This window comes from Triturus cristatus, chromosome 4_1 (assembly GCF_964204655.1).
Source record: "Triturus cristatus chromosome 4_1, aTriCri1.1, whole genome shotgun sequence".
NCBI classification, from domain to species: domain Eukaryota; kingdom Metazoa; phylum Chordata; class Amphibia; order Caudata; family Salamandridae; genus Triturus; species Triturus cristatus.
Window position 1 is genome coordinate 487,552,051 of NC_140585.1, and position 144,179 is coordinate 487,696,229.

Consider the following 144,179-nt stretch of genomic DNA (forward strand, 5'->3'; position numbering starts at 1 on the left):
TCAAAGACTAATCTAATTGTTTCTTACCTAAAGAAATGTGTCTATCTAATTTTGCTTCCTGTCTACTCAATTTAGAGGTAGCCCTACACATAGATTGTTCCAATGCATGGAATTGAGCAGGAGAAAGGTGAGCTTCCCTGGACTGCACACATTCTGGACCTTACAGTAGACCATAAAGTCTTTCTGCCATTTTTCTTTCTTATCTCTTATTGTGAATGTGTTTTGAACTTTGTTTTTGCTGCTTTTTTCACTGCTGACCAGTGCTACAGTGCATGTGCTCTGTGAATAAAATGTAACAGCATTTGATTTCTCCATGATTGGAGTATTTGATTTACTGATAGGTCCCTAGTACAGTGCACTACGTGTGCCCAGGCCCTTCATATCAAATGCTTTTAGTGGGCCTGCAGCACAGATTGTGCAACCGACATGAGTAGCCCTTCAAACACATCTCAGGCCTGCCACTGTGGAACCTTTCTGTGCAGTTTTAAACTGTGATCTCGACCTCACAAGTTAGCCTGCTTGTCAAGCCTAAAAACTTCCTTTTTACCACACATAGGTCACCACTTGATTAGTCCCTGGACAGCCCATGGTCAGGCTGCAGTGTACTTAAAAGGTAGGATATGTACACTTCAGTTTTACATGTCCTGGTAGTGAAATACTCTTCAATTCATATTTCAGTGCTGCAAGGGCCTATCTTTCCCTTTGGTTAACATTGGAACTGCCTTGTAACACTTTACAAGTGTAATTTCCAATTGGGAAAATATAGGAAGAGTATGTTTGGTGTCTCGGGTCTCACAATTTACAAGCACATCTTTTGGTGAAGTTGGTTTTTAAATTGCATGTCTGAAAATGCCACTTTTAGCAAGCTTTTTGGGAAAAAAAACAATGACTTACTGGGAAATACATTATTAAACAAAGTGAAGAAGTTTTCTAAAATATGAAGATAAGAAACAGAAAAGATATTTTTAACCAAAACAACTAAAACAACAAGCCAATTAGCGAAAGAATCTTTAACAATTAAATGCATTTATTGCATTATGTACACAGTTAGTTTCACATCAAAGAAAAAGATCTGGTGCTCATGCTATGAATAAGGAAAGAGGTGCAGTGCAGGGTGCTAGACAAAACAAAACCACGTGCATCACTGCTAAAAAGACATATGACTCTGATCTATACAAATTTCCCCTGTCATTAGAGTCTATATAAGTCTGGTGTTGACAGTGTTTCGACCTCTATAACTGTGAGGTCATCATCAGGATGGGAGCAAGAGCATCCGGTATCTGAAAATGGAATGGAAAATTATCTACAGAAGGAATTGTTCACAATGCAAATGGGCTGTATTAAAAGGATAGGTAACCAGTGCTTGCCTGATGATGTGATGAATAAATCAAGTCTGGAGGTACATCAATTATAGGGAACTACATTCAAGGCTGACAAATTGGCCCTAATGAGATAAAAACTAAATTATGAAAGAAGAAAAAGAGAAACTATATGGTGACAACAGCGGAGAATAATCACCTGTGGAAAAACAATAGTATTCACAGTAGTTTCCACCTATTTCCTCACAGAGTGAATTAGGGTAAGTACTGCTTGAATAGCTGATCTGCAGAGTCGGATTGTAGTAACTGCTATCATGGTCCTCAAAGGTGATGATGCACAGGGGAACCCTCTAAAAATGACACTGATTGAAAAGTGGAAGTGATAATAATACGCTCATGAATCATATAGACAACTGAATGGAATTGCATTGAATTTATACTGAAACTTAAAAGTTAAAAAATCAATAATGCCCGATTACAGGAATCCCCTGGGTCAATGAAGAAACCAACAATCAACCAAATGCAGAGGGTTGAGGCTTTAAAGCTCAATGATTCTGGAGTAGCGGGAGGAGAACAAATGGCTCACCTTGGTGTGGGATCCAGTACTTGGACAGCATCGCCGAGATAAGCAAGGGGCCTGGAGCCAGCAAACATCTTGGCATCCACTGGTATGAATATGCCAAGCTTGGATAAGTCACCGCCACTCAGGTGTTTTTTAAAGCCACGGCATGTCTATAAAAGAGATAAACATTTTACTTATCAATAGGCAACCCCAATGATTTTGGGTATGTTCCAGGAGTGCACTCGCCTCAATGTAGGGGGGCGTGGTAAGAATAAATGGAGCTGCAGCAGTGAGACAGAGCTCCCCAGCAATGAACCAGGAGCCGGAGTGAGTCTGGGCAGCCATGGGAGCAGCTGAGGCTGGGTAGGTATAACTTAGGGTGCTTGCACAAGGTTAAGATCACTCTACCAACAAAATACTAGACCTCTGGAGACTGAAGGGTGTCCAGAACATTACAGGCCGAGTGCGTAGTGCTGCGTGATGTATGCAAAGAAACAATGGTTCAGTAACTTAATATCGAGAGACAAAATATCGACTACACAAAATATTGACGCCAAAATATAGAAGGACAGAATATCGACTCCCTATCTACGAACAGGTAAGTACTAAAATATCGATTCCAAAATATAGAATGTTAAAATATAGTTAGCTAAAATATCGAATTTTTTTAATGTATTAAAAATAATATAAAAGTAATTAAATATTAAAAACAATTAAATAAAACATACATAATATAATATAAAAAAGCTTAAAATGTAAACATAATAAAAGTAATGTAAAAAAAGTAGAGATTTTGTTGGATAGTGAGAGCGTACAAATTACTATTCCAGTGAGTGCAACAGTAGGGAAAGCGTTGGATAGCGTAGGGGTAAAAATTACTATTCCCACTCCAGAGAGTGCAACAGTAGGGAAAATGTTGGATAGCGGGAATGGAAAAATTACTATTCCCACTGCAGTGAGTGCAACAGTAGGGAAAGCGTTGGATAGCGTAGGGGTAAAAATTACTATTCCCACTCGAGAGAGTGCAACAGTAGGGAAATAGTTGGATAGCGGGAAGGGAAAAATTACTATTCCCACTCCAGTGACTCCAACAGTAGGGAAAGCATTGGATAGCGTAGGGGTGAAAAATTACTATTCCCACTCCAGAGAGTGCAACAGTACAGAAAGCATTGGATAGCAGGAAGAGAAAAATTACTATTCCCACTCCAATGAGTGCAACTGTAGGGAAAGCGTTGGATAGCGTAGGGTTAAAAATTACTATTCCAACTCCAGTGAGTGCAACAGTAGGGAAAACTTTGGATAGCGTAGGGGTAACAATTACTATTCCCACTCCAAAGAGTGCAACAGTAGGGAAAGCGTTGGATAGCGGGAGGATAAAATTTACTATTCCCACTCCACAGAGTGCAACAGTAGGGAAAGCGTTGGATAGAGGGAATTGAAAAATTACTATTCCCACTCCAGTGAGTGCAACAGTAGGGAAAACGTTGGATAGCGTAGGGGTACAAATTACTATTCCCACTCCAGTAAATGCAACAGTAGGGAAAGCGTTGGATAGCGTAGGGGTACAAATTACTATTCCCATTCCAAAGAGTGTAACAGTAGGGAAAGCGTTGGATAGCAGGAGGGTAAAAATTACTATTCCCACTCCAGTGAGTGCAACAGTAGGGAAAGAGTTGGATAGCGGAGGGTAAAAAATACTATTCCCACTCCTGAGAGTGCAAAAGTAGGGAAAGTAATGATTTAAATTTAAAATAAGATTACATTAATTATCAATACCAATAAAAAGTTAAATAAAAATAATTACCAATTAATAACAATTAATTACCATTGAAAAATATGAATTAGCAATGAATACAAATTATTTACCAATTAAGACAAATTAATTACCAATTAATAATTAATTATCAATTATCAATACACATAAATAAAAAAAGTTAATATTTCCTTTATTACAATTAATTTACTTTCAACCCAATTCCCCTATAAACCCACAACCCACTCCCAATAATAAAAAATACAATTAACATTATCAATTAATCAATTAATAAAAATATTTTTGCAATTAATAAAAATTAATTAGCAATTCATACAAATTATTTACCCATTAATGCAAAGTAATCACCAATTAATAATAATTTATCAATTAATTATCAATACACATAAATAAATAAAAAAACATTTACTTTATTACAATTAAATTACTTCCCACCCAATTCCCCTACAAACCCACAACCCGCTCCTAATAATAAAAAATACAATTAACATAATTATCAATTAATCAATTAATATAAATTAATTACCAATTAATAAAAAATAATTACCAATTAATAATTAATTATCAATCAATTAATTATCAAAACATATAAATATAATTAATATTTAATTAGCCATAAGTAAATTACTTCCCACCCTATTCCCCTATAAACCCACAACCCGCTACGGAATTAAATTACGCAAAAATTAAATTACATAACATTCATTAGTTTAAATAAATTAAACATACATTACAAAAATAATACATAATTTTAACACATATACTACCATACATAACACTAAAAAAAATCGATATTATAGATATCTATATTTTAAAATTCGATATTATGGTAATCTATATTTTAAAATTCGATATTATGGAATTCTATATTTTTTAATTCTATAATATGTAATTCGATATTTCGTACCCCAATTTCGATATTCTGACCTATCTATATTTTGATAATTCGATATTCTGTCCACTCTATATTTTAACTTCGATATTCTGGGCAGTCGATATTTTGGAATCGATATTTAGGGTGTTCACCAGAAACAATAGATGGACGGAATGTTGGACAATGCAAACATTCACTCCCAGTCACAAGGATCTGGGTTAAATCCATCATTCTTTTACTCTCTACAACAACCCAGTTTGGACACAGCCATATGCAAATCAGTCTTGACCCTGTTCCTTGTGGGAACAGTCCAGCCCAAACTGCCAAGCCAGGTCCTCCCTGGACCGGAAACAAGCATCCTGGGAGCGGTTTCAGGGCATCACTCTTCATCAGCCAGGCTAGCTTGAATCCAGTGGTGTAGTGAGCACGGGACCCACGTCCGGGCATACCCTTCCCACCTAGGGCGACATATGCCAAAGAAACAATTGATGGACAGAGTGCTGGACAATGCAAACATTCACCCCAAGTCACAAGGATCTGGGTTAAACCCATGATTCTTTTGCTCACCACACCACCCCAGCTTGGAGCCAGCCATATGCAAATCAATCTTGACCCTGTTCCTTGTGGGAAACGTCCAGCCCGACTGCCAAGCCAGGTCCTCTCTGGACCGGAAACAAGCATCCTGGGACCGGTTTCAGGGCAACACCCTTCATCAGCCAGGCTAGCTTGAATCCAGTGGTGTAGTGAGCACGGGACCCAAGTCTGGGTATACCCTTCCCACTTAGGGCAACATATGCAAACGAAACAATTGATGGACCGAATGCTGGACAATGCAAACATTCACGTTAAACAGCGTTTGGGTAAAATGAAGAAACTAGACAGCTGGAGGCTGAAGCGTGTCCAGCCCATCATGGGCCGAGTGTGTAGTGCAGCATGACATAACCAGCTTGTAGGGAATATGAAAACAGTGAAAAGTAAAGAGACAGAATTTCGACAGAAGAAGGGGTAGGCATGATTGCCACGATTGGATACCAACGGGCAAATTGCATATTCAAAACCATTACAGATAGAACATTATATACAAATAAACCTGAGGGGCAAGAAAGCTCAATCAGTTAAAACAAGTAATTCCCAGAGCTAATGGGGATACTTGGACCAGTGGTAACATAACAAGTTGGATCAATCAGGTTACAGAATGCTGTTCCATTCTTCCTGTACGTTGAGTCCTTTGGATATTGAGTCCTACTTAAATATTAATTTGCATTCAAGTCTGTTTAACATCAGTGGAATGTTTTCCTCTCTTGGTTGGGGACTCACAGCATCAATGATTTACCACATAAAGTCATTTTCAGTGTGGCCACTTCGGAGGAAATGATCAACCAGAGGTGCTATCATTACCTTGCAGCGAATCATACTTTTATGTTGGAAGATCCTAGATACTGCTCTTTGGGTCGTTTGCCCAATGTACACCAGTTTGCAGGTGCAACTAATGCAATAGATGACTTTATTCGTTTTATAGTTCGAGAAAAAAATTCAAATTTTGATGAACATTGTTTTAATTAACTGTGGGCGGAGAACTCCGCTCCGCCCGTGTAGTGTGCGGAGTTTTGCCTACTTCGCGTTACGAGGAGAACGCGTAGGAGGCAAAACTCTGCACACTTCACGGCGAAGCGGAGTTGGTCCGCTGCCCGCCTCCACCCCCCACATTAAAAATGAATTATAACTACAATAAGAAGTAAATACCTCCGAATCAGCCACCAGTGAAGGGCTGTCTATGGTAATTCATAGGGCTCTGGCCCCTACATTTAGTCTATGACCAGTATTGGTGTTCTTAGTGTTAAGGCATCTCTTATGTTCTATCCCTAGGTGCCCCCGTTCCCTCTCACGCCTGTCCTGAGGAAGACCCCATCGTAAGGGATATAAAACCTACAGTGTTATAGGGGTCGAAACGTCGACATTTGTATCATTTGCCAGCTTGATCAACAGTGATTAATCACCGTGATATTGTTCTCAATCATGGTTATTTATCTTTTGGATATCATTTTGAATCTTGTGGCTTAAGATATGAGCCTTGTTTTTCTATGTGACTAACTGTGTGATTTGCACTATATCTTCTCTACTTACCCTGTTATATTCACTCCAATCACAATACCTACCTCATTACCCATTTCTCCTCCTTTCTCCCTCCTAGGGGCACTACCTTTTGTTATTGTTTAACCCCTTTGATGCGAGTGATGGAGCGGTTCCGTCATGCGCATCGGTTGCGCTGTGCGCATGACGGAACCGCTCCGTCCCGGCCCCGCCCGCGCACGGAACCTTCAGCTCGGCGCGGTAATCCGCGACGCGCTGAAGGGGTTAAACAACGTTACACATTTATGTACGTTCAGTGTGATTAAATAACACTGATTACTAAATACACTACGTATTTCCTCTAGTATCTTTTCTTTCTTTCTTTATTGTATTTTGTGTTGTTGATGAATTGTTCATTGGGACCACTTTTGCAAAGTACTGTCCTATACCCAGGTCCCAGTGACGTATTTTGAGTTTAACCTTTTTTGTAACTCCTCTTCCTTGTGGCTAAGGTTGATTGCGCATGCGCACATGCCCGCGCATGCCCATTTCTTGTGAGAAATACGCATGCGCGGGAGCGCGCGCATGTGCAGATCACCCTGAGGCATGAGCAAGAGGTGAACGGCAGCCGGGGAAGCTGTAGTGAAGGTAAGTCTTTTCTATTTACCTCTTATTGTAGTTTTAATTCCTTTTTAACACAGGATGAAGGCGGGTGGCAGAGTGGAGAGGAGTTCCGCGGGGTTTGTCCCCAACTCCATGGACCTCTGCGTAGTGCTGCTCTGCCAGCTCCATCCAGGGTTAGTTTAAAATCAAATATTTTAACATTCATAGATTACAAGCCTGCCAATTGCCACATTTGTAGTGTCCAAGTATTAGTAGGAGACCTAGTAGGCAATGAATACATTGTAAGCCCTGACAAAGGGCTTGATTAAGAGTTTAGCGGTGCAGTGCAGGGTCCGCCCTGCCACTGCACTGCCAAACCCTTGATCAAGCCACCCACCAGATTATGAGTGTTTCTCATGTCTGGAGCCCGTATTTTACATTCACACAGTGATGCCCTGAAAATGGGCACTGCAATGGAAATGCCAAAATCTTTTCCTGCACGATGGGACTGAAAAGTCCATGCCATACAGGAACTGGGGGTGCATGCACACAGGGGGCACATGTTGTGCCCCCCTGCATGCACCCCATGGTGCAAAGGCATACCTTTGTTTCCTCTCTGCCACAGTCTTCATGGAGGAGAAACCACCATGAAACCGTGCCAGTGAGAAAACTTGTAATATGCTTGGGGGGACCATGGTGCTCCTGCTAAGTATATTGCAGCCTCTAGACCGCCACACCACCGCCAGGGAACGGTGGTTCCCTGGCGGCTGCAACGGGGCAATGGTGGTCCAACCACTCTAATTGTAATAGGGCGGTCAGAAGACCACCATCACCGAGTCCCAGTGAGTCAGGCAGCCCGCCAGACTCGTAATTGAGCCCTAAGTGATCTTTCATATTGTGTCCTTTTTTGAAAGTAAAAAGAGGTGTGTTAAGTTCCAAATTGGCTGTATATAAGACATTTCAGTGTTTTTTTATTTTATTAGCTATTGGACAAACAGTGGTAATACATATGATTTTATCAAGTGGGGTTTTGTCTTTTGGTTGTAGAAGTACTTCGCTGTGTGTGTTTACCAGCCTTGTTTGAGCAAATGTTTTATGAGGTTTCTAGGGCACCCTCTTTTTATGAGTTTATTGGAGAGAACCTCCAACTCTTTGAAGAAGTCTTCTTTAAATTTACATTTGTGATGAATGTGCAAGAACTGGTCATCTTCTAATCCCTGTGTGTGAGAACTGAAGTATTGGAGCAAAGTGTTTCTCTCAGTGGGCTTCTGACACAAAGTAGTGTACAGCTTGTTCCCTAGTGTCCTAACTGTCACATCCAGGCAACTGTTTACATGATGCAAGAAATAAAAGTAATTGTTAAAGATGCTCTCACTAATTGGACTGTTGTTTTCCATGCCTTGGTAAAAATATATTTTATGTTTGTTGTATTCATACTTCAGAATACTTTTTCACTTTGTTTAAAAATGTATTTCCCGTTGAAAGGTTCTCTAAAGTAATGGGGTCATCCTTGTCTAAAAATGTACTGTTAGAAAGTTGGTATTTTCTTACTCTAATCATTCTGTGCCTTCTGTCTGTCTGTGGAATACAGGTCTGGGTTGGGTGGCAGCTGGGTTTTGTGCATCTCCTCTAGAAAGTCACACACAAAGGGAGTTGAGGTGTGCCACTCACATCCTGAAGTCCCATCACCAGGCTGATGGGTCTTCCTGAGCTAGAGTGAGAGGGAAAAGCTGACACTTGCATCTGAATAGGGTTGTGCCAGCCCTCACAGAAAGGGTTGCATAGCCCCATGTAGTGAGTTTTGAGCCAGATTAGGAAAGGGCAGGGTATTTCTTTGAAGTCTCCCTACTTCAAAGGCTAAAATGGGAATATGTACTGGACCAAATGCTCAAAACACTTCTGGAACTGATGACATGTAACAGGAAGAAGAGCTGTTGTGCAGCCAGGAGCGACTGACACGTTGCTGCTTGCTTTGCTGTGTTGTCCTGCTGCTTCATGCCTGACAGTAAGAGGACTGGACTTGACACTCTACATCCTGCATGTCTTAAAGGTTCTCCAAGGGCTTGCTGCCCTTGCCTCCTGTTTCTGAAGTCCCAGGGATATCAAAGACTTCACCTGCATCTTGCTGCCAGCATCAGGACTCCTCTGCTATGAGTCCTGCTCTGCCAAGTGGTGACAAATACTTTCCTGGGCCCATGGACGTGAGTGTTTGTTGCTGCAACCAAAAAAGCCAACGCATCAACACTGAATCGTTGATCAGAACTGGTGCATTCTCTGCGATAACGCCCCATCGCCGATGCCTGCACTGAAGCCAGGGATAACGCTTTCCTCCACATCACTGGTGCTACACGAGTCTAGGACACAGCATCTCTGACATCAGCAATGCACCGTTCATGACTCTGATGCATTAGCGCCAATGCCTCGCTTACAGCCCGATGGTTTGACATCGAAGCATCGGCCCAACACACACCACTCTTGACCGACGATGTTGCCTGACTTTGGAAATGATGTATCGCCTTTGACAGCGACTCATCCCCTCCTATGCTGAACACCTTGTCCCTAAGCTTCGACGCATCCTACGATACTTTTAGAGTGTCTCTGTGAATCCTGTATCCGACCCGCCTCTCCATCATAATCAGCCTGAAACTTTAACTTGGCCGCGGTCCGGTGCGACCAGATAGCTGTGATTGACGCTTTTTAACTTTTAGGTCCTAGAAAGCGATTTTTTTTAAATAAACTTTAAAAATTATTATCTCCAGTTCCCAACATTGGATCTTTGCCCTTTTGGTGTCATTTTAAAAATAACAAATATTCTCTATTTGTATAAATTGGTGTTGAACTTTTATTGTGTTGTGTCTTTTACTTTTTACTTTTACTTGTATACTGTTTTGCTGATATTAAATGTTTTACACACCTGTCTCCTAAGTTACGCCTGACTGCTCATCAGCCAAGCTACCAGGGGTTGAGCAGGGATTCATTTATTGAGACTTCACTGAACCTTATTTGTGATTGTGATGTTATTAATAGTTGCAGGTACCTACTTGCACCTACTAACAAACCACCTTCCAACAGGGGAGTGTAATTTAAAGCAGTTATTGCCCACCTTTTAAGAGCAATAAGGCTATTAGGTACCCCATCATATGTGTTAAATTCACCTCACCATGGGGGGAAGAGACAAATTGCTCTTCTTATTTGTCGCAGTAGCAGCTCGCTCTTCCAGCTCTTGCTGCCATTGTGTGCTGGACTCTTGCCTTCGTTGTCAAAAGGTGAAGTGTAAAAACAAATATAGAATTGTAGTAAAAAATAAACAAACATGTATTTTGTGGATTTTTCTAAAGCATTTGGGCTTTTGCCATTTAACAAGGATTGGGAGCAGATGAGAGAGCTGATGTGGCAATAGACAAGAAGAGATATTGAAAGGGAGCCATTAATCTGGGGGTGACATACAGGTGAGGCTGGGGTGCTGTCCAACATTACAAGGCACACCAGAAGATCATTGAGCTGGCAGCCACAGAATGCTCTCTGTGTGGGTATTTAATATTAGCTATGAAGAGCACAGGGAGTAAGCACTGTGATTGGCTGGCCAGTTCCCTATGTTCCTGCCAATAAGCCTTTGTAGCCCACTGATGAAGGCTATAATGAGGCAGATGGTGTTTAATAACTGGAGAAGCCCTAAGCAGAAGAACTTTAATACTATTGAAGAATAAAATATTCTACATTAATGAGGCCTACTATCGAATTCTGTCAAGATAGACTTTACAGCCCAGCCAGACATCATTAAATAAAGAGGTATTACGGTACTATTATTGTTGGTGATTGCTGATGCACGATTGGGTAAAAGGATACACTTTTTACTTTTTTAGTAGAAGGTCCCTTTAAACAGGGAGAAACAGAAAGACAAACATTGGGCAGTTAGGACTAGAACAGAAATTATTGCCACTCTGGCACTGTATTGTCTTCGGTGGAGCATCCAATATTTCAATGTACTACCTATGGGGACGCATTATTGCTAGATATACCTTTTGGATTATTATTATGCTATGAGCTTTTGTGAATAACTTCTTAATCAAATTATCTTCTGACTGCAGCGGCAAGCATTGAAAAACAGGAGTACAGAGTAACAGTTTTGGATGTGAGGTGTCGTATTACATAGTGATAGATAACATGGGCCTTCATTGTCACAGTATGGTCCTTCTCCCACTAGGCCTCCAGGGTCCTTCTCATTTACCCGTGGGAGTCAGAATATAGAGCGGAGGTACACAGTGGGGAATCATGCTCCCCATATCACTCCTCCGTAGAATCTTGCCATTGGCCCCATAGCTTTGTGTGCTTTTGGGTGCACCCCCTCATCTGGGAGATAGCTTCCTCTGACATTCTGCACTATTCCATGTTGAAGCTCCATTCTTGTATAGTCGGGGGTCTTCCCTACCCCAGTAGTGCACAATGCCACTTCACCCAATCACCCAAGCGCCAGGGCAGTATTGCAAAGGACCAATATGCATCTGGCGAGAGTCACTTCCCCCCAGATTCCCAAAGATTCCACCTGGGGTTGAACGTCAGGGTGTCCCACACTAGCTGGGAAGTCGTTTCTTTATACCGAACCAACATCGGTACAATTTTGGGAGGTCCCAGATCATGTGTAGAAGGGTGCCCGGTCAGAAGCAGTCGGAATCAGTTGCTCTCATTGCGTACAGTCTCTTTTGAATGTTATCTTCTTTATGTAAGAGCTTCAGCTGAACCAATCGAAAGCCAGCACAAATTGCTACCCCCTAGGATATTGACATGCGTCTCCCTACTCATCGACCTCCATTCCACCCAGGTCTGGTAGTCGATGCTTATTGCAGAAAGGTTGCCCCCAGTGGGTTGATGCACACTGGGAGGAGTGAGGCACCTGGGAGCTGAGAGAAGAATCCGAACAAGTAAAGATTTCGGCCCCGTAAGCACACCCACTGCAGAGGTTTTGTGTCACATTTCCATATCCCTCCAGCTTGTCCCTCTGTCAGCAACCACTGGCCTTCTTCTGCCTGGCACTGAAAAATGGCCCTTCACTACTATTAATGGCTGTGAGCAAAAAGAGGTGCCTTTGAACCTCACTTGGGGGTTCCTTGGCTTTGCTGCTGGTTCACAGGTCCAAACCAAAGCTGTCTTTAGGGCAAGGCGGATCCTGAATTCGAAGAGGTCCTGTGTGGCCCTGAGTGTTCAATTTCTGCCAATTTGCTTCAGTATAGTATAGACCTGGCTCACTCCCTTTACTGCCAATAACAATCACCCCGAATATAGAAATGTTAACTTGGCTTTGCCAGGGCCTGTGAATCACAATATATCTAATTTTAATGCTGTACACGACATGAATCCTAAACTGGATTCAGTGACACAATATCATGGTAAACAATATGGTTGAAAAAAATATTGCATCAAAAATATTGTTTACCACAATAGCGTGTTCCTATTCTTATAATGGAAAGAACAAAAATATTCCCTGAAAATATTGTAGACAGTAATATCCTCCAGAAACATACAGAAATATAATTTCTCCAATACCTTTATGCGGTTTTAAAGTAATAAAAGTTAAAATGTATAATATATAAAATTAATATAATATCAAATGAATCAATTCCACTTATTATTTAATACTGTATATAAATATATATTTATATGAACACACACATTCATATATGATCACAGTAGTTCTATGTGATTTGCCATACAGATACAGTAGTTAAGAAGGTGCTGTTATATCTAACCTTAATTGACCCGACGTCAGCTTTTGACCTTGTTTCTCGTAAAATCCTACGGCAAGTATTCGAGCAACAAGGAGTCGAGATTCCAATTCTGAGGGCGATAATAGGTGTAACACAGCTAAAGTAAGATATGATACTGCGAGTGAATGCAGTGAAACATTCCCCACTTGAAAAGGTGTAATGCAGAGAAGGAACTAACTATTAATTGCAAGACGACAAAGGTAATATTGAAACTGACAACAAGATTGAACAGAAATCTAGGGCGTATGGGAACCAATTTGAGAATGTTGCGCACTTTGATTATCTGGGAATATGTTTTATGAAGCAGCTCCACTAGGAGGAGCAGGTATCGAAGGCGAGTATACTTTATTGCAACCATCAAGGGCTGTGCTAAAAAAATAAGGGCTTAAGGCATTAGCATTAGCACTATAATCCACATTTATAGACTGAAAGTTGTAGCTGCTGCACTTTATGGGACAGAGTTTTTGGAGTAAGGCAAACTAAGTGCATTATAAGTAGTTGAAAACAACTTTCTAAGAGCTTTGTTCAGGCTTGGGCCTGGCATCCCCTTATTACCACTACTTACTTATATTGGTCAAACTATGCTCACAGACCTGGCTGAAAAAATAACAGTATTGGACTGGATTAAACTAGTTAGGAATTAATGCAAACAACCCCAGACACGTGTTTTGCTATCATAATAGCTCTTTGGGGAGGTTTAGCTTTGTCCAGACATAAGGAAGCACCCAGTATAAATACACGTGTATAAGCATATCCAAACTAAAACACATTAAAAAAAACAGTTCTTGTTCTTGTTGTATATAAAAATTCCGACTCTGCCTTGGCATTCCATATATTACAGCTCTGTGAACTGTTCAGCGGTCTCCAATTTCGACATTCATACAACCTCCTTTGAGCTAGGTCCTGACTGGGTAGTGAGGGAGGCTTGGCTGGCCACCTTTCTATCACAGAGCAGCTACATGGTGCCAGGGTTTGTTGGGAAGACTCAGAACCTCCTCTTGCTGCCAATGGTTCTTGTGACTTTAAGGATGGCAAAAGAAACCCTAAAACACCCTGGGTCGTTTTCGTAATTTCGGTAGACATACATTTTTGATGTAAATATGCCCATTTAAGCCAAGGTGATCATGTATTTTGACTTCTCGGAAGTTCCGTTGTGACCTGCGCTGCACCAACATCATCTGAATATGCACCAGTGAATGCAAGTGACTGTATCATTGATGTGATATCGGATCCAGACTAAATTGGCCCACTAGCACTATAAATTATGCAGATTGTGCAAAACAAATGAGACACCGAGTCGTGTGAGAATCTTCACATCCCATAAAAGCTTGTGCCTGCAAACCTACATTGCATGTTACACTTGAATGTCAAGTCACTGGGCGTTCGTGAAGGACTGCAGTACATGACGATCCCCGCAGTGACTCGAAGACGCCTCACTGAAGCGCCCTATCTTATCTGGCATCTGCTTTGTTTCTTCCTATCTTAGTTTACCAATTTCACATCGCCATGTCTTATCTCTGTGGTGTCGCGGGATTACACAATTAATGCCAATCTTCTTACTTTCATCGACTCTTGGAGAACATCAAAGGCGCGTCTGGCTATAATTAGTACTAGAGATGTCATGCACTTTTTAGAGAACACTCGGAAGAAATGAAGTGAGTCACAAAGTATGGCCACTGACACGCCTGCTTTGCAAACAGAAGCCAGCTGCTAGGTGGGCACCCTATCAGAAGGATGAGTGAGGTGATCGTGCGAGTGAAAGATCAAAAGCTCTGGCTCCACTGAGCACCGGTTCACACAGGATCCCAGCCCGTCACACGTATTGTCAACCAAACGAGGTGTACTGATTAGCTAATCCCATTTACTGTGGCCATCAGATATGCTTTGATCCTTTATCTAAAGATGCAAGCGGCAGTACGCCTTTAGGGCCTGCACATATTGTGACTTTCCCTCATCCAAGAAACGAATTAAAAGGTTCCCTTTCACCCCTGCAGCAGTTCACAAAGTATGTCATTAGATGTAATGCGGGATGATTTATTTTCTAGGGAACCTACACGTTTAGCTGCTTTGCTTAGCTGTGCAGTTGGCAAAGTAGTGCAGATGGAAAAACGAGGTAGTATGCAGATACACTCACTTACAGCAACAATTTGCACAAGTGCAAAATGTTTGCTTTAAAATATATGCGTGGGGGAGTAGAGATTTACAATGTCATATATGTGTAAGTCTAGGCATTGACTTTACAGGCCCATATTTATCAATGCTGCTAACATCAATCAATCAATCAAGGGTTTGTTAAGCGCAACTACTCACCATAAGGGGTCTCAAGGCGCTGAGATGGGGGGGAGCGCGCAGCTCCTGGATGTTCACGGCGATTCGTCAAAGAGCAAGGTCTTGAGCTCCTTCAAGAACTTGAAGTGTGTTGGTGTCTGTTGGAGGTGGAGGGGAGGGTGTTCCATGCCTTGGCCACAAGGTAGGAGAAGAAACGACCTCCTGTTCTGGTCTTCTTGATGCGCGGCACCGTCGCAAGGGAGAGCTGGGCTGAGTGGAGGGATCTGTGGGGCGCGTGGAACAAGAAGCAGTGGTTCATGTAGGCAGGTCCGGTGTTGTGGAGGGCTTTGTGGGTTTGGGTGAGAAGCTTGAAGGCGTTTCTCTTCTCGACGGGGAGTCAGTGTTGGGTGATGTGGCAGTGGCGCAGTAGGTTGAGGACTAATCTGGCAGAGGCATTCTAGGCGTTCTGAAGTTTGCGAGTGAGGTTCTTGTTGACAGTGTGTTGCTTTAGTCCGGTCTGCTGCTGATGAGGGCATGGGTAACAGTTTTGCTGTGTTTGAGGGTAATCCAGTTAAAGGTCTTTCGTAGGAAACAGAGGTTGTGGAAACAGGAAGTGGTGACAGCGTTGATTTGGCGGTCCATTTTGAGTTCGGAGTCCAGGATGATTCCGAGGTTGCGTGCGTGGTCCGTGGAGGAGGGTGGGTTCCCGAGGGCGGGTGGCCGCCAGGTGTCGGGGTGTGGGCCCATGATAAGTACTTCGGTTTTGTCCATGTTTAGTTGTAGGCAGTTGTTCAACATAGATGATGTTGGTTTTGGGAGAACCTGCTAACATCAACATACCCTCAACACCATGTCAAGTTAGCTCATGGATGCCAATTCATAACAGAGCACCAGCTGTTCCTGTGCTCACATCCACCCAGCAGGGTATATTTATTGGTACAACTCCTCAATACATATGTGCCAGCAATATGAAATAAGAAGGGAACTCATTTTCTATGTTCATTGTGGATTTTCTCAGACTAGCAAAGACTTTCTAGAATTTTAACCAGAAAAAGATGGACTGGATTTAGATGGTTCTGGAAATGCTTTGTGCTTGATGATTTAACAAGATTTCAAGGTGCCTACCATCACACTTCCGGCTGATACAGCAAGCCAGCAAGATCCATTAAAGGCAAAGCTGGGAAGACAATTATGTGTAATGAAGGGCAACAACGAAGATGTGTGGAGCACTTTGAAGAACTGCTGAAAAAGCCTGTGCTGAAGTCACCACCAGAGGTACAGCCAGTTGACAGGGACTTGTTAATCAACTGCAGCAAACCAAGCAAGGAAAAGAACATGGCATGCCATCAAACATCTGAAAAATGGGAATGCAGCAGGACCTGACAACATTCCTGGAGAGACACTGAAGGCAGACATTGAAACATCAGTATATATCATCTACCCCATGTTTTGAAGGATCTGGAAGGAGAAAAAGGTGCCATCAGACTAGACAGAGGGTACTCTCATCAAGATCCCCAAGAAAGGTGACCTGAGTAACTGAGTAGCTACAGAGGGAGAACTATTCTATCAAACCCAGGCAAAGTGTTCAACAGAGTCATCCTGAACAGAATGAAGGAACAAGTTAATGCTCAGTTGTAAGACCAGCAGCTGGCTTCTGCAAAGATGGATCCTGCACAGACAAGATTGCAACACTGCGCATCATCATTGAGCCATCAATGAAATAGAAATCAACCCTTATGTCAACTTCATTGACTATGAGAAGGCATTCAACAGTCTGGACAGGGAGACCCTTTGCAAACTCCTTCTCCACGGTGGTGTTCCAGATAAACCTGTAAGAATCCTTTTGAGGGAATTGCCTGCATGATAGTCCATAGAGGACAACCTACAGAAGCCTTCCAATTGAGCACCATAGCCAGGTTGTTTGCTCTTGCCTTTTCTTTTCCTGTTGGCTATAGACTGGACATTAAGACATCCAGAGCAATTAAAAGATATGGGATTAAATGGACACATTGGACGCAGCTGGATAACCTAGACTTTGGAGATGACCTGGCCCTACTCTCCTATAATCCATCACACAAAAACTACTCTCCTATAACCATCTGCAGATGCAATAGAAGATCGACAATGTGGCAGCTGCATCAGCACAACTTAGCTTCATTGTCTGCAGGGGAAAAACCAAGATCGTGAAGGCTAACATGGCCAGCACAACTACAGCCACTCTAGCAGGTGATGCACTGGAAGAGGTTAGGAGCTTCACCTCCCTGGGCAGGGTCATAGACAAGCAGGGTGGCACAGACGCTGATGTAAAGGAGAAAACAGCAGCAATGCAAGGGCTGCCTTCATTCATTCAGCTAAAGAAGATCTGGAGCTCCAAGGACCCTAATGTTGCAAACCAAGATCAGGCTTGTTAACATCAACACCAACATAAAATTGGTCCTGCTACATGGAGCAGAAACTTTGAGGACAACAGTGACCATCACCAACAAAGTCCAGACCTTCATCAACACTTGCTTTATGGAAAATCCTCAAAATCCGCTTTCCATATACCATCAGCAACAGTGACCTATGGCAACCGATTTCCCAACTCCCTGCCCATGAAGAAATTATGAAAAGACACTAGGGCTGGATAGGTCACACCCTCTGCAAGCCCATATCAAACTCCACCGGACAAGCCCTGACCTGGAACCCTCAAGGGAAAAGCAAAGATGAAGGCAAAAAAACACTTGCACTGAGGCCTCAAGGCAGGCTGCAAGCAGATTGGTTACACCTGTAGTCAGATTGGAAGAAAAGCCCAGGACAGAAATGACTGGAGAGTCCTGGTTGATGACCTATACCCCAGGATGGGTAGAATGCATAAGTAAGTAAGTACCTTCATGGCTGGCTTCCCTGCCTATCTGGCTGACAGGCTCACCAACTCAGGTGGCTCAGACCACACCACAGCCAGGACACCTTCATACTAGAGACAAAGAACTAAAACTAGCAAAAAAGCCTCAATCGATGCACCTAGGGTCCGGAACACAATCCCCATGTCCATCAGAACTGCCCTAACCCTGTACCAATTTAGGAAAGAGCTGAAGGGACACCTCTTTAAAGAAGACTCCATTTTGATAAAGTAACAGTCAATTTCAGCTCTTAGAAACAAGCTAGCCATACACTACAATCAAACTGGGCATTTGCCTTGGCCCATGAAGAGTGCCTTGCTGTCTTTTGTTCTTGATATTTACATACCACTTGTATCCATAAATACCTCTGCAATGAACCAGGTATTTTGCGCTAATAACAGCAGTCGGTAATTTTGCAGGATGGAGAAACTCACAACCGCTCTGTTTTTTTCAAGTCCTAAACTGCGAAACTAACAAGATTTTTATTAAAATTCTGGCAACTCTACATATGCATGTACTTGTTCAATGTGTGCATCTGATGCGCAGACAAAAACACTCATATTGCTGCTCGCTCCACAGCTAGGTACAACGACATTCGGTTCGAAGAAGCAAAGGAGTAAAAGGCAAAAAGGGGACAAGAAAATAACTAAATGGATGCTAGAGGAAAAAAAATCGCCAAGTGAACATTTATAGGTCAATATGACATTGAGCACACATGCAAGGACGGGCGGATGACACAGAAATCACAAAACGAAATGAAAGGCCAAGTCCGCTGATTGGCACCACCCCCGTGGTGATGTTTGCGATCAAGTAAATACAGAGATACATGCACCTGCACAAACATGTGTATCAAATATCTGTATAACTTAATCAGACATAGAAAACCCCAAAGACAAAAATATCAACTTTGCACATGCATATTTACTTCCACTTAGAAATAAATTGATACATGCGATTGATAACAAATATAACTAACACGGAATTGCGTTTTTTACAAGAAAGCTAATTTATTTACAAGAAAGCTAATTTATTTACAAGAAAGGTAATTTATTTAATGTAGATAAAGGCACATATCAATAACACGACAACCAAATACAGTGAAGAATAAGGTTATCACTACATCCTTTCCAGGTCGGCACCCACCGCCGTATACATTGTCCATGTAAGCAGAGAATTGTTTTTAACACTACATTGTCCATATTTTTAGGTCTCGCCTGTCCCAGCGCATGCGCTGGTCTGGTGAGTCTTTTTGAGAGGGCTCCAAAAAGTGCTACCAGGCCAGCCTAGTGCTACAGTGCAGGTGCGTGGGCGCGCGCACCGCGATTACTTTCACTTTCGCTTTGATGTTTGTTCGCGATCACTTTCACGGCCGCACGGCCGCTTGTTCTAGTTGCATCCAAGAGAGTGATTTGCTTGTAGTTGCCACGAATATTACTAGAGTTTTTCTGAAGAGGCATCTTGTCCATGACTTTAGAATAGTCTGTCTCGTAGCAATGCGAGAACAGAGGGGTTAGGATTTTGGCTCATAGAACAGGATTCTTTTTCAGTACAGTTACCAGGATTTCATATGGGGCCTTTGCTGCTGAAGATCTTGCTTTATTTATGTAGCAGACGACTTGACAGCAATTTGGAGGAGAGATAATGTTTTGATTGCAAACAACTCAATGGATCAAGATTGACTATGCTAAAACTTGTATAGTTTAGAAAGTCTGCCCAAACCTGTGCAGGAATTATACTAGCTGCGGTTTTAATGTTTGATTCACTGTTTATTACTACAAAGCGCCAGAAATTGTGTTTTTTTTTTCCTTGTGCGGCTCGATGGAGAACATGCCAGTTTCGGTCAAATTGTCTTTGTGCTTCAGAATTTCTATTGTTTTTTTTTTTTAAGGGTCTTTATTTTTTCTATTTCTACAGACTATGATTAAAACTGTTTTCAATGATTGAGTTTGTTTGTAGCTCTGTCCAGCTCATCCTGTACTGGTTTGTTTGCTTGTACATTTCAATTTCGCCTCATCTTTTGTGTTGCAATTTGTATTTATGTAACTAAAAAAAAAACACATGGATAATTACAGGAACCCTGAAATAAATCTGCATTAAATGATGCTACCATTTCATTAAAAGTTTATTACAAGGGTTCCAGTGTAGTCTTGTGCTGTTTAATTTGATATCTATTAGACTAGAACCTATTTTCAAAGGCAAACCAAGAGTAGTTTTGAGAGGTAGTTCAAGTGCGATTCATATCATGGTCACTATATATTGTATTTGTAATCGTTTCATAAACGAGATCATATGACAACTTGTCTGCCATTATATAATACATTATTGAAGCTCTTGCAGGACCTTGTCCTATGGGCTGGTATATCCGAATCTGCTCATTCAATTCATATTATTGTGCTCAGAGATTTCCATTGTCATAGTAAAACTATTCCACGCTTGTAGGCTTTGACATTATTAAAACCTGAGATTCAGGATTATTCCAACCTTCCTTTAGATCGATGTTTATAAAAGCCTATTACAATTTATTTGATACTTTAGCATTAAAATCCCCTACTATAACGGCCCATTATAGATATATAAGAAGCAGTTCTTCGGCAGGCGAGTTTTGGGGTGATGCCTTTATCTGTGCTTAAAAAAATGCTTATTACATGGTACATAGTATTTGGTTGGCTTAAATCATTTAACTGTTAAAGCTACAAACGTTTTTTGTGGTTTCAAATCTGCAAATTGTGCAGCAGATGGTGGATTATGTGGCAAATCTTTAATTATGTAAAAAATGCCGCAGCTGAACAACCACTTGATTCCAGTGACCCTAGCTATAGTTTGTAGTGTCCTTGTACATCATGTTGTCTTTGTCAATTATGTCCAGACGCTGGAATATTTTATTATGACAAATCAGTTACTTTGTATTTTACGTAGGTACAAAATTATTTGCTATGTACACCACTTGTGATTAAAGTGTTATGTTGTGTAGATAAATATCTAATCACTGTTAAATTATTACTTCACAACCGTGTCTCTTAGTTTTGTTGTATTTATCAGCAGATATCAATCGAGGTGAATTTTAACGTCTCCAATGGTGGTTAAACATTTACTTAGGCTGTGATATTCTCTGTTCTGTACACGTTCACATTTTTACGCACTGAATTGGCCTACAGGATTAACTACCGTTGGCAGAATTCACAAACGAAAAAACTAAACGTATAGGCAGACATTTACATCTCCCTGTGAATGCACCTTTACGTTTAATTTTTCCAGCTCCTCTGCAGACATTAAAGATTTCTTAACATTGCGAAGGGGTTACACAACACTTGCACTCCACACCTAGTGAGGTAGGGGGCATCCCAACGGAAAACCAGGTACAAGGAGCTGTTTCCCTGCATGCCAGGAGGCACACCCTAGACTTCCTCCTTCTGCAGCAGATGTACCTCATGAGCATGAAGCATGGCTCATAGGCTATGAGTACACAAGAGTGTGTCCTGCCGGTTTTTCCTGTGCTCTAGAACAGTCACCATATTGCTCCAGAAACTATTTCCCTTACCTCAACAGTTTAATCAGATCCACTAGGCAAATTTGTGAGGGCTGGGGTCTTCTGGAGGCTTGCCCGTTAACTATGATCAATCTGAATATTCTCACAGGATTGCAGAAGAGCTCTTAAAAAGATATCCAACATACTGCCCTACTCTCAGCCAGGTATGGTAATTATCAGTGGCAACTTCACTTCGGTCTTGAACTCCAACCTATATGTACATAGTACAGAAAACACATGTAGAAAGTCCCCTTTGCCTAAATGGGCCATCTCACAAGGCTTAACTGACACATGGTGTAAATGGCACGGGGCATCGCAGCTGTATACATACTATTTTGATACCCATCTTCTCCTGTTGATTATATAGTTGTGTCTCCAATAGATGACACTGTTACAACAGTGCAAATTGTTCAGAGGGGCTCTCGGACCACTCAATAATTTAGATATTACTTAGAAAACAGATTGGGGTGCAGAAGGCAGTGTGGAGACTTGCCACTTGTAAGTCGCAGGATGAACACTTAGCAGGCTTACTCAGGAATGACCTAGCCCAATAATTGGAGTTGAATGCAAGTGCATCTTCTACTCAAATGACCCTGTGGAAAACCTTTAAAACTGTGATTAGGGAGTGGGCCGTGCCCACTGCAAAGGCAGAGAGACGGAAGGATGAACTGAACTGGAAGAGCTAGAAAACCAACAAGCATTGGCATAGCCAATAGGTCTCGCCTTTGGGACCTTATAAGTATTTAGTTATGCAGCACAATATCCTTGGTGCAACAACATCACCTGTTGCATGGCTAAATACTTATAAGGTACCAAAGGCGAGACCTATTGGCTATGCAATGCTTGTTTAATACTACGTTTATATCAACATCAGTTTAAATGCTTTTTTTCGAGGGAATTTCTGACTTTTTTTACTCATACTATTATCTTATGATTCGATGAAACAATAACTTATAAGTAACCATTTGATGATGTATTTCATAAATCTTTGCTGCATCGAAGGCCTCATGGGTTGCCCTGTAGACAAAAGCGCAGTACACAGCCACTGGTGCAGTGGGGGCCCCGGTTGCCTGCAGTGGGCCCTATCTTCCAAAAACACTACTCCGACTGCACACAGCCATTCGCCAAGCCCTAAGCCTAAACTCCTACGTCCCCAATTCTGGTTACCCACTGCCTTCGGTCATGCTCAGCAAGAATTGGGTGCAGGAACTGGACTTTGTTCCATACCTGTCACCCTGCACCCTCTATGCCCATCCTTACTGTACACGACTTTTACCCTTGGCAGAAGGAGTTGGCCGCATGCCAAATGCCCATCCTCCCGTACACCCAACTTTTGCTGTGCTACTCTGCTGACAAATGTATGATCAGCCATTTGTTGCACCCTTTGTGTCACGGAGTCATCTCTGCACACCTTAAGCAATGCACTGGGCACAGGACCGGCAACATCGGGGTCCACCGTGCTCACTGTACATGGTCTTGCCATGTATAGTTTTATTGTGCTTCTTTGCTGTCATACATTTTTGAAGAAATTAAAAAAAAAAACTGAAATTTTAAAAATGCATCTCAACCTCAAATTCATAAATCCACGGAACTCGAATTGAATGTGTGGATTCTGTGATAAGGATATCTGCCCCTGTGCCCTACTCTCCCCACATACTCACTGGGTGTGGGTCCCGTGCTCACTGCGCCACTGGACTCAAGCTATCCTGGCTGATGAGGCGTGTTACCCTGAAATAGGTCCCAGGATGCTTGTTTCTGGTCCAGAGAGGACCTGGCCTGACAGTTGGGGCATGGGGGTCAAAAAAACGGTGGATTTGGCCCAGATCTCTATACTGGGGTGAATGTTTGCCATTGTTCAGCATTCTGTCCATCAATTGTTATCTTTGCAGTATGAACAAACAGCAGCCTAAACTACTTTTTTGATTACGTTATTATATGGACTGCCCACTTTCTGTTTTGTTAGATCTGAGAAGAGTTTATATATCATTGTTACATGTTTGCAGGTAACAGGGAATATCTTTTTGACCTTGTTGGAACTGAATGATTCTGACCAAATAATGTATGTGCTACAAAATGGAAGACGGTTTAAATGCGGTTTTATTGTGTGTATCAAAAGTTAAGACAGGTGTCTCTCCATATCTGATAACAGGACATGCTATAATCATCAGGCCGCCTGCTTCTCGTTCTCCCCATCCCATTTACCGACCATAACTGTGAACCTTAGTGCTTATTTATCCGAGAGCCGTTTGTATCACATTCATAACATTCCTTAAACTGAGGTTTTTCTTAACTTTTTTTATTATAAAAGTTATTAATCTAGTAAAGAAACACATTTTCCATTAAACAACACTTTTCAGGTTTTTAAAAGTTTTTGAAGATATACTTTGGCTGTGGTCAAAGCAAGACCCAGTGTGCCTCGCGTTCAGTGCTTCACAGTGGGGACTGGTAGAAGAGGCGGGCTTTGGCCATGCCTTGTGCCCATACACTGCGTTTACAGGACATTCTGCATATCAATCAGAAAAGGCCCTGCTTCTCATTTAAAATACAGATGTATTTTTAATGCGGTTTTTGAAGGGTATCATCATAATATACAAAAAAGATTAATTACGCATTGTGCATATGAAATAGAGAAGCCACAGCGTACAATATAAGGATCATCACACCGTTATAGTATTGCATAGGGTCTTGGGTGGGTGACAACAGCATTATAATGCTGGTTGGGCCTAAAAAACATGGATATTAAGTCAAGGTTATCCTTTAAATCTCACATTAAGGGGCATATTAACAAGGCGGCGATATGAAATTATCGCCGCTTTTGTGTCCGTTTTCGGGCGAAAAGCGGCGATAATTTCATCGCCTTATTAGCAAAGACACGCTATCGCGTGTCTTGCTGACTTAGCGCCCGTTTGCAGCACGCCTCCGATCGCATCGCTAATGAGATGCAAAGGAGGCATGCCTGACAAGACTCCCTTGTGAAAATATAGCGAAGGCAGCTTCGCGATATTAACAAGGGAGGGTAGCGATTTTTAAAATCGCGTTAAGTATGCCTTAACGCAGGAAATTTGGGGCATATCAACAAGGGCTTTATCTCTGCTTTTTTGGCTTTAAAAACCAAAAAAGCAGAGATAAAACTAGCACCCTATCAACAACAGGGTGCTAACATGCAAATTTGCATGTTAGCACCCTTTTACTCTACGCTTCCCCTTGCGTCTCTAATGAGATGCAAAGGGGGCGTTCCAGAGTAAAATAATAGGAGAAATGTCGCTAAGCGACATTTCTCCTATTATCAAGAATATCGCTAACGCTGTTAGAGACAAAAAAAGCAGCGCTAACCGTGGTTAACGCTGCTTTTTTACGTCTGGTATTTTTCTGACTTGCCATGAAATCCTAAGGAAGGACGATATCATGGCTAAGTTTGTCTGTCCCTATCAACAAGCTAACGTGAGATTATCGCTGGGTTTCCAGCGATAATCTCACGTTAGCCACTTAGCCACTTAGCGTGAGGATTTTTATCACTATTGAGATAAGCGTTGCTAATAGCACGCTATCTCAGCGATAAAAATCAACGCTAGCCGGCGATAATTATCCTAGCGCTAAGTGCGCTTAGCGATAATTATCGCCGGTTGTTGTTGTTGATATGCCCCATAACGTCTGTTAAATTCCTGACTAAGGCATACTTAACATGGGGGGTGGATTTTGTGGCTAAGACCACAGGCATAGGGCATCTAGGATATCGCCGTTTTCCACCATGGAAAACGGCGATATCTCAACTATCGCTGGAATTTTTATCGCCTCGGCGATGCGCTTTGTTAATAACGCGCAAACCGGGCGATAAATTCCAGAGATAGCCGGCGATAAATATGCAAGCGCTAAGCGCGCTTTGCGATATTTATCGCCGGCCCTTGTTAATATACCCCTATAGTTCCTAGCTAATCAAGTGTAAGGACGGGAAACTTTAACAGAGACTATTACAGTTGGGTTCTAGAAGTGGATATTTCTGAGACAGAGTATAGGTGGTGCTGCCTGGGGGAGGGGAGGATTGCGGGGGGAGGTATTACCGATATAATTTTTTTGGGGGGTATAACTGCAATGAGGGGAGACCATTGCACAGGTGTACCAGAGAACCTGCGTACAATGAGTAGTCTCTGCCTGTCGGAGGACGGACATGTCCCCAGTATATATCACCCCACATGATGCTAAGGAGACGGTTCAGCTGCGGCTGCTACCTATATTACAATGTGGTGTTTCGTCATTCTGCGCAAGGATGAGGAAGCCAGGGGCAAGACGTAAGGTGTCGTTCCTGGGGTTGGCACCCAATGTCAACCAAAGCTTATCCCCGTCCTCCGCTATTGTGTATTTCACCCCTCCTCTCCCTTCCCCTGTCCATGAAGTGCCGTTGTTAATACCATATGTTATACAACACCGTACTTTCAGCTTGGGCCAAACGCAGGGTCACCGTGCACGGAGTTTCTACTGAGGGGTCCCTGGCACCTTCCAGCCACTCGTCCCAACCCTTTTGGTCAGAAAAAGGCCCAAATCAGAGATCCGGGTTCTGGGGCCGTCGGAATATCCCCAGTGCGCAAAGTTCCCAAGCAGGTTCGAACTGTACCAAACGCCCAAATAGTGTGGACATGTCTCTAAATTACTTTGTAATAGTTCGAGTCAATTTAAATCTTTGACTCCAGGCCCAGGGTGCCGACACTTCTCGGGAGAAGCAGCCGGACCTCACATATGCTGCTTAGCATGGGGGTGCCCAGATGCAGGGCCGGCTTTAGCACTTGTGGCGCCTGGTGCGAGAGTCATTATTAGCGCCCCCACACTCCATGACCACCTCTTCAGATTCTCTTACTGCCACCGAGCATAAGTGCCCCTCATCTCTCCCCATAAGGTTGGCACCCCTCCCCAGGTCAGCGCCCAGTGCGGCCGCACCAGTCGCACTGCCCTAATGCCGGCCTAAACTTGCGCCTGACCTCTAACGGGCGCCAACACAGGTTTCATTGAACCGAACGTGCACCCGTGCTTCCCTCGCAGGAGGTTTTGAAGGATGTTTTTAGTCCCGATGAATGGAGAAACGATAAGCACAGAAAACGGCTTCCTGTAGTAAATGTCTATTGCATGAATTGAATAGAGCTGGTAAAATACCGCCAGCCACTTGTTTTATTGCTGATGGAAATGCCATCGAATAATTATTACGGAGTCTAATTGGCATTATCCGTATCAGTTCATGCCCTCTGCTTGTTTTAGATAACATTGTTTCATTTCCTGTGACTTTGCTTTATCATGCCAATGCTCGGGAGACACTGTGCATGGCGCAATCAATTAAAAGCTAAAATCTTTTTTGGCAAGGCTTAGTGAAAGCATTTCACTGTGTCGTAAGATTAGATCACTGGCTATGCGCGGGTTCTGATCGTCACGTGTGACTGTTAAGCAGTTTGGTACAAACTGATGTTTTTCTTCGCTGCATAAGTTCATTGGAGACTTAAATTCCGACGTATTAATTCATCTCAGGTAGTTTCACGGATGCACTTTTGGCGCGAGGAGAGAGAGACCTCAGTGATTATATTTGTTCTACCACAGATGCACCAATTTGTCACTACCCAAAAAATGCAAGGGGCTAATTTATAAGCCCCTTGCACGGCGGGTGCGTCACTGTTTGTGACGCTCTGATTGCGCACGAGCCTGCTCCATATTTACTAAGTAGCACTAAGACACTTTTTTTTGGCCTAATGCTGCCTTGTAAATATTGTTCATTTTAACACAGTTTTCTGGGTTAAAGGGGTGTGCAATGGGTGTTGCTGGAGGCGTTCCTAGCAACATCCATGGGGGCTTATTTACAAGCCCCTTGCTCCACTTGTGCGTCACTTTTCCCATGTTAAAAATGACGCAAAAGTGGCGCAAGGGGCTTGTAAATCTGCCCCATGGCTTGTTGTTTTTTGACACTGCCCCAGATGTATGAGAAATAGTAACTTCAAGACAGCGCCAAAAACGTATGCTTCCCCAGGGGAGGCGTAAGGGAGGCGCAATGGGGAGAAATATCTTTATTTCTCCTTTTTTTTCCTTTTTTTTCTGTGTGCTTAGAAAACAGCCTCTTATGATTGTTTTTGTGCAGGAAAGTTTCCCTTCCTGCACAAAAATAATCATCCTCGCAACGCAGGCACCCTTGCACCATGTTGCAAAGGTGCCTGCGTTGGTGCACGGTAGCCCATTGTGCCAGCGCAGGAGAAAAGGACAGGAATGCGCCGTATCAGATAGATACCGCGCATTCCTAACTGTTTCTTTTGCCATAGGGCAGCACAGCAAGAAGGCCTGTGGCACTGCCCTATGGCAAAAACTCATAAACGAGGCCCCACGTTTTTGGTGAGTCACAGAATCTTTGCTCCATTAATGTTGATGAGGCAGGCACCATCCCCAGACCATTGTCTGCTCCCATTGATACCAACATGGTCACATTCATAAAGTCCTTGGTTAAGGACAGCCTACTCTTTGACAATGGACACCATCCAATACCACCCCCTTTGAGGTGTTGGTATCCAATCAATGGTGTTGACCACCATTGTAGGCACAAAGTACAGGCATATAACATTGCGATTTTCAAGTAAGTGCCCCTTTCACATTCTCTCTTTCTTGCAATTTGCAAGGATTCACAATGTGGATACTGTGATTCACAAATCCATTCGTGAAATTTGAAGCCCATGGAGGTTTTTCCATAGCCACAAGGTCAGTCATCAATTCATTTTTAGGTCTCGCCTGACCCAGCGCATGCGCTGGTCTGGCCAGACTTATTGAGAGGGCTCCAAAAAGTGCTACCAGGCCAGGCTAGAGCTACAGTGCATGTGCGCGGGCGCGCGCGCCGCACTTTACCGCGATTACTTTCACTTTCGCGGCCGCACGGCCGCTTTGATGTTTGATCGTGATCACGATCACTTTCACTTTTGCGGCTGCACGTCCGCTTTTCATAGCTAATAGGTCTCGCTTTTGGGACCTTATAAGTATTTAGTTATGCAACTGTTGCATGGCTAAACACTTATAAGGTCCCAAAGGCGAGAACTATTGCCTATGCCAATGCTTGTTTGTATTGTGACCAATCAAACTTAAGTTGCCCATAGCACACAGGTGAGAGGTAGTTTTGTCCTCGATGGCATTTACACAGTAGTAAGTGCTCAATGGCACAGTCTTTAAAAAATTGCATAAAAGATCAAATCCATGTGGCCCAAGACTCTGCTTTGGGAAATTGTCCTCTTCATCCACTTTGCTAGTTGTTCGACCTGGCAGCCTTAGGGTGTTCTTTCCCCAAACATTTTGCCTGCTTTTCAACAATTTTGCTGAATTCTTTTTGTTGGCCTTAGAACTCGGAGCACTTTACCACAGCCAACCAGTGATAAAGTGAATATCATATATGTTTCCCCTAAAACATGGTTTGATTGACTTACGCACAATTGCCATATTTAAGTTATCTGTAAGTCCCTAGTAAAGTGCATTACCTGTGCTCAGGTCCTGTAAATGTAATGCTACTAGTGGGCCTGCAGCACTGATTTTGCATCCACACACATAGCACTTCAAACATGTCTCAGGCCTGCCACTGCAGTGACTGTGTGTGCAGTTTGCACTGCCATGTTGACTTGGCATTTAAAAACACCTTGTCAAGCCTTAAACTCTCCTTTTATTCCATATAAGTCACCCATACGGTAGGCCCTAGGTAGGCCATAGGGCAGGGTGCTGTGTGAGCTATAGGTAGGACATGCATGTTTAAGCTTTGCATGTCCTGGTAGTGAAAAACACCCAAATTTGCTTTTCACTACTGTGAGGCCTACCCCTCTCATAGGTTGACATTAGAAATTCCTTATAACACTTATAATCTGTAATTCCTGATAGAGAAGGAGTTGATCTGTCATGTCTGATATCATTTAAATGGTAATGATAAATCCTCTTTACTGGTGAAGTTGAATTTATCACTACAATTTTAAAAATGTCACTTATAGAAAGATTTCTGCAGACGAAGCATAGGATATTTGGTAATAGTTAAGCTCAATGGCAATATTAATAGGTAAAGGTATGCCGAAGAGAGAGCAAGAACTACATACAACAGGGAAATCAAATACATGTGTTGTTTATGCAAAAAACTTGCAGCTATATCATAAAGTTATTGAAAAAAAGGTGCTCGGGGTCCCAAGTGAGCTTAGAACCTACATATCAAGAGTGACAGTTCTTGAAATACAATAAGGTTTCATTATTTACAAAAAAAAAACCATAAAATGAATATACAATAATTATTAGCAGCCTTCTAACACATTTGTGGGGGCTGAACAGTGGTTAGTTTTGAGTGCGTGTTGACGGGGTTTTGACCCCTCCCCCCTTTTGAAAACGTGTATAGGAATATGTAATAATTTGTTTTCTTTTTGTTTTTACATATACGTTTTTTCCAGTCTGTATCATTTGTAACACTTTTTTTTTGCCCTTATTTAATCCACCTATCACTAATTTTTAACAAACATTCTCATAGAAATAGAAAACATCCTATTCATTTTTCTCAGAAATGCCACCATTTATTTCCTTTTTGTCTTTCATATACACAAAAATTTCACCTTTATTTTATTCCAGTATTAATGATTTTTAACCAATATTCCCATAGAAATAGAAAATATTTTGTCCAACACCCGAATTAGTGAGGCCCTCCTTGCGAGAGCACAGAGCAGAACGATGCACATGAGCTCTCTTGTTACCAGCAATGTCTAGCAACATCGCACTAGATGAGGCCCGGCAGGCGCGGCTCCACTCTATAATTAGTCACAGGAGCTGAGCGATGCATCCTGTCATTTTACAGAAGGAGGCTGACTTCGGCGGTCCTCCTTAGTTGTTTTTCCCTGACATCGATCGAGGAGTGTGGCTGAACACGGCGGCCCACTCCAAATACGAGATGAGTTATTCACCTCTCTCGTTCACCTACCTCAGGTGAATTACCCTGAATTAATCTTTCAGCTCGACAATGCCGTTTTTCAACAGACAGCTCTCTCAAGCATGGTTCTCTTTCAATGATCCCCCTTTTTCTCATTAATAGATACTAATCTACAATACGGATTGTCGTTTTTGTTATAGCCCTCTGACACACGGACGGTTGTATCTACAATACGCCTTAAGGACTGTCAACCCGATTTGCCCTCACAGGGTTGAGTTGTTGATAACTACAGGCTGTGTCATCTGTCCTTAATGCCTATATTACACCTTGTATCTAATTTCCACTGTCTCTTTTTTCTTCTCCTCAATCAGTGCCCGACTGGGAGTCATGTGAGTAATTTCCTCTTTTTCCCATTACTCCCTTCGGAGCCACTTCCTATATGGGTGTGCACATCACCACTCTGATAGTCTATCTTCATTACTTCAGGTAAACCCTTTAGCCACCATACTACCTTAGTTGCAGTTTCTCACTTAAATGGCCAATTAAGTAATTATTATTTTATTTCAGGTGTCCCTCATTCTTAGGTCCCGATGAGACCCCCTACTGAGTGTGTACCAATATTGGAGACAAAAGGATCAAAGATATGCTAAAAATTTTCCAAATGAGATGTCTCTCGGTGGCCCTTTATGGAGCCGGGGTGTGGGGGCATATCAAGGTAGGGAACTTGCAAGTGGAGGAAAATCTCTTTCTTAAAATGCTCCTGTGTTTGCCCAAATCAGCTACTAACGATTTGGCTCACAGAGAGCTAGGTATTTTACATCTCTCCGACCTATTGGCAATGAGGCCTTTAATGTTGTGGCGCTCCGTTTGGTCAAAGGAAGAGACCACTTTAAACAGAGCAATTATTGGAGATTGTCTCTCCACTGATGGCCACCTAAAGATTCCCTGGATTAAATTTGTCCTAAATTGCTATTTAGAGATTTATGGTATTAAACGTAAAGATGATTGTTACGCCCCTTCTAGCCTGCCCAAAGAAGTGATGAAGTCGGTTTTTATGAATTTTAAGTCAGAGAAGCGGGAAAGGATTAGTAATAACTTAAGTACATGTATGTTTTACGGCAGATTCTGTGAAACTGAGGGATTTCAGCCGTATCTAAGCCTAGTCACCCGATCCTCCCACCGGTATGTTATCACCAGATTAAGGTTCGGGATAGTGCACCATTTGGTGGCCTACCCGTGTATCAAAAACACCCGGTTGGCCCATGCCCATGTGACAATGTATCAGTTCAAAGCACCATGCACTTTCTTTTATTGTGCAGTCTATATGGTAACTTTCGTCAAGCCTACCTTAAGCCTATCCTGTTAAAATATGGAGTCAGGAGTGTACAAGATGCTATGAAGTTGCTTTTTAAACCTTATCCTGATGTTTGCTTTTTTACTGCCACCTTCCTCCTACTAGCTATCAAAGCAAGGCCCAGTATGCTTTTTTAACTATTTAAATGTTTTAATCATGTAATCTGTTTTGCAATTTTTCATTATGGTTATGATTAATGTATTCGTTGTGCATTTGTTTTGCTTTTATGGACTTGTGTTTAAGCTCCGAATAAAGCCTTATGAAATGAATGAGTGTGGGGGCAAAATGCCGTCGACACGCACTCAAAATGAACCACTTTTCAGCCCCTACTGATGTGTTAGAAGGCTGCTAATAATTATTGTATGTTCATTTTATGGTCGTTTTTTTGTACACAATGAAACCTTATTGTATTTCACAAACTGTCACTCTTGATGTGTGGGTTCCAAGCTCACTTGGGAGACCGAGCACCTTTTTTTCAATAACTTTATGATATAACCGTAATTTTTTGCATAATCAGCAAATATATTTGATATCCTTGTTGTGTGTAGTTCTTACTCTCTCTTCGACATACCTTTACCCAATAATATTGCCATTGAGCCTAGCTATTACCAAATATCCTATGCATTGTCCATAGGAATCACTGTCCCTTGTTATATAATAGATACCCTGGTTCCTTGTTAGTAGGGTGGCCCTTTTTTCCCTTAACACGACTTATAGAAAGATGGCATTTTTCTGCTATTAGCCCTGTGTGTCTGCAGCCTGTCTCCAATACACATCTGGGATGGGTGACAGCTGGACTTTGTGCATTCACTCTAGACAGTCACACACAAAGGGAGCTAAGATGTGACTGAGTGGCCATCCACATCCTGATGGTCAGCCTGGGAACGATGGGAAGGAGGAGCTGACGCACATCAATGGGCTGTGTCCTGTGCCCACACAAAGGGCTGAATACCCCCTGGCGGGAGTCTGGAGTCAGAGCTGGGATGAGGACCTCTGTGCACTCCCACTTCAAAGGCACAACTGGGAATAAGTACTGGGTCTCTGACCCCATCAAATCAGACACTACTGAAACTGTGAAAAACTCTGCCAGGAGGAAGGACTGCTGTGCTGCTATATGAACTGCCACCCTGCTGGACTGCTGCTCTGGAAGAACTGCTTTCCTGCTGTATTGCCTTGCTGCCTGCTATCCTCTGCCCTGCTGAGGAAGGACGGGGCCCATCTCACTTGAACCCAGAAAGACTTCAAGGTCATGCTGGTTTGCCCCCTGATCTAAGTCTCATGGACATCAAAGACTTCTCATCAACCTGCAAGAGTACCTGGACTTTGCTTGCTGCAAGTATTGCCCGTCCAAGTGGTGCCAATACAGTCTTGGGCCCTTGGAAGTGGGTATAAAGTGCTGAAACTGCTTAAATCCATGCATCAATGATGTTGTGCAGATCGGAATCACTGCTTCTCCCTCGACATTGCCGCATCGCTGATGCGGCACAGACCGCAGACCTTGCATTGCTGACTGCACACCACATCGTCCCCAGTTTCCGATGCATCTCCAAATTTGCACAGCTCGGCACTGACACATAGCCTTCAATTCAGCGGTTCAACACCAGCACATCACCTTCGATCCAGAGTCACTTCTTACATCTCGACTCCATCCACAATGCATCCAAGGTACTTTTAAGCAGGCTAAGGCTAGTCCCTGTATCTGAACCGTGCTCCATTGCGATCAGCCTGATCACTTGGATTTATCCCAGGCTAGCACAACCAGATATCCCCAGTTGGCTTTTTAAGCTGTTAAGCACTGCATTTTCATTTACTCTTCAAAAGTTTATAACTCTGATCATACTTATTGGATTTCTGTTGTTTTGGTCATAACATATAAGCTATTTTTCTAAACTGGTGTGGAGTCCTTTTGTGGTGTTTTCACCATGTTACTGTTTGAAGAGTTGCACAAATACTTCACACATTGCCTCTTAAGTTAAGCCTACCTACTCTGTGCCAAGCTACCAGAGAGTGAGCACAGGTTAATTTATGGTGCGTTGCTGACTTACCCTGGGATTGCGGTTCCTGCTTGGACAGAGTGCATCTGCCAACCAGAAACCGAATTTATAACACATCATTAGTGGTTAATCCGCAGGGAATCAGGAAGAGGACCCACAACCCTTCCTTAGAGGGATATTTACGGTGATTGTATTCTGGTGCCCAGATCTAAAGATGATACAATCTATTTATACAGCATGACAGTTATTGTAGCAGTTCCACAGAGGGCCTCGAAATCTTCTGTACTGTTAACAGTTAGATGAGTTTTCTGGCTCTCTTGCGAACTTCAGCACACTCAGGCAGTCACCCCAGACTCCTGCAATATAGTGGGAAATTAGAAAATTGAAACTAGTAAATTCCAGAAGCTTTGTATGGCACCTACCATAGATCAGGAACATGTTGGCATGCAGAGAAGGACAGTTTATCATTGGGGTCCAAATGTTTTCTCCAAGTCATGTTTCTGTGTTAAAGCAGATCTGGAATTTGTTTGGTGGAAGAAGTTCTATCAATAACTTTGATTCTGCATCGACACACTAAAAGGATTAAGCAGTTTTCCTGTCTAACTGTAAAAAAGTGTACATGAATTGAGGAAGCAAGAGAGGATCAGACAGAACTGAAGAATAAGGATCAGTAAGTATTTGTTTCAGTCACAACAGAAAACTATTCTTCCCCTAGCTTGCAATAAATATAAACAAAGACACACAAACAGGTGCATGTGAGTGTGTACACACCCACCCACACGTCCCCTCTGAATACAAAGAAGGAGACATACAGCAAATAAGATTCTATACAGCCACATTAAAGCAACCTCACCTGTATGGAATACATCAAGGGGATGAACATGTAAAGTTAGGAGTGGCATGTCCTCACACTGAAAACCATAGTTGCTGTCATGTGGGTCAAAACCCAGCCGCGGCCTATGCAGGTAAGAGTGGTGGGGTGGTGGAGTCGGGTGAGGGGGAATTTGACAGAAGAAAAGGGAAAATAAATTATTTATTTAATCTTCCCTTGTCATCGTCCTCTTAATCCCCCCACCTGGCCCCACCACTCTTACCTGCACGGGCCGTGGCTGTCAAAACCACAAGGAACAACTCATAATCTACAATAAACATGGGCAGTATTGCACTCAAATAAAAAACTGTATTTTTGTTGCCTGTTCACTTTTTGGACTCTGCATATTCAAATAAAGCTGAGCTGAGTTAACAATAAAATTCCATCTCATTTTCTGCATTAGTCTTTCCGCTTTTCTGAAAAGCAGCTTATTTGTTAAGAGATAAGTGACCATTAACGCATTCCTTTCATCATCATACCATCGGAAATTTACAACATGAAATTCTGTTTAAATTCGCCTAGGCGCACTCCTTTACACCTAATCCACTGTAGGCTTGAGGTTCTATCAAACAAAGTGAGCCACCAATACAAACATGGACACATGGGGCCTCATTTACAAGAAATGTGGCTGCGCCACGCTGCGGAACTTTCAAAGCACAGGGATGCAACATATTTACAATAATATGTTGCGTTCCTGTGCTCTCCCCTGTGCTGGCGCACAATGGGCTGCTATGCCCCGACGGCTACACCATTGCACCATGAGGCAAGGATTCCTGCGACACAGGGATGATTGTTTATGTGCAGGAAATGGCGTTTTTCAACTTCTGTGTGTGCTCCATTAGCACACATAGAACTTGCAAAACGTATTTTTTTAAATGATTGTTTATGTGCAGTAAGGAACACCTTCCTGTACATAAACAATCATCAGAGGTAATTTCCTCGTTCTATGTGTGCTGCAGAATGCAGAACGCACAGAAAGAGGAAACAAGCATTGGCATAGCCAATAGGTCTCGCTTTTGGGACCTTATAAGTATTTAGTTATGCAGCACAATATCGTTGGTGCAACAACATCAACTGTTGCATGGCTAAACACTTATAAAGTCCCAAAAGCGAGACCTATTGGCTATGCCAATGCTTGTTATGCTTTGTTACTTTATATGCTGAAATCTCTAAATAAAACATTTAAAAGAGTTTCAGGTAAGCTGGGAACAGAGCGAGTTGAGCTCAGGCCGCACACGTCTGTATAACCTGTAGGTCCCTGTTCTAACCTCAGGGGGCCTCACGTCTGCTCCAGATATTGCAGGGGTTTGTCATGTTATAAACCTGCATTCCTGCGCCTCAGAAAGCTAGTGAGATAGCATGGTTTGTTGATGCACCTGCTGCGGAGAGGAGTGTGCAAACAGCAGGTCAAAGGCTCGGACCCCCTTGAGATTGATTTTCAGGTTAATGCACATGCTGCAAGCTATCAGTGTAACCTGTAGGTCGTATCGTTTTATGTAAGTAAAATAGCTAAATTATGGGCCCACTGCAGCTGGTTCTGTTTCTGTTCCCTGCTGTATTAATGAATGAGAGTTCTGCCGGTCACAAGCACCCGCAAGCCCAGACTCTGGTAGAATGAAGCCTGCGAGCACTAATGCAGCACTTACAACCCGTGAACTCATGCAATAACGCATTATTGTACTGTAAGCACCCGCACATTAAGTATATCAATTTGTTAATTTCTTTCAGCGAAAACTGTTTTTAGTCTATATGTCAGTGTTGAACCCCCAATAGAGTAGATAAGGGTGGGTTAATGTGGCAGCTGCATAGATTATGTGGTGCGCTGTCCGTGCCAAGTCTTAACAAGCACAAGCGCGGCAGGTTGCCGGCAGCAGGGGGAGGCATGCGCTCCTCGCGCGGCAGCAGGGGGGAGGAGGGGGGCTGCTCGATTCCCTTGCGAGAGCGATAATTGCTACCATATGGACACGCTCGCTCCCGCAAGGGAATCGCCACACGTGCACGCGTTGCCTTGAAGGCGATGGAATGCGTGCACGTTTTAGCCTGAAAAAGGCACTTGATGGCTACAGGTCTCTTTCCTAAGCAACGCATGCGCGCTGCGTAGGCGAGACCTAAAAAGGAGGAGAAATAAATACATTTCTCCCTGTTGTGCCTCCCTACGTCTCCCCTGGGGAGGCGCAGCATTCAGACGCATTTCCAGGATTACGATGTCTCAGGTTCCATGGGTGTTGCGTGGGAACACCTACAGCAACACCCATGGAACACCCCTTTCATGCAAAGTTCTGCATTTAAAGGGGCCATATTTACAAGGACAGGAAAAGCCACACAGGCTGCCTTTTCCTGTCCTTGTAAATATGGGGCAGCAAAATGTGCCGCCGGTGTGTCACAAAAAGTGACGAACCGACGACGCAAGGGGCTTGTGTAAATAAACCCCATGGAATCTTGGACAATACAAAAAAAAAAATAACTGTTTCAAAAACGAAAGTAGTTACACTGATCCCAAAACTGAAAGAACATATCTCTGTGATTAAGCACCCTCATATCGATATGACTGGTCGTAACATTACTGCCCATCCCACACCTTCCATTTCATACCCCCGGTTTACTTTTGGTCCCTAAATTCAAAATCATGGAAAAGAGTACGTTTTGAAAAACGTAACCTTTTATTGTCAACCCTGACGTTTCCCCAGTCCTAGGAGAAACTCAATACTCTACTTTTCAATTTGCATTTTGTAAACAGAAATAAACATATTTCTCAACATGGCTCGTTGGACCTTATGAGCTATTGCTGTGTTTGCACAACATTTGCAATGCGACCGGACCAAGTCTTTGTGAATGTGCTAGATGCAGTTATTTGGCACAGTACAAAGAGTCTAATTACAAGGATTCACAAAAACCTAGCTTCATCAATATTAAGAGACAAGGGCCAGATTTGCAGAGCATTGTAATGGTCGCAAACACTCTAATTCGCATTTCCAACTGCTAAAATGCTTTTCTTATGCACTAATACCATTTTAGGAGACATACAACTTCTTCTGACTCGTAAAATGGGATTCGAAATAGATAACAATTCAGTATCCTAATTTAGGTATCAAAGACTTCAGACTGAAATCAGGTCACAAAGCATTGATATTTTACTGACACTTGAAAGGAGGTGGTAATGCATTCATAAAAGGGAAGTGGTCCCAAGAATGTGACTGTAAAAAACAGAGTTTCTTGAAAAGTAGGTTTTGGTCCAAAAAGTAAAACATTTTTTTTTAACACAGTCCTGTTTACTTCCAGAAAAACTGGCTGCATTTAATTTTAAAAAGTTCCTTTTATAAAGAGCAATTACAGAGATCATCGTTTGCCAAACCTAGCAAGTTACCATTCTGTAAATTTCTCCCATTGTTGTGAGTCACAATTTACAACCTACCTAATTAATATTGATGAGGTTGAATGCCGACTCAGTGAGAATCAGATTTTCTAAGAACTGAGTACATAGGTCGGTTCTTAAATTTTGTTACTGGTCACATATATTCATACATCTGACCCAAGCTGCCACGGAGGCCACAAGAAAGCCCCCTACTGTTGTGGAGTTTCTGTTTTTTGCCCCAACTTAATTTTTTGAAAACATCCAGGTATTCTAGCTACCGCCTTTTCCCCAGATCACAGTGCTTTCTGAGGATGTCAAACCTTTAATTACCTAGAGTAGTGTGAGATGAAATAGGAGCAAGGGTGTGCTGAGATGAAAACTGGGAAAGGTGGAGGTAAGAGTAGAGTGTTTGAACAACTGGCCTGACAGAGGATGATGCAATATGGGAGATTGATGTCACAGAAGGGAAACAGCCTTTACAATGCGGGCATTACAACATAATGCCTTTACCACACATCCATTACCAAGCAATACCTCTACCAAGCATTGCCTTTATGAAGCAAACCTTTACCATAAATATGCCTTTACAACACATGCCTTAACATCGCAAGGTTAAGTATATGTTAGGCAAGTGTGTGTGTTTTATATATATATATATATATTTAGGGTTTAGGGATGAGGGGTGGGGGTGTTTTTAGGGTTTAGGGGTGTTTATGGGTATGGTATAGTATGGTATGGTATCGTAAAGGCAATTTACCTGGGGGATTCCTGCCAATTAAAAAAATGAATATATATATATACACACACACACATATATATGCATATATATTAGGCCAGGGCTAAATTTCCGTTCCGCTCGCGGAAATTGCGATAATTTGACATTTTGGCGTTCCACGGAGAGCGCGAAAATGTCAAAATTTCCGCATTCCGCAGCTTAGCGATAATTTGTTTCTTGCTCGTGCTGTAAAATAATACATTCTCGCACGCGCGCGATCGCCTTACCTGAATCCCCGCGTTCACCGACAAGTTTTCCCGATCCGGTCGCGTTCTCCACGAGATGTTGGATTGTTGGTAGCCATTTGCGCTGTCTCGCGACAGTTCGCGCCCGCAGTAATGTCATTGGTCGTGCGATCACGTCTTTCTTCTCGCAATCATGCACTGCGAGAAGAGTGAAAACAAGATGGCGAGCCACCGCATGGGTAAGTTGGCGAGCCGCGACCACGCAGAAAATACCGCGAACGGGCGTGAAAAAAACTTCCACATCTTTGCGATATTTCCGCGTGTTTGCGGAGATTTTTAACATTTTCGCGATAATTTGCGAAAGTCACTTTCGTAAATTCCGCCCACCCCTAATATATATACATATACATACACACATATATATAGGGCATATAGGGATTCCACTTACCTTATTTATACTTACCTTGCATCTTAAAGGCATGCATGGTAAAGGCAAATGTATGGTAAAGGCTTGTGTTGTAAAGACAATGCATGGTAATGGATGCATGGCAAAGACGTGTGTTGTAAATGAATGCATTGTTAAACCATACAACCATCAGTTTGAGGTAGGGGGATGGTGGTGGATGCATAGCGGATGATTAGAGAGAGGGCTGATCAAGAGATATCTACACTCAGTTGTCAAAGATAAGGGTGAACACTATGGGAGTGAACTTGAGAGAACTCAAGACAGCTGGACTAACGGTGCATGGAATGGTGGTGATAATGAGAGAGGTGGAGTTGGGAGGCAAAATAGGAAAGATGTAGGTGAATGTGAAACATGGAGAGAGAAAGCTGAGCAAATTAGAGTGATGAGCAAGACCACTGACTCATTGTCAGTGAAATTGCTCTCCCTCCGTCGCGGCTCCACCATTAAGCAAGGCCTTCCCCGAAGCCCCTGCACTCTCGAGTGTCAGTGTTCGAGGCCCTCCTCCACCAGTAGGTTTTTCACGCACTTCATCCCTGGTGGTCCAGCGGACCTCTGTATCATTACTCTCGCTCCACTTTCCTCTCTGTTTTTTCACTCTTTTTTCACCCTCTTTTTAATCTTTCTTTCAGCACTTTTCTGCTTTCTACACTTCTTTGCTTTCTGCTTATCCCACTTTTATTTTCCCTTTTTCCTCCTTATTCCTCCCTCCTGCACGTTTTCACTGCCGCTTGGCCCCTCCCCCCAGCACGACCAGCGCAACCGGCCCAATCCAGCTCCCCTCCCCGCCTCCCAGCTGTCCAGCCCTCCCGACCCCTACTTAATGGTTGCCACGTGCAGTGGGCATGCCGCTGGCACGCCAAAGGCAAGCCTGTCTGCGCCCATCCGCGACCAGCGCCATGAACCCTGAACATCCGCCCCGCCAATGCTACGACCCAGCAGCACTGCACGCACTCAACCCAGGCCACAACAACAACAGCAAGCTAGCATCCCCAGCCGACACCCACGGACCCTTCAGCTGTCCCCACTGCTGGCACACCTGAAGCACCGCCAAGAACACAGATCCAGCACAACCCGCCCACAAGAACACAACCAAACCGAAGATCCTGCAATGCATCCTCCTCAACGTCTGATCCCTCCACAAACACTCCACCGAAATTTGGGACCTCCTGGACAGCCCCACCCCAGACGTAGCGTTCTTCACCGAAACCTAGACCAACACCGCCTCTGGACCGTACATCGCCATACCCATCCCACAAGGATACAAGATCTCCAGGAAGAACTGCCCCACGTGCCCGGGAGGAGGAATCACCATCATCCACAAATCCACCCTCCGCCTGAGCACACTCCCTGACGAGCACACAGATCTGATGGAACACCTTCACTTCAAGATGCTGGCCAGCCCCACTGCCACCCTCCAAGGAACCCTCATCTACTGACACCCTGGACCCCACGGACCCTTCGCCAACTCCATCACGGACATCATCTCCCCGCAGGCCATTGCGTCCACCAACTACACCATGCTGGGAGACCTCAACTTCCTCCTCGACAACCAACTGAACCCCAACACTGCATCCCTCCTGGACAACCTCCACAACATTGGACTTCGCCAGATCATGACCGAGCCCATGCACTCAGCAGGACACACCCTCAACCCCCTCTTCACTACAGGAAACTCTATCACCTTCAGCCACACCACCGAACTCACATGGACTGACCATCGTGGCGTCCACTTCAGCTTCAGAACACCCAACATCCACAGACACAAGCATCTGCTCCCACGAAGAAACTGGACCAAAATCACCGACGACCAGCTCAACTCCTCACTCAACAATTCCACATCAACCATCGCGGAAAACGACGACCCCAACACTGCAGCCGAACCCTGCATAGATGGATCTCAGACACATCATAGCCCCCCTCAAGAAAAACAACAATACCAGTGCCAAGAAATGCAGATGGTTTACCACCGAACTTTGAGAGTCCAGACGCACTTGCCGCCGCCTCGAAAAGGCCTGGAGGAACACCACATCCACAGAAGCCCACAACAACTTCAGAGCTGCCCCCCAACGCCACCACCAACTCATCAGAGAAACAAGGAAAAAAGCAATTGAAGACAGAATCTCCATCCACACGCACAACAGCAAGGAACTCTTCAACATCATCAAGGAGTCCGCCCAACCCACCAGCGAGTCTACTGACATCCCTCCCTCACAAGACCTCTGCAACAAACTCAGTACTTTTCCCACCACAAAATCAAGAGCATCTATGACAACTTCGATAAAGACAACCAAAACACTGAACCCTCACCAACCACCCCCGACACCCGGAAACTAGCGATTGACAACTGGACAACCCTCACCACCGAAGACACACTAAAGACAATGAAGTCAATCCACTCAGGGGCCCCCATGGACCCCTGCCCCCACCACATCTTCAACAGAGCCACCAACACCATCGCACCCATGCCCTGCCACACCATCAACCTCTTCCTGGCGACCGCCTTATTCCCCAATGACTGGAACACGCTGAGGTCAACCCCCTCCTGAAGAAACCCTCGGCGGACCCCACCAACCTCAAAACTACAGACCCATCTCCCTGCTCCTGTTCCCAGCGAAAGTCATCGAGAAAGCCATCAACAGCCAACTCGCCACATTAACCTAAGAGCATTACATCCTCGACTCCTCCCAATCCGGCTTCCGAAAAAACTGCAATACGGAAACCACCCTCCTCACCACAACAGACGACATCCACACCCTACTGGACAAAGGAGAAACAGTAGCCCTCATCCTCCTCGACCTCTCAGCGGCGTTCGACACAGTCTCCCACCGCACCCTAATACGCAGACTCCACGACACTGGAATCCAGGACAAGGCCCTCGACTGGATCCGCTTCTTCCACTCTGGCAGAACGCAGCGGGTCAGACTCCCCCCTTTCCTCTCTGGCCCTACACCTACCACCTACGGAGTCCCCCAGGGCTCCTCCCTCAGCCCGACGCTCATCAACGTCTACATGGCTCCACTCGCCCCCATCATCAGAACCTATGGATTCAACATTGTGTCATACACAGACGACATGCAGTTCCTAGTAGAGGAGGGTTGGAAGGGAGAGCGCGGTGACTCGAGAAGTCCCTAAATGGAAACTATTAATGTTGGTGAGAAAGGGGGTGGACTGGGTAGTCCTTCCTTTCGAAATAAGTGCCCTCACACACCCAGCATGCTGGGTGTCATGCTTCATCATCGGGCATGCTCCTCGTAGGGTTGGCACTGCAATACCCGACGGGCACCCTATGCAGGGGCTCCTTGACGGAGATCTTTTTATTCCTCGCTGTTTGGTGCAGTGGGTGTGAGGGGCCCTGATAGTGTAGGAATGCAAAAAGTGTCACTTAAAACAGGGATGGAAGAGTCAGGGAGATTATACTTTAATAGTCCTGCCTTCCCCCTGGTTAAAAAAGGGGAGTTGGCGACTCACTGCAATAATGCTGCAGGGTGTTGCGCTCAGTCTCATTTGGTCAACATGTTTCTTGCCAGATAAGTCAGGACCATCTAGTGGCAATTCTTCAGGACCTAGAAAGAAGTAAATCTACACTAAAAAAGAATATGTGAAAGGGTCTACTAGCCTAAATGCAAAAAGTGACACCAAGAGGTGAAGTAGTTGCTGGTGCAGCAGCCAATCTGGAAAGAGAAACCAAGAAGTTAAGGGGTACAATATCATTGACAGGCAATTCTGATAACACTTTCCCTTTAAAAACCCTTGTGACAACATCAGATGTGTGCACAACAGCAGTTTCAGACAAGTTGTATAGCAATGTCGCCTATGTCGACCATATTGACCCCGCAATACCCATTAGTACTGTTGAGTAAATGAAGTGTGGGGTCCAGCGGGATCATGATAGTGTTTTAAAAGAAAGTGAGATAATGATGCAGCAGCTCGGTGAGGTAAAAACTCACCAGTAACTAAGTTTCTACTGGCCGATTTGAGGCGCCAGCAGTTTTCTGCGTATTTGCGTGTAAATTCCTTTGGACCTTCCTCGAGTGGGTCTCTCAGGCGCTCCGACGGTCGAGTGCGGTGTGGCTTCCTCCCTTTGTGGCTTGCTGCCCACCTTGCCGGCTAGCAGGCCCTGTTGACTTGCTCCCCGGGGTGGCCGTGAGTTACATCTACCCAGCCGCGGCACTGACTCTGGGCCGCCTCACGTCTGCCTCTCGTTACTTACGGAGGCCGATAACTGTACCACTGGCAATTGCATGCTTTTGCCACATGCTTTCCTTTCAGCCTGACTGATTTTATTATTTTTACCCCTGAACCTTAACGCACGGCTTCTAGGACACCGATACTTTCCATGTCTGTCACCTGCCGCGATCTGATGGGCCAGTTGAAACTTAGTTACTGGTGAGTTGTTTTTACCTCACCGAGCTGCTGCTTCATTATCTCACTTTCTTTTAAAACACTATCATGATCCCGCTGGACCCCACACTTCATTTACTCAACAGTACTAATGGGCATTGCGTGGCCAATATGGTCGACATAGGCGACATTGCTACACAACTTGTATGAAACTGCTGTTGTGCACATATCTGATGTTGTCACAAGGGTTTTTAAAGGGAAAGTGTTATCAGAATTGCTTGTCAATGATATTGTACCGCCTTGACTTCTTGGTTTCTCTTTCCAGATTGGCTGCTGCCCCAGCAGGTACTTCACCTCTTGGTGTCACTTTTTACATTTAGGCTAGTGACCCTTTCACATATTCTTTTTTAGTGTAGAGTTACTTCTTTCTAGGTCCTGAAGAATTGCCACTAGATCGTCCTGACTTATCTGGCAAGAAACATGTTGACCAAACGAGACTGAGCGCAACACCCTGCAGCATTATTGCAGTGAGTCACCAACTCCCCTTTTTTAACCAGGGGGAAGGCAGGACTATTAAAGACCAATCACCCTGACTCTTCCATCCCTGTTTTAACTGACACTTTTGCACTCCTACACTATCAGGGTTCCTCACACCCACTGCACCAAACGGTGAGGAATAAAAAGATCTCCGCCAAAGAGGCCCTGCATTGTGTGCCCATCGGGTATTGCAGCACCGACCCGATGAGGAGCATGCTTGATGATGAAGCATGACACCCAGCAGGCTGAGTGTGTGAGAGCACTTATTCCAAAAGGAAGGACTTCCCAGTCCACCCCCTTTCTCACCGACACTAATATTGTCCAGTTAGGGACTTCTCGAGTCACCGCGCTCTCCCTTCCAACCCTCCTCTACTAGGAACTGCATACCATTTTTCTTGATATTCAATCTGGGCATGTATGCTGGAGCTCCCTAGTAGCCCACAGTCCCTCTCCTTTTTGTCTGATACGCAGACAACACCCAACTCATCCTCTCCCTATCCAACGAACCCAACCCCGCCAGACACAACTTTCGAGAAGGCATGGAAGCTGTCGCCAAATGAATGAAAAACAGCTGCCTACAACTAAACACCAACAAAACAGAAGTACTCATCATGGGTCCAAATACCAACGCCTGGAGCAACACCTGGTGTGGTGGCTTCCCGCCCATCGGAAACCCGCCAACCCCCATGGACCATGTATGCAACCTGGGAATCATCCTGGACTCTGAGCTCAAAATGGACCGCCAGATCAACTCCCTCTCGTCTTCCTGCTTCCACACCCTCTGCCTCCTTCGCAAGACCTTCAAATGGATCCCCCTTGAACTCACGCCCTGGTCACCAGCAGACTCGACTACGGCAACGCACTCTATGCCAGAATAAACAAAAACCTCACATGCAAACTACAGAACATCCAGAACGCCGCTGCAAGACTGGTCCTCAACCTGCCAAAACACTGCCATATCTCCCAGCACCTGCGCACACTCCACTGGCTCCCAGTTGAGGTGAGAATCACCTTCAAGATACTCACCCATGCACAGAAGGCCCTCCACGGGACCGGACCAGCATACCTGAACAGGCGACTCAAATTCCACGCACCCCAATGGACCCTATGATCAGCCCAGCTCTCCTACGCCATGGTCCCCCACACCAGAAAAAAACAGATCCGGAGGCCACTCCTTCTCCTTCCTAGCAGTCAAAGCCTGGAACGCCATTCCGCACCACCTCAGACAGACAACATCGCTCCCCATCTTTGCAAGAAACCTCGAAACCTGGCTCTTCAAAAGACCCCCTCCTTGATGGAATAGATCCTGCACCCCCCAAACCCGTAGCGCCTTGAGACCCTTACGGGTGAGTAGTCACGCTTAACAAACCTCCGATTGATTGATTGATTGATGAAGTTGAAAGTAAGACACAAATTCAGAACCCAAATTAGAGCAAACAGTTTGCAGAGAAACTAAAAAGAAGAAATAAAACCTGTCTGATACAGAGGTGAGAGAATAAGGGGGAGATATGATGGGCAATATGTGCACAACAGTAATGAGAATTGGTAGTGGAAGGTAACAGGCAATAGAACTGTGAGAATAAGAGAGGGAGAGAGCTGTTTATAAAAGTGTGGTTAAGAGATGAACTGGGCAAGTGGAACACATAAGGGTGATATCGAAAAACTGTTAAAGTGATGAATATGACATAACAAAGTGAAGGTTAAAGTAAGATTGGGAAGGAAGGCAGTAAAGTAGCATATATGAAGGTGAGAGGGATCCTGACACAGAGCTGTTAGAGGTAGAGTTGGGTAATGGAAGAAACATGGGATGATATAATAAAGGTATGAATGGTATGTCTATTTTATTTATGTTGCACCAACTGTGGAACTTATACCTTTAGTGATGTACTTCCTGGAACATCACCAGGTTCAAAGGTCACATGGCATCACTGCTAGAAAGACATCAAAGGCCATATGATGTCACTTCTTGTGATGTCACTGGGGACAAAGGGCATTTAATGTTGCTTCCACTACCCCAGGCATTTTGGTGAATCAATGTCAATGGAAAAGGGATTGTTGTAGTCTCAAAAATGTACGTTATGACAGGAACATAACACAGGTAGAAATTGTCATTCATGGACAGCTCCAACTGTGCACATGGTTATATACTCACAAACACAAAATTAGAGAGAGAGGGGGGACAAGGAGTTGCATAAAGGTCCAGTGACTCGTGCTCTCGAAAAATACACTATATGCCACGAGAATCACTGTTCCTATGAGAGGAAGGCAAAGAAAGAAAACAATTGTTGTTCTACTACTGTGATTACTGGGGACAGTGTGTCCTGTTCTTGGTGCCCTCACACACCCCGAAGAATGTCATGCTTCATCATCGGGCTATTGCTCTTCGTTGGGCCAGCGCTGCAATGCCCTACGGGTCCCCCGAAGGGTCACTTTTTCAGAGATCTGTTCAGGATAAAGCTGTAAGGGTGCGTGGAGGTGTGTGGCAGTGGTATCCTAACGTGAAGCTTAAAAATCATTTGTGGGGTAACTAGGGAATTTATTAAGAAAGAGAGTCTCTCTGTCATTAGTAAAAACCAAAAAGGTGGTGCTGCTGTGAGGGACATGATGTCCCTCTGTAGCCAGGTTTGTAAAGCACCCCTAGTGTATTGTTTTTAGGTCGACATGTTTCGCGCAATTTAGCGGTCTCAGGAGGAGATCCCATGCGCTTCTTCAGGACTAGAAAATGTGTGGTGATAGATAGGAAAAATATGCGGCCTGTAATAATTAATCTAGTGCCATGGAGAAAGTAAGGAAGTAGTATTCTGAAATAACAAAAGCACAACATAAATAGGAATGATTCTCAATGCAAGAATATTTTGAAAAGGAAAAAGGGGCCTGGGTCCCCCATTGGTGGACCAGGTGCTTGTGGTTGTTTTTGTCTACTGTTAGTATACAGCATGTGAGGCTACAGTGAGCTATGGAGGTAAAAAGACAATACAGGACGAACAAACACGTAGGCTTACGTGAAACTGTTTTTTGATCCATTGCGTAATCGCCAAATTATAATCGCATGACAAACAACATATAGTACCCAGTGTCGTTGTCAAGGCCGCCATGGTCGGTAGGCAGACTATGGTGCATGTGACATATAAGAATTATACTAGGTCCTACTATTGTTGGCAAACCTCAGGTCACTGTGTACAAAAAATATAGGCAAGTACTGATCGTAATGTGCTCACCCAAGTTAAGTGGGAAGAAATCCCCATGAGAATCGGCTCAGGGTCACTCGAGATCTGTTATAAGTATATTTAAAGTTAGGCAATGGTAGCGTGAGAGAGAAATGCAAAAAATGGCCGCTCCAAGTGGCTGTTTAAACAAGCAAAGCAGTAGAATTATTGCTCTACTTACAGTTCCTTGTCGGTATTGGAGGCCCGTGCACCTACCCGACCTTACGTCATCTCCGATGATGCTCAAATGCTGCCGCTGTTGTGTTTATGTAGCGCTCTGGAGACCAGTGTGAGAGTGTGGCAGTTCTGGCTCACGTGTGAGGTCGCCGAGCAAGGGATGTGCTTGGTGGTTGCACATGCGTGCATGGATGCCATATTGAAGTGGTCAACACGGTCGTTAAAAATAAAATAAAAACAAGTGTAACGGTGTGAGAGTGACTATTCTCTCTGCTGTGCCCATAGGGATCACATATAATGACACTACCTGGTCAGAAGGGGAAAATAGAACCACTTGAGAGGCCGCCAAGCAAGGGACGTGCTTGGCAGTTGCACGCGTGTGCGTGGGTGTCGTGTAGTTCCTATAAAAAGTATACAGGATCTACGCGTTTTGACAACATACACTGTAGGATTGGTGTCAGACGAACTCTGATCACCCCTACTGGGTATGTTGGCCTTTTGTAGATGCTAGCTCACAGTGCCACAAGAATCTCCTCTTATCAAGGAGTAAATAGTTCTTGGCAGCCATCAAACATGACAATCCTGATCCCTCAGGACCGTGGAAACAACATACTACCTTTCGCTCAGTCACTCGTGCTTACTTAGTTTGTCTCAGAGAGATACACCGAATAAACCAGGCTGGGCATTTTCAATAAGCATTTATTAAACAGTTGTTATTCTGGTGTAAAATAGATGTGCTGCAACAACCGTTAGACAGTATAAGATATAAATGATTAAACGTACTATGAAGGTAAAAGGATGGTATAGTTCTACCATCTTACTATAATTGAGAATACAGTCATATAACACATGATAAAAGATGCGTACTCCTACGATACCTTCCCTAACTAGATGTACCTACATGTACCAAGCATGGGTGTAGGTGTTAAGCCAAGAATCACTCTAGGATTTAGTCAACCCCATTACTTGAAGTGAAAGACTATGGGACCCCGTCCTGGTCTTGAGTTGTACACCCCACGAAGGATGTTTAGACCACTGCGAGCTAGAGCATCTGCATACAGGAACCTCAGCATCTCTGGTCATTGTGTCAGCCGGAAAGTCTTGGTCCCCTCTGTCTATCTTGGCTAGATGTGATGTATATACCCATAGGTCTCCCCTGGAGTCCTACCTTGCTGTATTACTGTGTAGGCCTAAGGATGACGGCGGGCATGAACTTTATACATAGATTTTATACAGGAGATGGCAGTCCTGCTGTGCTTCCAAGAATCCTCATGTATAATGTATGAGATTTTGAACTAGGGAAAACCCACGTTCTGAATGCAGTGCAATATCTAGGTAAAAGGTCAGTCCCTGTAAACCGTGCCAAGTGTAATGTAGGGAGAGAATATAGGTGATGGGTAACAAGTTTACCGAGGCCTACATTATGGTACCTATATGGAATATAACACAGGTGCCGTACTGAAGTGGTCAACCCAATCAAAAGATAGAATGAAGACTGTCAGTGTGAGAGTGGCTATTTGCTGTAGTGCACCCATAGGGATCACATTCAATGCCACAACGTGGTAAAACAAGTAAAAGAAAACCACTAGATGGTGTAATTAACAGTAGCATATTTGTCCTAAATTGTGAGGGCATGTCATTCTTGGATCGCGTGTCATATTACCGAGCAAGGAGAAATGCTCGGCAGATAAGCACGCACTTGCTGTGAGCCCGGTTCTTGGCTTAAAAGGTGTTAGTAAGAATGGTGATAGTATCAGCAGGAACCAATAGTTATTCCTGAAAATGCCTTAATGCAGTACATTAAACTGATGGCTGGTGAGATAAGTGATACCGCCGAGGCTACTGGTACATAAGGCCCCCTGTTGAGGAGGAAGGGACAAATGTTGATGGCAGTGATGAAACCATAATACAGAGGCATCTTGAGGGAATAGTGTTATTCGCACAATGTGCTAAATTAATTGTATCAATTAGTTGTACATGATCCCTTAATTGCGTACGACATGGATGTTTTAGTTGAACTAAGTGCCAGGAGAGTAACTCGTAGGTGTTGAGGTATGGAGGGTGTTTGAGGCCATGCTGGTTAGCTTCTGAGTGCAGTGTTGGTGTGGTAAGGATCAAGGTATAAACTAGGAAGCTATAGAGTGTCCCAGGAGTTCTATCCAAGGGATCTCATCGTTAAGACCCTGTGTGTACGTCTGTAATCTGTGGACCCATCTCTGTTCTCTCTGGAACAGTGTTGTTGTGTTCCTCTGAGGGTTGGTCTCCAACATGGTCCAATACAGTTGTTCAGTTGTGTGTCGTTTCCCTGTGTAGTGTGTGCTCATTTTTTCAGTGCTGCGGCCACTGTGTACATTGCTCCTGTGTTCATTCATCCTTACCCTGACATGTCTGGTGGTCATCCCCACATAGAGGAGATTACAGGGACACCTAATAAGGTATACACAGTTCTTGGTGTTGCAGTTAGTGTGTCTGCGTTGTGTCCATTTTATATCACCCAGCTGAAGCTCCATGGTATGGGAGGTCAGGGTACAGACATTGCAACTACCACAAGGGTAATATCCTTTAACCGTCGGGAGGCCCCATAAAGTTGTCTGATCCTCAGACTGTTTTGTGTGAGGTCTAGTGTGTAATAGCAGGTCTTTCAAATTCTGTGTGCGCTTAAAGGCAAATCTGGAGCGCTCCAGGTTGAGGTCTCCTGTGTTGATAATGTGCCAATGTTTAAGCACTATGTTTTTCATTTTGTTGGACTTAGGCGTGAATGTAGTCACACAAGTGACAACGTCCTCCTGTGGTTTTATGTGAGTTTCCAGAAGGGCATCTCGAAGGTTGTTACGTGCTCTTTCTTTTGCATTCTAGATGGTTTGTTTGGGATAGCTCCTTTTCTCTCGGTTCACATTAAGCCTGTCAGCCTGTAGATCGTAGTCCTGGCTGGTACTACAATTTCTTCTTCTTCTTAGCCTGAGAAATTGGCCACAATGGAGGTTTCCCCTCAGCGCCTTAGGATGGTGGCTGTTGTAAGGCAAGAGACTATTGTGGTCAGTGGGTTTCCGGTATGTCTTTGTGGTAAGGCAGCCGTTATCCAGTATGATCAATAAGTCCAGAAAGGGGTTTTCCTTTGATGAGGTTGATAAGGTGAATTTCAGAAAGGAATCCTGTTGGTTGATCCACTCATGGAATTCTGTGCAACGTTCCTCCGTACCCGTCCAAAACACCAGAATGTCATCATTGTAGCGTTTCCATTCTTTTATCTCCTTGGAAAAGGGATTGATTTTCATTACAGTAGTAGAACAACAATTGTTTTCTTTCTTTGCCTTCCTCTCATAGGAACAGTGACTCTTGTGGGATATAGACTCACAAAGATATTTGCTAACCATTCAATGCCATGTGAGTGGTTACACTCACTCATTGATGCATAGCTTTGCGAGTTGCCAGGGAAATAGAAACACCCCTTCAGCCCATTTCACCTTGCGATTCATAAGACTGCCTTGTGAATCGAAATAGCAATTCAATCTCACAATTTATAATAGAAAACTGACTTTGTGTTTTTGCACTCACAAAGCCTACGACTTTGTGCTATATTACTTTTATCTCAATTGCTCACCATTCTTGACAAAGAAATGCCTGGATGTTTTTGAAGTGTAAGCTGCATAAAAAACAAAACATGTAATAAAAAATAAAATCCTACATTTCCTCCATAATAAAGCTGAAATTCTAGAAGGGAGAAGAGGCATAAATCTCATTACAATCTATCTGGCACATGCATCAAGCCGAAATCTACTCGCAAAAATTGCGAATTGGTAAAATAGACCGTTAGGGACTGCAAAACAACAGTTCACAATGTAGTATCCAAAATACTGAAAATGCAAGAAATTCGCTAAAAACCCAATCGCAAAATCAGCGAGAAGCAACATTGCGAATCCTTCACAGCGACACATACAACAGCATCCGCAAATAGGGATTAGCAATTTAAGAATCACAATGCAATGCATGGAGAATCGCAAATAGCGAATTTACTGAAAATCGCTATTTAGCAAGTGCAGAATAAGGGAAATCAAAATCAGGTGGCAAAGTTAAAAAAAGAAATTTGCACAGGTGCCACTAATCTGAAACCCTTTAAAAATGACTCAGGAGACCCCCGACGCCTTTCACAATGGCAGCCCTCTACGTGCTGGCTAGGAAGATGAGGATCAATGCAGCAGCCCAGCGCAAAAGGAGGATACAGGAGAGGATTTTCCAAGTGCGCATAACATTGCTGGGCCAAAATGAGGATGAAATCTACGATAAGTACAGGCTGAACCGTGTAATGATCATGCAACTAATTGCAGAATTGGAACCCCTATTGCAACACCAGACCCTTAGGACCCATGCTATTCCCGCACATGTACAGGTCCTATGTTGCCTGCACCTACTAGCGTAAGGCAGTTTCCAGGGGGTAGTAGCCATAGCGGGAGGGGTATCACAAAGCTCACTCTAGAGCTTCTTCAGAAACTTCCTTGACGCCATGGTGACAAGGATCCACACCCACATCACCTTCCCCACAACCCCACAGGAGTTGAATAAGACAAAACTTGACTTCTACCAGGTAGCACAATTCCCTCATGTGATCGGATGCATAGACTGTACGCACGTTCCTATCTGTCCCCCAGCAGCCAACGAATATATCTTCAGGAACAGGAAATCCTATCACTCAATTAATGTGCACGTTGTGTGCAATGCTAAGCATATCATAACAGACATCGTGGCACAAGTTCCAGGAAGCACCCATGACTCCTATATATTCCGGCACTGTGGCATCCACAGGCGTCTGCTCAGGGGTGAATTTGGCGAGGGACATCTACTTGGTACACACATATACCTATTTGCTACATCAGCAAACAAATGTAATTGCATAACTGTGGGTAACCCTTTGCTTTCCACCCTGTAGGTGGCAGTGCATACGCGGTGCGGGACTACATCTTGACACCATACCTCAACACAGCCACACCACATGAGCAGAGGTACAATGCGGCACACATCAGCACACGGAATGTGATAGAACGCACCTTTGAGATACTGAAAAGTCATTTTCGCATTCTTCACAAAATTGGGGGAGTGTTGCAGTACAGCCCAGAGACCTGCTGCAGGATCTTGGCTGCATGTGTCATGTTGCACAACATTGCTACCAGAAGAGGCATACACATCGAGATGTCCGACAGTGAGTGTTAGAAATGGGATCTCTGGTTGGCTAAGGCTTGCGCCAAAGCCAGGCAGAGACCACCACTCTAAGTCAGCACTGGGGAGTTACACACCAAAGATAACCCCTGCTCACCCCCTTGGTAGCTTGGCACGAGCAGTCAGGCTTATCCCGGAGGCAATGTGTAAAGCATTTGCGCACGCACCCAGCAACAACATCCCAGGGCCACCACAAAAGAAACTCCACACAAGGTTATATATAAAAATAGCCTTTGTATTATAATAAACACATTAGATCATAATTAGGCCTGGGCCAAAATTCCGTCCCGTTTGCGGAAATTGCGATATTTTGGCATTTTCGCATTCCGCAGCTTAGCGATAATTTGTTTCTTGCTCGTGCTGTAAAAAAATACATTCTCGCGTTCGCGCGATCGCCTTACCTGAAATCCCGCGTTCGCCGACAAGTTTTCCCGACCCGGTCGCGTTCTCCACGAGATGTTGGATTTTGGTAGCCATTTTGCGCTGTCTCGCGACAGTTCGCGGCTGCATTAACGTCATTTGTCACGCGATCACGTCATTTGTCGCGCGATCACGTCTTTCTTCTCGCGATCATGCACCGCGCGAGTATGAGAAGATTGAGATCTCGAACATGTCATTCTACATCGCGAGCCAGAGGATGAGGACGCGGGCACGTCTAATCGAACGCGAACAGGAGAAAGAGACCCCGAACACGTCATATCCAACGCGACAGGGACAAAGAAGAGAACGCGATCATGTCGTTTTCGACACGCCGGCGGAAGTAATGTGAAGCTCGAGAACTCAACAACGTAAAATTTTCAATTTGGAGAGGAATATCGGCTCTAGCAGCATGAAACCATCTGCAAATGCTGATTTTGGATGAAAAGAACTCCTTACATTGACATTTGGCTTTCCTTTTTTGTGCAAGGAGTCATTTTTTAAAAGGTGGAGAGAGGGAGGAAGTGACACAGAATCTCCAACTTCCTGTTCCTGTCCAGCAGGCTCCTCCCAGTGCTTTGTCCATCTCCTGCTCATTCTGCCTTTGGATTTGGAGCTGGAAAGATCACTCTTTTTGTCTGCTGCATCATTGCAATTGGATTTCAGGATTTTTGGAATAGGATATTTTACAAGTAAGTGGTTGTTGTGTTTGTTTGATTGTGGGCATTGCAGTTGTTGTAACTACAATTTATTTTTGATATTTAATTATCATCATTCCTTTTTTTTTTATTTTTTTTATTTTGTGGGTAGTAGTAGTAGGCCCGAGCTAGCCATGCTCATGGGTGTGTGTGTGCATGATGAAGCAACTGTTCCTCTTGTTGTTTTTTGAATGTATTTCATTTTCAAGCACATTTAGGGCATGGATGGCATTGGATTGAGTTGGGGAAGTGTGTTTTTTGGGGGTGGCCTTTGTGATGTTGTTGGGCCTGGCCATGTGGCTGGTGGCCATTTTGAAGCCTAGGCCTGCAAGCTTGCCTGGCCTTGTCTGCCAATAGGCCTGCCTATTTTCATCCACTAGGATCAGAGCAGGTAGCCACAGCTTTATTAAACAAGTGTTTTCTGTGTGATCTGTTGAATTTAGACATCATTTAGGGCATGGATGGCATTGGATTGAGTTGGGGAAGTGTGATTTTTGGGGGTGGCCTTTGTGATGTTGTTGGGCCTGGCCATGTGGCTGGTGGCCATTTTGAAGCCTAGGCCTGCAAGCTTGCCTGGCCTTGTCTGCCAACAGGCCTGCTTTTACATCCACTAGGATCAGAGCAGGTAGCCACAGCTTTATTAATCAAGTGTTTTCTGTGTGATCTGTTGAATTTAGACATCATTTAGGGCATGAATGGCATTGGATTGAGTTGGGTAAGTGTGTTTTTTGGGGTGGCCTTTGTGATGTTGTTGGGCCTGGCCATGTTGCTGGTGTCCTTTTTTGAGGTCTAGGCCTGCAAGCTTGCCTGGCCTTGTCTGCCAACAGGCCTGCTTTTTCATCCACTAGGATCAGAGCAGGTAGCCACAGCTTTATTAATCAAGTGTTTTCTGTGTGATCTGTTGAATTTAGACATCATTTAGGGCATGGATGGCATTGGATTGAGTTGGGGAAGTGTGTTTTTTGGGGGTGGCCTTTGTGATGTTGTTGGGCCTGGCCATGTGGCTGGTGGCCATTTTGAGGCCTAGGCCTGCAAGCTTGCCTGGCCTTGTCTGCCAACAGGCCTGCTTTTTCATCCACTAGGATCAGAGCAGGTAGCCACAGCTTCATTGATCAAGTGTTTTCTGTGTGATCTGTTGAATTTAGACATCATTTAGGGCATGGATGGCATTGGATTAAGTTGGGGAAGTGTGTTTTTTGGGGTGGGCTTTCTGATGTTGGTTGTCTTAAAGACATGCTTTTGTTGTATGTGTCTGGTGTGTTGGTGTGCAATGCATGCACCCTGCAGAGCTTTTTGGGGCCTGTGAATGTTCTTATTTACATTTTGTTGCATTAAAAAGGCAGAGCAGTGTGCTTTAGCAGGCATCCTTTACCTGGCTTTTATAGGCCTTTTGTCAGCTCCTGGTGTTTCCCAGGCCCCCGGCTTGTTTGTGATTTGTGTGTGTCCATGTGGGTGGTGGCCTTTTTTGGTGTTTGGACTGTGAGTTATTAGTGTCCTGCTTTTGCCATAGGCCTGCATGGTTTTCCTATTGGCTCTTTGGCTTACTGCTTCCATCCATCCACCCCCTTTGCCAGCAGCAGCTCCATGGATGCTGAGATGCTCAAATAATGCAATGGTCCACCCCACTTCCATTAAATTGTTATTTTGTTGTTTATTATTAACTTTCCTATCCTTCCTGAGAGTGTAGTGTGTGGCTGTACACAGTACTAGTAGTATAACATAGCTCTAGTTAAAAAAAAAAGTCATAAATGGCTAGACTATCTTTTGTTTGCACTAGTACAGTACTAAGTAACTGAACCACAACAACAAATGCAACATTTCACTGATGTTCTTCTCCTGTCTTATTTGCTTTTAGGTTCACAAAAGACAGAGTAGGAGGTGTCATCAGCATCACTCGGCTACCCGTTGTACTGCCAGCCAGACAGAAGTCCTGCTGCGCATCACGTCCACGTGAGACCAGAACTTGTTGTGCATCTGCATCCTGCCTGACCTCTGAAGAAGATGGCCCCAAAGAAAGGTACCAGGTCCAGTACCAAGAAAGTTGCCGGTGAGAAGAAGGAACAGAAAAAGCAAGTGCCATTAACCACGACTGGTGGTGTGCCGGCCAATGTTTTTTTTGGCACCAAAGTGTTATCCGGGAACCAAGCTGGGAGCAGCACAGCGGTCCAACCCCACCAACCTAGGTCCAAGGGCTTTAGTGTCGCAGAGGTAGCCAGTCTACTAACGAGCAGCGATGTTGAAGAAATGTCATTACCGCAAAGTAGTACACAATCAAGTTCAATGCAGGCGCAAACTCAGCAGATCAGTGTGCAGCCGCCGCAACAAGAACAGCAGCAGCCGCCGCAACAAGAACAGCAGCAGCTGCCGCAACAAGAACAGCAGCAGCAGCCGCCGCAACAAGAACAGCAGCAGCCGCCGCAACAGCCCACCACAGTAGTTGTTGCTCCTGACGTAGGGGCATTTCAGGAAATCGAGCTTCCTGCAGACAAAGTGGAGCAAAGTCAAACCACTGTTTCAGAAGGTCTATTGTCTTCCAGACCACCAGCAAGGAAAAGGAGGCTTAGTCCATCATCTTCTTCTTCAAGCCCTGCTTCTGATGATAGTGATGACACTTGGGTCCCACCAGCTCGGTCTGAGAGTGATCGGGGTCGGAGAATCTGGATGTGACTGAAGAACGCTTAATAAGGTGTTTATTTAACAAATATACTGACATTAAACTGAGCATCTACTATAGATGACGTTTTGAAAATCTGCTATAAGAACAGAATTAAAGGAACAGTACAGATTCTCATTATGAATCTGGGTAAATCACCATCCAAATGGATCTAAATATTGTACATTTCAACGAATGGCATTTTAGCTTTAATCAGACCCTCCACGACCTATCTGAATTTCTTCTGATCTCTGGATAAGTTACAATTTAAAGTTGAACAAACTACTTACTCGTCAATTTTTGAAACTCTAAAGCCTGCATTTAATTTGCTGTCACTTTGAGCCCTGAAGAAGTTCCGTTAAGAAATTATATCTTTAAAGGAACGAAACGCGTAGGCTGTGGTTTTTGTATCTATCTACTTGAAATAAAAATTAAACAAAGAAAAGCATAAAACAATTTTGGACTTTGTTTCTATGTTCAGTGCACCTCCATTCAATGTAAAAAAGCTCGGTCTGAGAGTGATATACGCCACAAGACAATGCTTCTGAAAAGGAAAGTCCCAGAAAAACTTAGAGTTATGGAGGTAGATGTAGAAGAGGGGGGTGATGATGTTGATGAAGACGAGCCAGTCATCACACACATTACTCCCGCCCCAAAGGGATTGGAGACCGACATTCTCACCCTATCCAGAAAGGCTGCTACTGAGCGGGATGTAGCACGGATCTCACCAACACAGGTTACACCACCACTGCCTCCAGCTGCCATATTTTCCAAGGCCCGGCAGGGACCTACATCCAGCTCAACCATCTCAGTAGGAAGTGGTAGTAAAAGTCACAGTGTAGGTGGACAGGGTCACATATTTTCAAGCACCCCCTCAAGTTCATCTGGTGTTGAAAGTGGCACATCCAGCAGTGCCAGAAAGTTCTCCTCCCCAGTTTGGGACTTCTTTTCTGTTAGCGCCAAGGAGGAGAACGTTGCTATATGCTCAATTTGTCAGCAAGGTGTTCGGCGTGGTAAGCTTGGTACAAACTATGGTACCGGAGGACAAGCAAGTCATCTCAGAATACACCACACTATTGTGTGGGAGGATCACCTACTTAAGTTAAAAGAAAGTAGAAAAACTAAACCCATTGAAGTTGCTCAGGATTCAGAATCAAGGAGCGATATTATTGTGGTGGCAGGTGAAGAACAGGGAGGCATTTCTAGCCCTGTCTCCAGTAGTGCAGTCACTGCAGTGGTAACGCCCACATCCTCCTCAGTAACATCAGAGTGGCACCGCAGTAAGAGCCATACTCAGAGTGTGGGTGAGACACCAAGGCGACCGGCGAGTACCTCAATGAGACAATCTGTGTCGTTGAGCCTTAGTGGGTTAATGAAAACAGCACCACTAAGGAAAGTAAGCCAGCCTACCATTGAGAGCATGTTTAGGTTGGAGGGGCAGTTCCAACGCAACCACCCAACGGCACGATTGTACAATGCGAAGCTGGCTAAAATGTTAGCGCTGGACCTTCTTCCTTTTTCATTTGTGGAAGGGGTGGGTTTCCTTGAATTTGTGTATGCCATCTGCCCGAAATGGAAAGTTCCCAGCCGGTTCTATTTCGCAAGAATTGCTGTTCCGGCACTACATCATGATGTGCTGGAATTGGTTGGACAAGCTTTGGAGAAGAGTGCTGTGCACAATATCCACCTGACAACAGACATGTGGAGCAGTTGCCAAGCCACAGATTACATGTGCATCACTGCACACTGGATCTCTTTTGTGGGGGTTAGAGATAAACTATCTGCACGAGGTGTTGTTGACACAGCTGCAATTTTTGAAGGTACTCGCAAACATGCAACTGTAGCCATGTTCGCCATGGAGAAATCTCATCCGGCTGAAAACCTTTTAGAAGAGTTTCGCACCAAGGTTTTGGAATGGCTGCGGCCCAGAGGGCTTGATATTGGTTCTGTTGCCACAGACAATGGCAGTAATGTACTTAAGGCCATGGAACTTGGTTCCCATTTCAGGGTTCCGTGTTTGGCACACTGCATAAACATTATAGTGCAAGACTTTCTGAAAAAAGAACCCATAGTCAGCAATTTACTGGCCATCTGCCGAAGAATATGCAATCATTTCAGCCATTCTTCTAAAGCTCGGAAGCAGCTGAGGATCATCCAACGTGAATTTAGGATGCCAGTCAAGGCACTCATCCAGGAGGTGGCAACACGTTGGAACTCAACGTATTACATGCTTGATCGTCTGTATGAACAGCACAGGTCCCTCCATAAATATGTCTGGCACAGAAGCAGTGATGCTAGTGTTAAAGGCATGACCCTTCAGAGGAAGCAATGGACCCTAATTAAATGCCTGACTGAGATGCTGTATCCTTTTGAGGTCTTCACACGTGAAGTCAGCAAGAAGGACTGTACAATGGGCCAAGCTATCCCATTGTTGCAAATGCTAGAGCATGAGCTGAATAATGTGTCTGAATCCTACAAAGGTGTAGAGGACAGAAGGCAAGCCCATGACTTGGTGGAGAGCTTATCCAGGCGCTTATCTGAAAATGTAAGGATACAAAATAAAAGTTTGTCACAAGAACATTACATTTGTGCCACAATTCTGGATCCACGTGCAAAATTAGGACTATTCCTTGCTTTTTCCGACAATGATGTTGCCCGCTACAAAAGTTGTATAGCTGAAGCAGCCATTAAGTTTGAAAACGAAGGGCTGCTAATTAAAAGCCCGCCACATCAACCCACAACAAGTACTGATACTGAAGCAGGCCATGCAGAATCAAGTGCAACTTCGTCGGCTGAGGGCAGTGCGGTTGGCTCACAATCACAACACTCACCATCACTATCGACTACAGAAACAAAACTGGATCATTAGGCCGAGTACAATCATCATCATTACAGGATTGGTATGTAAAGATGGGCTATTGTAAGCACAGTGCTGATGCACAGAAAAAACAGCACAAAAGCTTACCATCAGCAACCCTGAACATTGAGCGGATGGTCCAGGCCTATCTGGACGACCCAACAGAGGTGTACGTTGATCAAAACCCATTGCAGTATTGGTATAGGAAAAGGTCTGAATGGCCACAGCTCAGCAGGCCGGCGATAAGCTATCTGGCTTGCCGTGTCGCAAGTGTCTCTTCCGAACGTGTTTTCAGTGCTGCTGGTTCCATTGTAACATTGAGAAGGACCAGTCTATCTCCAAAAAATGTGGAGAGGTTAACAATGATCAAAATGAATCAGCACTTCATACCACCGAATTACACAATGCTAGAATCAACAGAGGAAGATGAGGACAGCGGCTCAGGTGACGGAAGTATTGTGTCAGATGATTACCTACTACTGGAAGAACCCCCAGAGTTTGAGGACGAGCTATACTTCCATGACAATTAGGCTCGCACTTACTGTCTTCCTCCCTTTTTTCCCCCTTTGTTTATATGTCTGTCGTTCCGGTTATAAACTTGTGAATCGCCACAAATCCATTATCACCGTCTTCTACTCTTCTAATTTAATATACAAGTTTCAGGTGTCTGCCATTTGACAGTACAGTCCTCCGAATCCAGCTCCTCCGCTCGATCATACTGAATCTCCTGCTCAATTCCATTTCCCTCATGAATGATGATTGGATGATGGTAACAACAAATTCAAACTTTCCTCGTCCTTCCAAAACAAGTGGACCATGTATCAGATGACTACTATAGCTATCCTCCTTTCAGAGCCGAGAGAGACTGGCCATGAACTGAAAATAAGATGGAACAGGTAAAGATTGATGCCATGCATTGGACGCAGAGTCGCAGACTGAATGATTTAGATTTTGTTGTGTTTGTTGTGCATGAATTTATGTAATTGTGCACTGCCACTAATCAACTTTCTACAGAACACACTAATTTTCCCCTTCTTGCAAATAAGAAATGTGTACTTCTCCTGCATCTTGGTGATACATTGCTTTTAATTCAATACAGGAAGGGGACTCACTCAATCTGCGCAATGCAAATGACTGTGACACAACAGCACCGTCCATGATGATGATGGCAAAATAGACGGCCCGTTAACAAGATGAGATGGAACAGGTAATGATTGATGCCATGCATTGGCCGCAGAATCGCAGACTGAATGATGTAGATTTTGTTGTGTTTGTTGCGCATGAATTTATGTAATTGTGCACTGCCACTAATCAACTTTCTACAGAACACACAAATTTTCCCCTTCTTGCAAATAAGAAATGTGTACTTCTCCTGCATCTTGGTGATACATTGCTTTTAATTCAATACAGGAAGGGGACTCACTCAATCTGCGCAATGCAAATGACTGTGACACAACAGCACCGTCCATCATGATGATGGCGGAATAGACGGCCCGTTAACAAGATGAGATGGAACAGGTAATGATTGATGCCATGCATTGGCCGCAGAATCGTAGACTGAATGATGTAGATTTTGTTGTGTTTGTTGCGCATGAATTTATGTAATTGTGCACTGCCACTAATCAACTTTCTACAGAACACACTAATTTTCCCCTTCTTGCAAATAAGAAATGTGTACTTCTCCTGCATCTTGGTGATACATTGCTTTTAATTCAATACAGGAAGGGGACTCACTCAATCTGCGCAATGCAAATGACTGTGACACAACAGCACCGTCCATCATGATGATGGCAAAAGAGATGGCCCGTTAACTTAAGATGAGAAGGAACAGGTAATGAATGATGACAATTAATGGCATGCATTGGACTCCTGACTCTGAGCTATTGGTCTTTGTGTTTGCGTTGTTTGTTGTGCACAAAGTGATGTCAAAGTGTACTAGTAGTAATCTATCTTTCTGTACACAATAAAGAATGACTCAAGTCAGTAATATTTATATTTCTACTCTTGTTGTGTCATAAAAATTATACTTATACTGCAGGCCGATCTTCAGACCCAAATGTCTGTGTAGAAGTTGAATAGAGTGTAGCGGTGGGATGACTGCAGTGCATTGATTTTACTAACTTAAACTGTAAAATGCTATGTTTGGAATGGATAATGTGCTTTGCGTTTGTCCAACTCTTTGAGAGAAAAAAAAGGACTCTAAAGTGTTAACGTAGGATGTGCTAATGCTAAGCACTGTGGCCCTGCTCTCTCCTGTTACTGTTGAAGGTCAATGCTGGAAAAAAACTAGAGTAGAGATGATGCATATGCATACATGCCACCTTGGAAAGTGTTCTTGTTGCACTACACCATCACTTGTGCATTTGTTTTCACTTTCTTTCTCAATATACCCTTTGCTTTTCCATCTAAAATTACAGGCCGGGCCTTGCCCAAAACTTTGTAAAACATTACAATGCATATTAATTACCTTACCAATCAATCACCTTTTTTTTTCCAGCCGGGCAGTGGCGAGTGGCGAGGCGACACACCCAAGATTGATGGACGAGACGAGAGGAGCAAGAGGACTGCCGAGATGCAAAAATCCAGTCCACATTTTTGACCATGATAAGACAGTAACAGTATCCACTTTTAACTTCTTTTAAATAATTTGATTAATATCTTGTATACAATCTTTACAACAGTGTGTTCTTGGAGTTGTTATTATCAATCATCATTATGTTTGCTCTGTGTTTACGATTCTTCCCTACCAATATTTAAAATTTCTATTTGCTATCTGTTAAAGTATTAAGGCTGGAACAACAGAACAAGAACTAGAAGTGTATGTAATCCGGGTCTCTCATCATCATGCATGCATTGCCTTTTTCTCCCTTAACATATGGATATGGTAGTCTTCAATGATTGTCGTTTGTTTGTCTATGTATGCATACTGTTTTTCTATGTCAAACCTTTCCCAAAAACCCCCTTCCCATCCATTCAACAAACCCTAACCCTCTTCTCCCGGGCTGTGTGACTTATTGTCGAGGTGTAACTAAATTAAATGTACACCAATACTTAATCACACACTTGCTGGGGCGGATGTGGTGAAAGCAACACTACTTCAATTTCAAGGCAGAGAGATGATCTTCATCTGCTTGGCCACCCATGAGTAGGATATTTCAGAGGTTATTTTATTTAACAAAGGAACATATACCTCAGCATGAATTGCCGGCATTGATTGGATTTGTTTGTTGTCATTCCTCATATACAGCACTAACTGTTAGACTGTGGGCATAGTCAAGTGACTCGACACAACTATAGTTTGTAACTCTGTCTAGTAGGCTATCCTCCTAACCACCATTCAGTTTTTTTGTCAAATATTTGAGCATATTATTGTTGCTCGGTAAGTTCTGTACTGTACTTCATTCAACTACTCCTCTAACAGTCTTTCAAAGGCGATTGACTGTCTCCTTTTCTTTTTTTGGAAATGCTGCCGCCCTGCCAGTGTCTACTACTACTACTATACTACCACCACCACCACCACCACCCCAATCATGGCATGTATGAAAAAGGAAACCATCTTCACCATGCAGCCAGTGCTGTGCCACAGTTGGACATAAACATCAAGCACCGGTAAGAGAGAAGTTTGGGGGAGGCAGAATTAAAAAGGGACATGTTGTCAATGATTTCATATTCACACACCACTCCAAAGAATGCATTGACTAGAGGACAGACTGAAAGTACTAGAAGGACCAGTCAATGAGTGAGGTGTGTCGCATCTATCTGTTTGTGTCTTATACAGTCAGCAAATTATTGAAATCAAACACAGGCTATGGGCGGCCATGCACCAGCAAGGAAACAGTGTGATGTAAAACAGTTACCCCACCTACAAAACATTAAAAACATTGCATGTAACATAGAAAAATATATTTAATTTACCCTAACAAAAATAAACTAAACCCACAAAAGCTGACCCACCCCCCTCCCTAACCCCAACCACTGTCCATAGTAGAAAAAAGTCTGTAACGCCCAAACGAGTTAAGAACAAGAATTAAAAAAGGGGCAGTGACAGGGACTAACTGGTGGGGCGGGACTGGAGGAGGACACGCATCTGGCGCATCTCGTCCTCTAAACGGGCGACGCAGCGTCTAAGGCCGCGGCAGTTGCAGCCACAGTGGGGGGGGGGCACCGGAGATGGCACGGTGGCGGCGGGCAGCCGCCAGACGGTGGCGCCGTACCGCTGGAGGGCGGTGGCTGGGGCCCGGGGCACTGGAGGAGGCTTGAACAATTGCTGCCGCAGTCTCCTCCTCCTCCTCCTTCTTGGCTAGGACCACCAGACACCGGTATTCCCGCTGGATTGCCTGCAGCTTCCGGCGCAGTGCCTTGGCGGCCAACTCCTTCTGGTTGAGTTTCGGAGTAGCTGTGTATCAAAAAGAAAAAAACAAGACAATTGTAAAATATAGTCTTAATAAAACAGTAGGACAAGGTAATTATTTATACACATAGTGGCATGGTAGAGTAGCACTATAAAATAAAGCACAGTAGTACATAACATTTTAAATGTCGCCCGTCCTTCTTCCTTCCACCTGTCTTACACTTTTTAGTTGAACAGTGCACCAGGTGCTCTTCTCCATAAAACTTTCAAAGCGGAGTTGAAATAGATGAGGCCATTGGTTACTCAATACTCCGGCTCCTAGTCCTATACCAATTAAAGGGAATTCTAGTCTTCTAGTTCACTCTTCAAACGTCCCCAACAACTCATACTTACTTACGACATCGGATAGCGGGCGGACTTTGTCCGCCCGCCATCCGACTGCTAAAAAGGGTGGGGGTCCCGTGGGGACAATTAATTAGGATGATGCGCCCGGCACAGTGGCGGGCGCATCCTGTTTTTTTTTTTACATTCTGGTTGGCTTTGCTGAAAGCAATGCTAAAATATTGTGCTGCTTTTCCAAGCACAACATGACGGGCCCCGCACGGAGCCTGTCACGTTTTGCTTTGAAAGGCGGGGGGGTACCATAGCATAGGTAGGTACCCTCCATGGGGGCCCCCAAGCATATTCTGCAATGTCTGCATGCCTTTCCGTGGCAGACGGCAATGCCGCCACGCAAAGGCATTCCAAAATGCAGATTATATGGCTGGCGGTGTGGTCAGAGAGACACCACTGCCATATTGAACCCTTTTCCGCCTGGTCGACATGTGGGGGGTCAGAATATTTTCTACAGGGATGGCGGGAGGTTTGCCCCTGCGGTGTCGGCAGTGAATTCCAGCCGGCCCGGCGGGGGCAATACGCCCACCATCCTAATGGGGCCCTAAGTCACAACTGTACAGTATACATATACATACAGTACACCCTTGCAGTGAGTGTGCTGTCAAGTTCAACAATAGTGAAGGATTATGAATCTAACTTACCACCGCCTGCCACTGGTGCTGCCACTCCCCCTACCGCTCCATCGTCGGTATCGGCAGCAACTGCCGCATCCTCTCCCTCCGCATTGCCTTGTTCACTGGCCCCGGCACTGGTGGTCGGTAGTGCGCCTAGAAAACATTACACATTTATTAGGCGTCATAGACACCTCCCCCCTATTGATCAGTTGCAAGGTTGAAAAATGAGTTAATACTAATATACATCACTAGTACAAATCAGGTAGTAGTAGAGTAGACACTAATAGTTATATATGATCATTGTAGCCTTTGCTTAATTAGCCCTAGCCATGCTACCATTTTACCTTTGTGGCTTTTATTTTTGCACATGTGACGTTACCTTTACCTTGCAGCTTCTTAAGACACCTTTGAGCCCACATGACCTGCCTCACACTGCTACTGTCTAGTCTACGCGCTGCGTACAAGCGGTCCACAAACATTAACAAGCCACTTTTTTAGGAAGTACTGGTGTACTACTGTTACTGTTAGTCCATATTGCTTATCCATAGATGCTACACTTTTTGGCACGGCTGAGAAATGCTTGCCAGTTGCAATATACTAACGCACACCATTTCTTTTTTCGCATTACAGACGCAAGATTCCCTTCTACGAACCAGAGCTTCTGAATGATGCAACAACTACCAGTACTAGGTTCTTCTAAGGTGAGGGGTCCCTTCACTCACATATTCTTTTATAAATTTATATAAACTAAATTGCTATGGGATGGTGGTGCTGCCTTCCACCACTGTTCAGTTATCATGATTTAATTCCCAACTGTATAAGTGTAACAACAATGTATATTGTTTTAATGTTATTTATTTTCCGGTTGGTGCTGCTAAGAAAACAGTGTACAGACCTTCTCAAATTGAAATAAACATTTTTAACTTACATAGACTTGGTGGTATTTTGGTGTGGACTAACTTACACGAGTGAGCAAATTAAAGTAAGGGTGTGCATGTGAATTGCTTCCACGACTGAGAGGTTGGGTGTGTTATGTTCTGGGTTGTCTACTTGTTGGGTATCTTGGGGGGAGGGTTCCGAGACCTAATAGTTATGACAAGACAGTACTATAGTCAAGCAGTGGAATTGTGGTGGGTGCGGAATTTCTGATTGAGGTGTGCAAGGAAGGTCCAACCTACCATCACCAACATCCTATTTTCTGGTGCAAATGTATGTGCAAGATCCCTACAACAGTAGTATGTCCTATAGGGTATCATATCAAAATAGTAATAAATTTGGTAGGGCTGTTGTTGCTGTGAATTTTCAAAGCCTCAAGATCAATAAGAGTAAAAGTAGTACAAGACGACGACCCAACGGATTGGACTCAATGGCTCGAGCTACTGGTGAATATGAGTTTTATATTACAACCTTTCACAAAGAGTGGCACTGGCCAACTGGGCAAGACTAGCTACTACAGTACAGACAGACTGATAGTATGTAGTAGTAGTAGTACTCAGAGCAATCATAGCGGAGGCAGGGATAAGATTTTTGAAACCGTACAGATCGAAGGATAATTGGTGGTAAAAAAATAGCATTTGGAAACCAACAATAGTTCAGGAAAAATATGGGGCAGTAAAAGTTATGGAATAAGAAATATTATTAAAAACAAGAAGACTTACTGGGGCCAGCAGAAGAGCCCTCAGCGGTGTCCTCCTGGTGGTGTTGTTCCTGTCCCGCCGACTGCCCAGTCCCTGTCGGTCTGCCCCTGGGTGCTGATGAACAGGAAAGATATAAGAAAGAGACAAACATTGATGGATGGTGTCAAACAAATACAATATTTTTCAACAACGGTCAAAAAACACTTATGTAAACAACAATTGCAATAACTACATTGACCGATCTCATCTGGTCAACATGTAATATCGGGGGATTCGCAGTTCGACTACTTAAGTTACTATTTATCAACAGTAATCCAGTCTTCCATTCTGATTCCAGAAAACTAAGTTACAACTAAGCCTAAGTACAACGTACCACCCAACCTAGCCCACCTATTCCAGGCATGCCAATTGTACATTAAGTATGCATTTCCACTGTATTCCTCAACAATGCGTATGGTCAAATCATGGAGGACACATGAACATGACTACATTTTTTGTATACACCAAATTTTGGTTTGATTGATGCTGATCTGCTACTGCTAAGTAACTGCTAAGCCTACCACCACTCATTGAACAAACTAGAAAAGGTTCTAAAGACTGCCGTACTAGCAGCACGTCACGTAACTGAGTGAGGGGGCATCACGCATACCACTAACAAATTAGAAGCTCATACAAAGTAGTGTACCTAAACATCAATCTGCCCCTATCTATTAGTGACGGGACAAAGTAAGGAGTGGACTAGAGTCACTGTAGCATTACGTAACTTAATTTCTCTAAAATAAACTCGTAAAGAATCACGCTAAGCAAGCGCAAACGCAAAGCTGCAAACAAGTAAGATTAGTAGTAGCGCAGAAGAGCACCATAATCACAGAAGACTTTTAAACGTTATTAACCTGGAATGTATTGATCTGTAAGCAGCAACATTCTAGCTGGTTGGAAGGAAAAAAAATATTCGCAATATATAACACAGAGCAGAAGAACAGACACAAAGTTGTAGTAATTAAATATGTACTCACCAAGCCTCGGGACCTCCACTCCTAGCAGGTCCAGCAGGTCCTGCTCACGGTCCAGGATGTCGGACCACCGGTGCGTCAGCTGTGCCTGGGTGCGCCGGACCCCAAAGATGCGCGACACTGCCAGGCGCACCTTCCCCCACCGCTGCCGACGCTCCCGGAGGCCGTACCCGGACCCAGGCCTGCCACCTGCTGCCAAGGTTGAGGGGAGGTGGCGCTGCACAAAGAAAATTAGTGCAGCCAACTCCTCCTCCCAAAATAAGGCCCGTGCCTGCACCCCTTGTGGGCGCCGCCTTCCGCAAGGAAGGCGGTCACGGCTCTGGCTGCGCCGGCGAACAGCCCTACCCTTGGACATGGTTCTGGGGACGGGGCGGGAAAGAAAAGGTAAAATAAATAAAGGAGTAAAGGAAATAAATAGCAGGCAATAGAAAGAGAAAAGGTAGCTAAAAAACAAAAAATATAGAAGCAGGAAAATAGTTAGACAAATAATAAGTAATAAAGATCCAAAAAAAGTGGCTATAAACAAAGGATTGAAAGGATTTTGGGAGGATTGAAAATCAGGCCCCAGAACCATGCAATAGAGTGAAAAACAAGATGGCCGCGCCCATTGCGACCACGTGCGCAAGTTCGCGCGATATTTTCTCCCCGAGCAAGCAAAAAGCAACGCGATCAAGTAAAAGCGGTCGCGAACAGGCAATTTCGACCGTGAACGGGCGCGAACATGCATTGCGCGACCCGGAACAGGAAGTAAGCATCGCGAGAGGGCGGGACAAGTGAAAACAAGATGGCCGCGCCCTTGAGCAACCGCATTGGTAAGTTGGCGACCCGCATCACGCAAAAAATACCGCGAACAGGCAGGAAAAAAACTTCCGCGTCTTCGCGATATTTCCGGCGTGTTTGCGGAGATTTTTAGCATTTTCGCGATAATTTGCGAAAGTTCATTTCGCAAATTCCACCCACCCCTAATCGTAATCACATAATATACACTGTGCCAACTGGCACTGGGCAATATCTACAGGGGATTATATACACCTGACAGGGCCAATGGGGCCACTGTCAGAACTATCACAATTCACCAATGGTAAATGTAGCACAAATAATAAATGTAGAGCACAACCAGTAACTACTGGTAAAAGAATGACCTTAGCATTAGATCCTGCAAAGTAAACCACGCTATGCAATCAAAATCACATTAGGCATAAAAGCACGGTACGCCAACTTCATAAGCACTAAATCATAGGCATAAACGCATTATTCAGTTAATCTATTTGGGAATGAACACAGTGTACCCCATCTGGGGGCACACACCATAAGATGGACCCCAGGCCAACTGGCCTCTCACAGGGGGCTGAAATGCCCAATGTCCAGAATGTCGGAGCTGGCTGCGCATGCAGCAAAGAGAAAGGGCGTAAATGATCAGGCCTAAACGTGGCAGCTGCCCACTACTTGCTGGGCAGCTGTGAAATCACGAAGATGGCCACTGACACCTTTGTCCCTGTTATGGCTGTCTTTTTGCCAGCTCTCTGGAGAAGGAGAATGATGGAGAGTGACTCCAGCCTATCACCCCCATAGCATAGGGATTAGGCCGATAAACAGGGACCTTGTCTTACAGATATAAGGGCATTTTCGTGCCATTTCTCTTAGAGTAAGGCTTATGAATTTAAGTGAGGGGTTAGATATATAAGTATTAGTCATGATTTACTCATTTGCTAACATGCCGATCTGTTTCTCATGGAGCTATGCATATTATGGGCTCCGTAGGCCTTAAGCGAGACAGACTCCATTTTGCTTTCTGCCTGGTAGCTCGAGAAGGCTTTCTAGGTTAAAAGTGATGTTTTAGTTTTAAGCTGTTGTTCGCTTGGAGAGAACCGGTTCAGGCTGACCCTTATCGAAGGAATGTATTTTTCTCCACTCCGAAGACACAACTTCAGGCTGGCCAGCTGGGAAAGTGTCCTTGGTACGGGGAGGTACAAGAATTTGGTGGGCGGCAGGTTACTGGCCGTGAATTTCCATGAAGGAACGGGCTTTTGATATTAGCAAAGGTGTTAGTCTTTCAGTCAGTCAGTCCGTAGGCGGCATCTAGCCGTTAGCATCTCTGCCATTATTCATTTTCATGGTGGACAAGTCGCCATCTTTGAAGTCGGAGAAAGATTTAAGACCGAAACTCTCTGAAGATAGACTGAACGAGAAGTGGCGCGGAGCGCACTAACCCAGAGAGAGAGAGAGACGGTAGCTAATTAACAGCAAGGTTCCGAGGTCCTGAGGGAGAGCAGACGAGTTTGAGCCTATCAGTGCAGACGTGTACTTGTGACGGCTGAGGGTGACTGCAAGGCGAGCCAGGACCCAGAGACGAGACAGGAGCCTAGATGACTGCCGAGTCCCGATTTCCCATTAACCAGGTGAAGTCCGACCGATTCTTATAGTGCGTGCACCCTAATCTTTCTCTTTTATTTCTTGTGCAAATGTAATGCTGCATAGTAATGTGATTTATGTTTATGGTTAATAAATGCCCTAATTCATATAGAATTATCGTGTACCTGGTTCTTGTGTCCAATCTTGGTAAATGATGCTCCTAGTTGAGCACTGTTTAGACGAACGGATGAGAAATCCCGATCAGACGAATAGTTATCAAATAAAGAGGGAGTGAGTGGACCTTTGATGTCGTAAGCACGGAGTACACTATATAATCTGAATCCATATCCAAAGTTATTATTTTAGTTTTATCCTAAGTAGATTGCTAAGATATCATCCTAATAATGTTTCATAGGAATGTGGTCGTCGTTGATATGCGGCGTTAATGAGAGCGCTGGGGAGGATTACCAGCGTGTAGGGCTGCCGGATTGCAGCCCGTGTGTAAATGAGAGCGGCGGGAGGGATACCGCCGTGTAAGTTTCGCAGGATCGCGAACGATTTGGAAAAGGGAGCATTGGGTTCTGCAGGCCCGTGTGTAGACACGCCGGATTGCGTGTCAGATCTGCCCTAGGGTAGAACGGTCTGGGTCAGGGCGACCGCGAGGCCAACTGATGTGAATAAGATATTGTAGAAAATCCATATATGTATATTGTCATTCCCCATTCTTAGGTGCGACCTGTATATTCATCTTTATATCTACCCATTGTAAATACGATCTAAGAAGGGAAGGTGAGTACGTTTTGGCTGGGTCACAGGGGCCCCTGGGGGCTGATCCCATCTAAACAGAAAATCCAGCCATTACATCTGGCGTCACGAACTGTTTACGAAGCCTGTGTGCATTGTTTTGTTTTGATCTCGTTGGTTTGCGCTCGGCTTGTACGTATAAAATTTTGTTTATAATTGTGTATATAATTTTTTGCGTGTTAATATGTTTCCGAAAAAATCTCCGTCGGTTTTCAAATTACCGATTCAGATTCCCGGCTGGGAGTCTACGCCTTATGAGGCTTTAGCCCGTGAGTGGGCTGATTCTACTGGTTTGAGTGAAAATTGGTCTTCATGCTTGGAGCAGGCGGAGCCTGCCGATGTGATTTCATGCCTACAGAAAGCGCCAATAGTGAAAGGCGATGAGCTTCCTATTTTAGGACGCAGAGGATGGATTATTCTTAATGCATACAGAATTTTGCATGAGAAGTTTGTTCAACTACAGAAACAATTTAAAGATACGGAAGGACGGTGTGTTGAGTTGCAAAATGCGCATACTCTTTTACGTTGTCAAAATAAACTGCTTGCCGACAAACTTGACACATATCAGACCATTGCCGAAAGAGCTGCGGTCCGTATTGCACGATATAAATACAAACATCGTCGTGGGCGCGTGTCGTCCCGCAAAGTGCGTATGCTTGTAGCGAAAGCTGGAATGGATTGGAACCCCGATGAGTGGGACGGTAATATCTGGGATTCTCATACTTCTGACTCCTCGGCAGAGGAGGGTGACAAGCGCGAGTCTTCTCGCTCCGGACGTGATTGTAAATCTGCTTCATGCATTGATTTGACTCCCGATTCTGACCGTGCTCGTTCTTCCCGTGCGGATGACGTAGCTTGCCCTGATTGTTCTGTTAAATCTAAGATGCGGGCTTCCTCGGAAGCTCTTCCCGCAGTTTCTGCTCATCCGATCTTTCGACGGAAATTACAACAAGCCCCTGGTAATCCGGGTGGTATCCCTCTTGACTGTATTGAAGATTTTACTCAGCAGGAGATTAGTGACATCCTGCAACGATTTAAACAACGGCCTGGTGAGGCCTTGCTTACCTGGATGGTGCGTCTTTATGAGCTTGGCGCTTCCGGTATTCTGCTCGATGCTGTTGATTGCTTACGATTTTGCTCTTTGAGTTCTGATTCTACTATTCAGGACCATTTTCGGAATTTTAATGGTAATGTCCAAACTTCTTTGCTCCAGCTTGCGTCTGATGGCTGTAATCATAAATATCCAACAGAGTCTGATTGGCCCTCTGACGACAAGCCGTGGTACACTCTGCGCGATGCGTCGCAACGTTTAAAGGAAGAAGTCATGAAAACTTGTATCTTCCTTAGTACTGCTGACAGGTTATTGGATGGTTTGTTAACATCTTCCGTGCGTAACCGCATTATACGTACTTCTCCTGTTGCTTACAAGCAGGTCATGATGACATTGTTGATTAATCAAACTGGCAATCCTTTGTCTGCTGTGCTTGAGTCTGTTCGTCAGCTTGGTGAGCTGGGTGAATGGTTTAAACCTGAAAGACAATCCCGACCTGAGGGTCGTACTGGAGGGGACTATAAGTTCTCTAGACGTGACATGTTTCTTGCTCTCATTGCTGATGGTGTCAAAAGGGAAGAGATCGATGGTGAACCTAATAATATCCTATGGGATATGTTTCGTAAGCGTGGTTTGGATCGGAAGGAAGGTGCCCGTCGTGTGCGAAAGAATGATTATGATCGTGGTTCGGATGACAGTGGTGATGAGAGACGACGTGTGGATTCTGATCGCCGTGATGACCGGCGCCAAGAACGTGGTGGTTCCCCCCGTCGTAGTGATGGGAGGGGGAGAGAGGATGATCGTGGAAGGGGAAGGGATGATCGTGGTTCTAGCAGACATAGAGATGCAAGGCGTTATTCCCCTGATATACGAAGGAGGGAGGATCGTAATAGACTCTCTGACCGTAATTTACAACTTTTTGAACATGATACTAATCCGTTTCGTACTGGAGACGGATATGAACAACAAATCCTGATACCGAAGAAAACTGAAAACATCTACCCTGATCTGTCTTGGTTGACGGAACGCAGGAAAAATGACTAGGAAATAGGTCAAGCTCCGGTACGCAGGTGGGCCCACAGAGATTACAGACCATATGTAGATATTGAGATTTTTTGGAAACATCGTAATATCCAAAGGGCCCGAGCGTTAGTTGATACTGGGGCGGAGGCCACTTTAATTCATGGTAAGTCAAGGAAATTTCATGGACAGTCTTTCACAATTACCGGCCTGGGTGGCAAAGAAACACCCGCAGTTCAAACTGCACTTGAGATTACAATTGGTAGGATTCCTCGTAGAGAATACTCTGTGTTGGTTGTGCCACTTTTGGAATATATTATTGGAATTGACATTTTGAAAGGTATGACTTTGCATTTGGATGATGGTTACTATCAGTTTGGTACTAGACAGTACATTTCGACCAGACCCGTACGGGTTGGCCGTTTACGCATGCCACCTATTAAGATCCCTTTAGCGACGAAAGTGATTTCTCAAAAACAATATCGCATCCCAGGTGGTCATGAAGAAATTACAGCTACGATTCAGGATTTGGTTGACGCAGGAGTCATTACTCCGGTCACATCTGCTTGGAATAATCCTGTTTGGCCCGTGCGCAAAAGTGACAACTCTTGGCGCATGACTGTTGATTATCGAGAATTGAACAAACATACTCCTAAATTGACTGTGGCAGTGCCTGACATTGTTACATTGATTGAGAGAATTCAAAAGCATCCAGGTACATGGTATGCTTCTATCGATATTGCTAATGCATTCTTTTCGATTCCAATTGCCCCCGAATGCCAGGAACAATTCAGTTTTACATGGAATGGACGTCAAATGACGTTCCGGAGTCTTCCTCAAGGCTATGTACATAGTCCTACGATCTGTCACCGGCTGGTGGCGGAACATTTGTCTGAAGTGCCCACGAATACACAAGTTCAAATTTGTCATTATATTGACGACATTTTGATTCAAGGTGATACGCAAGACCAGGTACAGTCTCATTTGGATCAGATTATTGACTGTTTGCGAGCAAAGGGTTGGGAAATAAATCCTGACAAATTACAAACTCCATCTCAAGCTGTAAAATTTTTAGGAATCAATTGGCATGAGGGTCACAGAGAGGTGATCCCACAAGTTAAACGTAAAATCCTTGATTTTGCTGTTCCCAGAAATAGGAAAGAGGCGCAGTCCTTCATTGGGTTGTTTGGATTCTGGCGCCAACATATTCCCCATTTGAGTCAAATCTTGGCTCCACTGTACCGAGTCACTCGTAAAAAGAATGCGTTTGAGTGGGGTGAACCTCAACAGACTGCTTTTAATTTGGCTAAAGAAGCTATTCAGTATGCTTTGGATTTGTGGCCTGTGAGTGACGGTGATGTTGATTTGAATGTGTCCGTGGAAGGTCTGTATGCCAATTGGAGTTTATGGCAAAAGCAGGGCAGACAAAAAGTGCCATTAGGTTTTTGGACCAAAAAATTGCCAGAGGCTGGTGAGCGTTACTCACCTTTTGAAAAACAGTTGCTTGCTTGTTACTGGGCTCTGGTGGATACCGAGCAATTGACTTTAGGCCATGCTGTGATTTTGAGGCCTGAAATTCCCATCATGCAATGGGTTTTGAGTTCACCGAAGTCCCATCGAATTGGACATGCTCAGGAGGCTAGTGTGATTAAATGGAAATGGTACATTCAGGACAGGGCACGTGTGGGTCCGAAAGGTGTGGCGGTTTTACATGAGCGAGTGGCGCAGGCGCCCTCCAATGAGGCTGAAAGTGAGTGTTCGGTTCCCGTAGTGCAGGAGTCTCCCGTGAAGTGGGGTAAATCATTTGATGATCTGTCCGTGGAGGATAGAAAACATGTGTGGTTTACGGATGGTTCTGCGAAATTCATTGGTGACAAGAGACATTGGAAAGCAGTGTCCTACAATCCGATTACACAGAAATTATTGAGCACAACTGGAGACGGTAAGAGTAGTCAATATGCTGAACTCTATGCGGTTTACCAAGTTTTGAAACAGGAGTTACCAGGTACATGTCATATTTTCACTGATTCTTGGTCCACTGCAAATGGACTAGCGGTGTGGTTGCCTACATGGCACTCGCACAATTGGGAATTGCACTCCAAGGAATTATGGGGTAAAGAATTGTGGCAAGAAATTTGGGAACTGCTTCCGCACAGTACTGTAACAATCTTTCACGTGGATGCTCATACTCCAATCGATTCCCTTGACAAATTTTTCCATAACATTGCAGATGGACAGTCTAAAATTTCTGAGGCAGTGGTTGACATGCAAGATTCTGATTTGGCGGGATTGGCGAAATGGGCCCATCAGAAGGCAGGACATTTTGGAGAGAAAGCCACTAACAGGTGGGCTGTTGATAGAGGAATTCATATTCCCTTTTCTTTAATTAAAGATGCCATTCTACATTGTCCCATTTGCCAACACTCTAGAAAGAAGGAGGTGCCTCAAATTGTTCGAGGTCACTTATATCGAGGTAAATTGCCCGCCCAAATTTGGCAGATTGATTATATTGGTCCGCTCCCCATGAGCAGAAATTGTCAATACATTTGTACAGTAGTTGATACTTATAGTGGCCTTTTGGTCGCTTTTCCTTGCAAGAATGCTACCCAAGTGAATACGATTAAAACCCTGGAGCTGATTATTCTATATTATGGTGTCCCATTCCAAATTCAATCAGACAATGCATCCCACTTTCGTGGAAGATTGGTGCAGGAATTCTGTATGGAAAACAATATCGACTGGGTATTTCACATTCCATACTATCCACAAGCTTCAGGACTGATTGAGAGAATGAATGGCTTGTTGAAAGAACAGTTGCGCAAGTTGACTGATGACCGTTACAGCCAGTGGAGAGATGTCCTACTTCAAGCTTTATTAATTCTGAATAACCGTCCTTTGTTGCATGCTGAATCTCCTTTGATGCGTTTGTTTCCTCCACATGTTGATGCGAAACCTAATTCTGTTGCTACCACTGTCACATATTGGGAAATTACCCCCGGTGCTTTGGCTCCATGTAGAGCAACCTCAGGTTCCGCAGGCCTCGACCTGCATGCTTTAAATGATGTACACTTCCCAGGAAAAGATCGAATAATTGTTGAAACTGGCATAGGTGTCTCTATACCTGCCGGTAGTTTTGGATTAATTGCCCCTAGATCTGGCCTGGCCCTGAAAGGTGTTCAAGTCCTTGGTGGTGTGATCGACAGTGATTATCAGGGAGAGATTAAGGTTCTCTTGCTTAATAGCAGTGAGATGGATTTGTTTATCAAAAAGTCTGACCGTGTTGCTCAACTATTGATTATGCCTGTCTTCAGTGGTGAGATCAAAAAAGGCTCTGCCCCAACGTTGCTAACTGTGCGTGGACAAAAAGGCTTCGGATCGTCTGATCTTCCTGGAGCTAAAATATGGGTGCAATCGCCTAAAAATCCTCCTGAACAGGCTGATATTATTGCGACCGGTCATGACAACACCGTTCTGGTGATGAAGCCAGGGAAAGATGGCTGGGAAGCTGTCCCAGCTGACAAATGTTATTTACGAGAATGATTAAGGCCTGTGTTTGTATTCTTTTAGATCATTCTTTGGACTGCTGCTGCAGGATGTGTCGTCGTTGGACTCCTTTTGGCTTGCTACGCCGGGAGAGGAGAGCATCTACCGACGCCGAGTGATGGGATAACAAGAGCCACGCGATCCGCGTGGCAGAAGTCCTCCAATTTTTGGATCACACTCGCGAAGCGAGTGACGAACTCTCCGCATTTTTGCCTTACCCCCATGAAATCGGTTACTGACATCTTATCGACCTGTTTGGTTGCTGTCCCTGCATCTACTGAAACCCTTCATCATGTATTTAATGTGTCCTATGCCCGACCTAATGTCATTTTGGGCGACTTCTTGGCCCATGAATTTTGTCCCTCATGTACTCTTCTTCCAGACCAGGATGTCCTTATTAATTCCAGAATTACTACTTTTAATATTACCCCTGGTGACCTTTGCTTTATGATGACCTGCAATCCTAAGGCCATCTCTGAATGTCTGCGGTTGAAACTCCAAGCCGCTACTACTTTTTCATTTCATCAACGTTTGCTTTGTACAAAAAGACTTCCTAATTCATGTTTTTCAGTGAAGAACAATATGACTTGCAACAGTTTAGTTGTAGCCACTAGCCATTATCGTTCAATGTTGTTACCAGCTGGATGGCTCTTTTCATGCGGGAATTCATCTTGGCCCTATATTCCTGCGAATATTTCTGGTGGCCCGTGTGCCATCACTAGATTAAGTTTGCTAATGTTTTCTTCACATCCTCCTTCACATTCCCGTATTGTTCGTGACTCAATGTCCTTACATGACGACTGTGATTCCTCTGTTCATCTTTTTTCCAGATCAGAATATCTTGGTTTGTCTTTTTCTATTATTGGTGTTCCTGCATTAGCCGTTTATAATGCTAAAACAATAGGCAAGATGGCCTGCTGGATGGTCAAGTCGATCAACCAAACTTCTACTGTTTTGTCAGATTTATTGTTAGATTCCCAAGGTGAACGTAGAGCTATTTTGCAAAATCGTGCGGCCATCGATTATTTGCTGTTAAAATACGGGCATGAATGCTCTGAATTTGAAGGTCTATGCTGTTTTAATTTGTCTGACCATTCTAAAGATATCCAGTCCCATATTAATAAACTCCACGACTTGACTGCAGAAATTAGAGAACACATAGATCAGGGTTTCTTTGACTGGCTTTTTAACTGGCTCCCTGACATGCATTTTTTACGACGAATTTTGGGAGGGGTTATTATTATTGTCTGCATCCTTATAGCGATTTGCTGCTTTATCCAGTGTGTCCCTTCCCTGCTACAATTTTTTTAAACTTACGAAGAGTCGTAGATCAGTTAGTTTTGTTTCATATTATTCATCTACTGACGTTAGCTCCATTTAGTTATTGGTTAATAGACTGGAGTCAAGGGGTGTAATGTTATGGCTGTCTTTTTGCCAGCTCTCTGGAGAAGGAGAATGATGGAGAGTGACTCCAGCCTATCACCCCCATAGCATAGGGATTAGGCCGATAAACAGGGACCTTGTCTTACAGATATAAGGGCATTTTCGTGCCATTTCTCTTAGAGTAAGGCTTATGAATTTAAGTGAGGGGTTAGATATATAAGTATTAGTCATGATTTACTCATTTGCTAACATGCCGATCTGTTTCTCATGGAGCTATGCATATTATGGGCTCCGTAGGCCTTAAGCGAGACAGACTCCATTTTGCTTTCTGCCTGGTAGCTCGAGAAGGCTTTCTAGGTTAAAAGTGATGTTTTAGTTTTAAGCTGTTGTTCGCTTGGAGAGAACCGGTTCAGGCTGACCCTTATCGAAGGAATGTATTTTTCTCCACTCCGAAGACACAACTTCAGGCTGGCCAGCTGGGAAAGTGTCCTTGGTACGGGGAGGTACAAGAATTTGGTGGGCGGCAGGTTACTGGCCGTGAATTTCCATGAAGGAACGGGCTTTTGATATTAGCAAAGGTGTTAGTCTTTCAGTCAGTCAGTCCGTAGGCGGCATCTAGCCGTTAGCATCTCTGCCATTATTCATTTTCATGGTGGACAAGTCGCCATCTTTGAAGTCGGAGAAAGATTTAAGACCGAAACTCTCTGAAGATAGACTGAACGAGAAGTGGCGCGGAGCGCACTAACCCAGAGAGAGAGAGAGACGGTAGCTAATTAACAGCAAGGTTCCGAGGTCCTGAGGGAGAGCAGACGAGTTTGAGCCTATCAGTGCAGACGTGTACTTGTGACGGCTGAGGGTGACTGCAAGGCGAGCCAGGACCCAGAGACGAGACAGGAGCCTAGATGACTGCCGAGTCCCGATTTCCCATTAACCAGGTGAAGTCCGACCGATTCTTATAGTGCGTGCACCCTAATCTTTCTCTTTTATTTCTTGTGCAAATGTAATGCTGCATAGTAATGTGATTTATGTTTATGGTTAATAAATGCCCTAATTCATATAGAATTATCGTGTACCTGGTTCTTGTGTCCAATCTTGGTAAATGATGCTCCTAGTTGAGCACTGTTTAGACGAACGGATGAGAAATCCCGATCAGACGAATAGTTATCAAATAAAGAGGGAGTGAGTGGACCTTTGATGTCGTAAGCACGGAGTACACTATATAATCTGAATCCATATCCAAAGTTATTATTTTAGTTTTATCCTAAGTAGATTGCTAAGATATCATCCTAATAATGTTTCATAGGAATGTGGTCGTCGTTGATATGCGGCGTTAATGAGAGCGCTGGGGAGGATTACCAGCGTGTAGGGCTGCCGGATTGCAGCCCGTGTGTAAATGAGAGCGGCGGGAGGGATACCGCCGTGTAAGTTTCGCAGGATCGCGAACGATATGGAAAAGGGAGCATTGGGTTCTGCAGGCCCGTGTGTAGACACGCCGGATTGCGTGTCAGATCTGCCCTAGGGTAGAACGGTCTGGGTCAGGGCGACCGCGAGGCCAACTGATGTGAATAAGATATTGTAGAAAATCCATATATGTATATTGTCATTCCCCATTCTTAGGTGCGACCTGTATATTCATCTTTATATCTACCCATTGTAAATACGATCTAAGAAGGGAAGGTGAGTACGTTTTGGCTGGGTCACAGGGGCCCCTGGGGGCTGATCCCATCTAAACAGAAAATCCAGCCATTACAGTCCCCCACTGGGACTCTTACAAAAATGAAGATGCCCCCAGACGTTGCAGCTGCCTGCGCTCTCACAGGGCCGCTGAAAGTAGCAATTGAACCTCGGGCACCACTGTGTCCCTGACCCCTCACTGGACTTCGCAATGTGGCCCCACTCACCGGGCTACTTTGTTGTCAGCTCTGTTTCCCTCTGGTGGCGTCCGCACTGCTTTGGGAAGCCCCTCCTTCACTGAGGCTCCTCTGGCGACGACGCTGAGGCAGTGGGAGGGCACCGGCCGTAACCTTGGTCGGCCCTGGCTTCCTTCAGCTCTGGAGATGCCTCCCTAGGTGCAGGCCCGTTGGGGAGCTCCCCTTCCTGCACCGGTCGCAGGCACGGAAATATGCAGGCTCTACTTGCCGGCATACGCGGGGCTCTCCACGAGCACGGGAGCCCCGCTGGTCCACATACCCACTTACGGATGGTTTCTCCTGGGGGGAGCCGCGCTCAGCCTCAGCAGCAGAGGCAATCCCTTCCAGGCCGATTTCAGGCCCCACCCACAACCAGGGCTTCACTGATTACTTCCGGGTCACCGCTGGCAGCGCCCTGGGCTGCGGCGGTGATCTTTCTTCAGTCCTGGCAGCATAAGCGGGGTGAGCACCCAAAAAATAAATAATAAAGCAGTATGGGGCGAAAACGCGGGCTGGGCACCCGCTATTAATTAAGTTAATGATGAGGCATAACGCGGGGTGGGCACCCGCTAGGCATTAAATTTCAGAAGCGGCAGTAACGCGGGGTGGGCACCTGTTAAAGGCGATAAAAATGCGGGGTGGGCACCCGCTTTTACAAATCTGCCAGAAAGCAGCACAGATGCGGGGTGGGCTCCCGCTTTTCCTCAGAGCACGGGGGAATCCTCCACACCTCGGGGAATTCTTTAAAACTGCTCACGAAGCACAGCGCTATGAAAAGCAAAGCGCTTTTTAGGGAATAAAAGCAAACGTCCACAGTCCAGGGTTAAAAGTGAAAAGCTCTCCCCAGCATTAAAGAGCGAGCGCTTCTTTCCAATAAAGGCAAAGTCCAGGGAAAGTATTTCAGGAGGCAGGGGGGGCAAGGGCTGGGCCCAGGGGCCAGCTCACAGGGCCCTCCAGGCAGGGAGGCTGTCCCCAATGGCGGTCCTCCTGGTGCCCAGCAGCAGCAGCAGGCCCCCCTCCAGTTAGGATCAGAAGAACCTTTTACATGGGGTCACAGCCCCTTTTTATATACACATTTCCTTTGTCTCAGGCTGCAGGGTTAAGGAAAAACCAGATGCAACTGGTTTTGGAGCACTCTGTTGTGCTCAGCCCCTCTCCCTATTCACTGGACAGGCTAGGGACATCAGTCGCACCACAGGGGGCGTAGCCAGCATTGTGTAGGAAAGGCCCAGCCCTATTCAGGTCCCAGGTGCACTCCTCCCTGCCATCAGCATGCAGATCTCTCCATTCACCACCGGGGCAGACCCATCCTGACTCCTGGAGCCAGGCACACCAGCCAATCACAAGCCAGACAGTCACTTCACATTTATTACACAGACATGCCAGCTTCTAGAAGTGGCACTTCTACACTAGACACAGTAACGCCGCACACATCATCGCGCAGCATTCAATCTCACAAGTTCGCACATACCAAACTCGACCTTGCACTCCTCTCACATCAGGACTTAACACGGTCACTCAGATCCCCCATGCATTCCTATGGGAGGGCAGGTCAGTCTCACTAAATGTAACACAGAGCGCATGCACTTTACACTGGGACACAGTGTTAAAGTGCCTAGAGCCCTAAAACAACTAACATCAGGTCACATTAAAAGGCAAAAAGTTTTAGGAGTGAACCTGCCAGAAGGGCCAAGTCCAACAGTGAGTCTGATGGGGACGGCTAACCACCCGCACAACACCAACAGGCACATGTGGCGAACTCAGCAGAAGGGCAGAGGAGATGTGCACCCATCACCCAACATTATTTCTGAGGTAGGTAATGATGAGCCATAACAACTAAATGGTGAACGCAAGAGTTTTTATTAACATGAGCCCATGTCTAGCCGAAAGAAAATACGTGCAAAATATGACTGTGATTGTATTAAGGTATAAAGTCAAATGAAATGTTCCACGCCATGGATAGCAATCACTACTTTGTAATTGACCATGGTTACCCCACCACGGCCAAAAAGGATGACATGCCTGGCTAGCACCTCCTGCCACGCACCCCCAGCCTCCTTTCGCCTGCCTAAGCTACATCACCCTGATGTGTGACTGAAGATGTGTTGCTGCATGTACTGCGCCTCCTGGCAGTGGTCACTGGCACCGACAGGCTACTAAGGTTCGATGCCTCCTCACTCCCCTCCTCCCCTGTCAAGTTGAGGCCGCCCACAGTTCCGGCCTGGATATGTTCCACAGCAGTGGTCACTTGTCATAGGGCCCTGGCAACATCCCCACAGAAATGTCCTAGATCAATTTGCATTGCCACAGAGCGCTGTGCCAATAGCGCAGTGGTGTTGCTGAGCTTGTTGATGACCCTTGTATTCGCTGACATGCAGCTCAAGCTCTGGCGATGCCTTCTCCGCTTAGTGCTTAGTCCTGCAAGCACCACCCGGGTGTGCTCCTGTAGGCTCAAGTTTGTCTGCCAATTACCCTCAGCAACCACTGTTGTCAGCTCACGCACACTGTCTGCCATTGTGCTTATGTTCTTAGCCAGCTTTGAGATCTGTAGATTAATTGTGCCCATGTGTTTCCCCTGCAGGCACTGCACGCGTAACATCTGTGACTCTACGCCACCATACACATTCGTAGCCTGCTCATCACGTGCATCAATACGGGCCCTGGACCGGCGCTGTTGTCCTGGTTGGACCTGTGCTTGTGGTGGAGTTGTTGTTGCAACACGTGGCTGGCTGGAGCCTGTAGTGGGTGCTGGAGTCAGCTTGGCTTCCATTGGCTGCAGTGAGGGGACATGTGCCCTGCGTTTTGGTGGTGGGGGTGGTGTATATGCTGGGGCCACTTGAGTCTCTACATCGCTCTCAGCAGGTGTCTCTGAGATGTGGAGGTGGTCACTATCTTTGGAGTCTGCCTCAGCTGCATCTGTGATGTGAAACAGTGCAATGTTAATTTTGGTTAATCCTACAATTGTTTTACATTTGGCATACTTTGTTCAGATAAAATCACTGACTAAAAACACTGGCTGGCATGCAGTGTTGGTGTGTTTTGCTTGCCATTGTTGCTTTTGAATGCCCACTTCGCTGACATGACTACAACTCCCATGATGCATTACGTGTATGAGGGGGAACGTGCTAATAAACAAATTGAATCCACCCATATAAGATAGGCGAAAAATAGGAAACAAGGTCTGGAGTTGGATGTGTTTCCTACAATTGTGGGAAGCACGTGGTGTCCTTTAAATACCCCTCACACACCAAAAGGGCCCTTGCTGTCATGCTTCATCATAGGAGTCTTCGCGTTCATCTACGGAACGCGGCGTGCTACTTACCAACGGATACGTGGGAGCACTGATGTAATCACTATGTGGGGTGTGCGATGGTAGTGAGTGGTAGGGTCAGGAGTGAATGGATAAGTGAGTGTTAAAAAATACCTGGCATGTAAGGGCTAAAAAGAATTTTAATATACCTCTGTGCTGGTATTGTTAAAATAGTGTGGTAGAGGTTTTGTGTATTTAATGTACATAACCTCCTCTGCGCGTCGACATGTTTTGAAGCATAAAGCTTCTTCTTCAGGACAGGTGCACAGATCCCTACCCTACTCACATGCGACAGAAGCAGAGGATGACGGGGTAAGGTGGCCTGATCTCCTTTCTAAAATACTTGAACGTTGGGAGGATTTAGCCACTGAGACTGAATGTAAATCAGTCTTTCTCTAAAACTATGTGAATGAGAATGACCTCATAATGATATTTGGGTCCTGATTCAAGTGAAGAGTGCCATGGTCTCGAACTGGAGCCAGTTTGTTTTGCCCAATATGTAGAAGTACGTCATGCTGCTCCCCGCTCTCATTCTGTTGAGTGTGGGGTCTCTGCATTCTGGTGGCAGTGGATGCTGGAGAGACTGATGGTGCTGTGGTCTATTGTTTGGTGTAGTGCACATACTTGTCATTCTGCTGCCAGCCTCTTGCAGCCTCTGGTTGTTCTGAGAGAAGACACTACAGAGGAGTATCAGTGTCACAAGCTCTGGTAAAGGAAGGCCTGCTTCTTAAGAGGCACCTGAGATCCGCCACAGGACAGACACCCCTACTCCCTTACAGAAGAACAGAAAAGATCCACGCTCTAACAAGATTAGAAAGACTGCATGCAGTAGTCAATTCAGTATCTTTATTTCAGTACATTCTTGAAGACACATTGATGCTAATTGCACTAATTCTGAAGGTTTTGAAGATGTTATGTTCCTCATAGGAACAGGTCCTACCTGGACCGAAAACAAGCATCCTGGGACTAGCTGATGAGGGATGATACCCCAAAACAGGTCCCAGGATGCTTGTTTTCCAGTCCATGGAGGATCTGGCCTGGAAGTTCGGGCTGGGCTGTTCCCATGGGGAGCAGGGGCAAGAGTGATTTGCATATGGCTGGTTCCAAGTGGGGTGGTATGGTGAGCAAAAACACAGTGGATTCAACCCAGAACAGTGACTGGGTGTTAGGAATTAGGTTTCTGGTTGGCTAGGGTATGCACCTAAGTCAGGCAAAACTCACTACTTTAGTCAGGGTAAGGGAGTTACACACAAAAGATAACCCATGCTCACCCCCTTGCTAGTCTGGTAGAGCAGTCAGGTGTATCCTAGAGGCAATGTGTAAAGAATTTGCAAAACACACACACACAACTGTGACACACTAGGCACACCACAAAAGAGACTCCATATAAGGTTATATAAAAATATCCTCTGTATTGCACATAAAGCACATGAGACCATATTCACATACATCATTGTGCCACTAGGCACTTGTCATGACGTCACATAGATCATAAAATCACATTGCCAACCAGGCAATTGTCATAACTTCACAAGTTAGTGCAATCAACACCATCACTCTACACATCAAGGCAACTTCCTGAAATAATAATCAGTATTCTGATACTGTAAGGCAAAATGACATATATTGTAACAGGAGGGCCAGAGGTGCAACAGAATGTACCGGAAACCACACAAGGACCATAAATGCGGTGCTAAAATATGTATATCACCACATATTACATAATCAACACCTAGGGTAGCACCTGCATTCCTACTATGGGCATCTGTCATCCCTGTGCCCTCCACGTAGGCTCTTGGGTCACCTGCTCACCTACAACAGGGAATAAGGTCATTTGTCTTGCACAACGGGAACTCAAGTGGCAGTAAATGATGGTCCCTTGGGACCGAGAAAATCAAGGAGGCAGATGTAAATCAACAGGCTGAGGACCAGAAAGGATGTTGTGGCTCTTCAGCCCCCCTTCCGGTATGTCATAAGGGTGGGGGGGGGCACCTATGCTGCAGGGAATGTGGGAGACCTTACTTGGTCTCCCGACGAGCTCAGATAGAGGAAGTGCCTCTGCCTGTGAGCTCTGCCAAAAAGTGGTGGAAGGAGAAAGGAGCACAGGTCCCAGGCAGAACACCACTGCCTCGCTGGGAGCCCTCCTTAGGTCTCCAAGGCAGGAGACATGGGGTGCATGCTCCTTGCAGTGGAGTGCGATCAAGTGGTCTTGTGTGGCTGGTGCGGAGACAAGGTTCCTGCGTTGGGCTCCCAGGGAACGCACCTCTATGGTGCAGTCTCCATCGGGTTACAAGGACCCGGTCACCACCCCCCCGGCATTGGTGGAGTTTCTTCTGCTCTACTCCCACCTCTGCTGAGACTCAAAATTGGCTGCAATACCCTTGGGCTTCAGGAAATTGGGCGGGCACTCTGCTTCAGTAGGTTGCCAGGCAACCTCCATGATCACCTCACGGCAGTCACCAGCAGGAAGGGGGAGAATGCTTCTTCCTCCTCAGTTCTCCCCTCCCATTCCTCCAGAACCACTCGGACAGTGCATTGCCGCATTCGCTGCTGGAAAACAAGAGCGCTCCTCACACGCTTTCCCCCAAAAAGAAAGGGAAACTACTGTGCTCTACAAGCACTTCCTGTAGGTCAACAAAGCACTCACCACGTGCTCTGGTTTCAGGGGCCAGGGGCATCAACCAGCACTCTTCACATGCTGGGCCCCCCGAGAGAACACTGGCAGCACCAACAACAGGGCAAAGGCAGGCCAAGACAAGGGTTTCAAAGGTTGCAGTCCTTCTCTCAGCCCAGCAGGCAGCAGGACAGTCCTCCCAGCAATGAATCCAATGGCGGTTCCTCCTGGCAATCCTCTGGCAAGGTGCAGTCTGAAGAGCCAGCAGCGTCTGGTTAGAGGTCCACACAGTGTCTAAAATCATGGGGTCATAGCCCCTGTACTTATACTGCAAAGGTATTTGTTCTGGGGGCACTTCAAACACTTTTTAGAAGTGAACACCCCCATTCACTCCCAAGCTCTGGCTGCAGACACACTACAGAGGGGCAGAGACAGTATTGTGAAAGTCAGGTACAGCCCTATTCAGGTCTGCACCTCCCATAGGTCAGAAGTGTTCAGCAGAATGCGCCCTCAAACTTTCGAGATATTAAGGTTACTCACAACTGAAATTTCTAGACTGAAAGTGTGACCAAATTCAAACAATTCAAAACTCTCTCCTGGACAGAGCTGTGAGAAGTTCCATCAAAATAACATTGAAACAAATGAACAGTTTTTCTGAGTTCCCATTTCGCAATTGGGGAGCATGTTAGGAGGGGCAGAATTAGATGTTTTGGTCCACCAGTTTGCCGCTGTCCTCAGACTAGTCAATAATTAGGGGCCTCAACACCTCTCTAGTGGATTTATAGAAGGTTACTTGTTGCTCAAGATATATGGGGAAAAAGGCAGTGATCTATGTGGGAGTCATTCAATGAATCGCCTGTCTCATATGTTGTAGCATCTGATGACCAGTGGCTATCTGTGCTGGTTCTCACTGAACATGTCTCCCCCCCAGTTTGTTTAATTTACCCTCTGCTTGTTCTCATGTTGGTCCACTGGGGTGATGAGCTCTATTTTGTTTTCAAGGTCACAAGGGGCCACTTCGTCTATTCTAGGTAGTCTGTACTGCACTGACACCACCCTATTTTTAAACCCATTCTAAGGTCTCCTTGGCTTTAGTACAAATGTCACTCTGTCAAACGTTTTCTTTTTGGCTCAGAGTAGCAGCATTTACCTCACATCGTTCTGCATAGTTTTCGCTGGACCTCTAAAAGGAGTAAAGTTTCCATTGCGCTGCTACCATTTAACCTGGATTTATGCCTAATTGGCTGTTTTTAATGGTCCAGGGGTCATTCCACCTGGCTTACCTCAAGATGATGTCCCTGTAGTTCAGCAGCCTTTTTAAAACCAGTCTAGGCAGAACCACAGATGCCGGCAGAGAAATCAGTGCACACATATCACAAAGAAGAGCTTAGTAAGGTCCTATGGAACAGCACTGTGCACAGCCAGTTTTCCAGCAGGAGATCATGCTGGGCCCCTCCGATATCTCTCAGGGATGCCAAACATGGGGATATGATTATGGTGACAGTGTCCTTCAGAGTCTTCCACTCTGCACTTTTGTTAGGGAACTCTGTCTCAAAAGGTCTCCAATGAGACTGCATGTTTATAATATTTGAAGTCCGGCAGTGTGGACAGTGATGTGTTGGACTTTGTGACCCAGTCTTCAAGTTTTCTTTAACAGCCCATAGTAGCGCCAAATTGTCAATATTAGAGTCATGTTCTGTTCCTGACTCTTTGATAGAATGTAAAATGCAGCTAAATTTGCCTGTATGGTGTCTGTCGTTTTATGATGTTTGATGCAGCTGGAATCAAGCAATCCTGGCTGAAGAGGGGTGAAACACAGAAACCGGTCCTAGGATGCTTGTTTCCAGTCCAGGGAGGACCTGGCTTGGCAGTTCGGGCTGGACTGTTCCCATGAGGCACAGGGTCAAGACTGATTTGCACATGGCTGGGTTCAAACTGGAAAGGCATGGTGAGCAAAGAAACGATGGATTTAGGCCCAGATCTCTGTACTGGGGTGAATGTATGACATTGTTCTGCATTCTGTCCATCAACTGTTGTTTTTGCAAATGCACTGTGGCATTTGAATGCATGTCTCGGTCAGGCATTTGAGAGAGTAACATTTCTGGTTCTTTGGTTTCCCCATAGTTGATCCAGGAGTGCGCCCCTTGCAGAGGGGGTCGAGGTGAGGCACCAGTGATGTTAGGTAACTGGTCACTGCACAGTTCAGGATTTCCATGATCACTGCAGCGAGCCTCTCCTTTTTCAAAAGCTGATGGCTGCTTTCACAGGTGTGGGATGGTGACAAGAAGCCCCAGAATGTGTGCTAGAAAAGTCCCGGTTGTCTCCCTTCATATTTAGTGAAGTCAACAGCCATCCTCAGGATGGAGTCCTGTCTCCGGTCTAACCCTGTTCCCCCTAGTAGGGGCACCTTCAGGATCAGTTTTGCTTAAAGTTAGGTTCAATGTGGGAAAGAAAAGGAGGCCTCTCTTGACTCTCAATATGGTTTGGCATTGGCCCTGATTATTTCAGGAGTCAGTCGATAGGGGGCAACTAAAGTAAAGAAAGTTCACCAAAATGTTTGCAGCTAAGGTCAGAGCGACATCTCCCCTATGAAGCCCAGCAGTCTTAGCCCATTGTATGGGTCTGTGAGGCTCACCTGGTGTCAGTTACACTGCTATGCACCGCCAATGTGGATCGTGCCAAGATTCACTAGTTGGAGACATTCCAGACAGATCTCTACACTGTGGCACACCTTCTACCTTCTTACTGTCCATGTCTGTCTGGCCAATCAGATCCATTGGCTCTGGGGTGGTTGTCAATAATCTACCATTTGGAGGGATGAAGATCCTTAGAGAGTTCCAGGCTCCTACAATCGGCTTCCTCACCCACTGAATCAGCATCAGTCACCTGGTGCCCTCTGACCTTTACTTTGTCAGGGCCACAAAACGTAGTTTGGCAGTGCCATCTTGTTGCCACTCATTAAATCACAGAGATGCCTTGGGGAACATTTGCTTAGTTTTAGCAGTGCAGTTCAACAATCAAGGTTGCTGTGCTGAGTTGCATGAGAGGGAGAGAAAACATTTCCACATCTTCTAAGATACAGAGCTGCTGCTCTCTGCCCTTGTGCTAGTACACAGTTTTCCTGCCTTGTGCCGTGCACACACCTTTGCACTACAGTGAGAAGGTGCCTGTGTTATTCTAGCATAGGTCTTGTACTAGAAGGGCACTCTTCCAGTACAAAATACAATGCTTAACTCACTTTTCCCACTTTGTTTGTGTGCTGTACAGTACAGCAAACCTGCAAAGTTTACCAATGTTGTTAGCTAGTGTGTTGCATCATTTAGCATGGATATTCACATAGGAACACCGATCCCCCACTCATGTGACACCCCTTGATGCAATGTAACACAAGAACCTTAAAGGTTCTAATCATAACGATGGTGTGGGAAAAGATGTTAAATACAAAGCTCCTTCTCGTTGCTATTAGAGGGGCAATCCTATTGAAATTGTAAAATACCCCTCACACACTGAAACCTGATTCAGTGTCATGCTTCATCATTGGGGTCTTCCCGTCCCTCAGCAGGGCATGCTACGACTTACGTAGACGCTGGAGCACTTATGATCGTGATGGGAGTTATGTGTAGTGCATGGGGAAGTAGGGTCGTGAAAAAATAGTGATTTTTTTTTTAAATCCCCGGCTAGTGGAAAAAATAACTTTATTGCCTTCCCTAGCTGGAATTAGTAAAAATGGGGAGGTGTACATGGTGTACTGTAATGACTCACTTTCTACAGGGTCGACATGTTTTAGAAGCCATCCCCCTGGCTTACTTCCTCAGGACAAAGAACGATCCCTACATCACTGTTGTCAGTGAAATAATATTTTAGTAGTACATATGTCTGCTGGTCTTTAGTACTTATCCAATATGCCTTAATCTGGCATTCAAGTGAATACCTATGGTATTCTTGTCAATTCTCAGCAAAGGAAGAAACTTGGGATAAACAACATATCTCAATATTTATCACGCATTGTATTCATATCACCATTATGTGGAAAGTATGGTGGTAAATACCACTGTGATATATTTATCTTTTTCATAAGACACATCATGTTCATGCCTCCAGTGGGTGCTGTGCTACCCAATAGTGAAATTTCACTCGCTCACAAGATTTAAAAACACTTCTCACGGCGGGTTTTTAATTTCTTTTGTATGATCCAAGTTACACACTTACTTACGTCCCATACGTACATTATTTCTGGGCTCCGGAATGCTTGTTATCTCTTAAATTACGTTTGTGTATATGTCATAATATTACCTACATACGGGCATTCACTCAAACACACTATTACTCTCATACGTCCAGCAAGTGTTATCGTAATAATCCGGTATACATACATCCGCTTAATGACGTTGTCGCCCCATGAGCTGGCACGGAAGGTGAGAGTCGCCTGTAATCAGACACTGTGGGGTATAGAATATGGGTCTTACAACTATCCCATTGTTGTGGTATAGTTTAGACTGTCGTTATCGGCGGGCAGCTGTTTTTAAGACTTGCCGTCGTCTTACATGCTGGAGGCTTCACTTTCAACAAGGGAATTACCTTCTCGTGGCTCGCTGGAACGTAGTCTAAACGTTCGGAGCCCTTCATTTAAGTGGTCTGCTGGTTTGGGAAAGCGCGCTCAACTACGGAAAAAAACAAACACTAGCCCGAGGACCTCTTCAAAATGGCCACCGCTAATGGGTCATTTCGAGAGCTTTTCATAACAGCATTTCCTGGTTGGTTGCTGTACAGCGTGTCCCGTCATATTGCATGAAAAAGTTGAAGAGAGTTGAACCGGTCTCTAAATTTGCGGATGCATACTTACGACCTCTAGTACAAAAAACCTCCACATATCTGAAGGATACTAAGGACGTTCTAACACTACTAGAAGAAAGGTCCTTTAACCCGGAAAACGAACTACTAATCAGTTGTGATGTGGAAAGCTTGTACACAAGTCTTCCCCACAACGAGACTTTGAGTATCATAGAAGACGTTCTGTTTGACACAGAATGGGAATACCAGACACCAAGAAACGTGATCATGAAGTGCTGCAACTTGGCACTAAAAAATAATTTTTTTGAATACAGAAACACTCTATACCTACAAAAACACGGAACCAGCATGGGGACCACTTTTGCTCCCAGCATAGCTGGTCTGTATGTCCACCATTTGGAGAAACAGAAAATCCTACATATCAACAATCCCTTCCAAAACCATATACATATATGGAAACAATATATTGACGACATACTGATCATCTGGGATGGAGATTAAATAACAGCAAAACAGTTCATAACTGCCAAGATGAGTTTCTGAAATTCACAAGCACTATATCGAACAAAGAACTAGTTTTTCTGGATTTGAACATCTATGCCAAAGAAGGGAACTTGGTAACTACAACCCATTTCAAGGAGACCTTTAAAAACTGCCTGTTATTATACAAGAGCATCCACCCATGACATCTCCGCGACAACCTTCCGTATGGACAATTTGTCTGCCTCAGAAGGAATTGCACAGAAATTGAAGATTTCAAACAACAATCAGGAGATTTAAAAAAGAAACTTGAGAAATGTCAATACCCAAAGAAGGTGATTGATAAAGCATACAAAAGAGCTCGAAACAACTGTAGAGACATCCTTCTGGAATCACAGCCATACAAAGAGGAGGAAAATCATCCAATCTGTATCGCAACCTTTAATACGAATTCCAATCAAATCACGAAGATTGTGAACAAACATTGGCGAATTCTAAACAGTGGTGGCATGAATTTACCAAAACCAATCTGTTCACATAGAAGAGGGAGAAGTATCAGAGATATGTTGGTACATAACAGACCAAAAGAAAAAGAACCCACAAAACAAACAACGTTATTACCACCTGTTTCAGGCCATCATCCATGTGTAATATGCAATGTGTGTAGACTGACCAAAAAAAGCAAATAAATACTTTTCCACGATGGAACAAAGTGGGATCAAAGAAGTTTCACTACTTGCAACACCAGAAATGTAGTTTATTTGATCACTTGCCCGTGTCTCATGGAGTACGTGGGCATGACCACACACCCCGTCAAAATTAGAATAGGGGAACACAAAAGCAACATCAAATGCAAAAAGAATACTACCTAGATGGCTGCTCACTTCCTAGTAAAAGGACATACGTGGGAAGATATTTCCTGGACAGTCATTGAATAAATCCAGAATGAAAGGTACCTCTTCAAAAAGGAGCAACGTTGGGTGTTCCATCTGAGAACTCATGAGACAGGTTTGAATGATGACATTCCCTGGAAACAGCTCTAACCTGTCTGTACGAACACTCAAAGCACATAGGGATACAGACCACATGAGGACATGATACTTGTAAACATTGGTAGACAGCTAAACAATAAGCAATTCTTTTACCCTTTTTTTCAGATGTCAGCGACATCTTTCAAAAAATCTAGGTTGCTAACAAAAGCCTGAATAATAAGAAAACAATTTCTACTAATGTTCCGGTTTCTAATCTTAATTTACATTTTTAGAACACCCCCTATTTTTAGGTATTTTCTATTTTTGTAAAAACCGGATTGTTATTTTTCTATAAAACAACCACTTTTTCCAATAACAACCCGTATGTCTAAGGAAAGCATCAATAACTGCCGATTGGTCCGGCGAGCCACGAGAAGGTAATTCCTGGGTGAAAGTGCAGCCTCCAGCATGTAAGTAAGATGACGGCAAGTCTTAAAAACAGCCGCCCCTCCGATAACGACAGTCTAAACTATACCACAACAATGGGATAGTTGTAAGACCCGTATTCTTTACCCCACAGTGTCTGATTACAGGCGCCTCTCACCTTCCGTGCCAGCTCATGAGGCGACAACGTCATTAAGCAGATGTATGTATACCAGATTATTACGATAACACTTGCTGGACGTATGAGAGTAATAGTGTGTTTGAGTGAATGCCCGTATGTAGGTAATATTATGACATATACACAAACGTAATTTAAGAGATAACAAGCATTCCGGAGCCCAAAAGTAATGTATGTATGGGACGTAAGTAAGTGTGTAACTTGGGTCATACAAAAGAAATTAAAAACCAGCCGTGAGAAGTGTTTTTAAATCTTGTGAGCGAGTGAAATTGCACTACTGGGTAGCGCAGCACCCACTGGAGGAATGAACATGATGTGTCTTATGAAAAAGAGAAATATATCACAGTGGTATTTACCACAATACTTTCCACATGATGGTGATGTGAATACAATGCGTGATAAATAATGAGATATGTTGTTTATCCCATGTTTCTTCCTTTGCTGAGAATTGAGAAGAATACCATAGATGTTATGGTATTCGTATTTGTATAGCGCACAGCTGCCCCAGCAAAGAGGCGTCCCGGCGCTGCAGCATCAGAGAGCAGATCCAAACCCTAAAACAAAGGAGCAACAGAAAAAAGTAGAATGGTCAAAAAAAAAAATTGGAGGAAAGAGAAAAGTTTTAATTGCCTTCCTAAAGCCGGACAAACAGGTCATTTGAATCTGAATCTGAACAGGCAGGGAGTTCCATAGCTTAGCTGCCAAGCAGCAAAAAGACCGGCCTCCAGCACGAAGGCGTTTTACGCAGGGGCAATAACCAAAGACAGCCCCAAGGAGCGCAGCTGACGCGAGGGAACATAAGGGATGAGCAGGTTACTAAACAGACTAGGAGTAGCCAGCTTCAGAATTTTAAAAGAAAGACACAGCGTCTTAAATTGAATGCGCTCCGCCATGGGAAGCTAGTGAAGTCTTTGAATGGCACCGGCAGAGGAGCATAGCCGGGGGAGCCCTAACAAGGCTCTAGCAGCGGCATTTTGAACACGCTGCAGCCGAGTTATTTCAGCTTGATTAGCCCCTAATAAAAGAGAACTAGCATAGTACAGTCGAGATAAAATAGCTGACTGGACAATCAACTGGAGTGTTGGGGGATCAAAAAACTTTAAAAGAGGCTTAAGACCCCGTAGGAGTCCAAAGCAAGTACCAGCAACTTTTTTAGTATGGTCTTGAAAGTTGAGGGAGAAATCCATCCAGACCCTCAAGTTCTTAACCACTGCCTTGGGATTAGGAGTGCTACCCAGGACACTCGGCCACCATCTCTCACTCCAGAGGCTAGAGTTCTTCCCTACTAACAGAACCTCAGTTTTGCTAGCGTTCAGCTGTAAGCGATTAGTGGTCATCCAATCTGCGACGGCCGCCAGGCCGCCTCTAAACCTAGAGGCGTTCAGTGTGGGACCTTCTGCCAGGGACACCACCAGCTGCGTATCATCCGCATAGGAGACCATCATGAGGTTCCACTGCCTGGCAACCGCTGCAAGAGGCTGGACATACAGAATGAACAATGACAGGCTAAGCGCCGAGCCCTGGGGCACCCCCTGATCGATGGAATGAGTCTGAGAAAGCAAGGGGGGCGGACACTCTGAAACATCTATTGGTTAGAAAAGATCTAAAACATTCCAAAGCCAAGCCAGCCACACCCGCCTCCTCCAGCTGCTGGAGCAAAATGCCATGCGAGACCGAATCAAAGGGGGCACTGAGATCCAGCAGGATCAATGCCGCCGTCTGACCGGAATCAAGAATGGTCCGCAGGTGTTCAGTCATGGCCAAAAGAGCAGTTTCCGTGCTATGGCCCTTAAATGCCAGATTAAGGCATATCGGATAAGTACTAAAGACCAGCAGGCATATGTACTACTAAAATATTATTTCACTGACAACAGTGATGTAGGGATCGTTCTTGGTCCTGAGGAAGTAAGCCAGGGAGATGGCTTCTGAAACATGTCGACCCTGTAGAAAGTGACTCATTACAGTACACCATCTACACCTTCCCATTTGTACTGTTTCCAGCTAGGGAAGGCAATAAAGTTATTTTTTCCACTAGCTATGGAATGTTTACAAACTTTTTTTCACTATTTTTTCAATGACCCTAGTTCCCCATGCACTACACATAACTCCCATCACAAACATAAGTGCTCCCGCATCTCCGTAGGTCGTAGCAAGCCCCGCCCAGTAGAGGGACGGGAAGACCCCAATGATGAGGCATGACACTGAATCAGGTTTCAGTGTGTGAGGGGTATTTTACAATTTCAATAGGATTGCCCTTCTAACAGCAATGAGAAAGAGCTTTGGATTTAACATATTTTTCCACACCATCGTTATGATTTGAACCTTTAATGCTCTTGAGGCATCAAGCAAAATTAAGGGTAGAATCTTTGTGTTGAGAAACAGTATTGAGAGGAGGACGATTCTACCATTTTCCTCTTCACTCCCGATTTTGATTTCTTGGGTAATGTAACTCAGACAAGTTTTGCACTGGAAAGTCAATTCCAAATCATTACCTTTTACTGGTTTATGTCACTTTGATTACTTTGCTCTGGTGCAAAATGTAGATACATCTGGTAGAACGTTTTTACATTAAAGTGACAGATTTTTTGATACAAAAAATTTAATAATTCTAGAGACAACGGCCCCTTACCAAAAAATGAAATACAGTTGTTCTGGATACAAAAATAGGTTCCTTAAACAGATTCAATGATCAGAGTTTTCAATTTTATTACCGCAGTTCAATCAAAAATTTTAATTACCTCAGCTAGTATAATTTCAACATCCAAAGAACAAGAGAGCAAACAACCAATGAACAGAAACAAAAAATGAGCAAAAAAACAATAATGCACAGAAAACCAGGTGTTAAAAACTGACAATAAAAGACATATAGACATATACAGGCAAGCAGGCAGTGATCAACATTATTATAACACCTTTAGGTCACTTCTTATTAAAAGCAAAACACTACTGCACCCAAAACAAAAATACTACAAAGCATTGTGTACCGGTTCAGAGTGTATGTCGACGACGTTTCGATCCCGTAAAAATACGAAATCATCATCAGGACTGAGGATCAGTTGCCTGGCATGGTATCATTTGATATATTACATGAAGCACCTGATTTTTCAACAATCTGTAACTAAACAAACACCAGGATTTTTCAACACAATTAGTGCCTGTTCATGAGTATCATACGAAGATGAAGCACATCAAATAAACAAGGAGAGAAAATGAAGGAATGGGAATGAGAACGAGTTAGGAGAATGAAGAAATCATTTTTATTTTTAAGATATGTATATTAGGGCCATGCGCCTAGAGAGATGTGTACTGCGAAAATTTCTCTTGAAGTAGTGAAAGCAAAGGACCAAAAACCAATCATGCCTGAGCCGTGAGATAAGGGCACATGTTGTCCTGTGCCTCGGCAACAAATGGTTACTAGTAACGCACCAATCAATAATCCATAGCATCAAGGTGACTGGTAAGAGTGTGATTGCAGTTCCATGCACGTGTGAAGAATCAAAAAAAATAAGGGCAGATATACCTTCAAGGTAGTGCACTGTTGTATGCAAAAATTGCGGCGGATTTGGGGAAAATGCAAATATATGCCCATATAACAATATGATCAATTACTAAAATAAAGGAATTAAGTGAGTATAACTTATATTCTGGTGTTAAAGACTAGTATAGTAATAATTCTGAAGACCCTTACTAGTACTGCTTCTATCGACACACGTTTTCAATACGATGCGGGATTAAACCACAAGTGGGAATCAATGTCTGCCTGGAAGGGAATTACAAAAACAAAAAACAAATCTAGCATGAGAGCACTGTGTAAAAAATAGCTCCTCTGGTTATAGAGAGTGTCTATTTGGCAAAAGAGAAAGAAATTATCGGTGTGGATGGTGGGTCTTACCTTAATAGAGAAGTGGTCCTGAATGAAAACGTATTCGTGTCATGCTGACCTGATAGCAATGTGCAAAACAGAGCATGCTTCCATACAGAGGGAGTAGAAATAGGACAGACTCAGAATGGAAAGCAGAGCCTGCTTACAAAGAGAGGAAGTAGAAATAGGACTAGTTCAAAAAGGAATAGTTAATGTTTAAGAGTAGACAGCGGCCATTTTTGAAGTGCTCTTAGTATCGATAGGCCTTATTGAGAAACAATCAATTGTATAGTGAGAAACCAAAAGAGAAATATGGGTCATATTATTATCAAAATCATATACATTATATTGTTAAATAAGTCATTGTCTTGTCATCATAATCTCCACTGGTGTACAAATAATCATATCGTAATAAAAATTCATAAAATGGACATAATGCTGACTAAATCATAATGTGTTCGCAGTACACATCTTTCTAGGTGCATGGCCCTAATATACATAGCTTAAAAATAAAAATGACTTCTTCATTCTCCTAATTCTCATTCCCAATTCTTCCTTCCTTTTCTCTCCTTGTTTATTTTAGGTGCTTCATCTCGTATGATACTCATCAACAGGCAGTAATTGTGTTGAAAAATCCTGTTATTCGTTTAATTACAGATTGCTGAAAGATCAGGTGCTTCATATAATACATACCATGCCAGGCAACTGATCCTCAGTCCTGATGATGATCCCATATTTTAACGGGATCGAAACGTCGTCGACATACACTCTGACCCGGTACACTATGCTTTGTAGTATTTTTGTTTTGGGTGCAGAAGTGTTTTGCTTTTATTAAGAAGTGACCTAAAGGTGTTTATTAATGTTGGTCACTGTTTGCTTGCCTGTATATATCTATATGTCTTTTATTGTCAGTTTTTAACACCTGGTTTTCTGTGCATTATTGTTTTTCTGCTCATTGTTTGTTTCAGTTCATTGTTTCTTTGCTCTCTTGATCTTTGGTTTTTGAAATTATTCCGGCTGGGGTAATTCAAATTTTTGATTGAATTGTGGTAATAAAATTGAAAACTCTGAACATTGAATCTGTGTATGGAATTGATTTTTGTATCTAGAACAACTGTATTGCTTTTGTTTTTAAGGGGCCGTTGTCGCTAGAATTACTCAAGTACTCTTGGTCCCTTAGGGTTTCCCTTGTGTACATATACAAAATATTTAATGACAAAAGTGACACTGCAGTCAGAAATTGATTTATGGACAATATCCATAATATGATGTTTTTTGCAAGTCAAATTGGAGTGGTAAAGAGGTATTCCAGCCGCCTTTGCAATTTGCATTATGACAATGGTATGCGACCACTCCTGTGGTAGCAAACGACTGAAAGTAGAGTGACAGTGGAAAACAGTTGATATCCATTCACAACATGGAAGCTGTCAGTGAGGGACAGCCTCCGTTGTGGTCTGGCTACTGTGGGCACTGGGGAACCTCCATCCCTGCATTTGCATCCATGTGTAAGGACGGCCTCATGGTTTTAATGAGAAAGCTACAACCTGCACAACGCAAATAATGTCTCAGTTGCATTGCAAGCAGCCGCGGCCCGTGCAGGTAATAGCTGGATTTCGAGGGACAATGCAGAGGGAAAATTAAATAAATAATACATTTTCCCTCTACATCGTCCCTCGAAATCCCCCCTTACCCAGCCCCACCGCCCCACTGCTGTTACCTGCACGGACCGGGCTGATTGCAAGCGCTGTGCAACCAATGTATCTAAGATTCAACACATACTTTACTACATTGGGCCACTAGTGACTTGATCGAATGCTTATCTTGAAACTTTGAGTGCTTCCGTAATTTGGACATTCTTATCAGGTCTTTTAAGCTACACGTTTGTATTTCCCTGCACCTACATTTAACCTGTATGCATTAAAATTCAAAACATGTTTATTTCAGTTTTGTAAACTTCATTACAGTATCAACTATTTTGTTGTGCAATTATGCAAAGTGCTCGGTGAATGGGTACTGACGGCCCTGATGTGATAAGAACGGTCATGCGTGATATGGCCGCTGGATTTTGAATTTTGGGACTCTCTTTCAGCATTTTCCGCAGCATTTGTGCGCACGTTGCAATTACCAGCCTTTTTGTGTTTTGGAACCGTTTGATAGACTGTTCATGATATGATGTGTACCGCGTCAGTCAAAATCTAATCAGTTTCTGGCACGTTTCTGCCAAAAGAGAGTTATGGACTTCTAAATCCTGGGCCTACTACATTTCTCTATGCCAGCTCTTCATACAGCCTAACCCATGTGCAACTTCATCAGAGATTGCATCTTGTTTTTGATTAAAACAAATCAATCAAGAGTATCTTATCTTAATTCTTTATAAACTGTGTGATAACTTTTTTAAGGGAAACACAGGGAGCATAAACTGTCTGCCAGCTACATTAGGCCCAAATCTGCACCCATCAGCCAATTCCAATACATGTGTTTCTGTTACCGAGAGAGTGTGGGATACATTTCCGAGATAAATGGAAATGAGCCCACGAAATCAATCATAAACATTGCCAGCACAGTAATTTTCCATGAAACCAAGCAAAGCATACAGCAACTGCAATAGCATTATAGGGTCAGAACGATTTCTCTTACTGATATCTTGAAAGCTCATAAAGTAATTTGCTCACTTAAATCTTATGTGGTCTGGTTTTGGTTTGGAGTAATTTGTGCAGTATTTCTAAAGTTGGTGGACCTGAATTTCAGAACTATTTAGAAGCGGACTTTTAGTTTATACCTTCAAATATACTTTTTACCAGTGTAAAGCCTCCTTTCCAATTCGAAACAAGCATTGTCAAAACCAATTAGTCTTGCTTGCCAATGTTCAGCGAGCTATCTAATTGACTTTGCCAATACATGGTCGGCTATGTCAAAAGTGTAGAAAACATTGTGGTTTCTATACTTTTAAAATAGGCATCATATTGTGTTTCAAAATGTGCCTTGTGCTATCGTGTGCGTTATACAGAGGTTATGCCCCAACACATGTTGCGTCTCACAGTGTGGCGGTCATCATGAAAGTAAGAAAACAATTATTTCATCATTTTCTGTACTTTCTATCCCCATCACCAAAGTCACCATCTAGCATGCTGTCCAGGAGCATTCTAGGGAAGGTTAGTATGAGAGAGACAGGGAATGAGCTGAGGGTGCGCTGAAAATAAAAACATGCACGTGCTAAATAAGTGAGAGAGGAAAAAAAATTAAAAAGTAGTTCCAGTTATCAAAAGCAAGTGCAAGAGGGCGATGCTCCAGGGGAGTTACAAACAGAAAGTTGTTATATAATAAAGGCCTGCAAAAGTATGAACTTCACATGTAAAATTGGGCTGAGTCAGAACATTCACCTCAGTGAAGTGCTCCTAAATTCTTCCACTTGGAAAGATTAAGGGGCATATTTGCTAGGAAACCGTCAGAGCGCTCTGTTAAGCCAAGAAGGCTAACGCCGAGCTCATACAGTTTCCAAACGCGGAGATGCACCGTATTCCCAAGAATACAACACCCCTGCCTTTCTCTTAGCACTGGCTCTAAATGTAGCTGCCTAGCGCCAACACAGGCACCCTTGCGCCGTAGTGCAAGTGTGCCTGCATTGCAGGGAAAGATTGTCAATGTGCAGGAAGGTGTCCCTTCCTGCACCTAAACAATCAGCAATGGCGCTTTGTAACTTCTATGTGTGCTGCACAATGCAGCACACATAGAAGTTGCAACTCGTCATTTTTTGGAATGATTGCTTATGTTCAGGAAGGGACACCCTCCTGCACATAAACAATCAATGGCGTTTTGCTGTTGCTATGTGTGCTGCAAAATGCAGCACACAGCAATAGCAAACTTGAGGAGAAAGAAAACATTTCTCCTCATTTCGTCATGTTAAGATCAGGTTTTCCCCGGTCTTAATGTTGGCGCTGCCCCATATTTATGCCACCCTTGTAAATATGGAGCCCTGTCAAAATCAATTGGTGTTGTGGCGTAATGCCCACTGCAACACCCATCGCCCACCCTTTCACGCTAGTTGTAGTGTGAAAGGGGGCCTTATTCACAAGGTGACTTTAAGTCACATTAAGTGGCTTAATGCCGCCTTGTGAATAAGGCGAAACCCCTATCGCCACAGGAATGTTGGAAAAAGTGACGTTCCTGTGGCGATAGGGACTTCTAAATATGCCTCTAAGAGTCTTTATCCATGCCCCAAACAACTAAGCTGTTTTCCAGCATCTTGGTGACTGGCTTATGAAGAGCAGGATATCCTGCAACTGGAAACCAGGGCTGCACTATGGTATAATGAGGACAGCTCAGTGATGCATATGTGAATAAACAGAAACTACTAAATAAAGTGCATTGGTACACTAAGCAGGGCATCCTGGAAGTGGATGTGCATAGAGCTACAGTGACATTGCTAGATGTTGCAGAGTAGAAAAAGCGACCTGGTGGAGCAGAATAGGTGTCTTTCACAGATGTGCATGTGTGAGAGGCAGGAATGTGTGGGAAATGGCTGCAAAGAGCAATGAGTTCCCTAATCACCACTTATAGTGCCTCTTAGTAGTCAGTGACACCTCTGCCAAATGAGATACATTTGGGATTACCTGAGACTACCTGACTCTAACCAGATCTATATTGCTGTTAGACCTGTCATCCTTAGGCTGGTCTTTTCCCAGACTTTTTGCTTTTTCCTTCCACGTTTTGCTGATTCTTTTTTTGGCATTAGGACTCTGAGCACTTTACCACTGCTAACTAGCGCTAAAGTGCATGTGTTTCTCCCTTAAACATGAGGACATTGGTGTATACCTGATTGGCATATTAAATTTATTTGCAAGTCCCTTGTAAAGTGGCATACCATATACCCAGGGCCTGTGGATTAAATGCTCCTAGCGGGCCTGTAGCAGTGATTTGGCCACCCACACAATTAGTCCTTTAAACCTGTCTCATGCCTGCCACTGCAGGGCCTGTGTGTGTAGTTTACTACCACTTCGACATGGCAGGGCCCTGCATCTACGGACATTGATCCCCTGAGACATCACGCCGTAACCTACGGCTAAAGGTCATCACTCCCACAGAGCACTCTCCCGTGGCTCTTTTTCTGATTCAACAATTGATGCATCACGCTAAATTCCTAACTTTACATCGCGACCTCTAACTGCGCCACTCCCATTGAGGACATTTCCGCTACCCTTACTCACCGACGTATAAATCCACGTAATTTAAGGCACCTATAATTCAGGCATGCTTATTTAATGTCCTGAAGATGATCCACACATTTGTCTCCTGGATCAAAATGCCGTCAACACCCTAAAACACCTCATACATACACTATTTGTCATGTAGAGGTGTTCCTTGCGATTTGTTTACCTATAACTGTGATTTTTTCTCCTGAGAACAAACCGTGAGCGTTGCCTGAGCCTTGCTTAAATGTTTCCCAGATTATATGTTTTGTATGTTTCTACGTTTCTGTAGTGGAATGCAGGCTTGTATCCCACTCTCAGTATATTGTCTTGTACATATCTCCAAGAATTGTTGAAAAATTAAACATTGAACCTCTGTCCGGCTGGACACGTTTAACTAATACAGTACTGACTGGGTCTGTATTTTTCAGTTTTGTTCACCCTTTCCTAGGGACCATTGTTGCTTAGAATAACTGATTCCCAAGGTCCCAGGCAGACTTTATTTGGGTCCCCCTTGTTGTTTAAAAAGAGGAGAGGAGACTTTTAGAAAGTGGACATTTCTCTGCACTTACTACTCTGTGTGCCCGACAGCCTGTCTCCAATACACATCTGGTATGGGTGATAGCTACACTTTGTGAATTCCCTCTAGACAACCAGAACACAGATGGTTAGGTGTGTCTTGAGTACCCATCTACATACATCTGCATTCTGATGGCCTTGCCTTGGGAGAATGGAAGAGAGGGGCTAACACTTTACTTGAATGGGCTGTGTCCTGTGGCCACACAGAGGACTGATTACACCGCACATATAGCCTGGCAGACAGGACTATGTTCAAAGGAATACTTTTGCACTTCAGAGAGCTGCTTTGTATTCACCCTCTCATTGAAGATATTTTTGGGCATAAGTACTGGCTCTCTGACCCCGTCAAATAAGACACTACTAGACCTGTAACTAAGCTCTGCCAAAAGAACTGCTGTGCTGCTTAAATGACTCAACTGGACTTCTGATCTGAAAAGCCTGCTTTTCTGTTTATTGCTCTGCTGCTCTCTGACTATGCTGAAGGAGATCTGAACTCTGCCTTCACTCTAAATGATCTTTAAGGGCTTGTTAGCTTGCCTTCTCTTGCTTGAGACTCAGGGATATCAAAGTCTTTACCCCTACTCCTGTACCTAGCTCACTAGAAGTGGCCCAGATACTAGCAACATGGATTTCAGCACATCTCTTGTCTGCGTTTAGCAGAACCGGTGCATCGTCCCGGTTGTGGGAGTCAAATCGGCGCATTGCATCGGAACGAGCACTTTGCCTCCAGAGATCGACGCATCAAACACCATATCGCCGCAACTGCGGCTTGGTGAGATAGACACACCCCCACCATCTGCATTGCAGAATCTGGTGCATCGCTTAACAATTCTCGACTCTGGGCACATGTCTTTGGAACTGATGCGTCATCATCACTGCTTGGGTCTTGTAGCCAGCCGGCACTCCATTGGGGTTGGCCCGAACTTTGACTTTGCCCTTTGCTGTTGACCATGACATCCTATTACCTCAGAGTTACACTTTGTGAGTACTATCCTCAATTTCCCAGTGCACCCCCAACACTCTGTGCTTTACAAATCCAGCTGACTAGTGACACACTCAGGAACCTAATCACTAAATTATATACTGCAGCAAAGGCTGACAGACTGGCGGCCCCGGATCCCGCACTGAAAAGGTGGAATGAGGTGCTGGACCGTCCACTGGAGTTGGCAGACTGGGCTTTCTGCTGCACGCAGCTGAGTATACTTATACCTAACTGTAAATTGCATATTATACACTTAAAGTATGTACACCAAATGTACTATGCACCTGTCAGATGGTTTGAGAGGAGATATGAATTGCGTGCACTGTGCAGCACCAGACACAGACTCCATGCATCTGGCCTAGATGTGCCCCTCAGTTTGGCAATTCTGGGCTCAAATCACCAAGGTCCTGTCACTGTGGTTTTGGAGAGAGTGGACTGTAACCCCAGAATGTGCTTGCTGGGACTGGTTAAAGACTTGCAACTGGCAAATCGTAAATTTGCAGCTGTGGCCTTGCTGTTAGCAAAGTGGAGACTTGCTCTACATTGGAGCAAACAAGCTGGACCCACCAAGCAGCTGTGGCTCTTGGACCTAGCATACTGCAGAGAACTGTTGGAATATTATGTGGAGGAGTAACCATGGCTATCAAGGCCAAAAGACATTTGGGTACCCATTATTGCTTATCTGCTCTTGGCCCAGGAGGCAACAGAAGGTAATGGCTGCAGGGTGGTAGACATCATTAAAATAATATGTTTTTGATATTTTACATGTGCGGAGGTGATGACATACAGGTCCAACTGCTATATCTTATTGTCAATAACACTGATGGTCGCTATGTTGCAGTAAGTCTTGTTTGTTCTGAAAAAGCAAATAAAAACAAAGAAAGAACAAGGCAGTGGACTTCAACTATCTATTGATTAGTTTTGGGAGAATGGTAATGTGAATTTTCATTCCTATATATAATGGGAGCCATCCTGTGGGTTACACGGATTTCCTTGAATTGAAATAAGTTCTGAGAAAAATGCATGCTGAAGGATAGTGATGAAGTAGAACCATGTCATAAAAATGTTTAAACAGTACAATGCAGAGTGCAGAACCATTTCTAAAAGAAGTTAATGGACCACACACCGCTGCCAGTATATTTGCCTCAATAACAGCATCAAGCAAGCATGATCAGTTCAATTAGCATTTCTGTTGGTTGGAACTAAAGCAGTCACTAAAGCGATCATCTGTTTGTTTAGAATGTTTCTACACACTTATTATCATGTTAGGTCTATATTTATGGATGTAATGCAGCTGCCTTTATTGTCTGATGATAAATTTCTTTGCTTGAATCCCACCATAAGAAAATATCAAGTGATTATAGCAATCCAGTATTTATAGAAGCATAAGGTGGAAGGCCTAGATGGCTTGTCATTGATTTTATTACAGATATATTGAGGTTTTTGCAACAAAATTATCACTAGTTTTTTTCACACTTGATTCTTAAAGTCTTTAATCCATGAAAGGTCCTTCAGTTACTTCATTCTCCAAGCCTGGGAAAATGTGATACTATTCAACTCCACTCCTACAAAGTTTCCCACTAATACAAATTGATGTTAAAATACGAACAAATTATTTTGCCATATTGAAGTGAGTCTATCTATCTATCTATCTATCTATCTATCTATCTATCTATCTATCTATCTATCTATCTATCTATCTATCTATCTATCTATCTATCTATCTATCTATCTATCTATCTATCTATCTATCTATCTATCTATCTAACTATCTATCTATCTATCTATCTATCTATCTATCGTTTCTGTGAATCTGGCCAATATGACTATCTCCTTAGATCATAGAAACAAGAGCTACTATTATTGCAGCAGATGCAGTTGTACTGGGGACCAGGTAAGTGATGAACCCACTACACCTCTCCTGAATTATGACAGTCATTTATCACTCAATGAAGGGGCAATGGGAACCATTTTCCTTGCTTGTAATAGGGTACATACCCCTGTATGTGCACCATTTAATGGAAAGAATTTTAGCAGGGACATTGTAGCGTGACACAATGTAAGTAGTTAGCAGAATAAGCTCCTGCTTACAATGGCTCAAATCAATTTATCATGCATTGGAGATAGCAAAGAATGAATATACACATGTTCCTTTCCCTGTAAATATAGGTTTAAAGTAGTGATGCCATTATCATTGCTTTGATATGTCTTTGAGACTGCCTCGCTGTAATAACCAAAGCACACAAATAAAGAGTATAGTTCAAAGGGAGTTCAGGGAATGCTGAATAGAACATCACATATTATGTTTAGAACTTACCAATTTATGGCCTCATTTTAGATGTTCCTTTAGGTGTTTCAGGAGACAGTTGAGGAATACAGGATGATTACTGGCTAGAAGGTTGACAATCAAATAACTATGATAATGTTCCCATACTATACTACACGTGATGGTCACTCTCTAGAGCTATAGTTAAAGCTGACATACAAATGCACAACTTTAGTCTTGTTGAGCGTAGTCAACATCAGTGCCCTTGCCGGTACACAGGGCTCAAATTTAAGGGTTGAAGTATTGTTTCAGAATTTATTGGTGGGGATGTTTTTGTATTAAAAATATCAAATGCCTAATTTAGGATTCTAAAAAAGTTATTTACACCCTACCAAATGTACAAAAGGGCCTGTTATACTCCATTACAGCATCTGAGTTAGAGCGGTGGACCACAGACTTCAGTGAAGCGGTGCTTCAGTAGCACTGTAGCACCATCGGGGATTGCGCTCTAAGTCGCAGTCGTTGTGTTGCAAGCTCTGCGAGTGGGGACCACTGCTTCGGAGCAGGCAAAGGTGATGAGGTTGTTCCGAAGTGACGCATAGAGTTGATGCGTCAAATTCTTGGTTGCAGCACAAGAATCACCTCCAAGGGTCTATGACTGGGATGAGCACCACTTGGCTGGCCAGGACTCACAGCAGAGGAACCAAGGTTCTGGTAGCAAGATGCAGATGAAGTCTATGATGGCCCTGAGACTTCCAACAAAAGGCAAGCTCAACTCAAGCCCTTGGGGATACTTTAGGAAGCAGGATGCAGAGAGTCCAGTCCTCTCACTCCCCAGGCAAGAAGCAGCAGACAGAAGGCCAACACAGCAAAGCAAGCAGCATAGTGGCAGCCCCCCCAGCAGTCAAACAGCTCTTCTTCATGGCAGAATGATCTCAGTTCAGAAGTGTTTCTGAGCATGTGATATCAGAGGTCCAGTGCTTATACCCATCTAGCCTTTCAAGTAGGAAGACTTCAAAGGAAGGTCTTTGGAATGCACAAGAATCTGCCTTTACAGGCACTGACTCCAGACACACTACAAGGGGGTATGAATCTCTATGTGTGGGGACAGGCACCGCCCTATTCTGGTGCAAGTGTCAGCTCCTCCCACTACTCTAGCTCAGGAAGGCTCAGCAGCCTGGTGATTGGTCATCAGGATATGCAGGGCACACTTCAGATCCCTTTGTGTGTAATTGTCTGGAGTGAATTCACAAAGCCCAACTATCGTCCAACCCAGACGTGTATTCTAGGGACATGCAGAGGTATGGAATGGTTAAAGTAAGAAAATGCCAACTTTATAAATGTGATTACAAAGATGATATCTTGTACACCTAATTTATCAAGTTTATTTGTGTAGCTCGCAGGCTGGAATTTATTGCGTGCAACTCTGAAAAGCGCGTTCCGTCCATGCGCGCCGTATATGAAATGGAAACATTTTGAAACATCACTTCAGGATGCACTGTTGTTGAGTGAAAAATATTCACAAAAATGAATGAAGTTGCAACAGTTTCTTCCATTAGTACTCAATGTGTACTTCGTACATAGTGAAGCATGTTCCATCGTAATACAGCTGGATAAGTGCTGTTTCAAATGTTTCCAACTTTCTAAATGTGGCATTTTCAGACCTGCAATTTAAAAACCAACTTCACTAAAAGATGTGTTTTTACATTGTGAGTCCAGAGATATTAAACTCCAATTATCTATCTGCTCCCAATTGGAAGATAAGCTTGTAAAATGATACAAGCCAGCTCCAATGCTAACCAATGGCTGAGATAGCCTTTCTGTAGTGATAAACAAAGTTAGCAGTTTGTCAGTACCAGGACATTTGAAACTCAAAAGCACATTTCCTACCATTTAAGTACACAGCAGCCTGCCTATAGGGCTACCTAGGGTCTACTTAGGGGTGCCTTGCATGTATAAAAGGAACGGTTTAGGCTTGGCAAGTAGGTGAACTTGCCAGGTCGCCATGGCAGTTAAAAACTGTGCACACAGGCTTTGCAGTGGCAGGCCTGTGACATGTTTGAAGAGCTCCTCATGTGGGTGGCACAATCAGCGCTGAAGGCCCACTAGTAGCATTTGATTAAAAGGCCCTGGGCACACACAGTGCCATGTGCTAGGGACTTATTAGTAAATCAAATATGCCAAACATGGAAAAACCAATCATACCATGTTTTAGCGGAAACAGCATTGGTACTTTAGCACTGATTAGCAGTGGTAAAGTGTCTAGAGTCCTAAAGCCTACAAAGGAAGGTCAGAAAAATAGGCAGAGGAAGGCAAAAAGGTTGGGGATAACCCTGCAAAAAGGGTCAGGTCCAACACATGCTACCATATGCATGTTTGTTTTTTCAGATGTTATATTTGTTAATGTTTAAACATGTTATATGTGCACTGCCTGTGCTTTTAAAAACTGTTTAGCTTTGGACTATTGTCCAATACAGGAGCTGAGTCTGCTTACCTTGTCAGAAAATGAACAACTTAAACTTGGTATTGTTATGTTGTCCTTCTTCCTTTATAAACTGTTGTCTGGATTTGTGGATGTTGTCCCTATTGTGGATGTTCTTCAGATGTTCCTCAGCCCTGGTAGAGAAGTTTGCAGAATTGCCTTATTTGATAATGTTTTATTTTTAACAAAGTATTGAAATATTCCACAATATTTAAATTTACAATGTTTTGTGCTGTGAAATTAGCCAGTCGCAATCAGCAATGGGCATTGTCTTCAATATCCTAAAAGTGTAAAGCAATCTTTTCTCAAGTATGAAAACCTTCTGCGTTTTTCATGAGGGACTTCTGATTAGCAGAGGATCACAATGACCCTTTTATAAAATGCTCTACATTGAGTTTCTCCGATAAAATCAAGGGGTATCAAAAAGGCATGGTCTGTATCTTATGGGGCATGCTCTACCTTGGATTAGATTATTGAAATTTTGGATTGGTGAGAATAAAACAGAAATCTAGTCAGCACAGTTTAAATGTTAGTGTTGTTAGAAATGGAGCAAAGATATTTTGCTCCACTCCATATCAAATAATGGCTTATTCACCAGTGCAAAAATGGAGAAAGGGGATTGTAAACCATTTTTTAATATAAGCATGACCCTTCCTATTTCTCAGAAATAAGTTTATGTGCGAAATATGTTTTACAACAAAATCCTGGCCCAGAAATATCTTATGTTAAAATATATGGGAGAAACTAGATCTCAGCTATGTGTTGTGTTTACATACTGTGAAATTGAATAAATAACGTTTGCTTCAAACCTACTGTTTGATGCTGCAAAGCTGGTAATGTATTTTATAGAGAAATGTGGGTGATATGTTCCAAGGATTGTAAGAAATTGGATTATTTGTTGGAGATGATAAAAACACACTTCAAAGAACAATCCCAATCCTTGCCACAGTGAACCACAAAAGTCACTAAATAAACATGTGTTTAACCCTCTGGTAGTGTGGCAGAAAAGCAGTCAAGCTTAGGTTAGAGTCAATGTGTAAAGTATTTCTGCAGTACTCAAACATTAATACAGTGAAAACACAACACTAGAACAATCCGAAACCAATGTAGAAACATATGTGATATTGTAATAAATGAAATGACACACAAATGGTAAAAACCCCGTACGCAGAACAGGAGTTTTAAGATTTTAGGTGAAAATCAGGACCACTGGAATTATACAATTGTGCACACTTTACCATTTGTTGGCAGGGGTAAAGTGCACAGGGTCCTAACGCTAACAAAAACAGGTTCAGCTACAGAAGGCAAAGATCTGAGATGATTTTTCAGAAAAGGTACATTACCAGCATAATATGTTGGCTATACCCTATAAGCTCATTTCTACCCTTAAGTATGTTTACTTTTTGCATGCATTTTGTGTTGAAACTCTTTAGGGAATGGAGAACTACAGGCAATTGCAATTGCACTTGAGCTGCACAAATTGGCATTATTGTTGCTCTGAATAAACATTTTGAAGTTCAGTTATGAATAAAAAGAGAAGGATGTAGCCGAAACTACAGTATGGGTTGTATGTACGAAAATGCCAGTGTTAGAAACTAAGTATTAGTTGAGGGGGTGAAGGACTTACTCAAATAATAAACACAGTCCTTGTCAGAGTGTGCCACACAAGTCATTAAAGTAACCTGTGCTTAACTCTCTGGTAGCTTAGCACACAAGATGTCAGGCTTAACTTAGAGGGGATGTGCAAAGTATTTATGCAGCACTCCAACAGTAATACAATGACACAACACAAGGAAAATCCCAAACCAATTTAGAAATATAGAGCATCATTTAATGAATAAAATGACACCAGACAACAAAAATCCTATGAGTAGAAAAGTAGATATGAGCTTTTTACGTTTTTAGTGAAAATTGTTTCAGGAAGCAAAAAGCATAACATGGAGTTATCTGGTCATACTCGACTGTGGAAAAGTGTCAGGTTTAGGCCAACTGCGAAGGAGCTCAGGTCATATACAGTGACCAGATTAGTCTGTCTGAAGGGTTAACTTCTCAAGTCTGCACAAAGAGTGACATTTGCGTTGACGGGGATCACAAGGGGGAGGTCAAGCAGTTGAGATAGTCATTGCTATAGTGCGAATAAACAGTTGCCACTGGAACATCATTGGTTCAGCATGGGCTGTTGCTATCAGCACAAAGGGTATGTTTCGCTGGAGCATAGTGTTGCTGGTTGTCATGGATGTTCACTCTCAGTGTGAAGAACCGATCCTGCTGGAGCTTCGTGATGGAGTTCATAACGGGTGGTCAATTTTCAGTTGAAAGAGGTCCCTTGATAGTCACGAGGAGCCAAAAACGTCTGTATTTTCACCTTTTCTTCAGGAAGAGCTCACTCTGATGCCAGCCATGGGTCCATGAGTTGGGGGGGGGGGGCACTACTTGGGAGTCAGGACTTATTTCCAGCAAAGGCCAGCCAATGGACAAATCACCATGCATTAGGTACACTGCAAAAGATGTGATGCAGCTATCGTGAGGCTTCCTTGTCAGCATGTGATGTTTTGCAAATGCACTGGGGAAAATCAGCTTTCCCATGTTCAATTAAGGCATGCCTCCCACCTTTGTACAGAAAAGTTGTTTGGCTGGAAGCAGGTTGGGTGTGGTAAGTTGATTTTTAATTTTTTTACTGTTTAGAGGCAAGTGGAAAGTGTGAGCTCAGACTAGTCAGAGTGGTAACAGGGAAGGTCTAAAGAACATATTTCAAATAGAGAAATGAGAATCCGTCTTAGTCATAGTGCTGGCAGCCTGGAAATTTGAGAGGGTTTGGAAATGTAAAAGTTAGTATTAGGGACTCTTGAGATTAGGAAATAAAACTGTTGAGATAACTTAAGTTGGAGTAAAGAGAAGGGGTTAATAAGATTCCGGGGTAGGAATGTATTGGGGAAGCAAGAGTTAGTTTTTTATGCTAGCATATTTATAGAGAAATGTATATTGTGGGGCCAAAGCCCAAAGCTGCTTCTTGAGTATGTGAGCTGTACTTGCATCTAATAAATGGGTCCATTTACACTTTAAAAGGTAGCGGTAGGGTTTTGAGCTCATCCAAGCACTCAATATGAATACAATAATAATGGAATTAACCTAAAATAGCTCAAGAAGGGTAAATGCTGAACAGCACATGCATAATATGCTGAACTGTTCAACAGAATCAACATCTGAATTTCAATCTCTCGTAATTCAAAGTAGAGAAAGAATGGTCTACTCCACTTTTGTTAATTACACACAGACAAAAAAATACATTGCATATTCTGTGTGCTCTGTTTTTTATCCTATTACAACAATTTTCAAAGACTGTAAACAACGTATGTCTCCGTTGTATGCCCACAGGCAAACACTTACTTAAAGGGGTCACACATTGGTTCAATTCGCATATTCCAGCGCTACTGTGTGCCGTGTATTGGTCAGCCAACAAATGCCTCTAAATTGTAGAGCTTGAGAACATAAAATTGATTATTTGTTATCAACTGTTTTATATTGAAAAATCTATTAAACTACACTATAGCGTGTGAGAATAGTAGTTACCTATTTGATCTACTCAAGTCAAACAATTACTATCATCTGTCAACGCTGATTATGTGTGGTAATTTGAATTAAGGATTCTCTCAATCTTATTCTTATTTAGTTTCCCTGTCTATAATGGCTCCCTGGTGACCACAGTCTAGCCTGTCTGCCATGATCTATTTGCATTGCTCCATCAGTGCCCAAGATTCCACTGACGGTGCCCATATTCCGCAGCCTCCTTGGCGCATCTCTCTCCCTGTGTGGACACTTTCCATGTGATGTCATCACATTGTGTGCACACTCCTCCACACTCAAATGTGGTTGCTAACCTCCATACATGACACATTTCTATCCTGTAATTCCATTGCTCCTCTTATGGTCCACAGGTAAAAGATATACAACAACGGATCTGTTTCTGATTCTTTGTCCTATTGCAGCAAATGTGTCGTATTGAAGTTCACATAGTAATGATGCATCCCACGATTAACATATTATCCATGCATGATTGTGTCTTCTTATGGGAACACAGAGGGATATATTCACAAGAACGTGTGATAACTACCGCAAGAGTAGCTTAACGCAACTCTCAACATCGCAGCCTATCATGGGAAAATTACGCCGTGCCAACCAAGTATTCCCAACGCGGCGGTAGCATGCGATAGTCACCAGATAACATGGCAAATGGCCGCGGCAAAATCACTGCCACGCCACAAAAATGTGAAACGCAAACACAAAAAATCATGCGAAGAGGCCAATCAAGGTACAAAAAGTAGTGAAAAACAGCCACAGTCTTGCAAATCCCAAGCGTCTGGTGGGAAAATACACCATAAAAACTACAGAAACAACACACCAAAAACAAGCCAAAGCATGTAGCAACATGGATGCACCCTGACCCAGCGCACAGGCCAACGCGAACCCCACAAACCCCACAGACCACCAGCAAGGAACAACTGGGGCGGCCGTGGAGAAGAGGGAGAGGAAGACGGGATGCAGTCCGCAGCAAAACCAGATCAGCGTCACGGAGGTGACAGAACACTACAAGCAACTGACCCACAAGTAGACCACCTGGAATGCATCGGAGGCAGGCTGCAACGGTGACTGGAGGTGGCAGTCCTGCGCCGCAGGAGGATCTGGAGGAAACTGAGGTCACTGTCAAAAGTTTGGAGACAGTGCAAGGAGTAGGGAGTACGGACACAGCTCGAGAGGACCTGACACAACATCAACAGGGTGAGTAACTACCAGGGACTGGGGGGACAGGGGGAGATGGACACAATGGCAGACATGCACAATCAAGTATAGCACACTGCACACCCACAATTACCCTGGATCATGTCCCTCATCTCCTTGGCACACTGCAGCACACACACATAGCAGGAACAGCACACCCACATTGATGACAACGTGGTACAATTCTGAAAGTCCGACACTGCAGAACAGAGCACACAACTGGCTCTGCACCTTCACAGAAACATGCCTACTACATCTGACAGAGCAGGAAACCGTGAAATCGAAATGTATGCATACAACCTCACATCTGTCATGTAGTCCAAATGTACACTGTCCCGCAGCAGTAGTCAGCACCTTCCAAACAGTCACAATGTACATTGTCATACAATCTGCATATAATCCAGAACAATGCTCCAACATACGTGTCAACACAATGTCAACATGCATCTCCCCTTCACATTGCAGAGGGGCACACAACACCTCCAGCAGAGCACAGAAGACAACACATCTGTGATGCCGGAGAGGACCACCACACCTTCGACACCGATGCCCTACAACAGCCCATGGACATCCCACGCAACCCACCACTAGGACCCGTGCAGCCAAGCTACTCAGAGGAGAGCCTGCAACAGACCACACAGCAGGAAGCACCCGCAAGCACAGCTGGCTCACGACACTTCACCCACCCACACATGGCACCCCAATGCCATGTGTCAGCACGCCAAAAGGAGGTGGCCAAACAGGTGTGGGTGGGGTCCCAACCCATGGAAGGCGAACTAGATCACAAAAATTGATGTCTATTACCCTTCAGGGATCACCTACACCCCACAAAGGAGACCCACACTGCCATAGGGACACATGCAGATGCAAATTCACAGTACACAATCAAGCCCAGGGGCACACACATATCAGTCACACACCCACATTGGCCCCGCGTACGACAGCCCAGGCCACTCCCCTTATGAATTGAGTGGGTGACGTCAAACCTACATGTCCAAGCTCAAACCCAATGCCTGCTGTGACATGCCTGCATCTGTTGTAGACAGCACAAGGTAATGTTGCAGGGCCCTGGGCCCGATGCAGACAACAAGACCACGGGGACACACACAGACATGATGTTGAATGGCTATGGGCACGTGCGCCCGGCCCCTTTATTGGCAGGGCCACATGTACAGTGACTCCTGTGCTGGATGTGTGTGGGGTGGGTGCAAGCCAGCAGTCAGGGAGTTGTTGGTGCTGGCAACAAATACAACAGTTAACACAATGAATACGTAAACAGACAACACCAGCATCACAGGGACAACTGCGGAGCATCATGGAGGTAGCCTGAGCAAGTCCAGAGGGCACACAATGAGCAAACAGAAGTGTCTGTGAGTTGCAGCGCACTGAGGTCTGGGCACTACAGCTGAGCGTGCCCATGTGAAGAAAAAGATTTGAATTGTGTCCCTTCTTGATATTCCTGATGCAAATGCAGTGGGGTGTGTTACACCTGCATCATCTTCCTAATCAACGTCCCAGGTCTCCCACACTGCTTGATGTGACATCGCTGCGCAACTTCTCCACAGCACAAAACTCAATCAGTAACGTACGATGGCATGGAGTGCCGAGCACGGTATCAGTCTGATGATGGCATTCACGACAGGTGTGAGCAACTCTATAAGTCTGTCAGGACCACCGTTTCGACACTGGCAGATGGCGGTTGGAGGTGGTCCTGGCGGTGGTGGCGTATGCCACCTGTGGTGATGCGACGTCCGGGCCGGTCAGGACTCAATTTGGTGTGTGAGCCCTGGTGGACCGCAGTTGAGACAGGAGGCAGCAGACAGCACAGGGCCACAGACACATGGAGTCGATGACCCTGAGGCCATCGCCTCAGAGGCCCTCCAATATCTCAGAAGAAGGGGTCCCGGACCTGACCAGCACAGAGTTAGTGGCCCTGGATGCACAGCAGCCCGCAAAGGCACCCTGCCACGGGACGGTGACTTCCGGTGCACTGAGGTAGATCCATGTGCAGTGAGCGGGTCCTCATCGATGTCGAAGGTGAATGTGGCGGAGGCTTGCAGGGGACAGAGGAAGGTGTCCTCCAGGGCATGATGAGGAAGGTCTGATGTTATCCGGAAGCAGCAAATGGTGGAGTGGAAAGCGACAGCCTCGTTTTCACCACCAATTCAGTATCACCTACATGAGGATGTAAACTAGCCCCTAGTCCATAGACTCAGACGCTACAAATGTATGACCAGAGAGTGTCCATGAAAGTCGGGGAACAGACTTAGTGGCACCGGTGCTGAGAGGGGATGCAGTCTGCGATGATGCCAGTACACTGATATGTACTTCGCCATCGCTAAATCAAGACTCTGTGACCTACTGGACCGCAGTGTAGGCCGGAGGTCAGCAGTGGCCCACACCCACCTGTCGTTGTCTCGCGATGCACAGAGTTAGTGACACCAGGGCAGTTGTCTGTAGTTTTCGATCACCTCTGTAACGATGATCCTATTCCCTCTGGACTGCAAGGCATCATCCTCTTACCCCTCGCCTTGCATGCGATGATATGTATTCTGCCTTTGAATAATCAATGTTCAGTTCCAATTCTGTGACCTACTCTTGCACAGCGTTGGCCGAGGGCAGTATTCCCTGTAGGCCCACAGACACATGTGGTTGTAATGCTATGCACAGACTTGGTGGCACCACATTGAAGGGAGTATAGTGACATGAACTCTGCCTTAAATAATGTTCACTGCCATGGTGTAATCAAGACTCAGTTCCAAATGTGTGACCTACTTGACCGTAGTGTAGGCCGGAGGCGGCAGTAGAGTACGTCAACGAGAAAGGACTAAAGCGGGCCCATGTCGTGGAGGGTGTGATGGTCTTAGAGGCTGCCAAGGTCGCGGGCCTTGGGCTTGGAGCTTGCACAGGCACATGGTGGGCCCTCCTTGACACATGCCGTGTCGGAAGGTGATCAGTGTGGCCTGGTTGCACAGGGGCGGACCTGACGGGTTTGGGGTCCAGCAGGCCAGGGTACGGCAGGCGCACAGGATCGCAGGCAACTCAGCTCACGTGGACAGCATTGGCCTCATGGCATGGTGAGAGACACCGCCCTGGCAGAGACGTTGGGCTTTCCGGAAGAGGACTACACCCAGGGCTACGTGCTTTCTATTCACACCCCTACGCTGGCCATGCACACGCCAGACTATCCCACTCCGCTCACTCTTATTGGGGGGCATAACAGGCAACATTTCTGCGAAATCCCCTGCTGGCTGGGGTGACATGGTTGCGTCCACTGTCCACTACACTCCATGCACCAGCGGTGTATCTTGCCATGGATATGGGTGTGTTTGGCATACTGCGGTCTGTCCAGCACATCTCCGCCACTCTTGCAATTGTGTACATTCCCAATCATGGTTTTCCTGCTTCCTTCACACATGCCTGGTTGCTACCTCTCCCCGCATTGGGCCAGTGTGTGGCTGAGGTGCCATGCCATTGATGGCTCATGTTCACAGCTTGCCCAAGTTACCATTGTGAGTTGTTCTTTCGTGTCTGTTGTGTGTGCATGTTATTTTGCATGTTGGTTGTGATTTTGTGACGTGTGCATTGCCAGAGTTGTGAGTTGCATGGTTGTGGAGTTGAGGTGAGTGGGGTGTTCATCTGTAACTTGCCAAGGGGCTGTGCATTTCCCTTGGTGCCATCCTGGGAACGCTGGTTGCTGATGGATTGTCAGAGGATGTAGGGACCATGCACACTGGCTGGGTATTTGGAGGCGACATTGGTGGAGGTTCCACAGTGTTCGGTTGTTGCCTGCACATTGATGTGAGACGTGTGCTTTCTGTTGCGGTGATTGTGTGCTGTGTCACCAGGGGGCACAGGTATGACATGTGTGCTGTGGATTGCTCCCAACATGTGTGTGCATCCAGCTATGGTGTATGGTCCTTGTTTGGTGTCCAGCGGATCCTGCACATTGTGTTGGAGGTATAGGGACTGGGGTATCAGGCTGATGGTGATGTTCAGGACAGGTGTAAGGGACTTGGATGTGGCTGGCTGTGTGACTCCTCCGACTCTGGCGGGTGTTGGTTGGGGCTGCCAGGGGCTAACAGGTGCAGCACAGCCAGCAGCTTTGTGTGGGGTGGGATGTTGGTTGTCTGCTGTGTTAGTGCCGTCGGCCTGTTGGGCGTTGTTGGTCAGGATGCGTACGATGGTTGTCCTTTTGTGCCTGTAGTGGGCAATGACATTGTCAGGTGTTGGGTCTGTGTGGCTGGCCCGTGTCCTGAGCGTCTGCTGTCTTTGGCTGCGCTGCCTCTGTGGTGGTCTGTGGGGTGTTCCGGGTGGGGGTTGGGGTCCTGGGGTGGTGGTGGTGGGTGTTGTGGCCCTCTTGGGTGTCCGGGCCGCATGGCCAGTGGCTCCATGGCATCTGTTTCTCTTCCGATGTGGCTGTGGGCTGTGCTCCCTTTTGGTCCAGGTCAGAGCAGGTGTTATTTTTCTCCTGCTAACGCGCCTTATCACCTGTTTTGTGTTCTTATCGCAGTACTGGATGGTCATTGTCAATGTTGTGGTGTGATGTTGTTGCGGCTTTTGGCACGGGAGCGACTACTCTGCATCTCATTAGCGATAGTTGCGGGGGTCATCTGTGGCAATGTTTTTTGCGGCTGCTTTCATGGGTAAACTGGTGCTTTGGGCTGTTAACACCAGCTTGTGATTGGGGCGATAAGTTTATCACAACTTTGGCTGCCACAATGTGCCGTTAACTTGCCGATAGATCCTTGTGAATATCCCCCAGAGAGTCTTGGTTATCATATGAATTGAAAGTGCGAATCAAATAAATGTCAACAAACAGGGCACACATGCAGGCAAGAATGTATTTATCATATCCATCCACTGCATTTCGACTTGTTCTCCCGAGCGCTTACCAATGTAAATGTGTGTTTTGTTGCAGGGTCATGATGTAGGATGAATTAATATGAAAGCAATGGAATTCACAATATATTCACAAATTACGATCTTCTTTCTTCGATTCCCGTTTTCACGTGTGGCAGTAATTCTACTGAACAGGTGCAGACGGAGGCAGAACTCTCTCAGTCTCTAACAGATATTGTCCAGGCATCTATGCAGTGTGTGCTCACTTGGCTCAGCCTGATCAGCTTTATACAACCTCTGATTGGTTACCTCTTCAATCACTATCACACTACCTCTTTTAATCCTCTCAGGTGAAGTCCAGCGCAGGTCACTGTCCTGTGGAGCTGTCTGCAGAAGAATTGTCATTAGAACAGAAGGTGGATTTAATGGTATTTAAACTTCAGCCCTTCCACTGTTCTGCTGTGATTTAGCTGGACACAGATATATGTTCATTTTTACACCTATTAGTTTTTTGTTTGAGGGTGTATGTGACTTTGAGGGTGTATATGACTTTTTATAATAAATGCAGGATTTTCACATAGAGTTAAGATTTTGCAGTCTAGGGCATGGCCAGCGTGGTGGCAGGTGGGCTTAGGTACTGAGCTATGTGTCCATTCAATTTCTACAGCTCCTTGATGCGTGCAGTGCCACCCCGGATTGCAATGAGGTAGAGCTGAGCCACTGGCACGTCAAAAGGGTGCCGCTGGAAGGTCTGCGAGAGACTGCCGCATGGCATGGCCTGCTGAACTGGCTCAGTGTTAGACTTGGGGGTCTCTAGTTGGCACAGGTATGCGATTGTGACAAATAGGGACCCTCTCCTCTAGTCAGGGTAGGGGGGTACACTCCTAGAATAATCCCTGCTCACTCCCTTGGTAGCTTGGCATGAGCAGACAGGCTATCTCAGAGGCAGTGTGTAAAGCATTTGTGAACACATACATTAACCAAGTGACAACACTACAAATGGACACCACACAGGTTTTATATCAAAAGTAAGGATTCTTTATATAGATTTTCCACAAGACCATTAAACGGCAAAAACACACAATACTGTTACTTTAGATGGTAGGATTTGGCTTAGTTCTCTTAAGTTCTTAAATGCAACACTTTATGTCAATGTACCTTTGAGATGCGACACGCAGGGCAACAAAAGTGTTGCAACGGTGTTGATGCGATGAAGTTTTTGGTGCAAAGAAATAAAGACGTGAAGACCTTCCAGATGCGGCACGCTTCTCCGATGTTGCGAGAAGACTGGACTCGATTCTTCAGCTGCAGCGGCGTCACCCTTTACGCGATGCGACGACAGCTGCCTTGGCAGCGGCACTCTTCTCCGACGTTTGCGAGACGCTTCCGCTCAATGCGATGTTGCAGCGGCGACACCCCTTTACGCGATGCAACGACAGCAGCTCCGACGGCGGCACGCTTTTCCGTGGATGCGAGGCGCTTTTCTTGATGCGGTGCAATGCGACAACTACGATGGCTGCGATGGCGACACGCTTCTTCCTCGATGTGAGACTCTTCTCTTGATGCGGTGCAATGCGTCAGCTATGATGGCTGCGATGGCGACACACTCCTTCGGCGTTGCGAGACACTTCCTAGATGATGCGAAACGCTTCCGCTCGATGCGATGCTGCAGCGGCGGCACACTTTACGCGATGCGACGACAACAGCTCGGACGGCAGCACGCTTCTCCTTCTTGAGTCGCGCTTCCAGCTCCTTGCGACACGCAGTCCCGCAGAAGGCCCAACAACAACAGCAGGCACTTCCAAAGAACTCTGGGGAGCTGGGGGGTGAAGTCTGTTGTTCCTGAGACTTCAGCAGGAGGCAAGCTCTATTCCAAGCCCTTGGAGATCGTTCACAAGTTGAACAAAAGTACACACAAAGTTCCTTTCTCCTCTCTTTGGCAGTAAGGCAACCACTGCAGGCCAATCCACCAGGTTCAGGGATAGTTTCCTCCTCAGCTTCTTCTGGTTCCTCCCTCAGCAGAGGTTCTTCTTGTTTTCCCAAAGTGATGTAATTTCTTGGGATCAGGGTCCCAATATTTATACCCAGAAATCCTTTGTCCTCTGAAGGCAGAGGGGCCATCACCCAGTCCAAACCAGTTCCCGAGCACTCTGTTTACCAGACTTCTCCTTTCCTTTCACAGTGCAGGGCAGAAACATTAGATGCCCCACAGGAGGTGGAGCCAGCATTGTGGAAGGCAAGTACAGCCCTGGAGCACTTTGTTGACAGGATTCCTTCTCTTCATTCACTGTGCAGGGCAGAGACATCAGCCGCTCCCCAGGAGGGGGAGCCAGCATTGTGGAAGGCAGGCACAGCCCTAATCAGGTCCATGGTGCAACTCCTCCCACCCATCTAGAGGCAGATCTCTCTATTCACCACTGGGGCACCTCACCCTGTCTCCTGGAATTCCCCAGCCCTGTCACTCAAATTCCAGACAAAGGAATACACACAGCCTAGCAGAGGCAGGTTTGAATGGTTAGACAAGAAAATGCCTACTTTCTATAGAGTTGGTAGCGAGGGACTGGTCTAGAGCTCGGAGTTTGGTTTTGTTCGGAGTTTCCAGAAGTTACTTTCCCTGGCTTGGAGGAGCAGACCGGGTGTCACTGAGGGACGAGGGTTTGTTTTACTGCCAAATCTGATATCGGGACTGCGAGGACCAGCGAACCTTGCGCAGCGAACATTGCCTTCAGCTGGGGGCCTCTTCCCGTTCCCTCCCACCTACGGAATATAACCCCTCGCGGCCCCCGCTTCGCGGGAGCCGCTCGTAAGCTTGGACATTTTCTTTGTACTTGCAGTTACTTTCCCTGGCTTGGAGGAGCAGACTGGGTGTCACTGAGGGACGAGGGTTTGTTTTACTGCCAAATCTGATATCGGGACTGCGAGGACCAGCGGACCTTGCGCAGCGAACATTGCCTGCAGCTGGGGGCCTCTTCCCGTTCCCTCCCACCTACGGAATATAACGCTTCGCGGCCCCCGCTTCGCGGGAGCCGCTCGTAAGCTTGGACATTTTCTTTGTACTTGCAGTTACTTTCCCTGGCTTGGAGGAGCAGACCGGGTGTCACTGAGGGACGAGGGTTTGTTTTACTGCCAAATCTGATATCGGGACTGCGAGGACCAGCGGACCTTGCGCAGCGAACATTGCCTGCAGCTGGGGGCCTCTTCCCGATCCCTCCCCCATTACTATTTGAGACACGCCCACCTACGCGAGAGCGGGACGCGAGCGGGGCACAGACCGGGGCGAAGCCCGGGCAAAGGGCGGGCCGTCTGTGGCCGTCCGGGGCTGGACAAGGCTGGGCTGGGCCACCCCTTTAACAAACAGTGATTCAGTAAGACGTTGTGGCATTTTTTGATTATTGCTCCTGGGTTTGTTTAACATTCTAGTCTGCTAATTATTGTGTAAACCTGCGTATTGTGGCAAAATGACAGGGAAAGGGAAGCGAATAGTGGGGTCAGCAACAGTGTCTGGTACTCTGGACCAATTCATTACCAGAGCCGTTTCGGTATTAGAACACGAAATTGCTATTACCGAGTGCGCCTTTCAACAGAACCAATGTATGCCAGGCGTTCATCTATTGGCACACTGGCCCTGGTTAAATCCCCAAACAGGATAGGAGGGCACGGTTGCGGTGATCCGCCCCAGCTTGAAGACACTGAGACAAATCCCAATACACCACCAGATAGCACGAGGTCTAAGGAGGACAATGGCTTTACTAATGGTGCCCCTGCCGTGGCAGGCGTGGGTTCATTAAACCCCAAAGCTACCTTCCCCCAGACAAGGGTTGGCAACAAAACATCAAGACCTGTTAACCCTAAGAGGAAATGTGGGGGGGATGCTCAAGGCGTTAGGCAGGCGAAAATGTCAAAACTAACAAAAAGCGCGGCTAAGCCCGACGCTCCATCTCCCGATGACTGCCTGATCATGGATGAAGGCAGCAAAAGTGTCCCTGTTCTGCCTTACTGTGGTGACATGATCCCTCAGATCGAGCAGGTGGTTCGATCACTAATACTCCCTCTCTTAGAAAAGGTAAAATTAGTCAGCGATAAAATTGAACGTTTGGAACAAACGATTCTTGACTATTTTTGTTCACTGAAAAATGTTGTTAAATTGTCTATAAAAGATATTGTTAAACCCAATTGTCTACCCCCCGAAAAGCCTTTGACCTCTGTACCGGTCCCTATCGTTAAACTTCCTGTGACAACAAACATAGGTCCAGGTTCTGGTCCTTTAAAGACTCAGGTGAATACTAACCAAACTTTCAGGAGGGAGGGAGGGACAAGCAACCTATCCAGGGGTAATCCCACTAAGGAAGGCATGGGAGAGAGAGAAGTTGTAAATTTAGACACTCACAAAAATCCCCCTAAACTCCCCCTGGCCCATATTCACCTTCCACCTGAATCCCTTCCTTATGTAGTAGTGTTAACTGGTGTTCCTGAATTACTAGGTAGCAAACCTGAATCCTTCCAAGAACTTAAAAACAAAGTGAGTCATTGGTTAAACAAGAACAGACCAATCCCCTACAATATGAATGGGAGGATTCTATTTGTTAGAAGGGTAAGCTGGGTGGGCTCTAGACCTAAAGATGTTTTGGGTGATTCCATTATTGTAAATTTTGTGGACAGGCGGATACCGAGGTTTATTTGTGACCACGCATTCCTTGGGTCCCGATCGGGGATAGAGGTGCATGATTTACATCATTTTAACAATCTGTCCCATAACTATGAGGGTATAACTAGACAGGACTGGATGACGAGTGGATTGAACCCCGGGCCTATTATCTCACCCTCTCATTATGTTGATCACTGCAAGGGTCTGATTAACCTAGACGCCCAGTATTGACCGGGGAAGAGAGAGTTGAAATCACTAATTCTTAAGGACGTCACCGTAGCTGGAAGTGAGCTCTTTGGTGGACCTGATGTTGTTTCCCTGGTTCCATCTGGGATGTCCACCCCACATAGGGACTCAACACCGGGATCGCATAGGGCGTACGAGAGGCCACATGAGGAAAGTTTTATTGCTGCTTATCAAGGTACCCCGTCAGGCCAAGGGCAAGGTACATTGATTTCTTGGAATCTAGCTGGTCTGAAGGCAAAGATGGACTCTCCTGAATGGGATGAATTCACCAGTACTTATGACGTTTGCCTTTTCCAGGAAACTTGGTCCAGTGAGCCCCAGTTTCTGCTGGGATACTTGAATTTTCATGACTCAGCCATCAAGGGTCCTAAAGGACGCCCTATGGGTGGCCTAACCATCTGGGCTCGGCAGGACCAATTTCCCAGGGCTAGCGAGATACCCACGGGGTCCCCTGACATCCAACTAGTTAGGCTAACCCTGGGACTTATGGGCGAACTTGACATTCACAATTTATATCTTAGAGGGACCAAGGGGAAAAGGTCGCGGGTTCTGGACATTTTGGTCAGCCTTATAGAAGCAATCTCGAATGAGAGGGATGTGATCATTGCGGGTGACCTTAACATCACATTTGAACCCCTCTTAGATTCAGACTCGGAATGGGGTCTCGACCCCGAGGAGGACCGGCTGTGGGGAATACCTGGCCTGGCGCTTGCCCCAATTAAAAGATGGTCCGAGGTGGTAGTGCAGGTAAATGCCCTTTGTTACGAGAAAGGACTAAGGGCCTTGAACGGCAGGACCCCAGGGGACAAGAAGGGTGCTAGTACTTTTGACAATGGCCGCTCTAAAAGTAGAATTTCTTATGTACTCTGCTGTATGAGGCTATGGAATTACATCAAAGACATGGTGGTCGAACCAAGAGCCGAGAGCGACCATAACCCTATTTGTGTAACACACTAGTGGTGGGGGGATACCCACACAGTAGGTGAGGCATTGCAATTAGCGCCTCCTGAAAGCGTCCCTACTAATGATATGCGTAGACTTAAGTGGACCCAGGTTAAGACCAATGCCAAGGTCATTGCTAATATTGATTTTGAGCTTGCCCAAGCTACGTTGGAGATAGAGGGTGCGCCGGTTACCAAAGATGGTAGAGTTTAAATTACTAGACTACATGAGTCCTTTTTTGAGGGATTACGTGGATTTTTCCTGAAGCCAACGAGCAAGGGTAATAAGCCCCCACCCAAGCGACTACGGTGGTACGACGGCGATTGCAGACGTGCCAGAGGTAATCTGGCTCAAGCCCTTTCTAGTGGTCACAAGATTTGTATCCAAAAGGCCCGACAGCTCTACAAGAAATGTCTTGATCAGGCAAAAAGAAATGGGATGATCTGTACTGGAAAGATTTGAAGGAAGCATGCTCGTCCAGGGATTCTAGACTGTTCTGGAATGTCATCAAGTGGAACAGAGGTGGCTTGCCGGATAGACCGTCAAACCATGTCACGCAAGAGGAGTGGCTAAGGTATTTTAAACCTCAATATGCATGTAACCTTTTATATAATCCCCCGGGGGTGATATCCCATGTCTTTTACTCACAAGGTCCTTTTAGTCCCAAGGATGTTATAACAGCTCTGGGATCTGTAGCCGCAGGGCGTGCCCCAGGATTAGATGGGGTTCCATCCGACCTCTTTCTCCACAATAAAACCTGTTGGAGTAAGTATATTGCACTTGATATTGGACTGGATCGAAGACAATAGGATTTTGTCCCTTTTCCAAGCTGGTTTCCGCAAATTTACCAGTACAGTGGACCAGGTTTTTGGTTTCGACCAACTATACTGGAAGGTTGTAACCCTGGGAAAAGGCAGTCTCTACGTCGCCTTCGTGGACTTAAGAGCTGCCTTTGATCTTGTGCCCCGTTCGCGGTTGTGGTTTGTCCTCGAAAAGCTGGGGCTTCCTAGAAATTTTGACTTTGGTTATGCGGCTCCACGAGTCTAATTTTGCTAAAATACAGTGGGGAGGACCTGGCGAAGTTACCCCAGAGTTTCCGGTTGAGCGTGGTGTGTGCCAAGGTTGCACTATGGCCCCCACGCTCTTTACGCTGTATATTAATGGAGTAGTAGACCGCATGCTTAGTGTTAATACTGACGCCCCTAAACTGTCTGGGGCTATTACCCCAATATTGATATTTGCGGACGATACTCTTATTGTATCTAAAACTCCGAGTGGTCTGCACAGGGCTTTGTCAGTGTTCGAAGACTTTTGCCATGAAAACGGCCTGGAGGTAAACGTGACCAAGACCAAACATATGGTCTTTAATCCACACTCAAGCTATAAAGCTGGAAAGTTCCTTATGAATGGGCAGTCGCTTGAAGAGGTTAACAACTTCGTCTATCTAGGTATGCATGTGACAAATGACAGCAAGTGGAGCAGGCACATCGAGATGTCCACTATGAAACTTAGACAGATATCGGGAGCCTTGATCAGCGAGCAAAATCTTTTGCCAAGCCAATTAAACCTGTGCTCCAAGTTTACGAGGCCAAGGCCCTAAGTTCTGTGTTGTATGGGGCTGAGCTATGGGGTTTCGACGCGTTAATTTCTTTATCAGTAGTCGAAAATAAATTTTTCCGTAGCATAACTGGCCTCCCACAGAGCACGCCCCTGGTACCATTGCGATATGATCTAGGTAGGAAGGCTATCAAGGACTTAGCCAAACTTCGCCCGGTCTTATACTGGCGGAGGCTTTGGACCACCCCGGAGCTTTCTTCATATGCTACAGGGGCTTATGGACGTAATAAAATCTGACACGTTCCACAAGATCGGGTGGCTGAGGAGCCTCCGCGAGTCTTTGATAGATTTGGCTTTGGAGGGGCTGTGGAGTAACCCAGTGGCTGCTTTGTTTCCCCCAAGAGATTCCTGAAAACGATCTATTGGAACAGGTTGATTATCGGGCCTGGAGCGATACCAACTGCCCTAGGATGACCAGTCGGTTTCTGGAGGCTAAGGTTACACCTGCCCTAGAACCGTACTGGGACTTGATCACTAAACCTATTGATAGGAAACTCTACTTTCAGTTTAGAGCAGGTCCTCTTCCACTCAGGTCCCTTACAAGTGGGTGGTTTGGAGCAAGCGTAGAATTATGTCCTGCTTGCGGCTTCCAAGACGAATCAACTGCCCACTTCTTGTTTGTTTGTCCTGTAAATGCTATCCCTAGACAAGTGTGGTTGTCTCCTATGTGCAAAACTCTGGGCACAAGGAGTTGTGCCGTTGCTTTAAGAATTTTATGCACAAGCACTTTACCAACTGTTTCAATCGCTTTAGCTAAATACTTGGGTTGGGCTTGGTCTCTAAGGAATAAGGCTTCTAAGAAAACTCCAGGAGTACCTTCGTGAGGTTATGCGACGATGGGATGTCGGCTGACTTATTCTTTGCCCTAATGGTTACATCATTACTCTCTTTTGTATTGAATTTTTATAAATAGCAATTCATCTTCAGTCTATTGAAATGTTTAATGCTTTTCTTAAACTTAATTTTTAAGTATTTATTGAATGATTTCATGTATTGTACAGGGAATGTTAATAGCTGTTTTAGTTTGTATTTGTTTGTGTCTTGTATGAATTTTAAATTCGAATAAAGACTATGATGATGATGATGATGATGATGCCTACTTTCTAAAAGTGGCATTTTCAAACACAGAATGTTAAAACCAACTTCACTAAAAGATGTATTTTATCATCCTGAGTTCAGGCATACTAAATTTGAATTTCTACCATGTTCCCTGAGTCAGTTAGGGTTATAAAATGTAATAACCAAACTGCCCATTCTGGCCTATGGAGAACAGGTAGCGTTGCAATAGTGAAAAACGAAAATGGCTGTAATTCACTATTAGAACATGCCACACACACCAGGGCATGTTCTACCTTATCCTTACAATGCACCCTGCCCTTGGGCCTACCATAGGGGTGTCTGATATGAAGGAAAGGGAAGGTTTAGGGACTGGCAAGTGGGTGCACTTGCCCAGTCAGCATGACAGTACCAGACTGCACGCAGGCTCTGCAATGGCAGACCTTAGACACATTTGTACAAGCTGCTTCTAAGGGTGGCACAACCAGTGCTGCAAGCCCACCAGCAGTATTTGGATTACAAGCCCTGGGCACTCCTGGTGCACTGTACTAGGGTCTGACAAGTAAACCAAACCAACCAATCATGGAATCACAAATCATACATCAATTTACAATAGGGAGCACTTGCACTGTGGCACTGTACAGCAGTGGCACAGTGCCCTGAGCAACTAACACCAGCAAAAACATATGAGGCAACAGCGAAAAATGGAAGGGAGACTCACGCCAATGTGCCAGGTCTAACACCCAGGGTCTGTCCTCACAAGGTGAGGGACATGCCACTGGGAGCGGCTGAAGCAGCGCTAAAGTTGAGGACAGTGTGTCAACGGAAAATACATCAAAGGAGCACGGGGAAAGTTTGCAAGTTGTAGTGCAAAATGGAGAAGCTTCGTCCAAGCTCCTCAGACCTGGGTGATGTGGAGTTGAAATCATGTGTGGGAATGCCGGCTGGTCCGAAGACCTTTAACTAGGAAAGGCAGTTGCTCTCGACATTGAGGGACGGCTGCGGTCAGGCCAAGCAGCGGAGGCGGCTGCAGGGTAGTGTGCTTGGTGCTGTGGTGCCTGCATTCTGTGTGGACTTGAGGATGTGATTAAGTAGCACTGGGCCTTGAAACTCTGCCAGATCTGGGGTTTAATCCTGCTGGAGAGGGCCACCGGGAATGTGACTGTGGACTAGAATTTCCTGGCCTGCCCTGGGAGATGGGGGTTGAGGCGTTTCACAGCTGCAGTGAACTTCGGTAGATGCTTGGTCTTGTATACATGATACCGGGTGGTGATGGTCACTGTCTTCCGCAGAGAACGGTGAAAAGAGACCATCACAGGCTTTCCGGTGCCACTGCTGGCAGTGGATCCTGAGCGCTCCCCAGGGAGTTCTCAAATGTGCCCTGAAAAGAAGCTGAGCCGTGGCAGCCTGCTGGCCCACATAGACAGGCCCCTGCTCCAAGGAAAAGGTGATAACATTGCAGAGATGGTCCTCACCCAGCAAGATCTAGGGATTCAGTACAAGGTCAACCAGGTAAGAAATCTAGTACGCAAAATGAGTTTCTGTGAATATGTAGTGAGAAGCCCCACAGGGAAAAGTCAGAAATTCAGGGTTATCATGTAGAAAGGAAAGGCAGAAACAAGGTGAGACAGAAAAGCAAGGAGGAAACAGATACAGCAAAAGCTGCACAGGGCAGCCACAGGAAAGCAAGTCACTACAAAAAGCAGTAGCAGGAAATGGGATTCTTTTCAGGTTTTCAAAGATTCACCACAGTAGAAAGTAGGAGATTCCAATACCGGCAACTGGACCACGAATTCTGAATGTAGGTGCCTGTCTGAAACTCCTAGTTCCAGCTCACACCCGCACAGACCTGATCAGATCACGGAACAGATGTGAGCTAGCTGCAGCACAGTGTAGGCGACAACAATAGAAACCAATCCTTCAGCTTGAAGCTTGACTTCATAGGAAATGCTGTTCAAATAAGGTATTCACAGCATTCAAATATGTACAGTGAAGTTCCTACCTGCAGAGATCCCTGAACTGTCCTTGCATTTGCCAGATGGTGTTTTGACAACACTGATAGTTGCCATCTGAGAAACCAGCTGGGAGCCTAAGCAAGAAGGTGCAGGGTTGGCCAATTAAACTAATTTGCTCACCTTTACCAAACTGAAGGAGTCCGAGGCAAAATTAAACTGCCGACGAGATAGAAAATAAAGTATCTTTTGTACAGCCTTTCAGTCCATTGCAATCTCCCTGACAAGGGTGATGTTTCATGTTCTAATTACTGGGAACAATAGAACTCTCACCTGCTGTGCGGATGTGCAGATGGTGCCCGTTTCATGCTGTTCCTGCATCCATCCTACTGTGGCATCCTTCTGAGAGTCTATACTGCTAATCAAGAACTTGGATATGCGCAAATTATAAATCCGCAAGATATTTACGGGAAAGAGGAATACCCGCTCTCTTTCTACTTAACACACTTTTGTTGTTTCCGATATACATTTGGTCTCAATTTGTTTTATTTAGAACGTTTCTTAAACGTGTATCTCACCTGGAGATTATCAGCCACTGTGGTTAAATCTATTAATTTAAAGAAAAAAATTCCAAAAACAATACCAACTTAAAATTCACATGGGTTAAATTTAACAAAAGGATCCTGTTTGGTTGTGATTGATAGGAAAACTTTAAACCATTTTGGGTAGAGATTCCCGCCAATAATTATCACCTGATTTATTAGAGATACCGCATAGTTCATGCACGAACATGCTAAACTGCAATGTCTCGTCCTACAGCTCAATCCCAGACTCAGTGGAAAGTGGGAAAAGAGGCAGTGGTCAAGAAACCAGGGGGCTGCAATAGTTCAGTGACACCTTCCTGGAAAACTGAAAACAGATCGTTAGCCAGGGTGAAAAGTCAATTCGTAAAAGTCAAATTGAACTGATTAGTAACCTTTTTTTTACAAAGGCATGTCTGCTTGTCAAATGTCTATAAACAATTTTGTCCGTGTTCCAGCTCATTGTCTGGCAAAATGCTGCCCCAATCTTTGGTCATTTGGAAGTCTCTCCTACTTTGCTCCTCTTTGCAATCGGTGGTCCCCCCAACTCATTTAGCTGTAGGCGCCGGCAGTAACATATTCGAATGGAGACGCTCACACACTAACGCAGTTTCAGACACACACAATAATGATGAAAGGCTGTAGAAGTGTGTTTACTTCGGACTTTCGGTGAGCATTTCTAGATATCATTCCTGTCAGGGAGCAAGGACCCGGCTCATCGCCGTACAACATGAACAAATGTTGAAGTGTGGATTTGATTCTGTGAGTATGCCTGCCCCCCAAGTGGCTTCCTTTTTTCTGTTTATAGGGAAAGTAAGGGGCGATGAAGATTCAAAAGTTAAAGAACAGGAATCTTTCTGTATTAGGGAAATTGCGCAACTCAAACTCCCCTGTGTGGATTAATTTGGGACTATGGGTTATAAAATGAGGTATGTCAAACCAGAAAAGAAAAAGCAGTGGCATCGCCAATAGGTATCACCTTTGAGACCTTATAAGTGTTTAGCCATGCCGCATATTCTCCTGGGTGCTGTACCGCCAGGGATTGAAGAGCAATACACCTACTACACACTGGTTCATGCTGTGTGATTCAGGAATACATGCTTACCTCAGGAAACATTTATGGACACATTCCAAGGCTTGTTAATGCACAGGCAGAAAGACAAGTGTCTTGATGCAATTCAACAGCACTATAACATTCTGTGTGTGACTGCATCACTAGAGTATAGCCTATGAAGAAAAGCAATGAAGTATTGTCCAATGGCGGAGATGTCACATCCCTCAGATGAAGATGAGGAAACTGAAGGAGAACATAAATCATTGAGTTTCTGGTGTGAGTAGCACTTGATATGACAGATTGGTCATCCCAATATGGAAATTAGTCCTCCTTCAACTAGAAGCATCACAATTGCTAGGAAAGACACTTTTACAGTTTCTAAGAAAAGTCATTTTACGGGGAGAGAGGATCACCTCTCTTATCTTGGAGAGAGTCTTTGATAGTGACCAGGAACTCAGAATGGGCAGACATGCAAAGTCTTGTGGGGATTGGCGCCCTTGGGTGATGCCATGAAGTGAAAAAATGAGCTAGGATCATAGGCACATAGTTTGGGAAGACCTGGGCTAGTTGTTTCCATATGGTTCGAATTAGATGAGTGACCAACATACACCCACAGGAAATGTGGCGAATGCATGTAGACGAAATGTGTATAGTGCAAGGCATACTAGGACTGTCTGATTAGTTAGTTAGTAGGATTTAATAAGGGAGCCTGAGTTTGGTTTTGTCTTATGAGTTAGAGGTTTGTGGTTTTTGTTGCTTTTGATTGGTTTAGAGTGGGAAGATATGACCTCTCTTCTCTACCACACTGGAACTAAAGTGAGATCCAGAAAGAGGGGTTTAACTGGAACTTCTGACCTGTCCATCATTTTCAATGTGAAGGAGCCGAATGCCACAGTCAAGAGACAGGTGTATTTTAAATCTTGTAAGGCTGATACATTTGTTTGTAAAAGAAGACTGTAAGACTGATATAAGTCTTTGCAAAAAACACTTTAATTGAGGAACATTGGGGAAGCCTTAAGTCTAAATGGTTCCCACAGTAGTTTCTAATCACAGATACAATGAAAATTCGGCTGTGGTCATACTCTGTGTAAAAGAGTCAAGAGACAAATAGTATCTACCATTTTGGGTAAAAAGGGGCGGGATCTTAATTTGGTCACAAAGTAATGCACAATACCATCGATATATTTTCCTAACACATTCTACTAAGCATTCCTTCGGGGTGCCCTAACTGAGAATCTTAGGCAAGCCGAGATAGAGCTGGCAGTGGGATCTGACCAGGTTATAGTAATGAATGGCATGAAAGGTAGAAAACAATCCGATCTTGGGCCAGTTTACTCTCACACAACAAGTAGTTGAAATCCATAATGCAAGTGAATGTGTATAGGGAAATGCACATGGAGGAACTGAATTTTGCATTTTACTTCGATACACACAGAAATTATGCATGTCTGCAACAATTCATGATAAATATGTCCCAATGAGATAGGGGGAAGACACACTTTTATGACAAATCTCACTTTGAACCAACACTCAATACATAATATAGTAGTGGTCTTAGATAGTCTACAACTCCTTTTTGAAAGATACAGTGGTGGTAAATACATAAGGAAAGACATCGCACATGTTTTCCTTGAAAATATTTATGAAAACTGGACAGTTACATTCCGTGGCACTAAATGAAGGCAATTATTGGGTATCAGTTTATTGGAAGAGCATCTAACCCTAAACATGAATCAGAAGTAGTGGAATTAGAATGATCAGAAAATGAACGAAAGATCTTACAGTAGATTAAGTAGAAACACAATTGAAATCTCTTAGTATGGGGCTTAATGAGAGACACCTTAATGAGAGACACTTAAAGGTATTACGAAGTTAGGAAGGGTGATAAATTGGAAGCTAGCAAACGTAAGGCCACAGTTATACAGTCCAGAATTGATGTCTGGTAGATTGGAATGAGAATATGTGGTGATGAACAACCAGGATAAAATTGAAGACTTCAGATTACTTATCAAGAGCTGCATAGTAGGAGATCTGAGGGCAGTATGGATGCACAGACATAGAAGGGGCTTGTTTGCAGTGGCTGATTCCACAGAACAGCAAAACTCAACAGCAGGGGTCTTCAAACTGTTGGGCCCGACACACAGGGGGGTCGTGGAGTGATAGAAAGGGGGTCACACTTTCCCGATCACACTTCTACCTATTATTATTCGTTTTACTTGAAGTGCGCTACTGTTATTAAAAGGTGTCCTGGGGCTAATAACCATCTGCTGCCTGAAATGGAAAATGTGAAACACACAGAGGGGGTAACCTACAGGGCACAGAGCCAGGTTTTTATAGCTTTCCTAAGGAAAATAGATTCTTGGTAGAGCAAAGCAAAGGAGGGTGCAGGTTCCATAACTGTGCGGCCCACACCAAAACTTTGAGGCTGACTATTCATGCCTTCCTGAATTAGGGAACAATAAGCAGATTGGCACAAGCCGAGAGGAGCATACAGCTATGCCCGGTGAGGAGAGATGAGAGGGTGAGAGTAGATGGGATGAGAGAGGACCGCAAGGGAGTGAGCGAATTTGATTTAAGTGGTTAGGGATGAGGAGAAATGTGAAGTGCTGAAGGAAGTGCGGAAACTCAAGAGGAGAAGTGAGTGTGAGCGAAAGGTGAGGGCACAGAGGAGAGATACTGTTAAACTGTGAGAGAACATAGCTGTGAGATGATCTATGACATAAAAAGAGAATTTGATGCGACATGGGTGAGGGACAGCAGCGATAGGGGAAGAGAGAGAGTAATGAGGTGGGTGCTGAGGTAACAGGGGAGAGGGACGTTAGTTCAAGAAGGTGTGGAAGAACAAATGGGAGATGTGAAAGATGAATGGGGGACTTGAAAGGTGTAAAATACAAATAGACAGAAATGTGAAGGGAGAGACTTGAGGTGAATAAGAAGTGCTGAGGGGTGAGAGAGTTGACGGGTCCAGAGAGGCCATGAGATAAATGCGAGAGATGAGGGCTGTGAAAAGACAGAATGGCAAGAGGTGATTAAAGGTGACGTGAGAGGTTGAATGAGGAGAGTTCAAAAGCTATAAAAAGGTGTGAAAGAAAATGGCTTGCAAACTGAGAGAGGGATCCGGGGTTGGAAGAGGAGATAGGGATGGAAGGGAGGGGGTGAGAGAAAAGAGGCGTGGGTAAACTGCTTAGCTCTGCATAAGACCGTCAGAGTCTAAGGGGACCCATGCTGCTCCCAGCCATTGCCAGGTGAGCTTCTAATGTGGAAGGCCCTTCACAAAGATTGACTAGACATCTTTCTGTTGTTTATTGCTGTATTTTCATTATAAACTGGTACTGATGAGGTTAAGTCTTTCCTCAGTGTTACTGTGTGTAAATAATTTCAAAATAATGAAGCAATACTATCCCAAAATATGCGGCATCACATAGCATTATTTATAGTTTCTTACCATACAATTTAGTTGAGCCTGCCGCATAATTTGGTCCTCATCTGCCTCATATTTACAGTAGCTCTGCTTATAGGTTTAGAATTTTTTGTCAGGAGGGGGTCCTTACGCCTAAATTCTTATCCAAAAGTTTGAAGACCTCTGCTCTAGAGGGACCAATAGATGTGGGGTGGGCAGAATGTTTCATTCCGCCTGCGGAATTGGTGGAATTTTGGTCACTCTGTGTTACTCCTTAAGGCAGAGTTCTAGCCAAATTCCACCAATCACCACATGGAGGACTTTTTCTCACCGCTAGGCTACAGAAAATGCAAGCTGGCGCGCGTGAGTGAAATTGTGCAATTTCGAACATGGGCATTCTTGAGTGGTTGCGGTCAGAGGGATGCTGCTGGAGTGGATTTGCTGTTGCTCATGTAGATTTTCTACTCCAGCGGGAGCAAAATAAGCTCAAATGGCCACCCGCTGTTACGCAAGGCATGGTCCTGTTGGTGCTGATTTTGCAGCGCTGCCTCCGCTACCAGAGCTAAATTGAACCACAAGCAACTCAAGCTTCAAGTTTTCCGCTCATTGGCAGAACTCCGTGGAATCTCACTGAGTTTTTATTCAGTCCGCGAGTTCTGCCCACCCCTACAAAAGATATAAGAGAGGTACTAAAAGCAAGAAATGGCCGGAACATAGCAAATATTGACAAACTGGACAGCTTTCATTGCCTTCTTTAAATCCTTTGGAAGGGGCTTCACACTACAACTCATGACTCAAGGAATTGTTCACCTCTTTCCTGAAACGATGGCCATGATCAGGTTAATGGCAGAAGATGTGATCTTGGCCTAGACAAAACTTGGCAAAGATCACAGACCACAGGGTCTATAGTTTGTACTACCCAATTTCTTTCCCTAATCTGTATGTCAAGCTGCTTACAGGAACCACAGCAGAAGGTTTACTGCATCTGCTTCCCCAAATCATCTTTCATGGTCAGTATTGATTTAGAGTGAGAGAGAGAACGAGAAAGAGAGAGACAGCAACAACACTGAAATGTACTACATTTGATGGACAGCGTGCAACGCACACAATGCAAAGTTATTTTGATTATATAATATGCAGAAAGGTTTTTGGGTCGATTTGCAGTTAAGAATTTGCTGGTGGCAGTTAGAATGTGTGACAAGTTCAAAAAATGGACCTTAGCTAATAATCAGACTCTGCTGGCATGATTTAGAGCCCATGGAGTACTCTCAGATAAATTCTATTTCAGAAGGTGAAGTAGGCAGGTCTGTAGACTTTTCCCAGCTTTGTTCAACCTCTTATTCGAATGGAATGGTAATTTCCCATGTATGACATAAAGCTGTGTTTGTCTGCTTTGAGTGACCAACTGTGAGCATCTGGTATCCTGATTTTTAGGTTTGGCATTAGCCAAGACCTTTTGATGTTGCTGAAATAATATAGAATATACTTATTTAAAAGGGCTTTCAGCCACTTCGCTTTATCCACTGATGTGTGGTGGTATCTTTCACATTTTGCTTCCACTCATTACAGCATACAGCATGGGCCGTGGGTCAGCCTTATTCAGCCACTGGCTCTTTGAGTGACTGCATTTTGCTCTTTCAAAAGAAGCACATCCACACACAAGATATTGCCCTTAATTGCTAGTGTTTTTGTTTTAACTTAATTGTTACTTTAGTGTTGCCTTTGTTTTTAGAGCCTGTTGTGATAGCAGGATGGTTTTGTTGCTTTTGATGTGAGCAGAGGGCGAATTCCAACTTTATCAATCAATCAATCAGTTAATTTGCAAAGTGCACTACTTACCCGTAAGGGTTTCAAGGAGCTGAGGGGGGGAGCGAGAGGGGGGGGTTGCTGCTGCTACTGGTTGAAGAGCCAGGTCTTGAGTCGTCTCCTGAAGGTCAGCAGGTCTTCGGATTGTCGTAGGTTGAGGGGGAGGGTGTTCCAGGTCTTGGCGGTGTGGTCGGAGAAGGACCTGCCTCCGGATGTGGTTCTACGGATGCGTGGGACCGCGGCCAGGGCGTGGTCAGCGGAGCGGAGTTTCCTGTTGGGTACGTAGAAGGAGAGTCGACTGTTGAGATAGGCTGGGCTGGTTTTGTGGAGTGCCTTGTGTGTGTGGACCAGGAGCTTGAAGGAGATTCTTCTGTCAACGGGGAGCCAGTGCAGGTTCCTTAGGTGGGGGGTGATGTGGTCGCGGCGCGGGACGTCGAGGATCAGGCGTGCAGAGGCGTTCTGGATTCTTTGCAGTCTGTTGATGAGCTTGGACGAGGCTCCGGCGTAGAGGGCGTTTCCATAGTCGAGTCTGCTGCTGACTAGGGCCTGGGTGACTGTTTTCCTCATGTCTGTTGGGATCCATTTGTAGATCTTGCGAAGCATACGGAGGGTGTTGAAGTAGGTAGAGGAGACTGCGTTGACTTGTTTGGTCATGGTGAGTTTCGAGTCGAGGATGACTCCCAGGTTGCGTGCGTGGTTGGTAGGAGCCGGGGGTGTCCCCAGTGATGCGGGCCACCAGGAGTCGTCCCATGCTGAGGGGTTGGGCCCGAGGATGAGGACCTCCGTCTTGTCCGAGTTCAGCTTAAGTCGACTTTCCTTCATCCAGTCGGGGACAGCCTTCATTCCCTGGTGGAGGTTGGATTTGGCGGTGAGGGGGTCCTTGGTGAGGGAGAGGATCAGCTGCGTGTCATCGACATAGGAGATTATGTTGAGGTTGTGCTGTCGGGCGATGCGTGCGAGTGGTGCCATGTAGACGTTGAACAGCGTCGGGCTGAGGGAGGATCCCTGCGGGACGCCGCAGATGATCTCGGAGGCTTCGGACCGGAACGGGGGGAGGCAGACTCTCTGAGTTCTGCCGGAGAGGAAGGAGGTGGTCCAGTCCAGGGCCTTGTCTCGGATCCCTGCGTTGTGGAGGCGTGTGCATAGTGAGCGGTGGCAGATGGTGTCGAAGGTGGCGGAGAGGTCCAGGAGGATGAGGGCCGCCGTCTCGCCGTTGTCTAGCAGGATCCTGATGTCGTCTGTGGCGGCGATGAGGGCGGTCGCGGTGCTGTGGTTGCTGCGGAATCCTGATTGGGAGGGGTCCAGGATGGTGTTGTCTTCAAGGTGACGGGTGAGCTGGATGTTAACTATCTTCTCGATGACCTTTGCTGGGAACGGAAGCAGGGAGATGGGCCGCAAGTTCTTGAGGTTGCTTGGATCCGCCTTGGGTTTCTTCAGTAGGGCGTTGATCTCGGCGAGCTTCCAGCTCTCAGGGAAGGTAGCGGTCTTGAAGGAGAGGTTGATGATGTTGCGCAGGTGGGGTGCGATGGAGCTGCCGGTTTTGTTGAAGATGTGGTGTGGGAGAGGGTCAGACGGGGAGCCGGAGTGGATTGTGCCCATGGTCTTGATTGTGTCCTCGATGCTCACGTTGGCCCAGGTTGTCAGGGAGTCGTGGTCGGTGGGGTGTGGTGGGTCCGGCGTGTCGAGGCCTGTAGGGGTCATCCGGGGGTTGAAGCTGTCATGGATGTCGGTGATCTTTTGGTGAAAGAAGGTGGTGAGGGAGTCGCACAGGGCTTGCGACGGCGGGATGTCGTTGGCGCTGGAGCTAGGGTTGGAGAGTTCCTTCACGATGTTGATGAGCTCCTTGCTGTTGTGTGCGTTGTTGTCAAGGCGGTCTTTGAAGGAAGTCCTTTTGGCGGCCCTGATGAGGTGGTGGTGCTTGTGGAGGGCGCCTTTGTGGGCAGCACGGCTGTCCGGCGTCTTGTCGCTGTGCCATTTGTTCTCCAATTTCCGGCAGGTGCGCTTTGATTCTAGGAGTTCCGTGGTGAACCAGCTGGCTCTCTTGCTGGTGTCTCTGTTGGTAGGCTTTTTCAGTGGGGCTAAGGTGTTGGCGCAGTCATCCATCGGTGGGTTGAGCGCAAGGTTTGTCTGTAGTTGTTCTTCAGTGACTTTGCCCCAGCAGCGGCGGGGGATCTGTAGGGTGCGGTGGTGTGTGAGGGGTTTTTGGAAGGAGAAGTGGATGCAGTGGTGGTCTGTCCAGGTCAGTTCGGAGGCATGGCTGAAGGTGACGTAGGGGCTTGAGGAGAAAATGGCATCAAGCATGTGACCGGCGAGGTGGGTCGGCGTCGTGATGAGCTGTTTAAGTCCGAGGTTGTCGATCAGGGTGGAGGAGTTGTTGTCGTTGTTATTCGCCAGGTGATAGTTCAGGTCTCTGAGGAGGATGTAGTCAGTGGAGGTCAGCATGTGCGTGCTGATGAGGTCGGCGATGGAGTCGCAGAATTTTGGTCGGGGTCCTGGCGGTCTGTAGACAAGTATGCCTCTTAGGGTGGTCTTGGGGTCCATGTGGATCTGGAAGTGCATGTGTTCGGCGGTGCTGAGAGTGTCGTTGGTGTTTGTTGAGACCCTGATGGTGTTCTTGTTAACGATGGCGTTTCCTCCTCCGGCTCCGTTGGTGCGGTCTTTGCTGGTGATCTTGTACCCGTCGGGGATGGCTATGGCGATGTCTGGAGAGGAGGCTTCGTTCATCCAGGTCTCGGTCAGGAAGGTGACGTCCGGGGATGCGGTGTCGAGTAGGTCCCAGAGCTCGACGGCGTGTTTGCGTGCGGAGCGAGTGTTGATCAGGATGCATCTGAGCTGGTTGGGTTCCGTCGTGGCGGGTGTCTCGGTGCCTTCGAGGCAGGAGAAGCTGCAGTTCCGGCAGGCGAAGGGACCGTGGGTGTGCTTTGGGTCGGCCTTGCTGCAGGTGTGGGTCCTTCCTGGGTTGAGAGCGATGAGGGTGTTGGCGTCGTAGTGGAGGCAGTCTTCATGGCTGGCCTGGGGTTCTGGCACTAGACGCGGTCCAGGTGCGGATGGGCGCAGACGGGCTTGCCTTAGGCGCGCCTTAGGCGCGCCTTTCGGCGTGCCAGTGGAGCGCCCGCTGCGTGCGTCCGCTGTGCAGCCGCCATATATGGGGAGGTGGGGAGGGAGGAGCAGCTGGGAGGCGGGAGGCGTGTGGCAGGGGCAGCGGAGGGGGTGGGGCCACAGGGGAAGCAGTGGCAGGGACGGGAGCAGTGAAGCGGTCGCGGGTAGGAGACAAGGCAAAAAAGGGGTACAGAAGCAGAAAAGGGGGCACAGAAGTGAAGGAGGTCGCAGCGGTGAGCGGGGGGCAGGGGGGTACAAAAGAGGAAACGGGTGTGCAGAACAAGGGCAGCCGAGTACAGGAGAGAGACGGGCAGACAGAGTTACAGGCACAACAGAGAGCAGATGCAAACCTAAGGCCACCACTGGCCACCAGGGATGAGGCGCAGGTGGTAGCCTGCGGGTGGTGGAGGGCCTCAACTTCAGCGGCAGCAGTAGGCGTCAGCTGGGGTGCAGGCGGAGCTGCAGTGGTGGGGAGCAACCTACCAGGCAAGGTCCTGTCTCCTCCTAAAGCTGTTGTAAATTCCCTTTGAAGTGTTCTTTGTTTATCTGACTGCTGCTATTTCGGAGCATAGTAGATTGTGTCCATTTGAAACTGTTCTTCATAAAGTTATCCTTGTTTTAGTATGCACACAATGAAGCGCATATATAACTGCACTCCTATATGTCACGCCGGTATGCATCTTAAATTGGGGACTGCAGTTGTACTTGTCAGTGGCGGACGATAGAAACAAAGGGTGGTGTGGCGGGTGAGTCGCGCAGGAGGCAACGCACGGGGGGTCATGGAATATAATAAAAAAATTATTAAAACGTACCTTTTGCCACTGGTTGCCTCCAGCGCCGCATCTCCTCGTGCTGCTTCTTCTCTTCTTGCCTGCTCTTCCCAGCAGCCCTTCGGACAGACTCCCTGTCCAATCCCTTCTCTGCGGAGCAGCACAGGGATTGGTCTGAGCAGGCAGGAAAGACGCCCTGCTCAGACCAGGGTGTCTGTGGATCTTCTCCAGCCCAGCTGCTCAATGCAGCTGGGCTGGAGAAAACCTAAGTGTGGATGTGTGTTTTGGTCGTCTTGAGACAGCCGGCCAAAACACATAAGCGCACTTAGAGAGTAGAGTGCACTAGCACTCCTCCTTCCCCCTCCCATACCTCGGCCCGCCTCTCCCAACAGCGCTGGTTAAGAGCCGGCACATTTACTGTCTCTGAGCCAAGCAGTGAGGCAACGCTCCTCCGCCACTGTGGAGGAGCTGCCCCTGGTACTTGTAAACCGGTGAAGCCTGTTTGTCCTGCCTGTGTTGCTTTCTAGTGTGGTATTAGTGATCTTGTATGTCATGCTTGACAAAAAGTTTTGCAAAAACCTTGACAGAATAAATTAAGAACTGCCAAAGCTAAAAGGCTTGTGGTAAATGGCCAGAGCTATTGGCTTTGGCAGTGGTTTTTGTTTAGGCCCTGGCTTCATGCTAATCTTGAATGTGTGCAGTAGCCTAGGGGTGCCCTTTGACCTGAGTAATCTCATTGACCTGCCCTATGACCTGGTGGGCGCACCATGCATGCCTTTTTTGACAGTGAACTACTATCAATACCATGGGTTTAGCACATACAGAGTGGTGGCAGCAACTGCGTTTTGAGAATCCATTGTGGGACCAAACCTTTTTATAAAAATTATTTGTCTAACTGACTGGAGGCCTATGGGCACACTGGTTAAAGTTCCTTCTATAAGCTTACAGAGTTCTTAGCAGTAACATCCTGAGTGAGTGTTATGCATGTTGATGTGTGTAGCCTACCTGGTACAGGCCTGGATAAACTCATCATTACAGTGGCGCAAGATGAAGGTGAGTTTGTTTTCACTAACAGTAAAAGTGTATTTATCACATTCCTGAAGCTGGGGGGAGATATAGACACTGAAAAGAGGGGAATTGAGACAGGGCTCTGTAAGAAATTCAATTAAGCCTTTTGCTATCCAGGAGTTGCTGATTAGTCTTCCTGAATACTGGCAATTTGTGACTGGTAGGAGAGGGGAGTCGGACTGCAGACTTTGTTGTGCAGAAATTAAGTAACCTTTAGATGTGACCTTCTCTTTTGTCCTCCCATGACTACTCTTTCAGTCTGCTGCTGACAGGTGGGTGCAGAAAACTCACACTCCTTTGTGCCTATGTTGTGGGTGCTACAGATTGGAGACTGGTTTGTTGTGATAATCATCTTTCTACACAAAGACTGCATCTACAGAGCAGCTTAAAAAGGACACATGGTAAGAGAACCTGCTCAAACCGTTTCTACAGTTGCAGACACTGGATACACATGTCTTGTCTGATTTTGGTGTATAATAGTGGAACCGCACTCCCCCACCTGGAGGCCTGAACTTTGTATATTATCACAAGGACAGCCCCACGCATGCCCATGGGAACCAGGCTCAATAGTAATTTAAAAAACAGAATACACCGTGGGACTCTTTTCATGAAAAAGCAACCCACCCACATCTGTTTGGGGGAAGCCACCATTTGGTGCATCACTTAAAATAACCAATTGGTTCAAACACACTTTGGGAGTATTTCATACACAAATTAAAAATAATAATTGCTGACAAGGGTTTCTGTGTTTTGCTCTTGTATAATTTTTAAATCAATATGCAGATAATGACACAACTATTAACATAAGTGCAGGCGATGCAGTGCTCCAGTGTGTAAATAAATACAAAATATACATAAAAGACACACAATGCAAACATTCACTGGTTGTGAGTATTTACAGGAAGTCAACAAGTGCCTATAGCATCACAACATGTAAAACTAATATTGATCAATATCCAAGTGAAACAATGTCAAGTGAAACAATGTCTCAACCCCCAAAGAATATCATGCGCTAGGTCTATTTGTGACCCACTGGGAATCGCAAAAAGAATAAAACAAACTTTAGTACATTACTGTTTGCGATTACCAAACAGCGAATCGCAAAACTTAGCTATTTGGTAATCCCAAACACTAATGTTAGTACATGTGGCCCGATGTTTCTTGAAAACATTCTTGCCCAGACCTGTGTTCGCCATTCTTGTCAACCTCCTACTTTCATCAGCAAAATCCAATTCCTTCATTGCATTGAGTCCATTATGGCTCCTGAAAGCTTTACAATAGCAGTACCGACCCCAGGCTTGCCAAAAGGTAATGTTTTTCTGGTTAATCAGAATTAGACTACATTAGCATTGCTACAGCAGGAGAAACAACAGGGGGAAGACAATCGGATTGTATCAACACCGTTTCAATTGGAAGCCGGGACATTATTTAAAACTTCCTGATTTGCTTATAAGAGTTTGTGGCTCTCCTGCTCATTTAACTATTTAACGTAAATGTGTCTGGAAAAGTTATGAGCTTCCATAGTGAGTCCACTCTACTCGCGAAATTCCTTAGTTTTAACAGGTCAAATACTTTGAATGGACCATTCTAAAGTTTAATTCATGATAACTGCAATGGATTTCTAGGAAAAGTGTGCATGTAGTTATGGCTCATAAAATTGAAAAGGCATTTTTTATTTCTCTATGACTTTGGTCACAGTTACTGGATCTGCAACAAATTTGGCAGTCACTGGCATAATCAGCTACGGTCCAGCATGCCCATTTTTGTACAGCTCTGTGCAGGGGAAAAAAAGTCAAGGGAGAGTCCACAAAACATGTGCCTCCCATTTTAAGTAGCTTATAAAATATTGTTTGTGACTATTGCAAAAACCGTGGAGCAGCTGAGCAGTGGAGTTTGGACATTGGTAGGGTTGGCTACTTGCGGGAGTTTTAGCGGTGTGCCTCCTAAAATAGCCATAGAAATTCACTGACTAAATAGTTACCGGCTAGTTATGTTTCAGCAAATTCTAACCCAAACCCCCTGATATTCGCAGGGTTTGGTTTTCAACACACACAATGCACACCATAACTCAAGCTACCTGACACACTCAATACACCACTTTGCCAACTGGCCAAGAAAGACAGGATGACTCCTAAGAGTATGGAGGGTGGCTTGAGTTATGATGTGCACACGCTGCAGTGTAAACCATAACTGGCAAATTTCAGGGGGTTTGGAGGGTGATTTGGCCAAACCATAACTAACCTACCCTAACATAGCTGTGTGTTTTTCTCAATGATATATATATTCATTGAAAAAACCATAGGTTTCAGGCACGTTATAGTTAGAAATTAGCATTTAAAAAACCTTAGAAATTCACTGAAAAAAACATAGGTTTCATTGACGTTTTAGTTAGTTGGATATTTCACTTGTACAAAACCAGAGAAATTACGCCATTAGTATTAGTTCAGCTAACTATAACTCGTGCCCCCACAATGCACTGCTGATGATGTCATATATTACGTCATTCATGATATGGTCAGTGACATCACTGATGACATCACCGATGACATCTCAAATGACATCACTGATGATACCACTGATGACATCATCCAGTGACTGTGTGTTTCTTTAAAGTTTAAATATGTTTTATATATATGCCAAGATGTGTTGAAGAATGAGTGGGTGTAAAAGTGTCTGGATGGAGGATTTAGTAGGTGCGTGACTGACTGTATAAGTGAGTGATTAAATGTGTCTTACTGAATGCATGAGTTAGTAACTAAACTCTGTGAATGTCTGTATCAGTCTATCTGTTGTTGTGTAAGCTGCTGCATGGATTGGTCAGTAGCTACATGAGTGTTTATAAGGGTTATTGATTGGTTGCCTGAGTATTTGTATGGGAGACTGAGTGTGTATGTGGGTGGGTGGGAGGTGTGTGACTGTGCATAGATGTGTGAGTGGTTGATTCCCTGGGTGTATGGGTTCAAGAGTGCATGTGGAAACAGCTGTATGGGTGGCTGAGTGTGTGTATGGGTGTGTTGGTGAGTGAATAGATGTCTCAGTGGTACATGTCCAAGTAACTACATATGTAAAAGGCAGTGTATGTGAGAGTTGAAGTATATAAATGAATATACGTGAGAGTCAGTGATTGTGAGAGTGGCTGTATGGATGAGTGTGTACTTGTATCAATGATTATATAAGAGAGTAAGTATGCGTTAGTATCTGTATGAATAAGTGAGGTGGTGTGTGTATAACTGTATAGGTGAGTAAATGGGAGTGTGATTGATTCTTTGCATGACTGACTAGGTGTGTGAGTAACTCCATGGATGAGTGGTGGTGTGTGAGTGTCTGTATAGGTGTATGAGTGCATATGATAGTGTTGTATTGATGAGTGACTGCATGTATGAGTGATTGTATGGGGGAATGAGTGGATGTGTGTGTAGACCTAGGAATCAGTGAGTGCGCATGTAGTAACTGGTATTGGTATGTTGATTGTTTCGAAAATGGTAGTCTTTATTTTACAGTGGGTGTATCAAAGGTTATATTAGAGTGTGAGGAGGTGCATCAGATTTTCACGTGGATGATGTCATCAGTGATGTCATCAGTGATGTCATTTGAGATGTCATCAGTGATGTCACTGACCATGTCATGAATGATTGAATATGTGACGTCATCAGCAGTGCATTGCAGGGGCACAAGTTATAGTTAGCTGAACTAACTTTTTAAAATTTTTATTTATTTATTTTTAAACATTATTTATTAAAGTTTTCAGTACCATACAGCGTATTGGCATATCAAACAATGGAAACTAAAACCATATGAACAAAAAAATAAAAAACTCAGTTCAAAAGGTACAGTTAATGATCAGACGCTGCAATAAGTGAAATGAGACTGTCTCTCTCTGATGATACATTACAAGCATTCTGGTTGATATAATAACACAACCTTACACCTCGCCAGTCAACATTACGTAGTCTCAACATGAGTCTGGAGTAGAAAGTAGTCCCGAAGGGGAGCCCATATATCAGTTGGCCTGGATGTAGCCGGCAGTTCTTCAGCATATAATTCCAATTGTTCATGGCAGTAAACCAGATCTTTCATCCATTCAGCAGTTTTCGGGGCAAATTTACTTTCCAAAGTGAACATAATCCACCTCTTGGCGAGCAGGAGAGCCACTCTAACAAACCTGCCCACGGTGGTCTTTAACTGGGGGACGAAGCCAACGAGGCATTCCAGAGGTGTACACTATAAAACAATACCCGTCATAGTGTGCATGTGTGCAATAACTGTTTCCCAATATTTAAACACAGGTGCACATTGCCAGGCAAGGTGGATAAAATCAGCATTGGCATTAGCTTGACCACAGCGTTTACATTGATCAGAGTCTCTGAGGCCCATTTTATATAATTTAACAGGAGTGTGGTACATTTGGTGGAGGAATTTAAAATGAATTATACGCAAATTGCCTTTCGGCGTAAGACGACCTGTTAACATGCAAATCTG